This window comes from Callospermophilus lateralis, chromosome 18 (genome assembly GCF_048772815.1).
Source record: "Callospermophilus lateralis isolate mCalLat2 chromosome 18, mCalLat2.hap1, whole genome shotgun sequence".
Lineage (NCBI taxonomy): Eukaryota > Metazoa > Chordata > Mammalia > Rodentia > Sciuridae > Callospermophilus > Callospermophilus lateralis.
Genome location: NC_135322.1, coordinates 48,765,733 through 48,875,048, shown reverse-complemented (window position 1 = coordinate 48,875,048; position 109,316 = coordinate 48,765,733). Strand labels below are relative to the sequence as shown.

The 109,316-nt window shown below is 46.4% G+C and overlaps 3 protein-coding genes and 3 pseudogenes across 4 annotated transcripts; 3 read left to right on the top strand and 3 right to left on the bottom strand.

The window, feature by feature from the left end:
- The first annotated feature begins 4,536 nt into the window (after positions 1-4,536).
- LOC143383234 (protein kish-A pseudogene) lies at positions 4,537-4,781 on the top strand (annotated as a pseudogene).
- Positions 4,782-10,332: 5,551 nt separating this feature from the next.
- LOC143383233 (cocaine esterase-like) lies at positions 10,333-19,062 on the bottom strand. Its single transcript, XM_076837569.2, has 12 exons — positions 18,987-19,062; positions 16,375-16,579; positions 15,245-15,386; positions 14,391-14,524; positions 14,052-14,310; positions 12,999-13,097; positions 12,588-12,728; positions 12,398-12,478; positions 12,019-12,166; positions 11,499-11,636; positions 10,958-11,030; positions 10,333-10,519 (listed from the first exon to the last, which is right to left on the bottom strand). The coding sequence occupies exons 1-12, from the start codon at positions 19,060-19,062 to the stop codon at positions 10,333-10,335; spliced, it is 1,683 nt and encodes a 560-aa protein (XP_076693684.2).
- An 8,043-nt stretch (positions 19,063-27,105) lies between these two features.
- Positions 27,106-27,759, top strand: LOC143384168 (ADP-ribosylation factor-like protein 15 pseudogene; annotated as a pseudogene).
- Positions 27,760-39,192: 11,433 nt separating this feature from the next.
- LOC143383232 (protein kish-A pseudogene) lies at positions 39,193-40,685 on the top strand (annotated as a pseudogene).
- A 7,517-nt stretch (positions 40,686-48,202) lies between these two features.
- On the bottom strand, positions 48,203-56,403 carry LOC143383231 (cocaine esterase-like). Its single transcript, XM_076837568.2, has 12 exons — positions 56,328-56,403; positions 53,699-53,903; positions 52,566-52,707; positions 51,714-51,847; positions 51,375-51,633; positions 50,882-50,980; positions 50,471-50,611; positions 50,281-50,361; positions 49,907-50,054; positions 49,392-49,529; positions 48,836-48,908; positions 48,203-48,389 (listed from the first exon to the last, which is right to left on the bottom strand). Exons 1-12 carry the CDS (start codon positions 56,401-56,403, stop codon positions 48,203-48,205), a joined length of 1,683 nt encoding a protein of 560 aa, XP_076693683.2.
- An 18,501-nt stretch (positions 56,404-74,904) lies between these two features.
- On the bottom strand, positions 74,905-82,952 carry LOC143383481 (cocaine esterase-like). 2 transcript variants are annotated; one of them, XM_076838118.1, is made up of 12 exons: positions 82,877-82,952; positions 80,425-80,629; positions 79,302-79,443; positions 78,451-78,584; positions 78,113-78,371; positions 77,585-77,683; positions 77,164-77,304; positions 76,974-77,054; positions 76,594-76,741; positions 76,074-76,211; positions 75,517-75,589; positions 74,905-75,091 (listed from the first exon to the last, which is right to left on the bottom strand). In XM_076838118.1, exons 1-12 carry the CDS (start codon positions 82,950-82,952, stop codon positions 74,905-74,907), a joined length of 1,683 nt encoding a protein of 560 aa, XP_076694233.1. The 2 variants fall into 2 exon arrangements, with proteins under 2 accessions (XP_076694233.1, XP_076694234.1); XM_076838119.1 differs by lacking the exon at positions 77,585-77,683.
- Positions 82,953-109,316: the final 26,364 nt, after the last annotated feature.

The following is a 109,316-nucleotide window of genomic DNA, read 5'->3' as shown; positions in this document are numbered from 1 at the left end:
TGCTATTGAACTCAGGCTGTTTTGGCCCAATCTCCTGTCGTTGGCCCTCACCCAAATTCGGGTAGCCCTAGAGCCCCCTCAGGTCTGAGCCCCTTTGAGCTACACTGTGGGTGCCCTTTCTTAATCAACAAAAGCTTTCCACTCATTCATTCTCCCCTTGTGTCCTTCCTGCCCTATTTCATACTTCTACACAAACTCCTAAGGGAACATGCAGACTGTTGCCTTCCTGGGTCATCCATTGCTTCAATCCCAGTACAGCCACAAACTGAATCAAACCCTCTTCTACAGGATGACACACAGTCTTACTTTGGTAACTGTGTCCTCAATCGTTGGAATTTCGCTGGACGGGACCCCGTACAGTCATACTTACTACCCCAGTGGTTGCCAAGGTTTTGAGTCACTCCCCCTGGTACCACGTCTCCTGCCTTAAAAAAAAAGTGCCTGTTCCAATTGTTCACTCCTGGACTTCCAGCACGCTGGGGCCCACCAAACTCAAGATTTCTTGCCAACCCTCTTTTTCTTTTAGTAATCATTACTCCTCTCAAGCTTCTATAACCCAACCCACAGATGTTTCTTCTACATCCAAGAGACATGGCACCAGGATGGCACCACCTGCTCTCAGTTTATGGGTCAAGGTGATTGTCCTTCCATTGGCTGTAATAGGGCAGTCACCCTTAACATTACTGAATATAACTGAGCCACTTTTCCCACCTATGTGCAGCAATGCTATGCTTCATATCAGACCAAACTGAGGAATCTGGTAAGGGCTGAACTAACACCTATGGCGGGTGTCCTTATAATTCATGCAAGAAACGCTTCCTAGATCAGCCTTGCTATGAGAAACAAGCATACACCAAATTAACTCTTTGGGAACCATGGGACCCAAATTGGGCTTCCGGTGTTGATGGTAAATTTTATTCTTGGGGCTTTCCAAGCACCCCTCAGCCTCTATCAGAATCTGGAGAACTTATATACAAGTGTTCCCTCAAATTCACATAACCATCCAGGAGCAAGAGAAGGAACTCCAACACCAGCTGGATGCAGTTGCCCATCCTAAAGCTGTCCCTTTCTCAGGGATGGCCCTAATATGTCAGGGCCTTCATCTTCTCAATTTATCCAAAGTTAATGACATTTCATACTGTTTCCTATGCACAGGTTTGCATCGTACTCCATTAACTGCGATCCCCATTCATCTTCCTCTCAATACCTCAAACATACCCCAAGGGCCCCCTCTCCAGCCTTTGAGGAAGTCCCTCTTTTTCATAACTCATCAGGGAATTTCCCCAACTGCTACACTGCCTCTGGTTCAGCACCCTGTGACCAGATCATTCAAATCCCTTTTTCAATATTTGCTCTGACGGGATTGTTTTTTTGGGTGCAATGGTACCCTAACAAAATAATCTAATCTTCAACATGTCCTTTGCTTTTTATGTTTGTTCCATCTTGGTCCCTCAATTAACTCTGTACAGTGAGGCTGAATTAAAATGACTTGTTACTATCTCCCTTTCCAGGATAAGATGGGCTGTCTTTCTAACAGTAGTTGTTGGACTCTCTCTTGCCCCCTCACTCACTGCCTCCAGACTGGAGGCAGGAGGACTTGCTTATGCAGTAACCACTACCCAGAAGCTTGAACAACTTCGGGAAGTGGTAGAGGCATCGTTCGCTTCTCTTGCTTCCCTATAAAGGCAAATCACATAATTTGTTCAAGTTTCATTATACAACCTTCGAGCCCTAGATCTCCTGATGGCAGACAAAGGAGAAACCTGTCTATTCCTGAGAGCAGAATGCTGCTATGATATTAGTGAAACTGGATTGATCAAAAAGAATGTCGACACCCTCCTTTCGTTTGGGTGAAAGGCCAAGATGTTAGGTCAGTTTGAGGTGATTAAGCAACCCGCGTGCACCAAAGAACCACCAATCAGGCACTGACAGAACCACCTGTCAATAAGCAGGGTTTCGAGACCAATCCTGGATCTTGGCAAGCTCCCTCAGCCAACCCCAGCAGGACAAGAGACTCTAAAAAACCCCTTTTTCTGTCCCAAGTCCTCCCTTCCTGCCCTAAGCCCAATAAAAATTTCACTCTGGTCCAGCCCCACTCACTTCTGCTCGGACTCAGGCCCTCAAGATTTGAGGGTCTTGCCCAGAAGCAAAATCTCAAAAAAATCCTCCTTCAGCAGCCTTTTAAATCTGCCTTCTATTGGTCACTGATGTCTGAAAAGAGGAAACAGCAATTAGGTCAACAGTCCCTTGGGAAATGTGCATTCTAGTGTGGCCTTGGCTTCTCCACCCTACAGGACCACTATTAGTCCTCTGTATGTTTCTTTCTGATCGTGCCTGTTATATTGCCTACAGAAGTTCCTGCAAGATCAGATACACAAATTCACCCACCTGTTGGTCAATCAACATCTCCTTCAAGACTACCAGCCCCTGACTCCCAAGTCGGAGCCCTTTGACTCATGGTCAATTGCTCCAACTCCAGAGACTCTGGTCCCACCTAAAACCCTCCCTGACCCTGCTAATAGGAGCGAGAATCTGTGCCCTTAACCAGCAGGAAGAACTACAAAAGAAAGAAAATCATGTCCCCCCATAACCCCACATCTATGAAAATAACAATGGAGGTATATTGGCATGAGATTTTGGCACCAAATCTGCCGTTTTCGATCAGGAGCCATTTTTAAATAGGGACTCCAAAGTTTTGATTTAGGAGCCATTTTATTCAGGGACGTCCAGGCTTTGATTCTGAATGTGCCTGCTACAAGGTTCACCCCACCCCAGCCCAGGACACAACCCCTAAGCACGCTTGTTGCTGCTGTCCCAGGAAGGACAGCCTTGTCAGTTTGCTCCATGCTACTGACAATAAATCTCTCATGTGGGATTCCGATGTGTAGTGTGGTCCTTGGACTTTGAAAGTGTACTTTCAGAGAGGGTCTCGGTAAATCACTGAGGCTGTACTTGTGATCCTCCTTCGTCAGAGTTTTGGGGATTACAGGTGTGTGCCACCATGCCAGGCTGGGCATCTTGACTTGGAAATAACCTTGCAAACTATGAAAAAGTTTTTTTTTCTTTATAAGGTAACCACGTTGTAGATATTTCTTACAGCAGTCTGAATGTTCCAAGATGCTAGGACTTTAGGTAAACAGATTTTCTAGTCTAGGCTATCTAGAGGTCAATGTCAGAGATGAGACTTGCTGAGAAGTAGATGTGGGATTTTGACACTCAGGTGTGGGCAACATTCTCACAGCCTAGCCCTCCTTTGAAGAGTGTCTAGGTAGTTGGGGACATGAGGTAAGAAAGGGAGGAGTATACTCAGGCCCAGTGGGGAGTATATTCAGGCCCAGTGGAAGACAGTGGGCATCCACTGGCCTTACCCATCCACAGCTTCCTGGGGGATTGACTGAGTGAATCTAATGAGAGAGGACCCATGGCAGCCTGGGCAATGAACATCATGAGGTGAATTCATCATCAGTGTTGGCTGAATGGACAAATGAAGTGCAGATGAATGACTCTGTGAATGAAAGGGCCAACCCTGGCTCCTGGGTAAGAAGCAGAGGACAACACAGGAGACTCCACCTGCATGTAGCCCATCACTTCCTCCCTGAACAGGGAGATAGAGTTCTGTGGGCTTGTCCTCAGCTCTCTTTAGCTCCTGGATCTTCTGTGGCAGGGTCTTCATCCAGAACTGCAATCTGTAGGCCTTCAGGGTCAGGCCCACAGCAGGCTGGATGACCAGCTGCAGATACAGCTGGTCAGTGGCCATTGGGGCAGGCCTTCACCATTGAGATTCTTATGCACACACCTTTCCAGCAGTGTGGGGCTAGGGTCATTCTGAAACCTGCTAAGCTCGGACTTACCATCACCCTTACCCTTACCTACCCATTTGGTTAGGCCAGGTGGCCAGGCTGGAAGGAACATTGAGCATCAGTAAAATTTTCTGATTTAGGAAAGCAATGTGTGACTCTACTTTCTATACAACCAGAGATAGGAAATATTGTGCTCTATGTGTTTCATATGAATTGTGATGAATTCTGTGGTCATACATAACAAACATATTATTTTTAGAAAAAAATATAAATAAATTTTTAAAATATAAAATAAACATAAAAGGATTGGGGATATGGCTCAGTGTTTCAGTGCCTTGGGGTTAAATCCCCTCTACAACAACAACAAATAAGTTGGAGAATGAAAAAGAAAGAAAAGTCTTGTTCTGCTGTACAAGGAGAATTGTCAGAAATCCTGGTGAGAGTTCAGACAACAAAGAGACTAGGAAGGAGCTATAACCTCTTGGGATTGGTTAAGTGGTCATGATTTGAATACTGATAGCAAAATTCTTAGTAAAGGCCATCCTAAGGAGGCTTCAGAAGGAAGTGGGAACCATCTTTGGAAATTAGAAGAAAGGCTCCCTTTGATCACTACAAACACTTGGCTACACTGTATTCATGCCTAAAGATGCCATGGAAGGCTAAATATAAGATTGAAAACCTAGAGAAGGGCCTGTGGGTCGTGCACGCCTTTTCCGCCTTGGGCCTGGAAGGGTGATGCGGCTGGGGCATCGCTGGCCTCACTACATCTGCCATTTTCAATTTTCAGAGTCTGTTGACTGTAATCTTGCTGCTTCTATGTATCTGAGCTTATATCCAGTCCTTGGCACCCAGCCTCCTGGACAGAAATAAAACTGCACTATTGGGAATATGTTGGATATGTGCCAGAATTGGTAACGAATAAGTCCTTATGTTGCAGTATGCTGTGTAGTGGTGGCCTTCAGCTTCCTATTCATACAGTAGCTTGGAAAAATGCCACTATTTAATTGCCTTCAGAATTCAGTGTGAACAAGGACTTATCTGCAGAAAATAATGGAAAGAATGGTTAACTCTTTTATCTCTGAACATTGAATGAGAAAAATTTCCAGATGGTGTTCTCTATTTTTGTTATTGGACCAATGTTCTGTATGAATAACTAAAATATAACCATTTGATACACAGAGTTTAATAGTCTGTAACAATCAACCTCAGTACTGTTCTACAATATTACATTTTGTGCAAATGTAAAAAAAAAAAGATTGAAGACCTAGAGGACTCAGAGTATATTTCTAAGCAAAATATAGAAGGAGTAATGTGGCTATTTTTGGTCACTTTCATTGAGATTCACAATGATACTTGACAAAGGCAACCACAGCATAAAACACTGGAAATGTCCTAGTCTGCCCACCAAAAGAGCAAAATGGGAGATTGGGTGAAAATATAGAGGATGGGAAAGACAGTACCATGGGTGGGAAGGACCCAGGCTCTCTGCTTCAAAACCATGGGAGAGAAGGCCTGAGGCCTACAATAATCTTCCAGGTGCCCTTCCATCAGGAGCCTTGAAGGCCATGGAAGGGGCCCCAGCATTGTCTCAGGATTCTATTCCTTGTTTTCTAGCAAAATGCTCTGGGTCTGTCCAAACATGGTTCAAGAGAGCCCAGGCATGACTCCTGATGCTGCTCCAAAGGGAGCAAGCAATAGACCTTGGTGGCCCAAGTGGTGCCATTTTTTAGGTGCAGAGAATCCAAGGGCTCTGCTGGCATAGCAGCTTCCCCTGGGGTTTCAAAGGAAAGATCTGGAGGCCCTGCTGTTGGGGTGGAGTCACTACAAAGATTCTTCACCAGAATGCCTAGTGAGGCCATGAGAGTGGGACTACTGCTCTTGAGACCCTAGAATTATAGAGTCACTAGCAGTGTGCAATGCCAGCCTAGGAAAGCCACAGGCCATGGCATGCAGCCCAAGAGAGCAGCCATGTGGGCTGCAACCAGCATCACCCCAGGGCAGGGCTGTGCGAGGCCCTGGGGACCAGTACCCTGCCCTGTGTCTAGGAGGATGGACTTGGAGTTTGGGGATCTAGTGTCTTCTTTGGTTGTTTTCAGCTTGCTGGGGGTCTGGGAGCCCTTTCTACTTGCTATACTTTTTTTTTGAAACAGAAATATTTGCCCTGGGCCTGTTTCAAGGCTGTATCCTGAAACCATGTAACTTGTTGGAAGTCATTTGCCTTGAGTTTCAGATGGGACTTGGGACTTTACACTTTGTAGCCATGATGCTAAGGTTTCAGGCTTTGAGGACTATAGGCATGGAGTGACTGTATTGTGCATTGAAAGAAGGACGTGAACCTTGGGGGGCAGGTGCAAAATGGTATGGTTTGGGTATGGTTTGCCCCACAAAGGTTGCTATCATGGATGGCAGGACCCCAATGAGGTGGCACCTTTCAGAAGTAGGACCTAGTGATTGGCTCTGGACAGCCCTGTGAAGAGACTAATGCTAGTCTTTCAAGTGGATTAACTCTCACAGGAGTGGATTAATTCCTTTGAGGTGAGTGTGCATTTTTCTAAAAGAGCAAGTCTGGGGCTGGGATTGTGGCTCAGAGGTAGAGCGCTTGACTAGCGTGTGGGAGGCACTGGGTTCAATTCTTACCACCACATATAGACAAACAAACAAATAATAGTCCATCAATTAACTAATAAAATTTTTTTAAAAGGCAAGTCTTCCTCTTCACTGTCTATTGCTGCCTCTCTCACCATGTGATCTGTCTTCCACAAAGTCCTACAATGTCATGCCATTACCAAGTTAATACAGAGCCAAAAGTCGTTAAGCAAGACCGAACCAGAGAGGGTCACCTGGGCAGAGGTAAATAAATCTATTTTCTTTATACATCACCCAGTGTCAGGTCAGTTCTATTGTTTTAATACCCCAAAATGAACTGTGATATGTTCCAAGTCAAAAGGCACATGCATGTTTGTAATCCCAGCGACTCAGGAGGCTGAGGCCAGCCTAGGCAAATTAGCAAGGCCCTAAGCAACTTAGTGAGCTGCTGTATCAAAATACAACAAAAAGGGTTGGGGGACATGGCTCAGTGGTAAAGCAACCTGGGGTTTCACTCAGTACCCAAAAGGGGGAATGGGTGGTATGCACCTCTTCCCAGTAACAGGCTGCCTACACAGAATTCCTTTCCTTACTGGGTGAAATTTCTTTTCATGTAATGTACACAGACAGCAGTCCCAGATGCCCCAGGTTTGTGTTGTGACAGCAATGGACAAAGTCTTCTAAAATGTCCCTGATCAGAGACTTGTTAAGTCAAGCACATCATCCTTTCCACTCGATGTTGGAGGAAGCTGCACCATGTAAGAGTGTGAGGTGACTCCTGTGTTAGGCAGTGGGAAAGCATGGTGCCCCAGAGGGTGAGTTGTGGTCATTTAGAGGAAACCAGGCAGGAATGGAAAGTCCATTCATACTGGGGGTATGCATTTTGTCTTTGTTGAAGTCTGGAGACTTCTTGACTTCTCCCTCTCTCTGCTTCCTGGTATGATGTCTTGAGCAGCTTTCCTCCAGTACACCCTTCCACCATGATACTCATCCTCTCCTTGAGACCTAAGCAATGGACCTGCTGTCTATGCACCGAGCCCTCTGAAACCATGAGCCCCAAATGAACTTTTCCTTTTCCATGTTGTTCTTGTCAGGTCTTTTGGTCATAATGCAACAAAAGTAGAATAAAAGAGCCAGTGGCTGCTGGGACAGTAAATTAATGACTCTAGGGGTGAGGAGTGTGTTCCTGAGATCTCAGAGCAGCTCTGAGAGGCACAGCCTTGTCCTGCCCAGTACCCACTGGCTCTGGGAACTCTGCGTGTTAAGAGTAGCTCTCCCACAGTGCCCAGCTTGCACAATAACACTCATTGCTCTGCTTCCTCCCTGTAGGGTCCAAACTTTACCTGGGCCCAGGTCCTTTTCTGTGTGGACATCTGAAGCAGAGCCACCACAACAGCACAGAAACAGCCCTGGGAGCCGACCATGTGGCTCTACAGACTTCATGGGTAGCTGGGCATCCTGGCCTGTACCAGTATAAATGGAAAGTCCTTCTTCCTTTCAGCATTCATAGTTTCCTGAGTTCCCTCTAAGGTCCTTGTAGTCCTGGGCTGAGGATTTGTGTAAACCTGTCCCTATTCGGACCTGGCTGCTCTGTTGAAATACACTGGTGACTGCAACTGTGACACTTCTTAAGAACCCACGCCCCTCCACTGTCCCTCCTCCTACCATGTGGCTTCCCCTGAGGACAGCTCCCTCTGAGGTTGAGTTTACTGTCATTTATGCATCTGACAAAAATTCTGAGGACTTTCTGGTTCTAGCACTGTGGACCTGGAAGGGCTCTCTTGGGCAACTCGTGCTGCTGGGGAGACAGGCCCATAACCAGGAGTTGTCAAATCTTCTCGAATCCTGCAAGGACATAGGGAATACAGCAGGAGACAGGAGTGCCTGCTCTGCCTGACTTCCTGGAGGAAGGGGTGTGGGCTCCACCTCAGATGACCTTCAGTACCTTCTCCTAACAGGCCTTGGCTTCTTCATTCTAGCCTGGGTTCATTCCTACATGTCAGGATAGTAAGTGTCTTTATTGGTGTCTTTCTAGGGGTGACAATATTCCCAGCTGGCTGTGTCCTTGGCTTCTCCTTGACTTCTACCTAAAGAGCAAGGTCTGTTGTTGATCCAAAGCTTTCCGTCCAATGCACTGTGGTCCAAGCCACTGTCCCAGCTCCTGTCCAGGCAGATGCTCTCTCTGTATTCTCCGGACCTAGTTCACAGCTAGGGCTGTGGAGGTTGAGATATTCCCAGCTCCTCCTGGTTTATAGTCATGTTATTAGCTCCTTTATGTCAACTGAGAAACAGTGCTCCTTCCTAATTTGGAAGTTGCTGTCTACCTCTTGGTGTAGGTCCCCAGGCTAATAGTAAAAATGTGGAATGAAGAAGGGTCTTCAGGACATTAGGGCAAGTGGGGGTGGGGTGGGGTGGAAAACTGTGTTGTGATTGTGTTAGTGGGGGGTTCACAGTGTTTGCAGATCTCATAGAGAATAAGAGGCAACTTGAGGAGACAGGACTCTGAGGACCCCACCTGGCTCTCCAGGACGCACCCAGCTGTCCCAGGCTCCAGAAGTCAATGAAAAAGCCAAGTCTTGCTTCTCATAAGTATGGAGCCTGTCACATCCTTGGGACAGAAATAGATGAGTATGTATGTAGATTGAAATGTTAATAATGGATGACACTTAATCTCCAGGTGGCTCAGGGATATGGAACTTTGGTTTTGTTTGTAGCCTGGGTGTGTTAGATGTGGGAACTCTAAGTGTTTGACCTGAAAGTTTGTGTGCTGCACAGTCCTACATTGAAAGCGAGTCTCCACAGCCTGGGGATAGAGTTCAGATGGTAGAGTGCCTGCCTAGCCTGCACTAAACTCTAGTGCATTCAGTTCTAATGCACTAAGCTCAATCCCCAACACACACACACACACACATATGCATAACTAATAAAATCAGTCTACAACCTGGGCTTTGTTTGAGAAAGAAGGAAAGAAAGAAAGAAAGAAAGAAAGAAAGAAAGAAAGAAAGAAAGAAAGAAAGAAAGAAAGAAAGAAAGAAAGAAAACCAGCCAGTCTGAAAGTGATGAAGCATTGGGAGGGGACTGGGTGTAAGAACTGTAAAATAGGCCCAGAAGCACTTGTTTGCCCCTCTGCCAAGTGAGGACATAGTGGGAAGGTGCCATCTAGAAACAAAGCAAGACCTCCCCAGACAACAAATCTGCCAGCACTTGATTCTGGACTTGTCACCTCCTACACAGAAGACAACACATTTGCATTGTTTATGAGATACCCAGTTTATTGTGTTTATTTGTTGATATTTTGGTGGTAGTACTATGATCAAACCCAGGACCTTGTGCATGCTTGGCAAGTACTCCACCACTGAGCTGCTCTCCCAGGACTTGTTAGTTTATTTTGCGCTCAGCTCTCCCCAAGTGGCCAGCCTGGGCTGCATATGTAATTCTTTTCCCTCAGCCTCCTGAGTGGCTTGGGTTATGGGCATGTGCCACCATGCCGAGCTAGGTTATTATTGGAGTTGTTGTTGTTGTTGCTGTTGCTGTTGTTGTTACAGGAGCCTGATGGAGTAAAACACTGTGGCTTGTGGTGTCCAGGTTTTCTACAGAGGTCCCATTGATATGAGAACATGGGGTACTTGCTGACAGGTGGGCAAGGGGTTCAGAAAAATACCAGCTCTGCTTCCTAAAACTTCTCTGTCAGCATGGGAGGGGTGGCAACTGGGAGGAGGGAATAGATGGGGTTGTAGGGAAGGAGATTCAGGCACAGTGGGTTGAGGAGGAAGGTGGGCATGCATTGGGAATTACTGAGTGTGTCTAACAAGAGAGGACCCATGGTGTGTATGGACGAATAGCTATGTGAATGAGTAGGTCAATCCTGGTTCTTGGGAGGGCATGTGTGGGTACCACAGGAAGACACCATCACACCTAGCACACCCCTCTCTCCCTGACAAGGAAGCTAGTGTTCTTTGTGCTTGTTCTCAGCCCCCTTTAGCTCCTGGATCTTCTGAGGCAGGGTCTTGGTCCAGAACTGAAACCTGTGTGCCTTCAGGGCCTGGCCCACAGCAGGCTGGATGTCCAGTTGCAGGTACTGCTGGTCCTGGACGTACATTGGCCAGTGGGGTAGGCCCACTCCGTTGGGGTTCCTGTGCATATACCATCCCAGAAGGGCAGGGCGAGGGTCAGTCTGAGATCCTTTGAACTCAGACCTGACCTTCAACCCTAATTATGGTCAGGCTAGGCATCCAGACAGACAGGGGTGTTGAGAATGGGAAGAGGTGTCCTGATGGAGGAAAGCAATGACCTCTCACTACTCTCATTCCACACAGGGCAGAGCAACCTGGCCTGTGTTGCCCTTCCTTTACAGAAGCTGGCTCCCATGGTAGCCCAGCACTATGGCTCATCCTTGGACCACTGTGAGAAGAGACAGTGGCCTGCACCCAAAAAGCACCTTCTTTCAGTGTGGGTCTTCCAGGGGGCTAGGACGTGATGAAGGACACACAATAGCTAATGGCGTAACCTCAGATAAGCGAGCAGTGGAAGGCCCGTGCCCCCTGGGAGGCTGAGTGTTCAGGTTTTCTCACCCATTTCGAGCAAAGTTGGCCCAGTACTTCATCATCCTCCTGCTCAGCAGCTTCTCCTCCTCAGTGAACCAAACTGTGGGAGGAGGAAGTAAGGATCCAAATCCTGGCCTGCCCCATCCAACTGTTCACTCCTGTGCCATACTCACAACCCCAGCCCCAGGCTTATGCCCCTTCTGTATCACCACAGTCCCAGGGCCAGACCCTCTGCATGTCCAATCTGCCTTTACTATTCCCAGCCTTTAACTGAATCAACACTGGGCTCCTCCTTGGCCTAGCAGTTTCCTTATTTGGACATTGTGAAGTCATTTAAGAAATGATTAGGCATTTACCCAACCCTCTCTTCTCCTATGCTGGACACCATGTTTGGGGCGGGAATAGGTAGAAAGCAGTGTAGACTGGAGTGGGAAAAATCTAACCCTGGAATGACCCATTGAGTTGAAAGATGGTAGACACTGGATCCCATGTTCTCTCTTATTGTACCATGAGAGTGATTGTCACCCTGTACCCATGAGAATACTCGTGTGGAACAAGGACAACTCACCTCTGATGCCATGGATGTAGGATCCAAAGACAAAGACTAACTCATCACCATGGGCAGCCTTCGCATGTGGAGGCCTTATGTACTTAATGACGCTGGGCGGATGCTGGAACTCATAGAAGTAGACAGGAGCATGGGCGCCTGGAGGGTGTAGAGAATGTGTCACTCTTGGTGACAAGACTGCTAGGTCCAGCACTGTTTGAATCTTTATGTGGTTTGATAGCCCAGAATGGGTCAGGGAGTTGTTGGAAGGCTCTTTTTTAAGACATATCTTGGACTTCGTCTCTATGTGGTCACAAGCAAGCCCTTGAGTGTCACTACCTTAGTTCCCTCCTCTGTAAAATGTGTGTGATGTCTATCTCTTACTCTAGCCATAAGGATTTATGGAGATGAGGGCCTTCAGGTGCCTGGGAACAGGGTCTAGATGAAGACACGTGTCAGCACCTGACACCAGTCCTCACATGGGATCCACAGCTCTGAGCTGTCTCCTAGGAAACCAGGATTCAGGTTCAGATACACTCACTCTGATCATGTGCTACTTGGAGTGCAGGCATCACAAATGTGAAGTCTGCCATCATCTCCTGGAACTGGAGTCGGAGGGTGTGGGGGTCCTCGTTGTCTCCCATGTACTCCTCCATCAATAGGTCAGCACATTCGGCAGGCAACTTCATCTAGTCCAGGGGATCAGGGAGAGTCAGGTTAGGCAATCTCTGGGGCAGGAAGGCAGGAGCTTGAGGGTAGGGATTGGGGTTTGGCATGTGTCAGGAAATAGGGCAATGAGGTCAAGCTGTGTGGTGGCCCCACCCACAGGTGCACATAGATCTATCTTTGTTCCTGGGGATTACTGAAAAGGAAGAGTGACTGACTGCACTCTGCCTGGTGCAGGACCCTAGAAGTCTCACCATCTGTGCTGATATTCTCTGCAGAATAGCTCGCGCGGTCTCTCTGTCTATGTCTTTCAGGATTTCAGGTGGGCCAAAGAGCTGTGTGGTGAAGGGATAGTCAAGAGTTTGGGGTGGGATGTCCAGGAGGTACAAAGTCTAAAGCCGCTCCCACCTGACAGTATCATGGAGCTTTGTAGAGGGGACTCACCAAGGGAAGGAGCCAGCCATACTCATCATTGTTGACACCAATGATGCTTGGAACAGGTTGAAAATCAGCAGAGGCCAGAAGCTCCTTGGGGTGCCTGGGTAGGAAGGCCCCATCCACCACAGCAGGAATGATCTTGAAAGGCTAAGGAGGCATACAAAGTCCATGATTATGGGAAGAAGAGTCTCTTTTCTAGTGACATCAAAGCTACCTCCAACACATCCTAACTAACCCATGATGCATTCAGAGATTTTACACCTGGTTCAGCATATTTTTATCTCAATTCCCATCCAGGACTATGAGGATATAAGAAGACCAAGCCCTGGAAATGAGATCCTTGTTCCACAGTAGAAAGCACTGTACTTTCCTTACACCATAACCCCTGTCTCCTCACTAATGTCCATTCATCCTTACCTTGTTAATAGCCAGCATTTCCTGTTCACTCTTGCCCCGCAGGCAGCTCACCAGGGCCTCTGACTCTACTTGCCCACAGGCAGACAGGTTGGCCACCATCTGTAAGGAAAGGGTGGTATTGCCTAAATCTCAGCTCCTTTCAGGTTGCCCTTAATTCTCAAAGTGTACCCTGTGGGAGAACCTTACATGTGACTGAGTCACACTCCCCAGCTGGGTGCTGAGGTGCTCAGTTGCAGAAATGTGGCAGAGCTTTCCCCACCCTTCTTGGGTTCTAGGGTCGGTGTCTTGTGCATGGGCGTGTCTTGCTAGAGCCCCATGGGTGAAGCTAAGCTCACCTGTTCCTTTGTAATATAACCTCTTGCCCTGTTTAGGATAGAATCTTCCATGGAAGTGCCTTGTGTGTGTCCCCTTCTCTTACTGTGCCCTTTGGTGTGGCCAACCCAGGTGTCAGTCAACCTGCTGACAGTGGACATCATAAAGATAGTTTCTGCCCCCTGAAATCTGACCCCTTGCCTCATGTGAATAGCTTCTCCTCAATAAAAGTGGTCAGTACGTGCTTTGGCTCTCTCTCTTCCTGTGGACCCTTAAGGTCAGAGGAGGCATCACAGCGACCCCAAAGAAAAGGGCATTCGTGTCTCTTGGGTAGTTATTTTGTGCAGCCCAGTCAGCCCAGTTCAACTGGAGTAAACCCTGAGCCTCTTAGTCATGAGAACAGAAACCCGGCAGTACCCTGTTATACTGCTGCAGGTGTGAAATTCTTCCACATTCCCTGAACCTCAGGTGTCAGCCAGAGGCGCCATCACTCCTGCTTACATGGGTTTTCTGAGGATAAGGACCCCTGGGTGCAGCTTTTCAGAACACAGAGCAAAATCTATCACTTGAAGCAGAGGTGTGTGGATTCTAACTTTTGAGCTCCTCTGAAACCCTGGGGTGGTCGCCAGTCTCGAAGACACCTGCATGGTCTTTGTTCCCATGGAACAGAGAGAGTGGCAGAGGCTCTGAAGTTGAAGGGTGAGGCAGCAGATATGGCCGTGGGCAGTAAAGGATACTCACTGTGGAGACATCTTTAGATGAGCTGGTGATGAGGCCAGGCATCAGGGCCACCCCACTCTCCATGATGGCACCATGGAAGAGTCCTTGGGACATTGGAGACACCACATGTGAGGACACACTAGTGCCACCTGCAGACTGGCCAAAAATGGTGACTCGATCAGGGTTGCCTCCAAAGTGGGCGATATTCTGCTGGACCCATCGTAGGGCGGCCACTTGGTCCAGGTAGCCCCAGTTGCCAGTGGCATGCTGGTCTCCAGTGCTGAGAAATGCAAGGATGATGATCACTGGATGGTCCTCTGTCTACTCAGTGCCCATGGACCATCCCTGTCCCAGGCTCACCTGAAGAAGCCCAGAACTCCCAGGCGGTACTGAATCATGACCACCAGTACATTTTCAATGGCTGCCAGAATAGAACCATCATACATGGAAGCTGAGCCCATCACCAAGCCACCACCATGGATCCAGACCATCACCTGGGAAATCAGGAGATATACCATGTGGTGGCCACCCTGCCCAACTCCATTCTGGCTGAAGCCCTAGTCTGAAAAGCACTTTAGCTTGTGTAGCTACCCACACAGAACACTAGTAGGACCTCAAAACCTAGGGCACTGGTGACAATAAGTTCAATTTGGAAGATCAGGCTTCCCATACTTTTGGAGTCTAACCAGGAGGCAGAATGTGGATTTATTCCTCTCAGAACTACTCTGAAAGGAAAAGAAAATTAATGTTTCTGTGATTACCTCACTTGAACATTAATTTAAAGTGTCATCTAATCTCTGGCTCCAAATATAATCCATGGTCATGGAATTTAGTGATCTCAAAGTGCAGCATTTGTGCACCTGTGTGGATCTCCTGGGTACAAGCTGGTGAGTTGGTTAGTGGCTTAGAACATTTGGCCTCTGAGAGCATCCAGGGCTCTTTGACTCCATGCCTAGGTCAGCTTCCTGCTTGCATAAGAGGACTTCTTGGAGCTGATAGTGAGAAACTTTTCATGTTAATTCACTCCACAGTGGTGGCCAGCTGAACCTGTGTCTTCCAGTGTCTTTGGTATTGTTATGTATTATTGGGGTCAATCCCAGGCCTTCATAGCATTGTGCTAGCTCTCTACCTTGAACCATGTCCCAAGCCCGCTTCTAATGCTCTCCCAAAAAAATGTTCTCCCACCCTTCAACTGACCATGACTTAACACTCACAGGCAGATTAGAGCCCTCACAGGCATGTGCAGGCGCGTAGATGCTGAGGTACAGGCAGTCCTCTGACATGGGGATGGGAGAAAATATTGTCCTCCCTAGGTTCAGAGCCTGTATATTCATTGGACCTGCATTTTGCAGACACCTGGTGACAATGGAATACAGTTATTTCAGGGGCTGAGCAGTGTCAATTCAGACCTCAGGTCCTGACTGGATCCCAGACAACCTCACTCCCTGCCTTACCTGATGCCTGGCCTCACATGATCCTTCTTTCAAGTCATTTCAACTGAGTTCCAGGCCACAATCTCAGGGGAATCAGGGATGGATTCCAGACCCCCAGGGAGGCCTCAAGATTGTTGAGCACTTGATTCCACCTTCTTCTGAGGCTGGGCAATCCTGACTCTAGGGCCCTGTCTGGGAAACACTGGCTGCCCCTGTTGACAGTCACTATTTATTACTATCCCCACTCAGGCCTGGAACAGCATGGGTGTCCCCACACAGGTGGTGCCTGAGTGGAAGGAGGTTAGTTCTCACAAAAGGGTAATGGGCCTTCCCACAGCCCAACTTGAGACTTTCAGAAAACCTCACCCCTCCACTGAGTCTCCAGCTATAAGCACAGGCCCCTTTCCCTTGGCCCTGTGTGTGGTGTCCCCAAGGAGCTACCACTGTTGCCCTCCTCAGGGATCTGCACCATCGACTGCTGGAGTCAAGGTCTTTTATAGGTTCAGAGAGCCAAGCCAACCCTCTCCCAGACATCTCCCCTGGTGGGAGAGAACACCTGGAGTAAGTCAAATCCAGGGACATGTGTTTCTGCTCTTGTGGTTCACCACCTGGAGATAATGCCTTTTGGTTTCCAAGCCCTGAGGCAGGGGCCCGGCAGGTTTACTCTTGCATTGGAAGAATGAGTGTGGGAATTGCCCCAATGCAGAGGGATATATTTTTATATATCTATTTATTTACAGCCTGGGTTTCAAAGCCGGTGCATTAGGTTGCTAAAAACACATTAGCATTGGTCTACAGCCCCAGGCCTTGCAGTACAGTTTAGATGAAGGAGCCACTGCAGCCTGGCCCATGGCTTGGGGTACCCACCCCCAAACCAGCCCTGAGGTTTCCCAGAATCCAGGTAAGCTTACATGGCCGGGTGGGAGGTCCCATCCCTCACACCACTCCAAGGTTCAGGGGGTTCAGGGGCTGCAAAGCGCAGTGGTCCTACAGGTGGCTTGGCAAAGGGAATTCCCAGGAAGGTGTGAACCTCCGCATTGGTGCCCTTCACGTGGACGAGACTGCCCCGCACCTTCCCCGTGTGGGTGATCCGGATGGGGCTGACTGAGTCCTGGCCTATGGGCAGAGAGATGGACTTCAGGCTCAGGTCTGCCCACTCAGCTGCTGACCTGCAGCACTGGGCCTGGTTGGCCCTCCTCAGCTCAGCCTTGTGGAAGGAGCCTGATCTGTCAACATTCGCTTCAGAATCTTTCTGTTCATCCCTAGTCCCTATCCCCACCACCACTGTCACTCGACCAGCTCACAGCCTATCCCTCCAGGCTCACCAGGCTCCTGTGACTTGCCACCATCCTTCAGCCCTCGCATCTGCCAGCAGAATGTCTTTTGGGCTGATGGGTAAAGAGTGTCCATTGCACTCACTGTGCCAGGTCATGTCACGCACTAGGAGGACTGTGGGAATGGAACTAAAGTTTCCCATCCTCAAGGATCTCATGCTTGAGGGGACAAGAAATGACATAAAGAATCACCATTCATGAAAGGAGAAACGGACATATGGAGGGGAGCTATGAGTTCAGACCATACAAAACTTGTCCTGCATGGGCTTGGGGATCAAGGCAAGGAGCCAGTGGAAATCAACCTAGATATATCTGGCTTGTCCAAGTCATGATATTTGGTAAAGGTTGATGTTGGGCATGCTGGGTTTAACTCTTCTCTCTACCCCAGAATGGGCCCACTCTTGGGTGCTGTGTAGCCCTCAGGATGCCCCAGTCTCTCTGTGCTTCAGGGTGCAGAGAGTTGGGCAGTCAGGTCCACAGTTCTCCTGCTATTGTTGTCATCTCCACAGCTCCCACATCACTGGGGCCTTCCCTACACCAGGCTCAAGATCTTACTGTAGAATGTTGTAGATCTGGGCTGGTTTTCATAAGAAAAAGTAAAAACTCCAAACCTCCTGCTCTTTCCCACCAGATCCCCCTAGGATCTGCATGTTTGATGCTCCCTGGTACAGGTCAGGCCAGGGAAACAGCCACTCACAGGACCAGAGAAGGAAATTGGCCAGCATCCCTCCAAGTCCAAAGACACACTCCTGTCCCTACCAACATGCTGTCTCCACACAATGCCTTGCCGGAGGGATTGTGGTCCATGTAACTCATGTGGTGACTGGCCACTAATGCCTGATATTTGTAATTACAAAGGACAAAGCCTGCTAAATAATCCTGCTCACAGTCTGATGACATAATGTCGCTGCTTCCTTGAGGAGAAGCCCTGCATGAAACAGCAGGAGGAATCTCACCCATGTGTGTATGTAGTGGTGTGAAGTGTCCTCGTGTCCGATGAGGAAAAGTTCACCCAAGAAAAGATGGGTTTGTGACCATTTAGGTGAGAGACAAAGATGTGTAGTGTGAAAGACCTGGACCCTATTTAAGACCTAGATGGGCCTGTGGAGGAGCCAGGACTGGGTGGGAAAAAGACTGTATTTGTTTGTTTTTTGATGTGAATTCCAGAAAAAAGACTGTTGAAAACAGATTCTTGGTGTGGTGGTGGTGGGGCTGGGGTTATGGCTCAGAGAAAGAGTTCTCGCCTGGCATGCATGAGGAAATGGGTGCGATCCTCAGCACCACATATATATAAAATAAAGATATTGTGTCCACCTATAAGTAAAAAAAAAAATTTAAAAAAGAAAATAGAATCTTTCAGTGAAGCTAGAAAAATGTTTCTTCTGAGAAAGTTCTGGTTGTCTAAGGCCCCAGGTAAGGGAGGAAGCCTATCAGTGGTGGTACAAAGGGGACAAGGGACCATGGATTCCTCGGTGCAGATTAGACTGGGAAAGTTGGGGCTATGTCCAACACCCACAATAGGAGCCTTTGGTGGGGGAGGGATCCAGGGCTGGTGACCCTCCCTGGGCTTGGTGCTCTCATGCCAGCAGCTTCTGATAAGGGCCTAGAGACTTCTAGCAGGTACAGAGCACTTCGCCTTTGTTCTACAACACAATCCAAGGCATGCCAGGTTGGCTTCGTCAGTGAAGGGAACCCAGCAGTCATTCAGATCAGCGTTGAGAAGTGGTACCACAGCTACTGTAACCCCCAGGGACAGCATCCTTGCCTGTGGACCCTGCGGAAGGTGCCTGCACTTCTCTGGCCAAGGGGTCAACACACTTAGAGCCAACTGTAACCAGCAAGCTCTTATATTGCTGTTGTTATTATCCAAGGGTGAGTAGTAGCTACAGCCACAGCCACACACAGGAGGGGAAGGTCCCTAGCCCTGTTCCTTTGCCAGGAGGCTTCTGACTTGCCTATACTGTGCTCCTCAGAATCCTCAGAATCCCCTCCCACTAGCTCACTCCTCCATGGGGGTTTCCTCAGGCAGCTCTGACCCTCTCTGGCTCACCCTCCTGCCCCTCATCCCCCTCATCTGTCTCCTCTACCAACTCCCCGCCCTGGTGCCTTCCCTCCAGGCTCAGGCTCTGTCTCTGTGCACTTTGGCAGATCCAACCCGGTCTCTACCACCCTCCCCATGGCAGCCTCACCCTGGCCCTGGATGAGGAGCATCAGGAGCCCATAGGCCACGAGGATGAGCCAGGCAGGAAGTCGATGCAGGCACATGGTCAGCTCCCAGGGCTGCTTCTGTATTCCTGGACGTCACCTGGAAATGCAGAGCAGCATTCTGCCCAGGGGGTATTTGAACCTGACAGTGAGGAGGCGGGGAAATGGGTGGTGCCCTGCAAAGTTCAGAGTCACTCTGAACTCTCAGAGGTCATAGGACCAGTGTGCAGTGGACAGGGCCTTACCCCTCTTCTTCCCTTGGGCACTTCCCAAAGTGCTGCACAGCTCTGCAGCCCCTCTGAAATCCCAGGACCCCTCTCCTCACACCTGGAGTCACTAATTCCCTCCCCTTGCAATCATAGTCCCATGAGGGTGTTGGGGAGGGGAGAGCTGTATATAACTGGAGGAACCTGGAGGGCTTCTCTGAGGGGGCAGAATGAAGATTTCCAGAGATGGAGAAATACAGGTGACCTTGCTGGAGCAAGGGAACTGCCTGCACAATGTCAGGGAGGTGTGACTGTGACCTTCATAGCTGACTGAGTGCCCTTCAATAGTTCCTAATCTCTTATAGACCATGTTCTGAGATCCTCTGAGGGCCCCTCCCTTCTCAGTCTGATCCTTCTTTTTGAAGGCATTTCTGTAGATATCCCATCAACACAAAACCAAGGTCCAGTTTACAGTCACTTATTCACTGGAAAGATGTGAAATGAGTGCCTGGGGGTCCAGGGATGCCTCTGGGAGATTCTGAAAAATCCTGAGCCCTGTGTGGGTGAATGGAAGCCAGTTAGGAGTTAGGAGTTCCTGCTCAACCTGACTTTCCAGACTTCCCGGTGTGGGGCTCAACTTCAGGCAGCCTTCAGGTTTCCCTGCAAACCGCCCTTGTAGCCTACCCTCAACCCCATAGGCTCTCACAGCTCAGTGTTGTGTCCTTCTCAGCCACATTGGGGAATAATCAACTTTATCCACAAGTGAGTTGCCAGCATGCTGAGAGCACTGCTTCTCCTTGACCTCCACCCAATCAGCAAGGCTGCTGTGGATTCAGTTTCCCTTCCAGTGTACTCTCCTCCAAGCCATTGCCCCAGCTCCAGCCTGGGCAGATGCTTTCTCTGCTCTGATTCTCCTCACCTAGTTCTCAGCTGGGCTTTGGGCTCCTCCCAGCTCAGTCCTATTATAAGCTCCTTTGTGTCAACTGGACAACAAGTGCTTCTTCCTAATCTGGAGTCTGCTAGGGTGAAGGTCCCCATGGTCTCTGCCATTTATGGCACCATCTTACAGAGGCCTTGGCTTTGACAATGACCAAGATAATAGTAATAATGAGAAATAATGAAGAGTTTCAGGAGTGTATCTGTGTATGTGTTTGTATATATTATACCTTATACATATATAGAGATAAGAGAGAGAGAGAGGGAGAGAGAGAGAGAGAGAGAGAGAGAGAGAGAGAGGGAGAGAGAGAGAGAGAGCTAGAGAGAGAGAGAGAGAGAGAGAGAGGATGGAAGATGGAGGCAGAGTCTAAAAGTCAAAACAAACATCTGCAATGAGATCCCCCAACACGTGGTTTAAATACAATTTGATCTAAAACCATCAGACCAAGTGTTGAAGAGGATATGGAGCAACTGATACCCTCATAAATGGCTGGTAGGGATGCAGAGTGACAGTTTTTGGAGAAGAGTTTGATATTTCCCTTAAAGGTTCCACACACACTTGGCATATGACCCAGCAATTCTCTTCTCAGGTCTTTCCTCAACAGAAATGACAGCAAGTGACCATATAAATAATTTTTGACAATGTTCCTAAGAGCTTCATTAGAATTGGTCAAAAAATGGAAGACATTCAGATGTAGAGCAACTGGTCAAAGGATAAAGTGTGGTATGTGCCTACAAGGAATGCCACTCCCCAGGGAAAAAATCTGAGATCTGCTTGCATCTCAGAGATAGTATGTGACGTGACAGAGCCATTCCTAAAGTGTTTATTTGCATCATATTTGAGACAAGACAACTAGAGGAACCCAAGCAATTAGGTGACTGATTTAGAGCAGGATTCAGGGCAAGGAAAGACTACAAAGGGGTATGAGGAAGTCTGTAAGTGAAAGAAACTTATAAAACTTGTGGTGGTGGTGTTTGCTTGTCTTACATGTTACCTCAGAGTGAGAAAATTGTACACCCAAGAGATTAATTGCATATAAGTTATTCCACACCGGGCTGTGAATGTATGTATCTCAGTGGTATAATGCTTGCCTAGCAGGCCAAAGAGGTAGATATGGTCCTTAGCACTGTACACACTCACACAAACAAACATGCTCCACACTAAAGCAATTTAAAATGTATTAAGAATCCAAAAAATATTGTGTGAACCCTTTTGGGTAATAGAGTGTGCTTCTGCAGAATTGAAACATGGAAGCTTGCTCGCAGGAACTCAGAAAATGCTATAAGGGTACACCTATCAGTCTTCACCAAAAGGAAAGTCCTGCATGAGCTGGGTCCCCTCAGGCTTAATGTTAACCTTGTCTGTCCACAGGTGGCCCAATTGGCCAAATGGAATGGTCATCTTTTGCCCAAAATTCATGAAGGTCTTTGATTGGCCTTAAATATAGTGAATGGAAACAAGGGGGTCATCTCCCCTGGGAAAACTGGTGTCCCAGGAGGGCATGTCAGACAGAGGTTGCGAACAGGGGGACTCCCAAGGTATTTGTGATGAGAAATCCAGCCTCGTAATGTCTGAGAGAAAAAATTTGAGGGAACACATTGAGTATTATTTGCTACCTTTGTACAATGAGAAAAGATGAGAGGGTTTTTGTAGAAGAGCCAGAGAAGTTTAGGGAGAGCAATGAGGGGAGAAGGAAAATCAAAGATGTGGATGCCATAGTGAGTGGGGGATGGTCAGGAGGCTGCAGGGGGAATTCTGCAAGGCCGAGGGACACCTTACTGGAGGGAGAGGTTCTCAGGGAACCAGGACAAGAATCTCTTCTCTGGACCTCCTGAGCCTCCAAGGCCTCTTCCGGGACACACCACACAGAGAAACATCTTCTCGGGTGTGGTATAATCATGTCACTGTGGGGCTCACAGTGTCTGCAGATTCACAGAGAATAAGAGCCAACTTCAGTAGACAGGACCCTGAGGACCCCACCTGGATCTCCTGGACATACTCAGCTGATCCAGGCTTTAGAATCAATGGAGAAACCCAGTCCTGCTCCTCACAAGTGTGGGGATGGAAATAGATAGGTGAGTGGGTTGTTTTAAATAAGCAGAGACATTTTGTAGTAGTTTGCAGTCTTGGTGGCTGAGATCTTGGGCGGTAGGTGCTAGGGTCTGAGAACTTGTGTCCACCCAATTCACACATTGAAACCTAATCTCCAGTGTGATGGTATTAAGGGTTAGGGTCCTAGCTGGGCATGGTGGTGCAGGCTTGTAATCCTTGTGGCTCTGGAGGCTGAGCCAGGAGGATGGAGAATGGGGAATTCAAAGCCATCCTCAGCAATTTTGAGGTGCTAAGCAACTCAGGGAGACGCTGTCTCTAAAATAAATGAATACATACATACATACATACATACAAAATAAGACTGGGGATGGGGCTCAGAGGTCAAGTGCTCCTGAGTTCAATCCCTTGTACCAAAAGAAAAGAGTTATGGTCCTTAGGGCATGAATAGGATATCACCGGGTTATCTTGATGAGTTCTTTTTCCTCAAATGTTCAACTCTGAACATTAGAGAAGTGCAAAGGCAAGAATGTAAAGGAGCTTTTTTAATAAAGACTTTTCCTGGGAGAAAGAAGGGCACCATAGGTGGTGGTATCCTGGTATCCCAAGAAGTGAGAGCATCCTGCACCTTTTAGACATTTTAGACTTTCTTTGTTTTCCTGCTCTCTTCCCCCTTATCTCTTCCTTCCTGACTAGGCCCAGGAGATGCTGGTGGAATGGCCAAAAGGTGAGAAGCAGGTGGGCTGAAAGGGCCAAGGTGGAGTGATGGGGCAGGAAGGGAGCTGCATCCCAGGGGCCTTAATTAGCAGCTCCCTGTCTGTTCAGGGGGTGCTTCATGAACCACCTTCTAGGAGGGCAGTATAGGCAGGAATCCTGGTAGACAAAGTGCTCAGGAGGCATTACCATTTCAGTCTTCCAGGGGTGGTCTCCAAATTTCTGGACTCCAACTGGCCTCCATTTTCTCCATCGACCCTATGACCTATCTACATTGACTGCCTGTCCTTAATTCTGGCTTCAATATGGTCATGGGAGGCATTATTTGCCCCTTATACCATGTAATGACTAGGTGAGAAGGTGCCCTCCATCAGTGAAAAAGCCAAAAACATGCTCTCCACAGACTCCAAATCTGCTGGCAACTTACTTTCTTTCTTTCTTTCTTTTTTTTAAAATTTTTTTCCGGACTGAGGATTAAACCCAGGAGAACTTTACTAGTGACCTACATCTCTAGTTCTATTCATTTTTAATTTTGAGACAGTATTGGCATGAGATCACTATTGGCATCAGATCTGCCATTTTAGGTCTGGAGCCAGTTTATTCAGAACCTCTCAGGCTTCGATTTAGGAGCCATTTTATGGAGGGACTCCAGGCTTCCATTCCGAATGTGCCTGCTAGAAGGTTCACCCCACCCCAGTTCAGGACACAACCCTTTAGCATGCTTGTTGCTGCTGTCCCCGGAAGGACAGCCTTGTCAGTTTGCTCCATGCTACTGCAACAAATCTCTTGTGAGGGATTCAGGACCCTCCCCAATCCCCAGACCTGACCCCCTTGATGGACCCCCTTCCTTCCGTTCTCCACCTTCTGCTCTGACCCCTCTGGGACCTCCCTCACCTACTTTATGTCCACCTGCTACTCCTTCTTGCTTGGCGCCCTCTACCCAGCCTGCACCTTTGCTTCCCTTTTGAGAAGTAGCAGGGTCAGAGGGAGTTGTCCAGGTACATTTCCCTTTCTCCCTTAGTGGCTTCTCCCCAATGGAAAGGAGGCTAGGGTCCTTTATCTCCAATCCCTCAGGGTACAGTAAGGAATTACAATACCTAACCCAACCATAGGATCCAACTTTTTACGATCCTAACCAATGTCTCCTACCTGTCTTTTACATGAACTCCTTCTATACTAAATCCAAACGCAAATTGTATGGCACCTTACTAATTACCAGGCAGTCATGTTTTCTAGAACCCTTTGGTTTTATTTCCTTAAGTTCCATATTTTGGGAGCTCATAATTTTGATCCTATACACCCAGGTTAATGTTTTCCTGATCAGTCGTATTTTTATTCAACTTTTAAAACTTCTCTAACATTGCAATGAAGATTTGCCTACAACAAGCTACAAGGCCTTTGCTATTGTGTTCTGTGTGCACACTTGTGTTATGTGTTGTATGTCTATGTGTGTATGTCCGTATATCATGTACATGATATCCAAATTGGCAGACCTACAATGAGCACTCAAAAATTAATAGAAATGGATTGTTTAATTCACATGATTAAAGAAGGTTCAATCTCAATTGGGTAAATAGATGAAAGTAAAGATGTCTTTAGGATTATTTACCTCACAAGTCTCTCCAGGTGGTCAATGAACTATTAAATATTGATGTCTATAGAATGTCTAATATCCATTGTTTCTAGGACTTTTCTTCAACAAGGGAGAAATGGCTAATACTGTTCAATATGCTTGTCTGATATCTTGGTAAAAATAAGTGTATTAGATTTGACATGGGATTACTCATAAATGTGTTTATTAGACATCTGATTAATTTATAAGGTTAAAATGCTAAGTGTTAAATATAACATGAGGTACTCTTAATCCTTAAACTTCACTAGGTACAATTATTGTTGTTTTATCAATTGATAAATAAAAAAGGGCTTAGATAGCTTTGTTAGCACTGAAAACAAGGTTACAAAATTTAAGTCCCAACAGATATAACTCTAATTATACATTATATACATTTATAACATTATAATTTCATGACATAGTAAACAAATGTGATTCTCTATACAAAGAGTTCCAAAAGTTTTAACTGTATTTCAATTAGAATTCTCTAAATTACATAGAGTATTTCTTCTCATTAAAATGGAATAATCTGTCTAAATTTAGAAATTTACAAGGATTATTTCAAAAAGTGAATAAAACAGGGGATAACAGATGGGAAAGGGAAATTTGAAGGTTCTAGGCATGGAACCATAGTTAATAGAAGGAAAAGAAAATGATTCTGGATAAAAAAGACTTTCTTTGATGAAGTAAATAATAGGGTCAAATTCAGTGATAAAGAGGTCTGTATAGCATATATATATATATGTGTGTGTGTGTGTGTGTGTGTGTGTGTGTGTGTGTGTGTAAGAATCAGTGAAAGCTATTGAAGTTTTTTCCTAAGGTCAAATATTAATGTAATGATAAAAACCAAAGTTTAAAAGTGTAATCTACCTGTTAAGTTGACAAGTTTTTCTTAAATTGTTAATTTACCCATAACATTGTGTTTATTAAGTTTCAATTTTTAGAACAAATAATTGTGAAGGAATTTAGGTTTATACAACTGTTAAACAACAACTGTTCCAAAGTCTAAATTTTCTTTAAAAGCTAAATTTGGTTAATATAGAAACGTCAATGGAATTATAGTGCTATTTCTCTTCTTTGTATATTGAATTTGTTCATATCTTCCAGGTATACAAGTCTTTTAGGTACAGAGTGTAAAAGAATACTATATCAAGCTGATGTTCTCCAAACCAAAGTTGTATGGTTTTCTCTGCTGGCACCAGCGAAGCTGCCAGCTCCGTCTTCCCAGCCATGGCGTTCACGTTCACGACCTTCTGCTGCTCACAGCCGTGCTCATCTTCTTCGACATTGGGCACATTATAGCATTAGATGAGCTGAAGACTGATTACAAGAATCCAATAGACCAGTGTAATACCCTGAATCCACTTGTACTTCCAGAGTACCTCATCCATGCTTTCTTCTGTGTCACGTTTCTTTGTGCAGCAGAGTGGCTTACACTGGGTCTCAATATGCCCCTCTTGGCATATCATATTTGGAGGTACATGAGTAGACCAGTGATGAGTGGACTGGGACTCTATGACCCTACAACCATAATGAATGCAGATATTTTAGCATACTGTCAGAAAGAAGGATGGTGCAAATTAGCTTTTTACCTTCTAGCATTTTTTTACTACCTGTATGACATGATCTATGTTTTGGTGAGCTCTTAGAACAACACACAGAAGAATTGGTGCAGTTAAGTGCATGCAACAGCCACCAAATGAGGGGATTCTATCCAGCAAGATCCTGTTTCCAAGAGTAGCCTATGGAATCTGTGCAGTTACTTTAAAAAATGACTCCTTATTTTTTAAAATGTTTCCACATTTTTTGCTTGTGGAAAGACTGTTTTCATATGTTGTACTTGGATAAAGAATTTAAATGGAATTATGTATAAATTAATATAAAATGATTACCTTTGGTGTTGACAAGTTTGAACTTGCATTCCTTAAGGAACAGCCATAATCCTCAAATGATTGCATTAATTACTGACTGTCCTTAGTCCATTGAAAACTTTTGTTTATAGGAACTTGTAGGGCCCATTTTGGTTTTATTGAAATGCCATTTAATTATAAATTCAATGTAGCTATTAGGTGATTCTGATGAATTGAAAAAATGTTTCTGACTTGTGGGAAACTTCATAGGTTTACTTATTTATCATGTAGATGATTATATATGGATACATATACAAAAACAAGAAGAGAGAATTTTTCCCTTCAACTTGAATATTATCCCTGTATATTGCATGAATGAAAGATTTTTCCATATTTCCATCAGAGTAATATACTTGCTTTAATTCTTAAGCATAAGTGAACGTGATATAAAAATATATACTGAATTACTTGTGAAGAATGCATTTAAAGCTATTTAAATGTGTTTATTTGTAAGAGATTACTTATTAAGAAATTGGTTATATTATGCTTGCTGTTTTAATCTGGTGGTAAAGTCATTCTTAAGAATTTGCAAGTACTTTAGATTTTCAAAACTGAATGAGAGAGAAAATTGTATAACCATCCTGCTGTTCCTTTAGTGCAATGCAATAAAACTCTGAAATTGAAAAATAAAAATAAGAGGAGCTGCTCGCTTGCAGCCAGAGACGCTGCTTTTTTTTCCGGGTTCGGAGCCGTTCCAGATGCTTTAGGCTGCCGGATGTCTGATCTCCGGATAACTGAGGCGTTTCTGTACATGGATTATCTGTGTTTTAGAGCACTTTGCTGCAAGGGACCACCACCTGCACGACCAGAATATGACCTGGTTTTGCATAGGCCTCACCGGTTCCGGCAAGACTAGTCTATTGTCAGAACTGCAGTGAAAGTCCCGAGAACGTCCTATCAACCACAGGTTTTAGTATAAAGGCAGTGCCATTTCAGAATGCCATCTTGAATGTGAAAGAACTTGGAGGGGCTGATAATATCCGGAAATACTGGAGCCGTTATTACCAAGGATCTCAAGGGGTAATATTTGTATTACACAGTGCCTCTTCAGAGGATGATTTAGAAACTGCTAGAAATGAACTGCACTCAGCTCTTCAGCACCCACAATTATGCACTTTACCCTTTTTAATATTGGCCAATCATCAAGACAAGCCAGCGGCTTGCTCAGCACAAGAGATCAAAAAGTATTTTGAACTTGAACCACTTGCTCGTGGAAAACGCTGGATTCTGCAGCCCTGCTGGCTGGATGACATGGATGCACTGAAAGACAGCTTCTCTCAGCTGCTCCATTTGTTAGAAGAAAAGGACCACGAAGCTATGAGAATGTGAAACCTGGCAAAGAAATCGGGTTCCCAGAAGGCCTTGAACCTCCCATGTTAGTGTCTCATTTTAATTCTATTTTGGTATCAAGACTATCATGACTTCAGTCTCTGTTTTCCTTTATTATTTCAGACTCTCATCTCTCAAAGTGAATATTATGTAAGTCAGGTGAATTATCATCGGCATTAACGACAAGTACACACTACTGAGAGAATTTATTCTCTGTTTACCATTAATCATCTTCACCGCATGTCTCCTCCTTCTGTTGTTCTAAGCATCTCTTCTATACTTTGTGCTAAAATGGATGAAATTCATGGCTCAAATCCCTTGTGAAGAACTCAGAAAGACTCAACAGTACCTTGACTAATTTTCCCTGAGCTTGGGAGTGGAGTATTGTGTACCTGGGACCCCACAATATTATGTATGTCATTTTCAAGATCTCTGGGGGTTGAGTTTTCTTCATTTTTTTTATCTTATTTTTATTTTTTAGAGTTTTTTTTTTGTATACCACCCTTATAGAATATGAGTGAAAAAATGAGTACCAAAAACTTTGATTAATCCTCTTATGAAAGAGTATCCTACCACAGGAAAATTAGGTTTGAAGAACTTAAAGACCAGACGCATAGTGTTTCCTTGATCTATCTGAGGTCACACTCCTTTTCCCCTTTTAAGAGCAAAAACACTGTTCTAGTTTTTTTTGTTGTTGTTGTTGGTGGGTGTTTTAGGAAACTTAGGCACAATGCATACGTCACTGATTGCATTTGGTCAAGTCCTCAAATGTTTTAGTGGAACAATCAGCCTCCATAAAGCCAAGCTGCAACGTAATGTAGTTATCTTTTTCTAAAAACCAGAAATGTTTGATTGAAATAGAGAAAATAATTTTTAAAAAATAAAAATTTTAAAACAGCCAAACAAAGCATAGTTTATACTGGTTAATGTTTAAGCTGGCAAGAATTTGACAAAGACAGATTCATCTGTGTATTTATTCATTATGTGCTAATATAGTTTAATGGAGTCTTTTAAAGCCTCCATCTAGTTAAAAGGTCTATCAGTATTTCTATTATAAACCTCTATTTTCAGGGGTTTCAGTGTGCCCTTAGAATGTGCTGGGGCTGCAGCAGATAAATAATTTGAGGGCCTAGCTTCAGTCTTTGGAACGAATTTTTTTCACTTAATTTAAATGATAAAATTGCCTAGAGATAAATGTACAGTTTTAGTAAGGTTTACCACCTTTGACCTTTTCTAAATCAGGAATAATCTATGGATATTGAAGTTCATAGATGAAATCTTCTTTGGCACATTTTGTAGACTTTTGACCATTGATTGAAATACTAAGTGGACAAATGATAGAAAACTGCTCCCTACACCTGAGCAATAAAAACATGTTTGTAATTTTAGGCAGCATAGACCGATACCCAAATACCACTGACTCACGCTGTCTCACACAGTGTCATAAAACCCCATAATTCTCCAGATGATATAGTTCAGACCCTTCACATCTTTCAAACATAGTTTTTGCTTTTAATCTTAGAAATGGATTTTACTGAAATCATTACCTTTGAAGCATCTAAAACTTCTTTTTGTTTTTTTGTTTTTGGCATGGGTCAGAAAATATCCACAGTGACTAATATACAATTGTGTCTACATTATCCTGGAATATTTTTAGCACTGTGTAATAGTCTGTGAGCAGCACAGAATTGATATTCCCATGACCAGTTACACAATTCCTGTTTTTATTTTGTCCTGTTGTGCTCATCTTCTCTGAAAAAAATAAATGATTATTAGGCCTTGCTTTCCCTGCAAGTTCATTAAATGTAAAATGTCGTCTCTTTAAGATACTGTGGCTGAGTGCTCCTAAGCCATCTGTTAAATGACTTCCCATCGTCTGTGTGTGTGTTCATGTGCACGCCAGGGATGGGCCTCTCCTCAGATCCACGACTGTCTGTAGCATCTCAGCCTTCAGAATGAAAACATTATCAATCAGTACCCAACAACAGCTGTTTTTGACAAGTTTCTGACTGACGCCTAATGCTTTACAACTGTCAATAAGGCTCCTTCTTTGTCTAGCAGGTTGGAGCTGGCCGTCTTGCTGCTTCAGTGTGGCATCCTGTCCTTGTAACCCTAGAATTTGCCATGTTTGGGAAATCCACCTGGGGGGAGGGTGGGTCTGGGCAGGTGGGGGTGCTTGGGTTGGGGGTGTATGTCCTATTCCTACTTTCCTGTAATGTGCCACAGGTGTCTTAGTTTGCATATTCAAATATTATATAGGAAAAACAGTCTGTTAGGTATTTCTTCACTTAGCTTCTTATTATATTTATGGAAGTTTCCAGTTTTTGTACCTTCTTAGTGAAAGCAGTTGCCTTTTTATAATGGCAATTAATTTATATAAAACTTTGTATCTACTGTAGTTTACAGTGTTGGTTGCAAATTAACTGCCATATTGCCCTGTCTTTCTATTAAAGAATACTGTATCTATACTTAGAGGTTAACAGATTAATGTGGACATTTGCCAGGCAAGAACTCGTATTGTCCGTGATTTATATATGATTTTCACTCTCTTCAAATGAAAATAAACGCTGAGTAGAAAAAAAAATAAAAATAAAAATAAAAAAATAAACTTGTATGGTAATTTTAGACTCATAAGGACAAAAAAATTGAATTTGGGATTTATGTATATCATTTATTGTTTAAAACAGGAGCTGTTATCAGTAAGATATGTAAAGCCTTATGTTCCTTTTTACAGTGGGATACAATTTAAATGTATTTTTAAGTTAATGAGTGCCTAATCTATTTAGAGGTTATTATTGTGAAACACAAACGCATTTTACTACTTTTCCACAAAAAAAGCTAAAATTTCTCAGTCTTTCTTTAACTCATGTTTCAAAAGTAATATCATATTGTGTTAGCTAATATTCATATGTGTTAGGTGGGTTTGAGGTGATTAAGTAACCTGAGTGCATGTAAGAACCACCAATCAGGTGCCCACAGAACCACCTGTCTATCAGCATGGTCTCCTCAGCAATCCTGGATCTTAGCAAGCTTCCCTGACCAACCTTGGTAGGACAATGGGCCCCCCAAAACCCCTTTTCCTGTCCCAAGCCCTCCCTTCCTGCCCTAAGCCCAATAAAAATTTCAGGCTGGTCCAGCCCCACTCACTTCTCCTCCACCCGCCCTGTTGATCTGAGGGTCTCATTGGGGAGCAAAATCTCAATAAAGCCTTGTTCAGCAGCCTTTTCAATTTGCCTCCTTTCCTAGCTGCTGTCTGAACATACATCTGGTGCCGAAATCCAGGAGGGATTTTCTGGCCTCTCCCTTAAGGGATTGAGGTCCACTCTCCCCACTTCAGAGGAACCAGGAAATTCCTAAGCTACTCCTTTGCCTCTCCCTTTATTCAGAACGACAGGATTGGGGTAAGTTCCCTTGCTTCCCCTGACCTTCCAGCCCTTTGTGTCTGGTGAGGGTCTATTGGTAAGTCTGCACGTGCCATAGACCTCCAACCATTCCAATCAAGGCCCCAGGAACTGTGGAGAATTCCCAGTCCTTGTGTGACACCTTCCAATTCGTTTGGGCCCCTGGTGGGTTGCAGGTACGCCTCAAAATTATCTGTTCCTTGGGTGAGTGCCATCAGAATTTGGGACACCTTTTTCTGCTCCCACCCACCCCCGAGGATTTCAGAAGGTCATGGGAAACACGGAGTCCTCCTTAGATCTCAAATCTCCTTTGGGTTGTCTTTTGCCAAATTTGGACTCACTCAAAACCTATGCCCAAAACCCCTGGTCTTACTCCACTGTGGCCTGGCCCCAGTGTGACGTAGACAGTAGGTTACAATGGCCCCCAGAAGGAACTTTTGTTTTTAAATCCTCACTGAATTGGACAATTTCTGTCACTGGTCAGGAAAGTGGGCAGAAGTCCCTTACATCTGGAGGCACATTCAGGCTTTCTGAGACTCACTCCTGTCCTCCCTTCTGCTCTACCTGTCTACTGCTCAAGATTTCCTTGCTAGAGAAAATCCCAAATCCCTTTCCCATTGTTCTACATCTCCTTCCTCATTCTCAGATCCACAGGAGCTGCTCTCAGCCCCACCTTCCTGTCTTCCCCCTCCCCTCCCACACCTGCAACCCTGCTCCTCCTGCTGCTACCACAGTTCCTCCTCCCCCACTCCAGGACCTCCCCCTCCATCCCTCTCCCCCTCCTGACCCTCCTCCTCTCCTGCAGCCATGGCTCCTCCACCCAACTCTACTACTGATACAACCCTTCCTTCTCTTCCCACTCACTCCTCTCTTCTCCTGTCAGTACCCACACCTGGTCTCAACAGGCCCTCTCACCAGCTAACCCAAAGCTCCTTTGTCCTCTCAGTGAAGTGGCAGGGGCCAAAGGGATTGTCCCAGTTCACGTCCCATTATCACTTCAAGATATTTCCCAGATTCAATAGCGCCTTGGGTTCTTTTATGCTGACTTTTCTATTTACATTAATGGACTCTGATAACTCTCTCAGACTTATGATTTTACGTGCATGACTTTATGTCACTCTTTCCTCCACCCTTACCCTGGGTGACCGAGCCAGCATCCAGAAGGCCAAATGCTGATCAAATTCGCCTAACAGATATGACTCTCCCCACAGGGAAAGCGCCACTCCCCTAATTGAAACCACCTGGGACTATCAAGATGGCCAACGAGGTCGCCGTTACTGCACTCACATGGTCCAATATCTTATACAGGCATGCATGCAGTTTCAATAAGATGGTTAACTTTGATAATGAGACAAATCACCAAGAATTCAGATGAGAATCCAGCCTTATTTCTCAAGCGCCTTACAGAGACCCTCACCAAATATATTAAACTGGATCCTGAGTCTCCCTCCAGGGCTACAGTGTTAGCAACCCATTTCATTACTCAATCAGCCCATGATACTAGAAAAAGGCTCAAAGGAGCTGAGGAGGGCCCTCAGACTCCTACCTGAGATCTGGTGAAAATGGCCTCTGAAGTGTATAATGCCCGGGAAGGGTTGGCTGAACTAGCCAGGCAGGCTCAAATGCAAAAAAAAAAAAAAAAAAAGGAACACTCCAAACCCAGGCCTTGGTGGGGGCCCTGAGGCCTATGGCTCCAGAGAGAGCTTCACAGGGGAACCAGGATTCCTCTCTGCCAGATCCTTGCTTCAAATGTGGTAGCAATGGTCCCTGGGCTTGCCAATGCCCAAACACACAGCCCCTCACTCCAGGTCGTGCCCCACCAGTAAGCAGACTGGACACTGGAGGAGTCACTGCCCCATGGCTGGCACGTTCCTGGTGCTTCAACGCAGGAGTATGACCAGCCAGGCTGTCCCTTTCCTTGAACTATTGGGGTTCACAGAAAACTGAAGAAGCCCAGACTCGAGGAACCCCATCCACCTCCCTGAGCCCAGGGTAACGCTGCAGGTAGTGGGTAACTCCATAATTTCATTGTGGACACTGGAGCTACCTATTCTGTCTTGCCTGCCCACACTGGAACTCGGTTTCCTTCCCAGGTCTCGGTTATGGGGATTGAAGGCAAACCCTCCTTCCCAAACGAACTGCTGAACTCACCTGTGCCCTGAGGGACACCCTTTCACACACTCTTCTCTGGTCATTCCAGCCTGTTGTCGAGTTGCTCTCCTAGACAGAGATGGTCTCCAACTACTAGAAGCCACCTTCCAACTACACCCCAAAAGTACTACCACCCATCTTCTTCTGCCTTTAATCCTTACCCTCTCTAATAACATGACAGTAATTACTGTGCCATTTCCCCATGAACTAGTGGATCCGCAGGTCTGGGACACTTCCAAGCCAGTCATAGACTCCCACCACAAGCCAGTCCATATCTAGCTGAAACCCCAAACTAAATTTCCTTTGCGTCCCCAACGTTCCACCTCCAAAACCCACAAGACAAGATTTAAACCCATCATAGTATGGTTACTTGCCCAGGGACTCCTCATCCCTTTTCACTCCCCCTGCAACACTCCCATATTGCCGGTACGCAAACCCTCAGGAATCTATTGCTTAATTCGGGACCTCCACCTTATTAATGAGGCACTTATTCCCATCCACCCGGTGGTTCTCAACCCTCACACTCTTCTTTCACATATTCCCTCTTCGACCACTCACTATATTGTCATGGATCTTAAAGATGCCTTCTTTACAGTGCCTCTCCATCCTGACTCTTATTACCTCTTTGCCTACATATGGGAAGACCCTACATCCATTAGGTCTCAACAACTGACATGGACAGTCCTACCCCAAGGCTTCAGGGACAGTCCCAACCTCTTTGGGAAAGCCTTGGCACAGGATATAACTGCTTGTGACTTGGGGGACAGCACTCTCTTACAGTTGGATTGAAGCCTTCCCTACCTCCAGGGAAACTGCTAACACCATCTCCTCCATCCTCTTCCAGCAGATCATTCCCAGGTTTGAACTTCCCACCTCCATCCAGTCATTCAACGGTCCAGCCTTCACTTCTCAGGTTGTTCAACTTCTCTCCAAAGGCCCCAACATCACTGGAAGCTCCACATCACTCTCCAATCCTAGTCCTTGGAAAGGTTGAGAAGGCTAATGGCATTCTCAAGGATCATCTCACTAAACTTACCATTGAACTCAGGCTGTCTTGGCCCAATCTCCTGCCGTTGACCCTCACCCAAATTCAGGCAGCCCTAGAGCTCCCTCAGGCCTGTGCCTCTTTGAGCTACTCTATGGGTGCCCTTTCTTAATCAACCACACATTCCTTTCCACACATTCCTTCTCCTCTTGTGTCCTTCCTGCCCTATCTCATACTTCTACACAAACTCCTAAGGGAACATGTAGACTGTTGCCTTCCTGGGCCATCCATTGCCTCAATCCCAGTACAGCCACAAACTGAATCAGACCCTCTTCTACAGGGTGAAACAGTCTTCGGGAACTGCATCCTCTATCATTGGACTGTACAACACCCTGTACGGTCATACTTACTGCCCTATCGGTGCCCAACCTTTTGGGCCACTCCCCCTGATACCATGTCTCCTGCCTTAAAAAAAGGGCCTATTCCAAATATTCTCTCCTGAACTTCCAGCACACTGGGGCCCACCAAACTCAAGATTTCTTGTCCAACCCTCTCTTGCTTTTAATAATCATTACTCCTCTCAAGCTTCTATCCAACCCACAGATGGTTCTTCTACATCCAAGAGACATGGCACCAGGATGGTACCACCTGATCTCAGTTTATGGGTCAAGGCGATTGTCCTTCCATTGGCTGCAATAGGTGGTCACCCTTAACATTACTGGATTCAACTGAGCCCCCTTGTCCCACCTATGTGCAGCAATGCTATGCTTCATATTAGAACAAACTGAGGAATCTGGTAAGGGCTGAATTAACACCTATGCTGGGTGCCCTTATAATTCATGTAAGAAATGCTTCCTAGATCAGCCTTGGTAAAAGAAACAAGCATACACCAAATTAACTCTTTAGGAACCACAGGACCCAAGTTGGGCTACCAGCGTTGGTGGTAAATTTTATTCTTGGGGTTTTCCAAGCACCCCTCAGCCTCTATCAGAATCTGGAGAACTTACATACAAATGTTTCCTCAAATTCACAAAACCATCCAGGAGCAAGAGAAGGAACTCCAACACCAGCTGGATGCAGTTGCCCTTCCTAAAGGTGACCCTTTCTCATGCATGACCCTAATATGTTAAGGGCCTTCATCTTCTCAATTTATCCAAATTTAATAATATTTCAGACTGCTTCCTCTGGCAGGTTTAGATCATACTCTGTTAACTCGATCCCCATTGATCTTCCTCTCAAAATCCTCAACCATACTCCAATGGCCCCCTCTCCAGCCATTAAGGAAGCCCCTCTTTTTCATAACTCATCAGGGAATTTCCCCTTCTGCTAATCTTCCTCTGATTCAGCACCCTGTGAACAGATCATTCAAATCTCTTTCCCAAACTTTGCTCTGCTGGGGTTCTTTTTCTGGTGCAATGATACCCTCACAAAAAATCGAAGCCTTAACATGCCCTTTGCTTTTTATATTCCTTCCATCTTGATCCCTAAATTAATTCTGTACAGTGAGGCTGAATTAATATGACTTGCTACTCTCTCCCTTTCCAGGACAAGACGGGCCATCTTTCTAACAGTAGTAGTTGGACTCTCTCTGGCCTCCTCACTCACTATCTCTGGACTAGGGGCTAGAGGACTTGGTTATGCAGTAATCACTACTCAGAAGCTTGAACAACAAGTTGGGTAAGTGGTAGAGGTTTCGGCCACCTCTCTCGCGTCCCTACAAAGGAAAATCATATCTATTGCTCAAGTTTTAATACAGAACCTTCAAGTCCTAGATGTCCTGATGGCAGACAAAGGAGAAACCTATCTATTCCTGAAAGCAGAATGCTGCTATTATATCAGTGAAACTGAATTGATCGAAACAAATATCGACCCAGTCCCTTTGTTTGGGTAAAAGACTTAAACAGCAACAATCAAATGACCCTTGTCCAGGCTGCTAAACTCAACCCTCATTATGTGGCTGACTCCCATTCTCACTCCTATATTAGTAATAGGACTCCTATTAATGACTGCTCCCTGCCTCCTCAAGTTTGCCAAAACCACAAAGATGAAATTGCCAGAGTGACCTACAACCTGATGCCTCTACACCCCTATAGTCGCCTCTCTACCAAGCCAACACCTGAACTGTCCCCTTCCCCCAGGGACCCTAGCCAGCAGGAAGTAGCCAAATGTAAGTTGCTTCCATATATTATCAAAAAGGCCAGGATGTTAGGTCAGTATGAGGTGATTAAGAACCACCAATCAACACTGACAGAACCACCTGTCAATAAACGGGGTTTCCAGACCAATCCTGGATCTTAGCAAGCTCCCCCAGCCAACCTCAGTAGGACCAGAGAAACTAAACACCCCCCTTTCCTGTCCTAAGTCCTCCCTTACTAAATCCCAATAAAAATTTCAGTCTGGTCCAGACCCGCTCACTTCTCCTTGGACCTGCCCAGTTGATCTGAGGGTTTGCCCTGGAGCAAAATCTCAATAAAGCTTCATTCAGCAGCCTTTTAAATCTGCCTCCTATTGGTCACTGCTTTCTGACCTTACAAAATGGACTTCAAAAAGAGACAATATATGCTGACTTTGTAAAATGATATTTAAGAAAGAGGCAAAGATCAGCTTAAGAGCTAGAATACTTCACCTAAGATATACACGTCTGTTCGCCCCAAGAACATATAAGATTGCAGGCTGAAAAAGAGAGATGATTAGGTCAGAATGTCTGATAAAAATCTAGAGAAACTGCCAAAGCCAGAAGTTTTTAGTATTAAGGCCTACAGATATTCCTAACCTAAACATGTAGGCTTGAAATTCACTAGTATGAGTATCCAGCCCTAAGTAATAAAAATAGATATTTTACAGAATCAGTTGACTTTAAATAGCTTAACTCCACCTTGAGAGGTTTGACATCCATGATATTAAAGTTAAATGTTGGGCTGGGGCTGGTGCTCAGCAGTAGAGAGCTTCCCTAGCATGTGCGATAATCAGAGTTCGATCCTCAGCACCATATAAAAAAATAATTGAATAAAATAAAGTTATTGTGTCCAATTACAACTAAAAAAATTTTTAAGAAAGTTAATGTTGTATTTATATTCCTGATAACTCTGGCTATATTAAAGATTTATATTGCCAAACAAAAGGCCTTGTCCTCTCCTACATTGTTATGGGGACAAATTCTCAGCCCTCATACTTACTGGAAAGAGATTATTGGCTTCTCTCATTTAATAGCAGGTCTTCTAGGCTAAAGAGCTCCTTAGTAAGTCTGTACTCATATGAGCCCTTGACACAAATGGGCTATTCCATTTGTTTCCCTACAAGCCAGCCTGGGGTTACAGCAGGCCTAGCCACAGGAAGGGCAGGAATAACCACATCTATCTCCCACTTTCAACAGCTCTCCAGTCAGCTGATAAGGGATAACCCAGCAGGTAGCCAAATCTATAGTAACTCTCCAGAATCAACTGGACTCCTTAGCCTCTGTGGTTCTACAAAACCGCTGTGGACTGGACGTATTAAGAACAGAGAAAGGAGGCCTCTGCCTATACCTACAGGAGCAGTGCTGTTCTATGTCCACCAGTCAGGGGTAGGAAGAACAAGAGAAAAACAACTATTAGAGCAGCTAGAAAAGAGGAAACAGCAAGTACGACAACAGTCCCCTTGGGGAATGTGCAGACTAGTGTGGCCTTGACTTCTCTACCCTATAGAACCACTATTAGTCCTCTTTATGTTCCTTTCAGACCATGCTTGTAAAATTGCCTCCAGGAGTTCCTGCAAGATCAGATACAAATTTTACCTACAGTTGGTCAATCAACTTCTTCTCCTTCAAAACTACCAGCCCCTGACTCCAAGACAGAGCCCTATGACTCATGGTCAATTGCTCCAACTCCAGAGACTCTGGCCCCACCTAAAACCCTCCCTGACTCCCTTTATAGGAATGATATTCTGTGTTCTTAATCAGCAGGAAGAATTACATAAGACAATCATGTCCCCCCACAATCCCACATCTATGAAAATAACAATGGAGGAATATTGGCATGAGATATTGGCACCAAATCTGCCATTTGAGATCGGGAGCCATTTTTATATAGGGACTCCCCAGGTTTGATTTAGGAGCCATTTTATTCAGGGACTTCCAGGCTTCAATTCTGAATGTGCTTGATAAAAGGCTCACCCCACCAAAGCCCATGATGCAACCCCTTAGCACGCTTGTTGCTGCTGTCCCAGGAAGGACAGCCTTGTCAGTTTGCTCCATGCTACTGACAATAAATCTCTCGTGTGGGATTCCGATGTGTAGTGTGGTCCTTGCACTTTGCGAGTGTTCTTTCGGAGAGGGTCTCGGTAAATTGCTGAGGCTGGCCTTGTACTTGTGATCCTTCTTCTTCAGACTCCTGAGTTGCCGGAGTTACAGGTGTGTGCCACCATGCCAGGCTGGGCATCTTGACTTGGAAATAACCTTGGAAACTCTGAAGAAGTTTTTGTTCTTCATAAGCTACCCACTTTGTGGATATTTGTTACAGCAGTCTGAATGTGGAATGATATTAGGGATTTAGGTGAAGAGATTTTCTAGTCTAGTCTGTTATTGGTCAATGTCAGAGATGACCATACATGAGACTTGCTGAGAAGTAGATGTGGGATTTTGACACTCAGGTGTGGGCAACATTCTCACAGCATAGCCCTCCTTTGAAGAGTGTCTAGGTGGTTGGGGATGTGAGAAAGGGAGGAGTATACTCAGGCCCGATTTGGAGTATATTCAGGCCCAGTGGAAGACAGTGGCCATCCACTGGGCTTACACATCCACAGCTTCCTGGGGGATTGACTGAGTGTGTCTAGTGAGAGAGGACTCATGGCAGCCTGGGCAATGAGCATCATGAGGTGAGTTCTTCATCAGTGTTGGCTGAATGGACAAATGAAGCGCAGATGAATGACTCTGTGAATGAGAGGGCCAACCCTGGCTCTGGTGAGAAACAGAGGACAACATAGGCAGTCCCCAACTGCATGTAGCCCATCCTTCCTCCCTGAACAGGGAGCTAGAGCTTTGTGTGCTGTCTAAGCCCCCTTTAGCTCCTTAATCTTCTGAGGCAGTGTCTTGGTCCAGAACAGCAATCTGTAGGCCTTCAGGGTCAGGCCCACATCAGGCTGGATGTCCAGCTGCAGATACAGCTGGTCAGTGGCCAGTGGGGCAAGCCCTCACCATTGAAGTTCCTATGCACACTCCTTTCTAGCAGTGTGGGGTGAGGGTCATTCTGAAACCTGCTATGTTCAGACTTACCATCACCCTTACCCTTACCTACCCATTTGGTTAGGCCAGGTGGCCAGGCTGGCAGGAGCATTGAGTATCAGTAAAATTTCCTGATTTAGGAAAGCAATGTGTGACTCTACTTTGTATACAACCAGAGATAGGAAATATTGTGCTCTATGTGTTTCATATGAATTGCAATGCATTCTGTGGTCATACATAACAAACATATAATTTTTAGAAACAAATATAAATAAATTTTTTAAAAAATAAAATAAAAAGGATTGGGGATATGGCTCAGTGTTTCAGTTCCCTGGGGTTAAATCCCCTCTACAACAATAACAAAAGAAGTTGGAGAATGAAAAAGAAAGAAAAGTCTTGTTCTGCTGTACATGGAGAATTGTCAGAAATCCTGGTGAAAAAAAATAAGGAGAGAAATGAATTACAGTAGATGGGGTAGAGAGAGAAGATGGGAGGGGAGGGGAGGGGGGATAGTAGAGGATAGGAAAGGTAGCAGAATACAACAGTTACTATTATGGTATTATGTAAAAATGTGGATGTGTAACCAATGTAATTCTGCAATATTTGTAATGTTTTGAATAACCAATAAAAAAAAGAAATCACCTAAAAAAAATAAATCCTGGTGAGATTCAGACAACAAAGAGACTAGGAAGAAGCTAGAACCTCCTAGGGATTGGTTAAGTCGTCATGTTCAGAATGCTGATAGCAATGTGCTTAGTAAAGGCCATCCTAAGGAGGCTTCAGAAGGAAGTGGGAGCCATCTGTGGAAATTAGAAGAAAGGCTCCCTTTGATCACTGCAAACACTTGGCTACACTGTATTCATGCCTAAAGATGCCATGGAAGGCTAAATATAAGATTGAAAACCTAGAGAAGGGCCTGTGGGTTGTGCACGCCTCTTCCGCCTTGGGCCTGGAAGGGTGATGCGGCTGGCCTCACTATATCTGCTATTTTCAATTTTCAGAGGCTGTTGACTGTAATCTTTATGCTTATATGTACCTGAGCTTATATCCAGTCCTTGGCACCCAGCTTCCTTGACAGAAATAAAACTGCACTATTGGGAATATTTTGGATATGTGCCAGAATTGGTAACGAAGTCCTAATGTTGCAGTATGCTGTGTAGTGGTGGCCTTCAGCTTCCTATTCATACAGTAGCTTGGAAAAATGCCACTATTTAATTGCCTTCAGACTTCAGTGTGAATAAGGACTTATCTGCAGAAAATAATGGAAAAATGGTTAACCCTGTTATCTCTGAACATTGAATGAGAAAAATTTCCAGATGGTGTTCTCTATTTTTTATTATTGGACCAATGTTCTGAATGAATAACTAAGATATAACCATTTGATACACAGAGTTTAATAGTCTGTAACAATCAACCTCAGTACTGTTGCTACAATATTACATTTTGTGCAAATGTAAAAAAAAAAAACAAAAAAGATTGAAGACCTAGAGGACTCAGAGTGTATTTCTAGGCAAAATATAGAAGGAGTAGTGTGGCTATTTTTGGTCACTTTCATTGAGATTTACAATGATACTTGACAAAGGCAACCACAGCATAAAACACTGGAAATGTCCCAGTCTGCCCACCGAAAGAGCAAAATGGGAGATTGGGTGAAAATATAGAGGATGGGAAAGACAGTACCATGGGTGGGAAGGAGCCAGGCTCTCTGCTTCAAAACCACGGGAGAGAAGGCCTGAGGCCTACAATAATCTTCCAGGTGCCCTTCCATCAGGAGCCCTGAAGGCCATGGAAGGGGCCCCAGCATTGTCTCAGGATTCTGCTCCTTGTGTTCTAGAAAAATGCTCTGGGTCTGTCCAAACATGGTTCAAGAGAGCCCAGGTATTGTCGGGAGCCATTCTCACACGTGACTGGGTGACTCCCGGTTAGGGTCTGAGGTGCTCTGGCTGTGTCAGAGCTTTCCCGGCCCTCTCCTGTTGAGAGAAACTGTCCGTGTGGGGGTGGGACTGACCACTGACCCCGGAGGCCCAATCACTGACCCTGACCTTAGAGTGCGGCCCCCCTTCAACCTTCATTGGATGGAATTCTCCCCTGAATTTCTTGTTCCCCAATAAAAGGCTACTCCCTGGCGTGCTCGCTCTCTCTCTCTCCTGCTAGCCCTGAGTAATCCTTGCTGCCCTGCCGGGCGGTTAGAGGAGGAAACCAGAGAGGGGAGCCGTCTTGGACCTGATCATAGAAAAAGGTAACTGAGTCTGTGTGTTTATTTCGATCTCACTAGCTAACTTTTATGCCAAGAACCTCATTAATGAAACCATTGCGCTGGCCGCATGGTAGAAGGCATGACTCCTGATGCTGCTCCAAAGGGAGCAAGCAACAGACCTTGGTGGCCCAAGTGGTGCCATTTTGTAGGTGCAGAGAATCCAAGGGCTCTGCTGGCATAGCAGCTTTTCCTGGGGGTTCAAAGGAAAGTTCTGGAGGCCCTGCTGTTGGGGTGGAGCCACTACAAAGATTCTTCACCAGAATGCCTATGAGGCCATGAGAGTGGGACCACTGCTCTTGAGACCCCAGAAGTTTAGAGCCACTGGTATGGTCAATGCCAGCCTAGGAAAGCCACAGGCCATGGCATGCAGCCCAAGAGAGCAGCCATGTGGGCTGCAACCAGCATCACCCCAGGGCAGGGCTGCGTGAGGCCCTGGGGACCAGTACCCTGCCCTGTGTCTAGGAGGCTGGACTCGGAGTTTGGAGATCTAGTGTCTTCTTTGGTTGTTTTCAGACTTGCTGGGGGGTCTGGGAGCCCTTTCTACTTGCTGTTCCTCCTTTGGGAACAGAAATATTTGCAATGGGCCTGTTTCAAGGCTGTATCCTGAAACCATGTAACTTGTTGGAAGTCATTTCCTGTGAGTTTCAGATGAGACTTGGGCTTTGCACTTTGGAGTCATGCTGGCAAGGCTTCAGCCTTTGAGGACTATAGACATGGAATGACTGCATTTTCTATTGAAAGAAGGATGTGAACCTTGGGGGGCGGGGTTGGGGGGCAGAATGGTATGTTTTGGCTATGGTTTGCCCCACAAAGGTTGCTATCATGGATAACAGAACACCAGTGGGGTGGTACCTTTCAGATGTAGGACCTAGTGATTGGCTCAGGACTGCCCTGTAAAGAGACTAATGCTAGTCTTTCAAGTGGATTAGCTCTCACAGGAGTGGATTAATTCCTTTTAGATGAGTATACATTTTTCTAAAAGAGCAAGTCTGGGGCTGGGGTTGTGGCTCAGTGGTAGAGCACTTGACTAGCACGTGGGAGGCACTGGGTTTGATACTCACCACCACATATAAACAAATAACAGTCCATCAATAACTAATACAAAAGTTTTTTAAAAGGCAAGTCTTCCTCTTCACTGTCTATTTCTGCCTCTCTCACCATGTGTTCTATCTTCCACAAAGTCTTAAGATGTCATGCCATTACCAAGTTATGACATAGCCAAAAGTTCTTAACCAAGATCAAACCACAGAGGGTCCCCTGGGCATAGGTAAGTAAATCTATTTTCTTTATACATCACCCAGTGTCAGGTCAGTTCTATTGTTTTAGCACCCCAAAATGAACTGTGATATGTTCCAAGTCGAAAGGCACATGCATGTCTGTAATCCCAGTGACTCAGGAGGCTGAGGCCAGCCTCAGCAAATTAGCAAGGCCCTAAGCAACTTAGTGAGATGTTGTATCAAAATGCAATGAAAAGGGCTGGGGGACATGGCTCAGAGGTAAAGCAACCTGGGGCTTCACTCAGTACCAAAAAGGGGGCATGGGTGTTACGCACCTCTTCCCAGTAACAGGCTGCCTACACAGAATTCCTTACTGGGTGAAATTTCTTTTCATGTAATGTACACAGACAGCATCCCAGATGCCTCAGGTGTGTGTTGTGATAGCAATGGACTAAGTCTGCTAAAATGTCCCTGATCAGAGTCTTGCTAAGTCAATAGTACATCATCCTTTCCACACGATGGTGGAGGAAGTTGCACCATGTAAGAGTCTGAGGTGACTCTTGTGTTATGAAGGGGAAAGCATGGTGCCCAGAGGGTGAGTTGTGGTCATTTAGATGGAGACCAGGCATGAGAAAAAAATAATATCTCTCTCTCTCCCCTTCATTCTCTCTCTCTATTACACACACACAAACACACACACACACACACTCACCCATATATACACACATATACATAAAGTCCTGGGTATTGTGTGTAAGACCCTGAGGCCTTCTGAAGTAGTCAGAACTGCAGAGGACAGAAGAGGGTGAAACCCAAATCAATGCTCTGTTGTCACTTGTTAATGATTTTTTCTGATGGGTGAAGCCAAAACAATATTTATAATGGCAGCCAAGAGTGAGATTGGGCAGCTCTCCTTTTCTAGAAAGTCCTATTGACTTTTGAGAGGAGCCTGGTCAACAGTAGGGAAGAGGGAAAGTCCCTCTGTGGGTGTGCCATGGGGAGAGTTGAGTGTGGACTCCTCCTGGGCAGAGTGCAGAGGATTAGCAGCAAATAAGGGGGCTCCACAGTAGAAGCCTATAAGGGAGAGGATCAAGGACCAAGGACAGCCCAGGCATCCTGCCAACATTGCCTAAATCTGACGAGAGCCTGGATGCTGCCTGTAGTCTCAGAGCCCCATTATCTTTGCCCTAATGGCCATGCCATATACCATTTTTTATTTCAGGTACATAAAGTGACTTCCTAGATCCCTTTTAGGACACAGTGCCTGGGGCTTTCTGTAGTTCTCCCAAACACAAGTAACCTTGCCTGGAGCCCCTTTGAGAGGGCCAGGTCACCCCTCTCGCCAAAGGCATGACCTAGAGCCAAATGGCAGCAGGTAGGTGTTCCTAAGTGGCTGTTTTCCCCATTGGCAGCTGGAGCTCCAGCACAGCAGCACTCAGTGTCCTGAATGCCCCGTCCAGAGACAGGGAAGGGGGCCCTGCTCTTCTGGGTTCCTCAGTCTCCCCTCATACCTGCCTTCTCCTTGGTGGTGGTGACATCAGGCCGACTGACCCTGTCTGCACTTAAGGGGAGCCACCCTGGGCATTTGGGGGAGCCCAGTGTGGCTGTACATACCCCTTTGTCCTCTATCATTTTTACCAGCTCCCCCCTCCCTGTCACCTACCCTCCTGCAGCCTCAGTCTCTTCCTCTGCACCCTTTGGCTGATGGGACTCCAGACTGGGTCCCGCCAACCCCAAACTGTAGCGTCACTCTGGCCTTGGAGGAGGAGCAGCAGGACCCCACAGACCACAATGCCCATGAAGTCTGTAGAGACATATAGTCGGCTCCCAGGGCTGTTTCTGTGCTGTTGTGGTGGCTCTGCTTCAGATGTCCACACAGAAAAGGACCTGGGCCCAGGTAAAGTTTGGTTCCTACAGGGAGGAGGCACACCAATGAGTGATATCCTATGAGCTGGCCACTCTGGAAGAGCTACTCTTAACACACAGAGTTCCCAGAGCCAGTGGGTACTGGGCAGGACAAGGCTGTGCCCCTTTGAGCTGCTCTGAGATCTCAGAGACCCACTCCTCACCCCTAGGGTCACTAATTTACTGTCCCAGCAGCCACTGGCTCTTTTATTCTACTTTTGTTGCATTGTGACCAAAAGACCTGACAAGAACAACATGGAAAAGGAAAAGTTCATTTGGGGCTCATGGTTTCAGTGGGCTCATTCCAAAGACAGCAGCTCCATTGCTTAGGTCTCAAGGAGAAGCTGAATTTCATGGTGGAAGGGTGTAGTGGAGGAGAGCTGCTCAAGACATCATACCAGGAAGCAGAGAGAGAGCGAGCTCCACTCAACAAAGACAAAATGCATACCCCAGAGTCACTCCCCAATGATACACCTCCTCCAGCTCCACCCTCCAAGGCTACAGTTACCATCCAGTGAACCCTCATCAGGGGATTAATCAATGATTGGGTTAAGGCTCTCATAACCCGATCATGTCACCCCTAAACTTTCTGGAATTGTCTCACACATGAGCTTTGGGGGACACCCCCTCTCTAAACCGTAACACTGGCCCATGAGTGTGTTGGGTGGAGAGGAGGGAGCAGTGGGCTGTAATTGGAGGAGCCAGGAGGGCTTCTCTGAGGGGACACAAAATGAAGATCCCCCACAGGTGAGAAATGATGACCTTGGGGGATGAAGGGGACTGCCTGAGCAAACTGGGCAGTGTGACTGTGCCCTTGTTACTGGGAAATCCTTCTTCCCCTCAGCATTCATAGTTTCCTGAGTTCCCTCCAAGGTCCTTGTAGTCCTGGTCTGAGGATCTGTGTGAACCTGTCCCTATTCAGTCCTGGCTGCTCTGTTGAAATACACTGGTGACTATAACTGTGACACTTCTTAAGAACCCACCCCCCTCCACTTGCTCTCCTCCTACCCTGTGGCTTCCCCTGAGGACAGGTCCCTCTGAGGTGGAGTTTACTGTTATTTATGCACCTGACAAACATTCTGAGGACTTTCTGGTTCTAGCACTGTGGACCTGGAGGGCTCTCTTGGGCATCTGGGGCCGCTGGGGAGACAGGCCCATAACCAGGAGATGTCAAATCTTCTAGAATCCTGCAAGGACATAGGGAATACAGCAGGAGACAGGAGTGCCTGCTCTGCCTGACTTCCTGGAGGAAGGGGTGTGGGGCTCCACCTCAGATGACCTTCAGTACCTTCTCCTAACAGGCCTTGGCTTCTTCATTCTAGCCTGGGTTCATTCCTAAATGCCAGGATAGCAATTGTCTTTACCTGTATCTTTCTAGGAATGATAATATTTTTGGGTGGCTGTGTCCTTGGCTTCTCCTTGAATTCTACCTAAACAGCAAGATCTATTGTTAATTGAAAGTTTTCCATCCAATGCACTGTGGTCCAAGCCACTGTCCCAGGTCCCATCCAGGCAGATGCTCTCTCTGTATTCCCCTGACGTAGTTTTTAGCTGGGGCTGTGGAGGTTGAGATATTCCAGCTCTTCCCAGTTCATAGCCATGTTATAAGCTCCTTTATGTCAACTGAAAAACACAGTGCTCCTTCCTAATCTGGAAGTTGCTATCTACCTCTTGGTAAAGGTCCCCAAACTGAGAGTAAAAATGTGGAATGAAGAAGGATCCTCAGAGCATTAAGGCATGTGGGGGCAGGGGGTGAAGTGGAAAACTGTGTTGTGATTGTGTCAGGATTCACAGTTCTGGGTTCACAGTTCTGCAGATTCACAGAGAGTAAGAGGCAACTTCAGAAGACAGGATCCTGAGGACTCCACTTGGTTCTGCAGGATGCACCCAGCTGGCTCAGGCTCCAGAAGCCAGTGGAAAAGCCCAGTCCTGCTTCTCATAAGTATGGGGCCTGTCACCTCCTTGGGACAGAAAGAGATGTGTGTGTGTGTAGATTTAAATGTTAATGAAGGATGACATTTAATCCCCAGGTGGCTCAGGGATATGGAACTTTGGTTTTGTTTGTAGCCTGGGTGGGTTAGATGTGGGAATCTAAGTGTTTGTCCTGAAAGTTTGCTGCAAATTCATACAGTGAAAGCAAGTCTCCATGGGCTGGGAATAGAGCTCAATTGGTAGAGTGCTTGCCTAGCACTCACTAGTGCATTAAGTTCTAATGCACTAAGCTCATCCCCAACAACAACAACAACAACAACAACACACACACACACACAAAAAAAAAAAAATGCGTAACTAATAAAATCAGTCTACTACCTGGGCTTTGATTGAGAAAGAAAGAAAGAAAGAAAGAAAGAAAGAAAGAAAGAAAGAAAGAAAGAAAGAAAGAAAGAAAACCAGCCAATCTGAAAGTGATGAATCATTGGGAGGGGACTGTGTTTAGGAACTGACAAATAGGCCCAAAAGAACTTGTTTGGCCCTTCTGCCAAGTGAGAACATAGTGGGAATGTGCCATTTAGAAACCGAAGTAAGACATCCCCTGACAACATATCTGCTAACACTTGATTCTGGACTTGTCACGTCCAACACAGAAGACAACACATTTGCATTGTTTATGAGATACCCAGTTTATTGTGTTTGTTTGTTGATATTTTGGTGGTAGTACTGTGATCAAACCCAGGACCTTGTGCATGCTTGGCAAGTACTCCACCACTGAGCTACTCTCCCAGGACTTGTTAGTTTATTTTGCACTCGGGTCTCCCCATGTGGCCAGCCTGGGCTGCATATGTAATTCTTTTCCCTCAGCCTCCTGAGTGGCTTGGGTTATGGGCATGTGCCATCATACTGAGCTAGGTTATTATTGGAGTTGTTGTTGTTGCAGTTGCTGTTGCTGTTGCTGTTGTTGTTACAGGAGCCTGATGGAGTAAAACCCTGGGGCTTGTGGTGTCCAGCTTTTCTACAGAGGTCCCACTGGTATGAGAACATGGGTACTTGATGAGAGGTGGGCAAGAGGTTCAGAAAAGTACCAGCACCACTTCCTAAAACTTTTCCTTCAGCATGGGAGGGTGTGGCAACTGGGAAGAGGGCATAGATGGGGTTGTAGGGAAGGAGAGGGGAGGAAGATAGGGAGGGACTCAGGGACAGTGTGGTGAGGAGGAAGGTGGGCATGCATTGGGAATTACTGAGTGTGTCTAACAAGAGAGGACCCATGGTGGAATATATGGACAAATAACTATGTGAATGAGTGGGTCAACCCTGGTTCTTCAGTGGGCATGTGTGGGCACCACAGGAAGACCCCATCACACCTAGCACACCCCTCTCTTCCTGACAAGGGAGCTAGTGTTCTTTGTGCTTGTCCTCCGCCTCCTTTAGCTCCTGGATCTTCTGAGGCAGGGTCTTGGTCCAGAACTGCAGCCTGTGTGCCTTCAGGGCCTGGCCCACAGCAGGCTGGATGTCCAGCTGCAGGTACTGCTGGTCCTGGTCGAACAGTGGCCAGTGGGGTAGGCCCTCTCCGTTGGGGTTCCTGTGCACATGCCCTCCCAGCAGGGCAGGGCGAGGGTCAGTCTGAGATCCTTTGAACTCAGACCTGACCTTCCACCCCAGTTATAAACAGGACAGCCAGCCAGGCACACAGGGGTGTTGAGAATGTGGAAAGGGGTCCCGATGTAGGAAAGCAATGACCTCTCACTACTCTCATTCCACACAGGGCAGAGCAACCTGGCCTGTGTTGCCCTTCCTTTACAGAAGCTGGCTCCCATGGTAGCCCAGCACTATGGCTCACCCTCTGGACCACTGTGAGAAGAGACAGTGACCTGCACCCCAAAAGCACCCTGTCTTACTGTGGGTCATCCTGTTGGGTAGGGAGCTAGGATGTGATGAAGGACACAAAATAGCTAATGGGGTCACCTCAGATAAGGGGAGAAGTGGAGGGCTCTTGCCCGGGAGGCTGAGTGGTGCAGGTGTCCTCACCCATTTCGAGCAAAGTTGGCCCAGTACTTCATCATCCTCCTGCTCAGCAGCTCCTCCTCCTCAGTGAGCTCAACTGTGGGAGGAGGAAGGCAAGGGTCCAGGTCCTGCCTAACCCCATCCAGCTGTCCACTCCTGTGCCACACTCAACACCCCAGCCCCAGGTTTGTGTCCCTTCCCTATCACAACAGTCCCAGGGCCAGGCCCTCTGCTTGCCCAACCTGCCTTTACTACTCCTCGCCTTTAACTGGATCAACACTGGGCTCCTCCTTGGCCTAGCAGTTTCCTTATTTGGACACTGTGAAGGCATTTAAGAAATGATTAGGCTTTTACCCAACCCCTTCTTCTCCTATGCTAAACACCATGTTTGGGGTGGGAATAGGTAGAAAGGAGTGTAGATTAGAGGGGGAAAGGTCTAACCCTGGAATGACCCATTGAGTTGTAAGATGGTAGACACTGGATCCCATGTTCTCTCTTAGCCCCAATTTCTCATTGTATCATGAGAGTGATTGTCACCCTGTAGTCATGAGAATGCTCCTGTGGAACAAGGAGAACTCACCTCTGAAGCCATTAATGAAGGATCCAAAGACAAAGATGAACTCGTCACCATGGTCAGCCTTCACATGTGGAGGCCTCATGGCCTTAATCACGCTGGGCGGATGCTGGAACTCATAGAAGTAGACAGGAGCATGGGAGCCTGGAGGGTGGACAGGATGTGTCACTGTTGGTGACAAGATTGCTAGGTCCAGCACTGTTTGAATCTTTACAGTGGCGTGGAAGTCCAAAATGGGTCTGGGTGTAGTTGGAAGGCTCTTTGTTAAGTCATATCTTGGACTTCTTGGCTATGTTGTCACAAGCAAGGCCTTGAGTGCCCCTTAGTTCCCTCCTCTGTAAAATGAATGTGATGTCTATGTCTTACTCTAGCCATAAGGATTAACTGAGATGAGGGCCTTCAGGTGCCTGGGAACAGGGTCTGGATAAAGACGTGTCAGGACCTGACACCAGACCTCTCCTGGGACCCACAGCTCTGAGCTGTCTCCTAGGAAACCAGGATTCAGGTTCAGATACACTCACTCTGATCATGTGCTACTTGGAGTGCAGGCATCACAAACATGAAGTCTGCCATCATCTCCTGGAACTGGAGTCGGAGGGTGTGGGGGTCCTCGTTGTCTCCCATGTACTCCTCCATCAATAGGTCAGCACATTCGGCAGGCAACTTCATCTAGTCCAGGGGATCAGGGAGAGTCAGGTTAGGCAATCTCTGGGGCAGGGAGGCAGGATCTAAAGCATAGGGATTGGGGTTTGGGATGTGTCTGGGAATAGGGCAAAGGTGTCAAGCTGTGCTGTCCCACCACAAATGCACATAGATCTATCTTGTTCCTGGGGATTACTGAAAAGGAAGAGTGTCTGGCTGCACTCTGTCTGGTGCAGGACCCCAGAAGTCTCACCATCTGTGCTGATGTTCTGTGCAGAAGAGCTCGCACGGTCTCTCTGTCTACGTTTTTCTGGATTTCAGGTGGGCCCAAGAACTGTGTGGTGAAATGATAGTCTAGAGTTGGGGATGGGATATCCAGGAGGTACGAAGTCTAAAGCTGCTCCTCCCTGACACTATCATGAGGGTTTGTAGAGGGGTCTCACCATGGGAAGGAGCCAACCATACTCATCATTGTTGACACCAATGATGCTCGGAACAGGTTGAAAATCAGCAGAGGCCAGAAGCTCCTGTGGGTGCCTGGGTAGGAAGGCCCCATCCACCACAGCAGAAATCATCTTGAAGGGCTAAGGGGGCATTCAAAGTCCATGATTATGGGAAGCAAAGTCTCTTTTCTAATGATACCAAAGTTACCACCAACCCATCCTAACTAACCCATGATGCATTCATAAATTCTACACCTGGTTCAGCATATTTTTATCTCGATTCCCATCCAGAACACTGAGAATATAAGAAGATCAAGCCCTGGAAATGAGATCCTTGTTCCACAGTAGAAAGCACTGTACTTTCCTTACACCATAACCCCTGTCTCCTCACTAATGTCCATTCAGCCCTACCTTGGTAATAGCCAGCATTTCCTGTTCACTCTTGCCCCGCAGGCAGCTCACCAGGGCCTCTGACTCTACCTGCCCACAGTCAGACAGGTTGGCCACCATCTGTAAAGAAAGGGCAGTATTGCCTAAATCTCAGCTCTGTGCAGGTTGCCCTTTAATTCTCAAAGTGTACCCTGTTTTACTGCTGCAGGTGTGAAATTCTTCCACCTTCCCTGAAGCTCAGGTGTCAGCCAGAGGAGCCATCACACCGGCTTATACGGGTCTTCTGAGGATAAGGATCCCTGGATGCAGCTTTGCAGAACATAGAGCAAAATCAAACACTTGAGGCAGAGGTGTGTGGATTCTGACCTTTGAGCTCCTCTGAAACCCTGGGGTTGTGGCCAGTCTCAAAGACACCTGCATGGTCTTTGTTACCATGGAACAGACAGAGAGGCAGAGGCTCTGAAGGTGATGGGTGAGGCAGCAGATATGGCTGTGGGCAGTAAAGGATACTCACTGTGGAGACAACTTTAGATGAGCTGGTGATGAGGCCAGGCAGCAGGGCCACCCCACTCTCCATGATGGCACCATGGAAGAGTCCTTGGGACATTGGAGACACCACATGTGAGGACACACTAGTGCCACCTGCAGACTCCCCAAAAATGGTGACCCGATCAGGGTTGCCTCCAAAGTGGGCGATATTCTGCTGGACCCAGCGTAGGGCAGCCACTTGGTCCAGGTAGCCCCAGTTGCCAGTGGCATGCTGGTCTCCAGTGCTGAGAAATGCAAGGATGATGATCACTGCATGGTCCTCTGTCTACTCAGCCCCCATGGACCATCCCTGCCCCAGGCTCACCTGAAGAAGCCCAGAACTCCCAGGCGATACTGAATACTGACCACCAGTACATTTTCAATGGCTGCCAGAATAGAACCATCAAACATGGAAGCTGAGCCCATCACCAAGCCACCACCATGGATCCAGACCATCACCTGGGAAATCAGGAGATATACCATGTGGCAGACACCCTGCCCACTCCATCCTGGCTGAAGCCCTACTCTGAACACCATTTTGACTTGTTGAGCTACCCACACAGAATGCTAGTAGGACCTCATGACCTAGGGTATTGGTGACAGAGTAAGTTCAATTTGGAAGATCAGTCCTCTCATATTTTTGGAGTCTAACCAGGAGGTAGAATGTGGATCTCTTCCTCTCAGAACTAGTATAAAAGAAAAGAAAATTGATGTCTGTGATTATCCCACTTGAACATTAATTTAAAGTGTCATCTAATATCTGCTCCCAAAAATAATCCATAGTCATGGAATTTAGTGATCTCAAAGTGCATCATTTGTGCATTTGAATGGATCTCCTGAATACAAGCTGGTGAGTTGATCATTGGCTTAGAACACCTGGCCTCTGAGAGCATCCAGGGCTCTTTGACTCCATGCCTAGGTCAGATTCCTGCCTGCATAAGAGGCCTTCTTGGAGCTGATAGTGAGAAACTTTTCATGGTAATTCACTTCACAGTGGTGGCCAGCTGAACCTGTGTCTTCCAGTGTCGTTGGTATTGTTATGTAGTACTTGGGGTCAATCCAAGGTCTTCACAGCATTGTGCTAGCTCTCTACCTTGAACCATATCCTAAGCCCACTTCTAATGTTCTCCCAAAAAATGTTCTCCCACCCTTCAACTGACCATGACTTAACACTCACAGGCAGGTTAGAGCCCTCACGGGCATGTGCAGGCGCGTAGATGCTGAGGTACAGGCAGTCCTCTGACATGGGGATGGGAGGCAAGTTTATAGTCCCTAGGTTCAGAGCCTCTAGATTCAATGCATCTGCATTTTGCAGACACCTGGTGACAACGGAATACAGTTACTCCAGGGGCTGAGCAGTGGTCAATTCAGACCTCAGGTCCTGACTGGATCCCAGACAACCTCACTCCCTGCCTTAACTGATGCCTGGCCTCACATGATCCTTCTTTCAAGTCATTTCCCACTGAGTTCCAGGCCATAGGCTCGGGGGAAGCAGGGATGGATTCCAGACCCCCAGGGAGGCCTCAAGATTGTTGAGCACTTGATTCCACCTCCTTCTGAGGCTGGGCAATCCTGACTCTAGGGCCCTGTCTGGGAAATACTGGCTGCCCCTGTTGACAGTCACTATTTATTACTATCTCCACTCAGGCCTGGAACAGCATGGGTGTCCCCACACAGCTGGTGCCTGAGTGGATGGAGGTTAGTTCTCACAGAAGGGTAATGGGGCATCCCACAGCCCAACTTGAGACTCTCAGAAAACCTCACCCCTCCACTGAGTCTCCAGCTGTAAGCACATGGCCCTTTCCCTTGGCCCTGTGGGTGGGGTCCCCAAGGAGCCACCACTGTTGCCCTCCTGAGAGATCTGCACCATCAACTGCTAGAGTCAAGGTCTTTTATAGGTTCAGAGAGCCAAGCCAACCCTCTCCCAGACACATCTCCCCTGGTGGGAGAGAACACCTGGAGTAAGCCAAATCCAGGGATATGTGTTTCTGCTTTTGTGTTCAGCACCTGAAGCTAATGCCTGTTGGGTTCCACACCCTGAGGCAGGAGCCTGTCAAAGTTACTCCTGCATTGGAAAAATGAATGTGGGAATTGCCCCAATGCAGAGGGATATATTTTTATATATTTGTTTACTTAGGGCCTGGGTTTCAAAGCCAGTGCATTAGGTTGCTAAAAACGCATTAGCACTGGTCTACAGCCCCAGGCCTTGCAGTGCAGTTTAGATGAAAGAGCCACTGCAGCCTGGCCCAGGGCTTGGAGTACCCACCCCCACCACAACCCTGAGGTTACCCAGATCCCTGGTAAGCTTACATGGCCGGGTGGGAGGTCCCATTCCTCACACCACTCCAAGCTTCAGGTGGCTCAGGGGCTACAAAGCGCAGTGGTCCTACAGGTGGCTTGGCAAAGGGAATTCCCAGGAAGGTGTGGACCCCCACATCTGTTGCCTTCACGTGAACGAGGCTGCCCCGCACCTGCCCGGTGTGAGTCATCCGGATGGGGCTGACTGAGTCCTGGCCTGTGGGCAGAGAGATGTACTTCAGGATCAGGTCTCATCAATCAGCTGCTGACCTACAGCACTGGTCCTGGTTGGCCCTCCTCAGCTCAGCCTTGTTGAGGGAGCCTGATCTGTCAAAATTCACTTCAGAATCTTTCTGCCCATCCCTAGTGCCTATCCCCACCACCACTATCACTCGACCAGCTCACAGCCTATCCTCCCAGGCTCACCAGGCTCTTGTGACTTGCCACCATCTTCTCAGCCCTACCATCTTCCAGCAGAATGTCTTTTGGGCTGATGGGGCAAGAGTGTCCATTGCACTCACTGTGCCAGGTCATGTCACGCACTAGGAGGACTGTGGGAGTGGAAATAAAGTTTCCCATCCTCAAGGATCTCATGCTTGAGAAGACAAGAAATGACATAAAAAAGCATCATTCAGGAAAGGAGAATCAGGTGTTAGGAGGGGAGCTATGAGTTCAGACCATACAAATCTCGTCTTGCCTGGAGTTGGGGATCAAGGCAAGGAACCATTGGAACGTTAAGCCAGATATATCTGGCTTGTCCAATTCATGATATTTGTTAAAGGTTGATGTTGGGCATGCTGCATTTAAATCTTCTCTCTTCCCTAGAATGGGCCTGCTCTTGGGTGCTGTGCAGCTCTCTGGCTGTCCCAGTTCACTCTGTGCTTCAGGGTGCAGGTAGGTGGCAGTCAGGTCCACAGTCCTCCTGCTATTGCTGACATCTCCCCAGCTCCTAGAACACCGGAGCTTTCCCTCCCACAGGCTCAAGATCTCACTCTAGAATGTGGTAGATCTGAGCTGGTTTCCATAAGAAAAAGTTAAAAACTCCAAATCTCCTCTTTTCTCCCACCAGATCCCCTAGGATCTGCATGTTTGATGCTCCCTGGTACAGGTCAGGCCAGGGCAGCAGCCACTCACAGGACCAGAGGAGGAAATTGGCCAGCATCCCTCCAAGTCCAAAGACTCACTCCTGTCCCTACCAACATGCTGTCTCCACACAATGCCTTGCCAGAGGGATCGTGGTCCATGTAACTCATGTGGTGACTGGCCACTAATGCCTGATTTTGTAATTACAAAGGGCAAAGTCTGCTAAGTAATCCTGCTCACAGTCTGATGACATAATGTAGCTGCTTCTTTGGGGAGAAGCCCTGCATAAAACAGCAGGAGGAATCTCTACTATGTACGTAGTGAAGTGAAGTTTCCTTGTGTCCAGATGAGGAAAATGTCACACTAGAAAAAATGGGTTTGAGACCATTTAGGTGAGAGACAAAGATGAGTAGTGTGTAAGACCTGGACCCTATTTAAGACCTAGATGGGCCTGTGGAGGGGCCAGGACTGGGTGGGCAGAAGACTGTGGGATGCAAATCTATACCCTCTCGGGACTCGAGTATTTTTTTTTCTTTTTTTGGATGTGAGTTACAGAAAAAAGACTGTTAAAAACAGAATCTTTTGGGGGTGGAAGTGGGGCTGGGGATATGGCTCAGAGGTAGAGCGCTCCTCTGACGTGCGTGAGGCAATGGGTGCGATCCTCAGCACCACATAAATATAAAATAAAATATTTTTTTAAAAAAATAAATACTAAAAAGAAAATAGAATCTTTCAGTAAAGCCAGAAAAATCTTTCTGCTGAGAAAGTTCTGGTTCTCTAAGGCCCAGGTAAGGGAGGAAGCCTATCAGTGGTGGTCCAAGGGGGACAAGGGACCATGGATTCCTTCGTGCAGATTAGGCTGGGAAAATTGAGGCAATGACCAACACCCACAATAGGAGCCTTTGTATTGGGAGGGATCCAGGGCTGCTGACACTCCCTGGGTATGGTACTCTCATGCCAGCACCTTCTGATAAAGGCCTGGAGACTTGTAGCAGGTACAGAGCGCTTCGTCTTTCCTGTAGAATACAATCCAAGGACAGCCAACTTTGATATTCCAATGAAGGGAACCCAGCAGTCATTCAGATCAGCATTGAGAAGTGGTACCACGGGCTATTGTAAACTCCAGGACCAGTATCCTTGCCTGTGGACCCTGCAGAAGGGGCCAGCACATCTCTGGCCAAGGGGTCAACACACTCAGAGCCAAATGTTACCAGCAAACTCTTCTTATTGCTGTTGTTATTATCCAAGGGTGAGTAGTAGCTACAGCCACAGCCACACATGGGAGGGGAAGTCCTCTATCTATGTTGCTTTGCAAGGAGGCTTCTGACATGCCCATACTGTGCTCCTCACAATCCCCTCCCACTAGCTCACTCCCCCATGGGGGTGTCCTCAGGCAGCTCTGACCCTCTCTGGCTCACCCTCCTGCCCCTCATCCCCTTCATCTGTCTACTCCACCAACTCCCCCGCCCTGGTGCCTTCCCCCTAGGCTCAGGCCCTGTGTCTGTGCACTTTGGCAGATCCAACCTGGTCTCTACCACCCTCCCCATGGCAGCCTCACCCTGGCCCTGGATGAGGAGCATCAGGAGCCCATAGGCCACGAGGATGAGCCAGGCAGAAAGTCGATGCAGGCACATGGTCGGCTCCCAGGGCTGCTTCTGTATTCCTGGGCTTCACCTAGAAATGCAGAGCAGCATTCTGCCAGGTGGAATTTGGACCTGACAGTGAGGAGGCTGGGAAATGGGTGGTGCCCTGCAAGGGGTGTGCTGCAGGAGAGTCACTCTGAACTCTCAGAGGTCATGGAGCCAGTGTGCAGCGGGCAGGACCCTACCCCTCTTCTTCCCTTGGCCACCTCCCAAGACACTGCACAGCCTCTGCAGCCCCATTGAGGTCCCAGGACCCCTCTCTTCACACCTGGAGTCACTAATTCCCTGTCTTTGCTCTCTCAGGCCCATGAGGGTGTTGGGGAGGAGAGGAGGGAGCAGAGAGCTGGATGTAACTGGAGGAACCTGGGGGGCTTCTCTGAGGGGGCAGAATGAAGATTTCCAGAGATGGAGAAATACAGGTGACCTTGCTGGAGTGAGGGGAACTGCTTGCACAGTGGCAGGGACGTGTGACTGTGACCTTCATAGCTGATGGGGTGCCCTTCAATAGTTCCTAATCTCTTATAGACCATGTTCTGAGATCCTCTGAGGGCCCCTGCCTTCTCAGTCTGACCCTTCTTTGTGAAGGCATTTCTGTAGATATCCCATCAACATAAAACCAAGCTCCAGTTTACAGTCACATATCCACTGGAAAGATGTGAAATGAGTGTCTGTTGGTTCCAGGGAACTCCCATGGATTATGTACCTCTGAGAGATTCTAAATCATCCTGAGCCCTGCGTGGGTGAATGGAAGCCCGTCTGGGTTAGAAGAATCTCCTCAACCTGACTTCCCTGATGAAGGGGTGTGGGGCTCAACTTCAGGCAGCCTAGAGTTTTCCTGCAAACCGTCCTTGGCAGGCCTACCCCATCCTACCATAGGCTCTGACAGCTCAGTGTTGTGTCCTTGTCAGCCACATTGGGGAGTAATCAGCTTTATCCACAAGTGCGTAGCCAGCATGCTGAGAGCACTGCTTCTTCTTGACCTCCACCCAATCAGCAAGGCTGCTGTGGATTCAGTTTCCCTTCCAGTGTACTCTGCTCCAAGCCATCGCCCAGCTCCGTCCTGGGCAGATGCTTTCTCTGCTCTGATTCTCCTCACCTAGTTCTCAGCTGGACTCTGGGGTCCTCCCAGTTGAGTCTTATTATAAGCTCCTTTGTGTCAACTGGACAACAAGTCCTTCTTCCTAATCTGGAATCTGCTAGGTTGAAGGCCCCTATGGCATTTATGGCACCATCTTACAGGACTTAGGTTTGAAAATCACCAAGATAATAGTAATAATGTGAAATAATGAAGAGTTTCAGGAGCATATCTGTGTATGTGTTTGTATATATTATAACTTATATATCTATAGAGATGAGAGAGAGAGGGATGGGAGGGGGGAGAGAATGGAAGATGGAAGCAGAGTCTAAAAGTCAAAACAAACATCTGCAATGAGATCCCCCAACACGTGGTTTAAATACAATTTGATCTAAGACCATCAGACCAAGTGTTGAAGAGGATATGGAGCAACTGGTACCCTCATAAATGGCTGGGAGGGATGCAGAGTGACAGAATCTTTTTGGAGAAGAGTTTGTTATTTCCCTCAAAGGTTCCACACACACTTGCCATATGACTCAGCAATTCTCTCAGGTCTTTCTTCAACAGAAATGACAGCATGGGTCCTTATAAATAATTTCTGATGATGTTCCTAAGAGATTCATTAGAATTGGTCAAAAAATGGAAGTCATTCAGAGGTATAGTAACTGATCAGTGGATAAAGTATGGTGTGTGCCTACAAGCAATGCCACTCCCCAGGAAAAGGAATTTGAGATCTTTGTGCATCTCAAAAATAGTATGAGAAGTGACAGAGCCATTCCTGAAAGTGTCCATTTGCATCATATTTGGGGCAAGACCAACTAGAGGAACCCAAGAAATTAGGTGAGTGCCTTAGAGCAGGATTCAGGGCAAGGAAGGACTACAATGGGGCATGAGGAAGTTTAGGAAGTGAAAGAAACGTAAAACTTGTGGTGGTGGTGTTTGCTTATCTTACATGTTACCTCAGATTGAGTAAATTGTCCACTCAAGAGATGAATTTAACTGCATATAAGTCATTCCACACAGGGCTGTGAATGTATGTAGCTCAGTGATATAGTGCTTGCCTAGCAGGCCAAGGAGGTAGATATGGTCCCTAGTACTGTACACACTCACACACACACTCTCTCTCTCTCTCTCTCACACACACACACACACACACACACACACACACACACATGCGCGCACTCACATGCTCCACACTAAAGCAATTTAAGATTTATTTAAGATCTAAAAAATATTGTGGGACCCCTTTGGGTAATAGAGTGTGCTACTGCAGAATTGAAACATGGAAGCTTGCTCGCAGGAACTCAGTAAATGCTATAAGGATGCACCTATCAGTCTTCACCAAAAGGAAAGTCCTGCATGTGCTGCGTCCCCTCAGGCTTAATGTTAACCTTGTCTGTCCACTGGTGTTCCAAATGGCCAAATGGAATGGTCATCTTTTGCGCGGAATACATGAAGGTCTTTGATGGGGCTAAATATAGTGAATGGAAACAAGGGGGTCATCTCCCCTGGGAAAACTGGTGCCCCAGGAGGGCATGTCAGTCAGAGGTTGGGGACTGGGGGACTCCTAAGGTCTTTGGGATGAGAAATCCAGCCTCTTAATGTCTGAGAGAAATAGATTTAAGGGAACCCAGAAGCACACTGAGCATTATTTGCTACCTTTGTACAATGAGAAAAGATGAGAGGGGTGTTATAAGGTGCCAGAGAAGTTTAGGGACAGCAAAGAGGGAGAAGGAAAAATCAATGACGTGGATGCCATAGTGAGTAGGGGATGGTCAGGAGGCTGCAGGGGAATTCTGCAAGGCAGAAGGACACCTTACTGGATGGAGAGGTTCTCAGGGAACTAGGGACAAGAATCTCTTCTCTGGACCTCCTGAGCCTCCAAGGCCTCTTCCAGGACACACCACACTGAAACATCTTCTCAGATGTGGTATAATCACGTCAGTGTGGGGCTCACAGTGTCTGCAGATTCACAGGGAATAAGAGCCAATTTGAGGAGACAGGACCCTGAGGACCCCACCTGGCTCTCCTGGACATACTCAGCTGCTCCAGGTTTTAGAATCAATGGAGAAACCCAGTCCTGCTCCTCACAAGTGTGGGGATGGATTGGTGAGTGGGTTGTTTTAAATAAGCAGAGACATTTTCTAGTAGTTTGCAGTCTTGGTGGCTGAGATCTTGGGCGGTAGGTGCTAGGGTCTGAGAACTTGTGTCCACCCAATTCACACATTGAAACTTAATCTCCAGAGGGATGATATTGAGGGTTAGGGTCCTAGCTGGGCATGGTGGTGCATGCCTGTAATCCCAGTGGCTCTGAAGGCTGAGACAGGAGGATGAGAATGGGGAATTCAAAGCCAGCAATGTTGAGGTGCTAAGCAACTCAGAGAGACTCTGTCTCTAAAATAAATAAATAAATAAGTACAAAATAGACCTGGGGATGTGGCTCAGTGGTCGAGCACTTCTGAGTTCAATTCCTTGTACCAAAAGAAAAAGAGTTATGGTCCTTAGGGCATGAATAGGATATCACCAGTTTATCTTGATGAGTTCTTCTTCCTCAAATTGTTCAAGTCTGAATATTAGAGAAGTGCCAAGGCAAGAATATAAAGGATGATTTTTAATAAAGACTATTCCTGGAAGAAGGAATGAGGCCATAGCTGGTAGTATCCTGGTATCCCAAGAAGTGAGAGCATCCTGCACCTTTTAGACATTTTGGACTTTCTTTGTTTTCCTGCTCTCTTCCCCCTTATCTCTTCCTTCCTGAGTAGGCCCAGGAGATGCTGGTGGAATGCCCAAAAGGTGAGAAGCAGGTGGGCTGGAAGGGCCAAGGTGGAGTGATGGGGCAGGAAGGGAGCTGCATCCCAGGGACCTTAATTAGCAGCCCCCTGTCTGTTCAGGGGGTGCTTCATGAACCCACTTCTAGGGGGGCAGTATAGGCAGGAATCCTGGTAGACAAAGTGCTCAGGAGGCATTACCATTTCAGTCTCCCAGGGGTGGTCTCCAACTTCCTGGATTCCAACTGGCCTCCATTTTCTCCATCGACCCTGTTACCTATCTACATTGACTGCCTGTCCTTAATTCTGGCTTCAATACGGTCATGGGAGGCGTTATTTGTCCCTTATACCCTGTAATGACTCAGTGAGAAGGTTCCCTCCATCAGTGAAAAAGCTGAAAGCAAGCTCCCCTCATACTCCCAATCTGCTGGCTTCTTACTTTCTCTCTTATTTGTTTTAATTTTTTTTCAGACTCAAGTTTGAACCCAGGAGAACTTTACTAGTGACCTACATCTCTAGTTCTATTCATTTTTAATTTTGAGACAGTATTGGCATGAGATCACTATTGGCATCAGATCTGCCATTTTAGGTCTGGAGCCATTTTATTCAGAGCCTCCCAGACTTCTATTTAGGAGCCATTTTATCTAGGGACTCCAGGCTTCCATTCCAAATGTGCCTGCTAGAAGGTTCACCCACCCCAGCCCAGGACACAACCCCTAAGCACGCTTGTTGCTGCTGTCCCAGGAAGGACAGCCTTGTCAGTTTGCTCCATGCTACTGCAACAAATCTCTTGTGAGGGATTCAGGACCCTTCCCAAACCCCAGATATTGACCCCCTTGATGGACCCTCTTCCTACTGTTCTCCACCTTCTGCTCTGACCCCTCTGGGACCTCCCTCACCTACTTTCTGTCCACCTGCTACTCCTTCTTGCTTGGCACCCTCTACCCAGCCTGCACCCTTGCTTCCCTTTTAGAAGTAGCAGGGTCAGAGGGAGTTGTCCAGGTACATGTCCCTTTCTCCTTTAGTGGCCTCTCCCCAATGGAAAGGAGGCTAGGGTCCTTTACCTCCAATCCCTCAGGGTACAGTAAGGAATTCCAATACCTAATCCAATCATAGGATCCAACTTTCCATGATGCTATCCAACTGACTTCTACCTGAGGAAGGCAGGAGAGTTTGGGAGCAGGGTTAGGGAATAGCAGTTTTACCCAGCTTCTTCCAGATTTATGTCAAGACTTACATTGAACTGTAAATGGAAGAGGCCTGCAGACTCAGTAGGAGACTGATCTGAGGCCCTAGGAAAAAGAAAATAAATGTAAAAGTGTCTTTTACCTGAATTCTTAGTATACTAATCCCAAAAGCATATTGTAGGGCACCTTACTAATTACCAGGTAGTCATGATTTCTAGGACCCTTTGGTTTTTTCCCCCTTAGGTTCCATATTTTGGGAGCTCATGATTTTGATCCTGTACACCCAGGTTAATGTTTTTCTGATCAGTTCTATTTTTGTTCAACTTTTTAAACTTCTGCAATGAAATTTTGCCCACAGCAAGCTACAAGGCCTTTTCTATTGTGTTCTGTGTGCACACGTGCATTATGTGTTGTATGTCTATATGTGTACACATCAATATATCATGTACATGATATCCAAATTGGCAGATATACAATGAGTGCTCATAAATTAATAGAAATGGATCGTTTAATTTCACATGATTTAAGAAGTTTCAATCTCAACTGGGTAAACAGATGAAAGTAAGGATGTCTTTAGGATTATTTACCTCACAAGTCTCCCCAGGTGGTCAAAGAACTATCAACTCTTGAAGTCTATAGAATGTCTAATATCCATTGTTTCTAGGACTTGTCTTCAACAAGGGAAAATGGCTAATACTGTTCAATACGCTTGTCTGATATCTTCATAAAAATAAGTGTATTAGATTTGACATGGGATTACTCATAAATGTGGTTATTAGACATATGATTAATTTATAAGGTTAAAATGCTAACTGTTAAATATAATATAAAGTGCTCTTAAGTCCTTAAATTCCACTAGGTAAAATTTTTGTTGTTTTCTTCCATTGATAAATAAAAAAAGAGGCTAAGATTGCTTTGTTATCACTGAAAACAAGTTTACTGAAAATTTAAAGTCCCAACAGGTATAATACTTGAACATTATAATTTCATGAAATGGTAAACAAATGTGATTCTCTAAACAAAGAGTTCCAAAAGTTTTAACTGTTTCAATTAGAGTACTTTATATTATGTAGAGTATTTCTTCTCATTAAAATGGAATAATCTGACTAAATTTAGAAATTTATAAGGATTGTTTCAAACAGTGAATAAAAAAGAGGATAACAGATGGGAAAGGGAAATTAGAAGGTTTTAGGCACTGAACCATATTTAATAGAAGGAAAAGAAAATGATTCTGGATAAAAAAGACTTTGTTTGATGAAATAAATAAGAGGGTCAAAAGAAGTCTGTATAGAATCAGTGAAAGTCAAATATTAATGTAATGATATAAAATGACAATGATTTCTTAAATTGTTAATTTACCAATAACATTGTTTTTATTAAGTTTTACTTTTCAGAACAAATAATCGTGAGGGAATTTAGGATTATACAACTTTTAAACAACTGTTCCATGCTTAAATTTTCTTTAAAAGCTAAACTTGGTTAATATAAAAACATCAATGGAATTATGGTGCTATTTCTCTTCTTTGTATATTAAATGTGTTCATATCTTCCAGATATACAAGTCTTTAAGATAGAGGGTATAAAAGAACATTATATAAAACTGGTGTTCTCCAAACTAAAGTTGTATGGTAATTTTAGATTCATAAGGATAAAAAAATTGAATTGGGTATTTATTCATATCATTTAATTCTTTACAACTGGACCTGTTATCAGTAAGATATGTAAAGCATTTTGTTCCTTTTTACAGTGGGATACAATTTAAATGTATTTTAAGTTAATGAGTGCCTAATCTATTTATAGATTATTATTGTAAAACACAAAAGCATTTTGCTACTTTTCCACAAAAAAGCTAAAACCTTTCACCTTTCTTTAACTCATGTTTTAAATGTAATATCATTTTGTGTTAGCTAACATTCATATGGGTTAGGTGGGTTTGAGGTGATTAAGAACCCACATGCATGTAAGAACCACCAATCAGGCACCGACAGAACCACCTGTCTTTCAGCGGGGTCTCCTCACCAATCCTGGTTCTTAGCAAGCTTCCCTGACCAACCCCAGGAGGACAATGGACCCCAAAACCCCTTTTTCCTCCCAAGCTCTTCCTTCCTGACCTAAGCCCCATAAAAATTTCAGGCAGGTCCAGCCCCACTCCCTTCTCCTCAACCCGCCCTGTTGGTCTAGGGGTCTCACTTGGGAGCAAAATCTCAATAAAGCCTCCTTCAGCAGCCTTTTCAATCTGCCTCCTTTGGTCACTGCTGTCTGAACCTACATCTGGTGCCGAAATCCAGGAGGGATTTTCTGGCCTCTCCCTTAAGGGATTGAGATCCACTCTTCCCACTTCAAAGAAATCAGGAAATTCCTAATCTGCTCCTTTCCCTCTCCCTTCATCCAGGCCAACAGGATTGGGGTAAGTTCCCATGTTTCCCCTGACCTACCAACCCCTTTGTCTCGGGGTGGGGTGGGCGGGTCTATCAGTAAGTCCTGTACGTGCCATAGACCTCCACCCATTCCATTCAAGGCCTCAGGAACTGTGGAGACTTCCCAGTCCTTGCGTGACCTCTTCCAATTCTTTTGGGTCCCTGGTGGGTTGCAGGGTCACCTCAAACTTATCTGTTCCTTGGGTGAGTGAAATCAGAATTTGGGACACCTTTTTCTGCTCCTACACACCCCCCAGGGTTTCAAAAGGTCATGGGAAACACCAAGTCCTCCTTGGACCCCAAATCTCCTTTGGGTTGTCTTTTGCCAAATTTGGACTCACTCAAGACCTAAGCCAAAAACCCATTGTCTTTATTCCATTGTGGCCTGGCCCCAGTGTGACTTAGACAGTGGGTCACAATGGCCCAAAGAAGGAACTTTTGCTTTTAAATCCTCACTAAACTGGACAATTTCTGTCACTGGACAGGAAAGTGGGCAGAAGCACCTTATATCTGGAGGCACATTCAGGCTTTCTGAGACTCATTCCTGTCCTCCCTTCTGCTCTACCTGTTCTACAGCTCAAATTTTCCTTACTAGGGAAAATCCCAAATACCTTTCCCATTGTTCTACATCCCCTTCCTCATTCTCATATCCACAGGAGCTGCTCTCAGCCCCACCTTCCTGTCTTCCCCCTCCCTACCCAGGCCAAACATCTCCCACCACCCCTCCCACAACTGTACCCCCTCCTCCTCCTGCTGCTACCACAGTTCCTCCTCTCCCACTCCAGGGACCTCCCCCTCCATCCCTCTCCCCCTCCTGTCACTCCTCCTCTCCTGCAGCCATGGCTCCTCCACCCAACTCTACTACTGATACAACCCTTCCTTCTCTTCCCACTCACTCCTCTGTTCTTCTGCCAGTACCAACACCTAGTCTCAACAGGCCCTCTTACCAGCTAACCTAAAGGTCCTTTGCCCTCTCAGGGAAGTGGCAGGTGCAAAGGGGCTGGCCATGTACATGTTCCATTCAAGATCTTTCCCAGATTCAAAAGCACCTTGGGTCCTTTTTTGCTGACTCTTCTAATTTTATTAAGGGACTCTGATAACTCTCTCAGACTTATGATTTTACCTGGCATGACTTTATGTCACTCTTTCCTCCACCCTGGATGACCCTGGATGACCAAGCCAGCATCCAGAAGGCCAAATGAGATCATGCTGATCAAATTCATCTAACAGATATGACTCTCCCCACAGGTAAAGCAGCCACTCCCCTAACTGAAACCAACTGGGACTATCAAGATGACCAACGAGGTCACCATTACTGCATTCATATGGTTAAATATCCTATACAGGCATGCATGCAGTTTCAATACGTTAGTTAACTTTGATAAGCTGAGACAAATCACCCAAGATTCAGATGAGAATCCAGCCTTATTTCTCAAGCGCCTTACAGAGGCCCTCACCAAATATACTAAGCTGGATCCTGAGTCTCCCTCCAGGGCTACAGTGTTAGCAACCCATTTCATTACTCAATCAGCCCATGATACTAGAAAAAGGCTCAAAGGAGCTGAGGAGGGCCCTCAGACCCCTACCTGAGATCTGGTGAAAATGGCCTCTAACGTCTATAATGCCCGGGAAGAGTTGGCTGAAGTAGCCAAGAAGGATCAATTGCAAAAAAGGGGAACACTCCAAACCCAGGTCTTGGTGGTGGCCCTGAGGCCTATGGCTTCACAGGGGAACCAGGATTCCTCTCCACCAGAGCCCTGCTTCAAATGTGGATGCAGTGGTCCCTGGGCTTGCCAATTCCCAAACCCATGGCCCCCCACTTCAGGCTGTGCCCCACCAGTAGGCAGACTGGACACTGGAGGAGCAACTGCCCCATGGCTGGCCTTTCCTTGGCACCTCCATGTGTAAGTATGACTAGTCAGGCTGTCCATTCTCTTGAACTATTGGGGTTCACAGAAAAATGAAGATGCCTGGACTCGAGGACCCCCATCACCCTCCCCAAGCCCAGGGTAACACTGCAGGTAGTGGGTAAGTCCACAACCTTTGTTGTGGACAAGGGAGCTACCTATTCTGTCTTGCCTGCCCACACTGAGCCTCTGTTTCCTTCCCAGGTCTTGGTGATGGGGATTGATGGCCAACCCTCCTTCCCAAACAGAACTGCTAATTTGACCTGTGCCCTGGAGGGACACCCTTTCACATACTCTTCTCTGGTCATTCCAGCCTGTCCGGTTCCTCTCCAGAAAGAGATATTCTCCAACTACTAGGAGACACACTCCAACTACATTCCTAGAGTACTACCACCTATCTTCTTGTACCTTTAATCCTCAACCTCTCTAATAACCCAACAGTAACTACTGTGCCATTTACCTCTGAACTAGTGGATCCCCAGGTCTGGGTCACCTCCAAGCCAGTCATAGCCTCCCACCACAATCCAGTCCGTATCTAGCTGAAACTTAACTAAATTTCCTTTGATCCCCAACTTTCCATCTCCAAAACCCACAGGAAAGGACTTGAACCCATCATAGACTGATTACTTGCCCAGGGACTCCCCATCCCTTCTCACTCCCCCTCCCATATTGCCGGTACACAAACCCTCCGGAGCCTATCACTTAGTCCAGGACCTCCGCCTAATTAATGAGGCCTTTATTCCCATCCTTCCATTGGTTCCCAACCCTCACACTCTTCTTTTGCATATTCCCTCTTTGACCACTCACTGTATTATCCTGGATCTTAAAGGTGCCTTCTTTACAGTGCCTCTCCATCCCAACTCTTATTACCCCTTTGCCTTCATATGGGAAGAAGCTACATCCTTTTGGCCTCAGCAGCTGACATGAACAGTCCTACCCCAAGGTCTCAGGGACAGTCCCCACCTCTTTGGGCAAGCCTTGGCACAGGATCTAACTGCTTGTGACTTGGGGGACAGCACTCTCTTACACTTGCATAGAAGCCTTCCCTACCTCCAGGGAAACTGCTGACACCATCTCCTCCATCCTCATCATGCAGATCATTCCCAGGTTCAGACTTCCTGCCTCCATCCAGTCAGAAAACCATCCGACCTTCATTTCTCAGGTGGTTCAACTGGTCTCCAAAGACCTCAACATAAGTTGGAGGCTCCCTTACTGACCCCAATCCTTGGGTAAGGTTGAGAGGGATAATGGCATTCTCAAGGACTATCTCACCAGACTTGCTATTGAACTCAGACTGTCTTGGCCCAATCTCCTGCTGAGGCAGCCCCAGAGCCCTCTCAGGTCTGAGCCCCTTTGAGATACTTTATGGGTGCCCTTTCTTAATCAACCAAAGCTTTTCAATCATTCCTTCTCCCCTTGTGTCCTTCCTTGTCTTATCTCATACTTCTACACAAAGCCCTAAAGGAACACACAGACTGTTGCCTTGCTGGGCCATCCATTGACTCAATCCCAGTACAGCCACAAACTGAATCAGACCCCCTTCTACAGGGCGACACTTCTTACTTCAGGAATTGCATCCTCAATCATTGGAACCTCGATGGATGGGACCCCGAAAAGACATACTTACAACCCCAACAGCAGACAAGCTTTTGGGCCACTCCCCCTGATACTGTGTCTCCTGCCTTAAAAAAAAAATCTCCTCTTCCAAATGTTCACTCCTGAACTTCCAGCACACTGCGGTCCACCAAACTCAATATTTCTTGCCAACCCTCTTTTTCTTTTAGTAATCATTACTCCTCTCAAGCTTCTATCCCAACCCACAGATGGTTCTTCTACATCCAAGAGACGTGGCACCAGGATGGCACCACCTGCTGTCAGTTTATGGGTCAAGGCGATTGTCCTTCCAATGACTGCAATAAGGTGGAAACCTTAACATTACTGGATTCAACTGAGCCACCTTGTCCCACCTATGTGCAGCAATGCTATGCTTCATATCAGTCCAAACTGAGGAATCTGATAAGGTCTGACCTGACAACTATGCTGGGTGCCCTTATAATTCATGCAAGAAATGCTTCCTAGATCAGCCTTGGTATGAGAAACAAGCATACACCAAATTAATTCTTTGGAAACCATGGGACCCAAAATGGGCTTCTGGTGTATTGGTAAATTTTATTCTTGGGGTTCTCCAAGCACCACTCAGCCTCTATAAGAATATGCATAACTTATATACAAGTGTTCCCTCAAATTCACAAAACTATCCAGGAGCAAGAGAAGGAACTCCAACACCAGCTGGATGCACTTGCCCATCCTAAAGCTGACCCTTTCTCAGGGATGGCCCTAATACGTCAGGGCCTTCAGCTTCTCAATTTATCCAAAGTTAATGACGTTTCAGACTGTTTCCTCTGTGCAGGTTTGCATCGTACTCTGTTAACTGGGATCTCCATTGATCTTCCTTTCAATACCTCAGCCATACCCTAAGAGCCCCCTCTCCCGCCATTGAGGAAGTCACTCTTTTTGATAACTCATCAGGGAATTTCCCCTGCTGCTACACTGCCTCTGGTTCAGCACCCTGTGACCAAATCATTCAAATCACTTTCCCAACATTTGTTCTGCTGGGTTTTCTTTTTCTGTGGCAATGGTACTCTAACAAAAATTCTAAGCCTCAACATGCTCTTTGCTTTTTATGTTCCTTCCATCTTGGTCACTCAATAAACTCTGCACAGTGAGGCTGAATTAATATGACTTGTTACTATCTCCCTTTCCAGGACAAGATGGACCATTTTTTCTAACAGTAGTAGTTGAACTCTCTCTGGCCTCCTCACTCACTGCCTCCAGACTGGGGGCAGGAGGACTTGGTTATGCAGTAAACACGACACAGAAGCTTGAACAACAACTTTGGGAAGTGGTAGAGGCATCGGCCACCTCTCTCGCGTCCCTACAAAGGCAAGTCACATCTATTGCTCAAGTTTCATTACAGAATATTCGAGCCCTAGATCTTCTGATGGCAGACAAAGGAGAAACTTGTCTATTCCTGAAAGCAGAATGCTGCTATTAGATCAGTGAAACTGGATTGATCAAAAAGAATGACAACACCCTCCTTTCATTTGGGTGAAAGGCTTAAACAGCAACAATCAAATGACCCTTGACCCTTGTCCAGGCTGGTTAAACTCAACCTTCATTACGTGGCTGACTCCAAATCTCACTCCTATATAAGTAATAGGACTTCTATTAATGATTGCTCCCTGCCTCCTCAGGTTTGCCCAAAAGCGCATGGGTGAAATTGCCAGAGTGACCTACAACGTGATGCCCCTACACCCCTACGGTCGCCTCTCTACAGAGCCAACACCTGAACCGTCCCCTTCCCCCACCACCCCTAGCCAGCAAGAAGTATCCAGATGTATGTCACCGCCATATATCATCAAAAAGGCTAGGATGTTAGGTCGGTTTGAGGTCATTAAGAAACCCGAATGCACGAAAGAACCACCAATCAAACAATGACAGAACCACCTGCCAATAAGCGGGGTTTCCAAATCAATCCTGGATCTAAGCAAGCTCCCCCAGCCAACCCCACCAGGACAAGAGACCCCTTTTCCTGTCCCAAGCCCTCCCTTCCTGCCCTAAGCCCAATAAGAATTTCAGTCTGGTCCGGCCCCGCTCACTTCTCCTCAGACCTGCCCAGTTGATCTAAGGGTCTTGCCCAGGAGCAAAATCTCAATAAAACCTCCTTCAGCAGCCTTTTAAATCTGCCTCCTATTGGTCGCTGCTTTCTGACTTTAAAAAATGGACTTCAAAAAGAGACAATATATTATGACTTTGTAAAATGATATTTAAGAAAGAGGCAAAGATCAGCTTAAGAGCTAGAACACTTCACCTAAGATATACACGTCTGTTAGCCCCAAGAACATATAAGACTGCAGGCTGAAAAAAAAGAGATGATTAGGAAAGAATGCCCAATAATAATCTAGAAAACTACCAAAGCTAGAAGTTTTTAGTTTTAAGGCCTACAGATATTCCTAACCTAAACATGGAGGCTTGATGTTCACTAGTATGAGTATCCAGCCCTAAGGAACAAAAATAGATGTTTTACAGAATCAGATGACATTAAATAGCTTACCTACATCTTGAGAGGATGGACATCTGTGACATTAAAGTTAAATGTTGGGCTGGGGCTGGGGTTCAACGGTAGAGCACTCGCCTAGCATGTGAGATGATCTGAGTTCCATCCTCAGCATCACATAAAAAAAATGAATAAAATAAAGGTATTGTGTCTAATTACAACTAAAAATTTTTTTTAAAGTTAAATGTTGTGTTTATATTCCTGATAACTCTGGCTATGTTAAAGATTTATATTCCCAAATAAAGGCCTTGTCCTCTCTACCCTTGTTATGGGGATAACTTCTCAGTCCTCACACCTCCTGGGAAGAGATTTTTGGCTTCTCTCATTTAAAAGCAGGTCTTCAGGGCCTAAAGAGCTCCTTGGTAAGTCTGTACTCACATGAGCCCTTGACACAAATGGGCTATTCCATTTGTTTCCCAGCCAGCCTGAGGTTACAGCAGGCCTAGCCACAGGAAGCACAGGAATAACTTTCATCAGCTCTCCAATCAGCTGATAGGGGATAAACCAGCAGGTAGCCAAGTCTATACTAACCCTGCAGAATCAACTGAACTCCTTAGCCTCTGTGGTCCTACAAAACTGCTGTGGATTGGACCTATTAACAGCAGAGAAAGGAGGCCTCTGCATATACCTACAGGAGCAGTGTGGTTTTATGTCCACCAGTCAGGGGTAGGAAGAACAAGAAAAAAAACAACTACAAGAGCAGCTAGAAAAGAGGAAACAGCAATTGGCCACCAGTACCCTTGGGGAGTGTGCAATCTAGTGTGGCCTTGTCTTCTCTCCCCAGCAGGACCCTTATTAGTCCTCTTTATGTTTCTCCTACTAGGACCTTGTCTGTTAAGTTGCCTACAGAAGTTCCTGCAAGATCAGATACACAAATTCACCAACAGTTGGTCACTCAACATCTTCTCCTTCAAGACTACCAGCCCCTGACTCCCAAGACAGAGCCCTATGACTCATGGTCAATTGCTCCAACTCCAGAGACTCTGGCCCCACCTAACATCCTCCCTGACCCCCTTTATAGGAATGAGATTCTGTGCCCCTAAGCAGCTGCCATATGTAACAAATTAGAAGAAAGTAAATAAATTTTTAAAAAATAAAATAAAAATAAAAAGGATTGGGGATATGGCTCAGTGGTTCAGTTCCCTGGGTTTAAATCCCCTGTACAACAACTACAAAAGAAGTTGAACAATTAAAAAGAAATGAAAGTGTTGTGCTGTTGTAAATGGAGAATTGTCAGTAATCCTGGTGAGAGTTCAGACAACAAAGAGACTAGGAAGGAGCTAGAACCTCCTAGGGATTGGTTAAGTCGTCATGTTCAGAATGCTGATAGCAGTGTGCTTAGTAAAGGCCATCCTAAGGAGGCTTCAGAAGGAAGTGGGAGCCATCTGTGGAAATTAGAAGAAAGGCTGCCTTTGAATTGCAAACACTTGGCTACATTGTATTTATGCCTAAAGACGTCATGGAAGGTCAAATATAAGATTGAAGACCTAGAGGATTCAGAGAACAACATTTCTAAGCAAAATATAGAAGGAGTTGTGTGGTTATTTTTGGTCATTTTCAGTGAGATTTACAATGATACTTGACAAAGGCAAGCATACCCTAAAACACTGGGAATGTCGCCGTCTGCCCACCTAAAGAGCAAAATGGGAGATTGGGTGAGAATATAGGGGATGGGAAAGAGATCACTATGGGTGGGAAGGAGCCAGGCTCTCTGCTTCAAAACCATGGAAGAGAAGGCCTGAGGCCTACACGTAATCTTCCAGGTGCCCTTCCATCAGAAGCCCAGAAGACCATGGAAGGAGCCCCAGCATTGTCTCAGGATTCTGCTCCTTGTGTTCTAGCAAAATGCTCTGGGTCTGTCCAACCATGGTTCAAGAAAGCCCAGGCATGACTCCTGATGTGCTCCAAAGGGAGCAACCAACACACTTTGGTGATGCCCAATTGGTGCTATTTTGCAGGTACAGATAATCCAAGGGCTCTGCTGGCACAACAGCTTCCCCTGGGGTTTCAAAGGACAAAAATTCTGGAGGCCCTGCTGTTGGAGTGCAGTCACTGCCAAATATTCTTCACCAGAATACCTAGTGAGGCCATGAGAGTGGGACCACTGCTCTTGAGACCCCAGAAGTTTAGAGCCACTGGCAGTGTCAATGCCAGGCTAGGAAAGCCACAGGCCATGGCATGGAGCCCAAGAGAGCAGCAATGGGAAAATAAATTTCTGAAAATAAACACCTCAAGTTTTATGGGGAATAGCCTAAGCCAGGTGTGACTGTACCCTTATTGCAATTCAGGTACTCAGAAGGCCAAAGGAGGAGGATTGGAAGTTGGAGGCCAGCCTGGGCAAGTTAGTGAGACCCAACTCAAAATAAAATAAAAGATATGGATAAGAAGATCAGTTTTACAGTGCCCATGGGTTAAGTCTCCACTAATAAGGAAAAAAAAAGAATAAGAGGGAGGAGGACAAATGGAAGTCAATCAGGTGTGCGTCAAGTGATAACTGGATAAAGTGTGGCAGATGTGTACATGCAAGGCCACTCCTGAAAAAGAGAAGAAATTGCAAGTTCAAAGCCAGCCTCAGCATTTTAACGAGGCGCTAAGAAACTCAGTGAGATCTGTCTCTAGTAAAATAGAAAAGAGGGCTAGAGGTGTAGCTCAGTGGTCAAGTACCCCTGAGTTCAATCCCTAGTACCCCCAACCACCCAAAAGAAGCTCTTCAAAAGAGCTACTGAAACTACTGAAAGTCTGAAAAACACTCTGAGGTCCCACTCTGGGAGCATCCTGTGCATGCTCAGAACTGAAAACCATACAGGGGCATGTTTGCAGCAGGAGCACAAGGAATGTTTTCAGCACAGAGTGGAAGGATTATTCAGCAGTCCCTGTACACCAAAAGGAACTAAAAGGTCTTTTCCCCTCTGCAGAGATCCATCACCCAGGCTTACCACTATCCTCTTCTGCCCCCAGGTGTCCAGGATAGGAAACACGGCAATCTTCATCTTTAGCCCTAAAGGCCTTGGTGCCCTGTGGTGGGGCTTAAATGCATTGGGTGAATGAGGGGACTTTCTCTGGAGGCAAGTTGGTGAGAGGGAGGGTATAAGGGGAGTCCCAGGGTCCTTGGAGTAAGGACACAGCCTTTCCATGACAGAGAGAAAATGCACTGGAGGAACAAAGGGGAATATTGAGCTTCATTTGGCACTTTTGGTTACTGAGATAAAAGATGAGAAGGTTTCTATTGGAGGGTCAAGAAAAGTTTAGGGAAAACAATGAGGTGAGAGGAAAGGTCAATCATGTGGATGCCATAGGGAGTCGGGGATGGTCAGGAGGCTGCAGAGGGAATTCTGAAAGATTCTGGATGGAGAGGTCCTCAGGTAGCCATGGACAAGAATCTCTTCTGCTATGTGTCTGGACCTCCTGACATGTCAAGGCCTCTTCCAGGACACACCCCACACAGAAACATCTTCACAGCTGTGTTGTGATTGTGTCAGTGTGGGGCTCACAGTGTCTGCAGAGCCACAGAGAATAAGAGGCAACTTCAGGAGACAGGACCCTGAGGACCCCACCTGGCTCTCCAGGATGCACCTGGCTGGTCCAGGATCCAGAAGCCAATGGAAAAGCCCAGTCCTGCTTCTCATAAGGATGGGTCCAGACACCTCCTTGGGACAGAAATAGATGAGTATGTGTGTAGTTTTAAATGTTAATGATGGATGACATTTAATCCCCAGGTGGGCTCAGGGATATGGAACTTTGGTTTTGTTTGTAGCCTGGGTGGGTTAGATGTGGGAACTCTTAAGTGTTTGTCCTGAAAGTTTGTGTGCTGCAAATTCATACAGTGAAAGCCAGTCTCCAAGGGCTGGGGATAGAACTCAATTGGTAGAGTGCTTGCCTAGCCTGCACTAGTGCATTAAGTTCTAATGCACTAACTACACTAAGTTCTAATGCACTAAGCTCATCCCCAACAGCACACACACACACACACACACACACACACACACACACACACACAGATGCATAACTAATAAAATCAGTCTACTACCTGGGCTTTGATTGAAAAAAAAGAAGAAAGCAAGCCAGTCTGAAAGTGAAAATCTTTGGGAGGAGACTGGGTTTAGGAAATATCAATAGTTTTTGATATTTAGTTCCAAGAGAACTGTTTACCCCTTCTTCCAAGTAAGGACATAATGGGAAGGTGCCATCTAGAAACCAAAGAAAGACCTCCCCAAACAACAAAACTGCTAACACCTAGATTCTGGACTTGTCACCTCCTACACAGAAGACAACACATTTACATTGTTTATAAGCCATCCAGTTTATTGTGTTTATTTGTTTATATTTTGATAGTACCTTTGTGATCAAACCCAGGACCTTGTGCATGCTTGGCAAGTACTCCACCACTGAGCTGCTCTCCCAGGATTTGTTTTACTTTGAGCTCGTGTCTCCTGAAGTGGCCAACCTGGGCTGCATATGGAATTCTTCTCCCTCAGCCTCCTGAGTGGCTTGGATTATGGGCATGTGCCACCGTGCCTCACTACATTATTATTGTAGTTGTTGTTGTTATTGTTGCTGTTGCTGTTGTTGTTCAGGAGCCTGATGGAGTGAAACACTGGGGCTTCTGGTGTACAGGTTTTCTACAGAGCTCCCACTGGTATGAGAACATGGGTACTTGCTGAGAGGTGCAAGGGATTTGGAAAAGTACCAGCTCTGCTTCCTCAAACTTCTCTGTCAGCATGGGAGGGTGTGGCAACTGGGAGGAGGGGATAGGAGGGGTTGTAGGTAGGGAGAGGGGAGGAAGGAAGCGAGGGACTCAGGCACAGTGGGGTGAGGAGGAAGGTGGGCATGAACTGGCTTACCTATCCACAGCCTCCTTGGGAATTACTGAGTGTGTCTAACAGGAGAGGACCCATGGCAGAGTGTATGGACAAATAGCTATGTGAATGAGTGGGTCAACCCTGTTTCTTGGGTGGGCATGTGTGGGCACCACAGGAAGACCCCATCACATCTAGCACAGCCTTCTCTTCCTGACAAGGAAGCTAGAGCTCTGTGTGCTTGTCCTTAGCTCCCTTTAGCTCCTGGATCTTCTGAGGCAGGGTCTTGGTCCAGAACTGCAGCCTGTGTGCCTTCAGAGCCTGGCCCACAGCAGGCTGGATGTCCAGCTGCAGGTACTGCTGGTCCTGGTCGAACAGTGGCCAGTGGGGTAGGCCCTCTCCGTTGGGGTTCCTATGTACATGCCCTCCCAGCAGGGCAGGTTGAGGGTCAGTGTGAGCTCTGTTGAACTCAGACCTGACCTTCCACCCCAACTATGGACAGGGCAGCCAGCCAGGCAGAGAGGGGATTTGAGAATGGGAAGAGGTGTCCTGATGTAGGAAAGTAATGACCTCTCACTAGTGTCATTCCACACAGGGCAGAGCAACCTGGCCTGTGTTGCCCTTCCCTGAGAGAGGCTGGCTCCCATGGTAGCCCAGCACTATGGCTCACTTTCTGGACCACTTTTAAAAGAACCCTCTTTTAATGTGGGTCTTCCTATTGGGTACAGGGCTAGAATGTGATGAAGAACACACAATTGCTAATGGGGTCACCACAGATAAGGGGAGAAGTGGAGGGCCCGTGTCCCCTGGGAGGCTGAAAGGCTCAGGTGTCCTCACCCATTTCGAGCAAAGTTGGCCCAGTACTTCATCATCCTCCTTTTCAGGAGCTCCTCCTCTTCAGTGAGCTCAACTGTGGGAGGAGGAAGGCAAAGGTCCAGGTCCTGGCCAACCCCTTCCAGATGTTCACTCCTGTGCCACACTCACCACCCCAGCCCCAGGCTTGTGTCCCTTTCCTATCACAGAGTCCTGGGGCCAGGCAGATCCTCTGCTTGCCCAACCTGCCTTTACTACTCCCAGCCTTTAACTGAATCAACACTGGGCTCCTCCTTGGCCTAGAAGTTTCCTTCTTTTGGACACTGTGAAGTCATTTAAGAAATGATTTCGCTTTTACCCAACTCCCTCCTCTCCTATAATAGACACCAAGATTGGGTGGGAACAGGTGGAAGGAGCATAGATTGGAGTCGGAAAGTTCTAACCCTGGAATGACCTGTTGAGTTGTAAGATGGTAGACACTGGATCCCTTGTTCTCTCTAAGCCCCAGTTTCTCATTTACAATGAGAGCAATTGTCACCCTGTAGTCATGAGAATGCTCCTGTGGAACAAGGAGTGCTCACCGCTCATGCCACTGATGAAGGATCCAAACACAAAGATGATTTCATCACCATGGTCGGCCTTCACATGTGGTGGCTTCATGTCCGTGAATATGCTGGGCCGATGCTGGAACTCATAGAAGTAGACAGGAGCATGGGAACCTGGAGGGTGGACAGGATGTGTCACTCTTGGTGACAAGATTGCTAGATCCAAAGCTGGCTTGAATCTTCACAGTGGCTTGAAAGCTCAGAATGGATCAGGGGCAGTTGGAAGGCTATTTGTTAAGTCATGTCTTGGACTTCCTGGCTGCGTGGTCACAGGCAAGTTCTTGAGTGCCACTACCTTAGTCCCCTCTTCTGTTAAATGAGTGTGATGTCTATCTCTTACTCTAGCCATAAGGATTTACTGAGATGAGGGCCTTCAGTGCTTGAGACCAGGGTCTGGATAAAGACATGTGTCAGGACCTGACACCAGACCTCACCTGGGACCCACAGCTCTGAGCTGTCTCCTAGGAAGCCAGGATTCAGGTTCAGATACACTCACTCTGATAATGTGCTACTTGGAGTGCAGGCATCACAAACATGGAGTCCGCCATCATCTCGTGGAACTGGAGTCGGAGGGTGTGGGGGTCCTCGTTGTCTCCCATGTACTCCTCCATCAATAGGTCAGCACATTCAGCAGGCAACTTCATCTAGTCCAGGTGACCAGGGAGAGTCAGGTTAGGCAATCTCTGGGGCAGGGAGGCAGGAGCTTGAGGGTAGGGATTGGAGTTTGCAATGTGTCAGGGAATAGGGCAATGAGGTCAAGCTGTGTGGTGGCCCCACCCACAAATGCACATATCTCAGTCTTTGTTCCTGGGCATTACTGAAGAGGAAGAGTGTCTGGCTGACCTCTTGCCTGGCACAGGACCCCAGGAGTCTCACCGTCTGTACTGATATTCTCTGCAGAACAGCTCGCAAGGTCTCTCTGTCTATGTCTTTCTGGATTTCAGGGGGGCCCAAGATCTGTGTGGTGAAGAGATAGTCTAGCGTTGGGGGTGAGATGTCCAGGAGGTACGAAGTCTAAACCTGCTCCCACCTGACACTCTGATGGGGATTTGGAGAGGGTTCTCACCATGGGAATGCCCCAGCCATACTCATCATTGGTGACACCAATGATGCTCGGAATCAGCTGAAAATCAGCAGAGGCCAGAAGCTCCTGGGGGTGCCTGGGTAGGAAGGCCCCATCCACCACAGCAGGAATGATCTTGAAAGTCTAAGGGGACATGCAAAGTCCATAATTATGGGAAGCAAAGTCTCTTATCTAATGACACCTGAGTTACCTACAACCCATCCCAATTCATCTTATGATTCTCAGACCAACATTCAGAGATTCTACACCTGGTTAAGCATATTTTTGTCTCAATTCCCATCCAGAACTATGAGGATACAGAAGACCAAGCCTTGGAAATCACATTATTATTCCACAGTAGAAATCACTGTATTTTCCTTACACCATAACCCCTGCCTCCTCACTAATGTCCATTCAGCCCTACCTTGGTAATAGCCAGCATTTCCTGTTCACTCTTGCCCCGCAGGCAGCTCACCAGGGCCTCTGACTCTACTTGCCCACAGGCAGACAGGTTGGCCACCATCTGTAAAGGCACCAAAAAGAGTCTGAATCATCCCTCCAGACAGGAAGGGGGTTGCTGCCTAAGGTCTCAGCTGTGTGCAGGTTACCCATAATTCTCAAAGTGTGTCGCGTGTGTATTGCTGCAGGTGTGAAAACCTTTCACTTTCCCTGAAGCTCAGGTGTCAGCCAGAGGAGCCATCACACCTGTTTACATGGGTCTTCTGAGGATGAGGCCCCCAGGGTGCAGCTTTGCAGAACACAGAGCAAAATCAACAACTTGAGGCAGAAATGTGTGGAATCTGACCTTTGAGCTCCTAGAATCCCTGTTGTGGTGGCCAGTTCTGGAAACACCTGCATGGTCTTTGTTCCCATGGAACAGACAGAGTGGCAGAGGCTCTGAAGTTGAAGGGTGAGGCAGCAGATTTGGCCTTGGGTAGTAAAGGATACTCACTGTGGAGACATCTTTAGATGAGCTGGTGATGAGGTCAGGCAGCAGGGCCACCCCACTCTCCATGATGGCACCATGGAAGAGTCCTTGGGACATTGGAGACACCACAAGTGAGGACACACTAGTGCCACCTGCAGACTCGCCAAAAATGGTGACCCGATCAGGGTTGCCTCCAAAGTGGGCGATATTCTGCTGGACCCAGCGTAGGGCGGCCACTTGGTCCAGGTAGCCCCAGTTGCCAGTGGCATGCTGGTCTCCAGTGCTGAGAAATGCAAGGATGATGATCATGGATGGTCCTCTGTCTACTCAGCCCCCATGGACCATCCCTGTCCCAGGCTCACCTGAAGAAGCCCAGAACTCCCAGGCGGTACTGGATAGTGACCACCAGTACATTTTCAATGGCTGCCAGAATAGAACCATCAAACATGGAAGCCGAGCCCATCACCAAGGCACCACCATGGATCCAGACCATCACCTGGGAAATCAGGAGATATACCATGTGGTAGCTACCGTGCCCAATCCCGTCCTGGCTGAACCCCTGTCTGTACACCACTTTGGTTGTGTAGCTACCCACACAGAACTTTAGTAGGACTTCATGACCTGGGGCACTGGTGACTGAGTAAGTTCAACTTGGATGATCAGGCCTCCCATACTGTGGGTTCTACCCATGAATCAGAACCTGGAACTATTCCCCTCAGAACTACTCGGAAAGGAAGGAAAGTGATGTTTCTGTGATTATCCCACTTGAACATTAATTTAAAGTGCCATCCAATTTCTGGTCCCCAAATTAATCCATGGTCGTTGAATTTAGTGATCTCAAAGTGTAGCTTTGGGCACCTGCATGGATCTGCTGGGTACAAGCTAGTAAGTTGATCAGTGGGACAGAACATTTGGCCTCTGAGAGCATCCAGGGCTCTCTGACTCCATTCCTAGGTTGGCTACCTGCCTGCATAAGAGGCCTTCTTGGACATAATAATGAGAAACTTTTCATGGTAATTCACTCCACAGTGGTGGCCAGCTGAACCTGTGTCTTCCAGTGTCATCGGTATTGTTATGTAATACTTGGGGTCATCCCAGGCCTTCATAGCATTGTGCTAGCTTTCTACCTTGAACCATGTCCCAATCCAGCTTCTAAACATCTTCCAAAAGAAATGTTCTCCCACCCTTCAACTGACCATGACTTAACACTCACAGGCAGGTTAGAGCCCTCACGGGCATGTGCAGGCGCGTAGATGCTGAGGTACAGGCAGTCCTCTGACATGGGGACAGGAGGCCAGGTTATACCTTGTAGGTTCAGATCCTCTGTATTCATTATATCTGTATTTTGCAGACACCTGGTGACAATGGAATACAGTTACTCCAGGGGCTGAGCAGTGGTCAATTCAGACCTCAGGTCCTGACTCGATCCCAGACAACCTTACTCCCTGCCTTAACTGATGCCTGGCCTCACATGATCCTTCTTTCAAGTCATTCCCCACTGAGTTCCAGGCCACGGGCTCGGGGGAAACTGGGATGGAGCCCAGACCCCCAGGGAGGCCTCAAGGTTGTTGAGAGCTTGTGTCCCACTCCCCCTGAGGCTGGGCAATCCTGACTCTAGGGCCCTGTCTGGGAAACACTGGCTGCCTTGTTGACATTCACCACTTATCGCTGTCCCCACTCAGGCCTGGAACAGCATAGGTGTCCCCACACAGCTGGTGCCTGAGTGGATGGAGGTTAGTTTCTCACAGAAGGGAAATGGGGCATCTCACAGCCCAACTTGAGACTCTCAGAAAACCTCACTCCTGCAAAGAGTCTTGATCTGTAAGCACATGCCCCTTTCCCTTGGTCCTGTGGGTGGGGTCCCCAAGGAGCCACCACTGTTGCCCTCCTCAGGGATCTGCAGCATCGACTGCTGGAGTCAAGGTCTTTTATAGGTTCAGAGAGCCAAGCCAACCCTCTCCCAGACACATCTCCCCTGGTGGGAGAGAACACCTGGAGTAAGTCAAATCCAGGGACATGTGTTTCTGCCCTTGTGTTCAGCACCTGGAGTTAATGCCTGTTGGGTTCCACGCCCTGAGGCAGGGGCCTGGCAAAGTTATTCCTGCATTGAAAAAATAATGTGGGAATTGCAGAGGGATATATTTTTATGTATCTGTATATTTAGGGCCTGGGTTTCAAAGCCGGTGCATTAGGTTGCAAAAAACACAGTACTACTGGTCTACAGCCCCAGGCCTTGCAGTGCAGTGTAGATGAAGGAGCCACTGCAGCCTGGCCCAGGGCTCAGATTCCCACCCCCACCCCAGCCCTGAGGTTTCCCAGATCCCAGATAAGCTTACATGGCCGGGTGGGAGGTCCCATCCCTCACACCACTCCAAGGTTCAGGGGGCTCAGGGGCTGCAAAGCGCAGTGGTCCTAGAGGTGGCTTGGCAAAGGGAATTCCCAGGAAGGTGTGGACCCCCACATCGGTTTCCTTCACATGGACGAGGCTGCCCCGCACCTGTCCAGTGTGTGTGGTTCGAATAGGGCTGACTGAGTCCTGGCCTGTGGGCAGAGAGATGCACTTCAGGCTCAGGTCTGCCCACTCAGCTGCTGACCTGAGCACTGGGCCTGGTTTGTCCTCCTCAGCTCAGCCTTGTGGAGGGAGCCTGATCTGTCAACATTCACTTCTGAATTTTTCTGCCAATCCTGTGCCTATCCCCACCACCACTGTCACTCGACCGGGTTTCAGCCTATCCCTCCAGGCTCACCAGGCCCCTGTGACTCGCCACCATCCTTCATACCTCACATCTGCCAGCAGAATGTCTTTTAAGTTGAGTAAAGAGTGTCCATTGCACTCACTGTGCCAGGTCATGTAACGCACTAGGAGGACTGTGGGAATGGAACTAAAGTTTCCCATCCTCAAGGATCTCATGCTTGAGAAGACAAGAAATGACATAAAGAAGCATCATTCATGTTGTGAGAACCGGAAGTATGGAGGGGAGCTATGAGTTCAGACCATTCAAATCTTGTCCTGCCTGGGCTTGGGGATCAAGGCAAGGAGCCAATGGAAAGTCAACCTAGATATACCTGGCTTGTCCAGGTCATGATATTTATTAAAAGTTGATGTTGGGCATGTTGGGTTTAACTCTTCTCTCTACCCCAGAATGGGCCCACTCTTGGGTGCTTTGCAGCCCCCAGGCTGTCCCAGTCGTCTCTGTGCTTCAGGGTGTAGGAAGTCGGCAGTCAGGCCCACAGTCCTCCTGCTATTGTTGTCATCTCCCCAGCTCCCACATCACTGGGGCCTTCCCTCCCCCAGGCTCAAGTACTCACTCTAGAGTTTGGCAGATCTGAGCTGGTTTCCATAAGAAAAAGTTAAAAACTCCAAACCTCCTCCTCTCTCCCACAAGATCTGATATTTGAAGCTACCTGGAACAGGTCAGGCCAGGGCAGCATGGACTCACAGAACCTGAGAAGGAAATTGGCCAGCATCCCTCCAAGTCCAAAGGCACACTCCTGTCCCTACCAACATGCTGTCTCCACACAGTGCCTTGCCAGAGGGATCTTGGTCCATGTAACTCATGTGGTGACTGGCCACTAATGCCTGATATTTGTAACTACAAAGAACAAAGCCTGCTAAATATATTCCTGCTTGGAGTCTGTTGACATTATGTAGATGCTCCCTTTAGGAGAAGCCCTGCATGAAACAGCAGGAGGAATCTCTACCATGTATGCAGTGGTGGGAAGTTTCCTTGTGTCCAGATGTGGAAAAGGTCACACCAAAAAAGATGGGTTTGTGACCATTTAAATGAGAGACAAAGATGAGGAGTGTGTAAGACCTGGACCCTATTCAAGACCTAGATGGGCCTGTGGGGGGGCCAGAACTGGGTGGGCAGAAGACTGTGGGACTCAATTCTATAACCTCCCGTGACTCACATTTTTTTTTTTTTTGGATGGGAGTTCAAGAAAAAAGACTGTTGAAATAGAATCTTTCAATGAAGCTAGAAAAATCTTCCTGCTGAGATAATTCTGGTTCTCCAAGACCCTGGGTAAGGGAGGAAGCCTGTCAGTGGTGGTCTAACTGGGACAGGTGACATGGATTCCTCTGTGCAGATTAGAGTGGGAAAGCTGGGTCTATGTCCAACACCCCACACTAGGAGCCTTTGCCCTGGGAGGGATCAGGGCTGCTGACACTCCCTGGGCATGGTGCTCTCCTGCCAACAATTTATGATAGGGGCCTAGAAAATTCTAGAAGGTACAGAGCACTTCGCTTTTGTTCTAAAACACAATCCAAGCCAACTTGGGTTCCTTAGTAAAGGGAATTGAGCAGTCATTCAGATCAGCTTTGAGAAGTGGTACCAGGGACTTCTGTAACCCCCAGTGCCATTTACCTTTCCTGTGGATCCTACAGGAGGTGCCAGCACTTCTCTGTCCAAGGAGTCAAAACACTCAGAGCCAAATGTAACTAGCAAGCTCTTATATTGCTGATGTTATTATCCAAGGGTGAGTAGTAGCTACAGCACAGCCACACACAGGAGGGAAAGGTCTCCTATCCCTGTTACTTTGCCAGGAGGCTTCTCACTTGCCCATACTGTGCTCCTCAGAATCCCCTCACACTAGCTCACTCCTCCATGGGGGTGTCCCCAGGCAGCTCTGACCCTCTCTGGCTCACCCTCCTGCCCCTCATCCCCCTCATCTGGCTCCTCTACCAACTCCCCCGCCCTGGTGCCTTCCCTCCAGGCTCAGGCTCTGTCTCTGTGCACTTTGGCAGATCCAACCTGGTCTCTACCACCCTCCCCATGGCAGCCTCACCCTGGCCCTGGATGAGGAGCATCAGGAGCCCATAGGCCACGAGGATGAGCCAGGCAGGAAGTCGATGCAGGCACATGGTCGGCTCCCAGGGCAGCTTCTGTATTCCCAGGGCTTCACCTGAAAATGCAGAGCAGCATTCTGCCAGGTGGAATTTGAACCTGACAGTGAGGAGGCAGGGAAATGGGTGGTGCCCTGCAAGGTGTGTGCTGCAGGAGAGTCACTCTGAACTCTCAGAGGTCATGGAGCCAGTGTACAGCGGGCAGGGCCCTACCCCTCTTCTTCCCTTGGGTACCTCCCAAGGTGCCACACAGTCTCTGCAGCCTTCTGAGATCCCAGGACCCATCTCCTCACACCTGGAGTCACTAACTCCCTGTCCTTTCAGTCACAGGCCCATTAGGGTGTTGGGAAGGAGAGGAGGGAGCAGAGAGCTGGATGTAACTGGAGGAACCCGGAGGGCTTCTCTGAGGGGGCAGAATGAAGATCTCCAGAGATGGAGAAACACAGGTGACCTTGCTGGAGTGAGGGGAACTGCTTGCACAGTGGCAGGGAGGTGTGACTGTGACCTTCATAGCTGACTGGATGCCCTTCAATAGTTCCTGATCTCTTATAGACCATGTTCTGAGAGCCTCTGAGGGCCCCTGCCTTCTCAGTCTGATCCTTCTTTTTGAAGGCATTTCTGTAGATACCCCATCCACACAAAACCAAGGTCCAGTTTACAGTCACTTATCCACTGGAAACATGTGAAATGAATGCCTGGGGGTCCAGGGAACTCCCAGGGATTAGGTGCCTCTGAGAGATTCTGAAACATCCTGAGCCCTGCATGGGTGAATGGAAGCCCATCTGGGTTAGGAGGACCTGCTCAACCTGACTTCCCTGATGAAGGGGTGTGGGGCTCAAATTCAGGCAGCCTAGAGGTTCCCCTGCAAACTGTCCTTGGCTAGATTCTCCCCACCTCCCATAGGCTCTCCCAGCCCAGTGTTGTGTCCTTATCAGCCACGTTGGGGAGCAATCAGCTTTATCCAGATGTGAGTAGCCAGCATTCTGAGAGCCTTGCTTCTCCTTGACCTCCACCCAATCAGCAAGGCTGCTGTGGATTCAGTTCTCCTTCCAGTGCACTCTCCTCCAAGCCATTGCCCCAGCTCCAGCCTGGGCAGATCCTTTCTCTGCCCTGAGTCTCCTGATCTAATTCATAGATGGCCTTGGGCCTCCTCCCAGCTCAGTCCTATTATAAACTCCTTGTGTCGACTGGACAACAAGTGCTTCTTCCTAACCTGGAGTCTGCTAGGGTGAAGGTCCCCGTGGGCTCTGCCATTTATGGTACCACCTTACACAGGCCTTGGCTTTGACAGTGACCAAGATAACAGTAATAATGTGAAATGATGAAGAGTCTCAGAAGCCTATCTGTATATGTGTTTGTATATATTATACCTTATACATATATAGAGATGACAGAGACAGAGAGACAGAAAGACAGAGAGACAGAGAGAATGGAAGATGGAAGCAGAGTCTAAAAGTCAAAACAAATATCTGCAATGAGATCCCCCAACATGTCCTTTAAATATAATTTAATCTAAGACCCATCAGACCAGTGTTGAAGAGGATATGGAGCAACTGATACCCTCTCATAAATGGCTGGTAGGGATGCAAAGTGACAAAGTCTTTTTGGAGAAGAGTTTGGTATTTCCCTTAAAGGTTCCACACACACTTGGCATATGACTCAGCAATTCTACTCTCAGGTCTTTCCTCAACAGAAATGACAGCATGGGTCCATATACATAATTTATGACAATGTTCCTAAGAGCTTCATTAGAATTGGTCAAAAAATGGAAGTCACTCAGATGTATATCAACTGGTCAATGGATAAAGTGTGGTGTGTGCCTACAAGGAATGCCACTCCCCAGGAAAAGGAATTTGAGATCTGCTGCATCTCAAAAATAGTATGTAAAGTGACAGAGCCATTCCTAAAGGTGTCCATTTGCATCATATTTGGAGCAAGGCAAACTAGAGGAACCCAAGCAATAAGGTAACTGCCTTAGAGCAGGATTCAGGGCAAGGAAGGACTACAAAGGGGCATGAGGAAGTTTAGGAAGCAAAAGAAACTAGTAAAACTTGTGGTGGTGGTGTTTGCTTATCTTACATATTACCTCAGAGTGAGTAAATTGTATACTCATGAGATTAATTTAATTGTATATAAGTTATTCCACACTGGGCTGTGAATGGATGTATCTCAGTGGTATAGTGCTTGCTTAGCAGGCCAAGGAGGTAGGTGTGGTCCCTAGCACTGTACACACTCATACACACACACACATACACACACACACACACATATTCTACACTAAAGCAATTTAAAAAGGTATTAAAAATCTACCAAATATCATGGAAACCCTTTGTATAATACAGTGTGCTTCTGCAGAAATGAAACAGAGAGGCATGTTCACAAGAACTCAGTAAATACTATAAGGATGCACCCATCAGTCTTCACCAAAAGGAAAGTCTTTCCTGTGCTGGGTCCCGCAGGCTTAATGTTAACCTTGTCTGTGCCCTGGTGGCCCAGTTGACAAAATGGAATTTTCATCTTTTGCCCAAAATTCATGAAGGTCTATGGGCTTAAATGTAGTGAATGAAAACGAGGGGTATCTCCCTCTGGGAAAACTGGTGCCCTAGGAGGGCATGTCAGTCAGAGGTTGGGGAGTGGGAGGCTCCCAAGGTCTTTGTGACGAGAAATCCAGCCTCTTAATATCTGAGAGAAAAATATTTGAGGGAACTAAGAGGCACATTGAGTATTATTTGCTACCTTTGTACAATGAGAGGGTTTTTATAGGAGGAGTCAGAAGAGTTTAGAGACAGCAAAGAAGGGAGAAGGAAAATCAATGACGTGGATGCCATAGTGAGTGAGGGATGGTCAGGAGGCTGCAGGGGGAATTCTGCAAGACATTAAGCCTAAGGAAACCTTAGTAGATAAAGAGGTTCTCAGGGAACTAGGGACAAGAATCTCTTCTCTGGACCTCCTGAGCCTCCAAGGCCTCTTCCGGGACACACCACACAGAGAAATATCTTCTCGGGTGTGGTATAATCATGTCAGTGTGGGGCTCATATGTCTGTAGATTCACAGACAATAAGAGCCAACCTCAGGAGACAGGACCCTGAGGACCCCACCTGGCTCTCCTGGACATATTCAGCTGGTCCAGGTTTAGAATCAATGGAGAAACCCAGTCCTGCTCCTCACAAGTGTGGGGATGAAAATAGATTGGTGAGTGGTTGTTTTAAATAAGCAGAGACATTTTGTAATAGTTTGCAGTCTTGGTGGCTGAGATCTTAGGCGATAGGTGCTAGGGTCTGAGAACTTGTGTCCACCCAATTCACACATTGAAACCTAATCTCCAGGGTGATGATATTAAGGGTTAGGGTCCCAGCTGGGCATGGTGGTGCATGCCTGTAATCCCAGCAATTCCTCAGCAATTTGGAGGTGCTAAGCAACTCAGGGAGACTCTGTCTCTAAAATACATACATACAAAACAAGACTGGGGATGTGGCTCAGTGTTGAGTGCTGCTGAGTTCAATCCCAGGTACCAAAAAAAAAAAGAGTTATGGTCCTTAGGGCATGAATAGGATATCACCAGGTTATCTTGATGAGTTCTTCTTCCTCAAATGTTCAAGTCTGAACATTAGAGAAGTGCCAAGGCAAGAATATAAAGGACGATTTTTAATAAAGACTTCTCCTGGGAGAAAGAAGGAGGCCATAGCTGGTGGTATCCTGGTATCCCAAGAAGTGAGAGCATCCTGCACCTCTTAGACATTTTAGACTTTCTTTGTTTTCCTGATCTCTTACCCCTTATCTCTTCCTTCCTGAGTAGGCCCAGGAGATGCTGGTGGAATGGCCAAAAGGTGAGAAGCAGGTGGGCTGGAAGGGCCAAGGTGGAGTGATGGGGAAGGAAGGGAGCTGCATCCCAGGGGCCTTAATTAGCAGCTCCCTGTCTGTTCAGGGGGTGCTTCATGAACCCCCTTCTAGGAGGGCAGTATAGGCAGGAATCCTGGTAGACAAAGTGCTCAGGAGGCATTACCATTCCAGTCTCCCAGGGGTGGTCTCCAACTTCCTGGACTCCAACTGGCCTCCATTTTCTCCATCGACCCTGTTACCTATCTACATTGACTGCCTGTCCTTAATTCTGGCTTCAATACGGTCATGGGAGGCATTATTTGTCCCTTATACCTTGTAATGACTCAGGGAGAAGGTGCTGTCCATGAGTGAAAAAGCCAAAAGCAAGCTCTCCAAGACCCCCAATCTGGTGACATCTTTCTTTCCTTCCTTCCTTCCTTCCTTCCTTCCTTCCTTCCTTCCTTCCTTCCTTCCTTCCTTCCTTCATTTCTTTCAATTTTTTCCGGACTGAGGTTTGAACCCAGGAGAACTTTACTAGTGACCTACATCTCTAGTTCTATTCATTTTTAATTTTGAGACAGTATTGGCATGAGATCACTATTGGCATCAGATCTGCCATCCCTTAGGTTAGGAGCCATTTTATTCAGGGTCTCCCAGGCTTCTATTTAGGAGCCATTTTATCTAGGGACTCCAGGCTTCCATTCTGAATGTGCCTGCTAGAAGGTTCACCCCACCCCAGCCCAGGACACAACCCCTAAGCATGCTTGTTGCTGCTGTCCCTGGAAGGACAGCCTTGTCAGTTTGCTCCATATTGCTGACAACAACTCTCTTGTGAGGGATTCAGGACCCTCCCCAAACCCCAGACTTTGACCCCCTTGATGGACCCCCTTCCCACCATTCTCCACATTCTGCTCTGACCCCTCTGGGACCTCCCTCACCTACTTTATGTCCACCTGCTACTCCTTCTTGCTCGGCGTCCTCTACCCAGCCTGCACCTTTGCTTCCCTTTTGAGAAGTAGCAGGGTCAGTGGGAGTTGTCCAGGTACATGTCCCTTTCTCCCTTAGTGACCTCTCCCCAATGGAAAGGAGTCTAGGGTCCTTCCCCTCCAATCCCTCAGGGTACATTAAGGAATTACAATACCTAACCCAACCATAGGATCCAACTTTCCATGATCCTATCCAACTGTCTCCTACCTGTCTTTTACCTGAACTCATACTATAATGAACCCAAAAGCAAATTATATGGTACCTTAATAATCACCAGGGAGTCATGTTTTCTAGGACCCTTTGGTTTTTTTTTTTCTTAAGTTCCATATTTTGGGAGCTTATGATTTTGATCCTACACACCCACGTTAATGTTTTTCTGATCAGTCCTATTTTTATTCAACTTTTTAAACCTTTTTAACACTGCAATGAAGATTTGCCTACAACAAGCTACAAGACCTTTGCTATTGTGTTCTGTGTGCATACTTGAGTTATGTGTTGTATGTCTATATGTGTGTACTTCCATATATCATGTACCTGATATCCAAATTGGCAGATATACAATGAGCACTCATAAATTAATAGAAATGGATCCTTTAATTCATATGATTTAAGAAGGTTCAATCTCAATTGGGTAAACAGATGAAAGTAAAGATGTCTTTAGGATTATTTACCTCACAAGTCTCTCCAGGTGGTCAAAGAACTATTAACTCTTGATGTCTACAGAATGTCTAATATCCATTGTTTCTAGGACTTTTCTTCAACAAAAGAGAAATGGCTAATACTGTTCAATACACTTGTCTGATATCTTGGTAAAATCAGTGTATTAGATTTGACATGGGATACTCATAAATGTGTTTAATAGACAACTGATTAATTTATAAGGTTAAAACGCTAACTATTAAATATAACATTGTACTCTTAAGTCCTTAAATTTCACTAGGTGAAATTATTATTGTTTTCATCAATTGATAAATTAAAAAAAGAGACTAAGATTGCTTTGTTATCACTGAAAACAAGGTTACTAAAAATTTAAAGTCCCAACAGGTATAATTCTTATGCTTGAACATTATAATTTCATGAAATTGTAAACAAATGTGATTCTCTATACAAAGAGTTCTAAAAAGTTTTAACTGTGTTTCAATTAGAGTATTTTAAATTATATAGAGTATTTCATCTCATTAAAATGGAATAATCTGTCTAAATTTAGAAATTTACAAGGATTGTTTCAAACAGTGAGGGATAACAGATTGGAAAGGAAAATTAGAAGGTTCTAGGCACTGAACCATATTTAATAGAAGGAAAAGAAAATGATTCTGGATAAAAAGACTTTATTTGATGAAGTAAATAAGAGGGTCAAAATCATTGATATATATTTATATGAAAGAATCAGTGAAAGATATTGAAGTTTTTTCCTAAGGTCAAATATTAATGTAATGAAAGTTTAATCTACGTGTTAAAATGACAAGGATTTCTTAAATTGTTAAATTACCAATAACATTGTGTTTATTAAGTTTTACTTTTTAGAACAAATAATCGTGAGGGAATTTAGGATTATACAACTGTTAAACAACAAGTGTTCCAATGTCTAAATTTTGTTTATTTATTTCAGATAGACCTCTCCAGATAGAAAGGGGCTGGAAGAGCAGGGGAAAGCAAGGGAACTTACCCCAATCCTGTTGGCCTGGATGAAGGGAGAGGGAAAGGAGCAGCTTAGGAATTTTTTATATTAACGAAGCTAAACTTGGTTAATATAAAAAATCAATGGAATTATGGTGCTATTTCTCTTCTTTGTATATTAAATGTGTTCATATCTTCCAGATATACAAGTCTTTATGGTAGAGGGTGTAAAAGAACATTATATCAAGCTGGTGTTCTCCAAACTAAAGTTTATGGTAATTTTAGATTCATAAGTATAACAAATTGAACTGGGGATTTGTTTATATCATTTAATGCTTGACAACTGGAGATGTTATCAGTAAGATATGTAAAGTATTTTGTTCCTTTTTACAGTGGATACAATTTAAATGTTTTTTTTAAGTTAATGAGTGCCTAATCTATTTAAAGGTTATTATTGTAAAACACAAAAGCATTTTGCTACTTTTCCACAAAAAAAGCTAAAATCTCTCAGCCTTTCTTTAACTCATGTTTTAAATGTAATATCATTTTGTGTTAGCTAATATTCCTATGGGTTAGGTGGGTTTGACGTGATTAAGATCCTGTGTGCCTGTAAGAACCACCAATCAGGCACCAACAGAACCACGTTTCTGTCAGCGTGGTCTCCTCACCAATCCTGGTTCTTAGCAAGCTTCCCTGACCAACCCCAGGAGGACAATGGACCCAAAACCCCCTTTTCCTTGCCTTCCTGCCCTAAGCCCCATAAAAATTTCAGGCTGGTCCAGCCCCACTTGATTCTTCTTGACCTACCCTGTTGGTCTGAGGGTCTCACTTGGGAGCAAAATCTCAATAAAGCCTCCTCGTTCAGCAGCCTTTTCAATCTTCCTCCTTTGGTCACTGCTGTCTGAACTTACATCTGGTGACGAAATCCAGGAGGGATTTTCTGGCCTCAACCTTAAGGGATTGAGGTCCACTCTCCCCACTTCAAAGGGACCAGGAAATTCCTAAGCTGCTCCTTTCCCTCTCCCTTTATCCAGGCCGACAGGATTGGGGTAAGTTCCCTTGTTTCCCCTGACCTTCCAGCCCCTTTCTATCTGGAGAGGTCTTTCCAAAAGTCACGGGCAGGCCATAGACCTCCACCCATTCCATTAAAGGCCCCAGGAACTGTGGAGACTTCCCAGTTTTGTAAGGCCTTCCGAGTCTTTTGGGCCCCCAGTGGGTTGTAGGGACACCTCAACCTTATCTGTTCCTTGGGTGAGTGAAATCAGAATTTGGGACACCTTTTTCTGTTCCCACCCACCCCCAAGGGTTTCAAAAGGTCATGGGAAACACCAAGTCCTCCTTAGACCCCAAATCTCCTTTGGGTTGTCTTTTGCCAAATTTGGACTCACTCAAGACCTAAGCCAAAAACCCATTGTCTTTACTCCACTGTGGCCTGGCCCCAGTGTGACTTAAACAGTAGGTCACAATGGCCCCCAGAAGGAACTTTTGCTTTTAAATTCTCACTGAATTGGACAATTTCTGTCAATGGACAGGAAAGTGGGCAGAAATCCCTTACATCTGGAGACACATTCAGGCTTTCTGAGACTCGCTCCTGTCCTCCCTTCTGCTCTACCTGTTCTACTGCTCAAGTTTTCCTTGCTAGAGAAAATCCCAAACGCCTTTCCCATTGTCCTACATCTCCTTCCTCATTCTCAGTTCCACAGGAGCTGCTCTCAGCCCCACCTTCCTGTCTTCCCCCTCCCTATCCAGGCCAAACATCTGCCTCCTCTCCTCCCACACCTGCACCTTTCCCCCTCCTGCTGCTACCAAAGTCCCTCCTCCCCCACTCCAGGACCTCCCCTTCCATCCCTCTCCCCCTCCTGACCCTCCTCCTCTCCTGCAGCCATGGCTCCTCCACCCAACTCTTCTACTGATACAACCCTTCCTTCTCTTCCCACTCACTTCTTTCTTCTCCTGTCAGTACCCACACCTGGTCTCAACAGGCCCTCTCACCAGCTAACCCAAAGCTCATTTATCCTCTAATGGAAGTGGCAGGTGCCAAATGGATTGTCCAAATACATGTCCCATTCTCACTTCAAGATCTTTCCCAGATGCAAAAGCACCTTGGGTCCTTTTTTGCTGACTCTTCTACTTATATTAAGGAACTCTGATAACTCTCTCAGACTTACGATTTTACGTGGCATAACTTTATGTCACTCTTTCCTCCACCATTACCCTGGATGACTGAGCCAGCATCCAGAAAGACACATGAGATCATGCTAATCTGCCGCAGTCTGGCTGCAGCAAATTAACCGGGGGGTGACGAGCAATTTGTGAAGACTGATACAGCAGGAGTGGGATCCGTTTATTGTAGGACAGGAGGGGTATATATACATTCCACACAGCTTATCTTAATTAACATAAACTAGATACAGCAGTCAACCAATAAGGAATCTCCACACTTAATGGCTCCCTGGTGTTACTTCACAAACCACTCCCTCTGGCAAAATGCCAGGCGCCATCTTGACTTGTTTACAGACCCTAACACTGATCAAATTCACCTAACAGACATGACTCTCCCCACTGGTAAAGCAGCCACTCCCCTAACTTAAACCAAGATGGCCAACGAGGTCGCCGTTACTGCACTCACATGGTCCAATATCTTATACAGGCATACATGCAGTTTCAATAAGGTGGTTAACTTTGATTAGCTGAGAGAAATCATCCAGGATTCAGATGAGAATATAGCCTTATTTCTCAACCACCTTACAGAGGCCCTCACCAAATATACTGTACTGGATCCTGAGTCTCCCTCTGGGGCTACAGTGTTAGCAACCCATTTCATTACTCAATCAGCCCATGATACTAGAAAAGAGCTCAAAGGAGCTGAGGAGGGCCCTCAGACCCCTATCTGAGATCTGGTGAAAATGGCTTCTAAAGTCTATAATGCCCAGGAAGAGTTGGTTGAACTATCCAGGCAGGCTCAATTACCAACAAAAAGAAGGGGACACTCCAAACCCAGGCCTTGATGGTGGCCCTGAAGCCTATGGCTCCAGCGAGAGCTTCACAGGGAAACCAGGATTCCTCTCCAGCAGAGCCTTGCTTCAAATGTGGATGCAATGGTCCCTGGGCTTGCCAATTCCCAAACCCATGGCCCCCCACTTCAGGCTGTGCCCCACCAGTAGGCACACAGGACATTGGAAGAGCAACTGCCCCATGACTGGCCCTTCCTTGGCACCTCCACACGTGAGTATGACCAGCCAGGCTGTCCCTTCTCTTGAAATATTGGGGTTCACAGAAGACTGAAGAAGCCCATACTTGAGGAAACCCAGCACCCTCCCTGAGCCCAGAGTAATGCTGCAGGTAGTGGGTAATTCCATAACTTTGTTGTGGACACAGGAGCTACCTATTCTGTCTTGCCTGCCCACACTGGGCCTCAGTTTCCTTCCCCAGTCTTGGTTATGGGGATTGACGGAAAACCCTCCTTCCCAAACCAAAATGCTAGGCTAACCTATGCCCTGGAGGGACACCCTGTCACACACTCTTCTCTGGTCATTCCAGCCTGTCTGGTTCCTCTCCTGGTCAGAGATGTTCCCCAACTACTAGGAGTCACCCTACAACTACACCCCTAGAGTACTACCATTCATCTTCTTCTAACTTTAATTCTTACCCTCTGTAATAACCCAACAGTAGCTACTGTGCCATTTCCCCCTGACCTATGGATCCCCATGTCTGGGACACCTCCAAGCCAATCATAGACTCCCACCACAATCCAGTCCATATCTAGCTGAAACCCCAAACTAAATTTCCTTTGCGTCCCCAACTTTCCATCTCCAAAACTACAGGAAATAACTTAAACCCATCATAGCCTGGTTACTTGCCCAGGGACTCCTCATCCCTTCTCACTCCCCCTGCAACTCTCCCATATTGCCGTTATGCAGACCCTCAGGAGCCTATTGCTTGGTCCAGGACGTCCACCTTATTAATGAGGCACTTACTCCCATCCACCCGGTGGTTCCCAACCCTCACACTCTTCTTTCACATATTCCCCTTTTGACCACTCAGTATATTGTCCTGGATCTTAAAGATGCCTTCTTTACAGTGCCTCTCCATCCTGACTCTTATTACCTCTTCGCCTACTTATGGGAAGACACTACATCCTTTAGGTCTCAACAGCTGACATGGATAGTCCTACCCCAAGGCTTCAGGGACAGTCCCCACCTCTTTGGGCGAACCTTGGCACAGGATCTAACTGCTGGTGACTTGGGGGACAGCACTCTCTTTCAGTTGGATAGAAGCCTTCCCTACCTCCAGGGAAACTGCTGACACCATCTCCTCCATCCTCATCTTGCAGATCATTCCCAGGTTCAGACTTCCCACCTCCATCCAGTCAGACAACAGTCTGGTCTTCACTTCTCAGGTGGTTCAACTAATCTCCAAAGGCCTCCAACATAAGTTGGAGGCTCCACATCCCTTACCAACCCCAATTCTTGGGTAAGGTCGAGAGGGCTAACAGCATTCTCAAGGATCATCTCACTAAACTTACCATTGAACTCAGGCTGTCTTTGCCCAATCTCCTGCCATTGGCCCTCACCCAAATTCAGGCAGCCCTAGAGCCCCCTCAGGCCTGAGCTCCTGTGAGCTACTCTATGGGCTCCCTTTCTTAATCAACCAAAGCTTTCCACTCATTCCTTGTCCCCTTGTGTCCTTCCTGCCCTAAATCATACTTCTACACAAAGTCTTAAAGGAACACGCAGACTGTTGCCTTATGGGCCACCCATTGCCTGAATCCCAGTACAGCCACAAACTGAATCGGACCCTCTTCTACAGGGTGACACAGTCTTACTTTAGGAACTGCATCCTCTATCGCTGGAACCTTGCTGGATGGGACCCAGTGCAGTCATACTTACTATCCCCATGGCAGCCAACCTTTTGGGCCACTCCCCCTGGTACCATGTCTCCCGCCTTAAAAAAAAAAACAAAAAAACAAAACAAAAAAAAAAAAAAAAAACGCCTCTTCCAAATAATCACTCCTGGACTTCCAGCACGCTGGGGCCCACCAAACTCAATATTTCTTGCCAACCCTCTTTTTCTTTTAGTAATCATTACTCCTCTCAAGCTTCTATTCCAACCCACAGATTGTTTGTTTACATCCAAGAGACATGGCACCAGGATGGCACCACCTGCTCTCAGTTTATTTGTCAGGGTGATTGTCCTTCCATTGACTGCCATAGGGCAGACACCCTTAACATTACTGGATTCAACTGAGCCACCTTGTCCCACCTATGTGCAGCAATGCTCTGCTTCATATCAGACCAAACTGAGGAATCTGGTTACGGCTGAACAAACACCTATGCCTGGTGCCCTTATAATCCATGCAAGAAACACCAAGTTCTTTGGGAACCATGGGATCCAAATTGGGCTTCCAGTGTTGATGGTAAATTTTATTCTTGGGGTTTTCCAAGCACCCCTCAGCCTTTATCAGAATCCGCAGAACTTATATACAAGTGTTTCCTCAAATTCACAAAATTATCCAGGAGTAAGAGAAAGAACTCCAACACCAGCTGGATGTAGATGCCCATCCTAAAGGTGACCCTTTCTCATGGATGGCCCTAATACGTCAGGGCCTTCATCTTCTCAATTTATCCAAAGTTAATGATGTTTCAGACTGTTTCCTCTGTGCAGGTTTGCATCAGACTCCGTTAACTGGGATTCCCATTGATCTTCTTCTCAATATCTCAACCATACCCCAAGGGCCCCCTCTCCAGCCTTTGAGGAAGTCCCTCTTTTTCATAGATCATCAGGGAATTTCCCTCTGGTTCAGCACCTTGTGACCAGATCATTTGAATATCTTTCCCAAACTTTGTTCCGCTGGGTTTCTTTTTCTGGTGCAATGGTACCCTAACAAAAAATCTAAGCTCAACATCCCCTTTGCTTTTTATGTTCCTCCCATCTTGGTCCCTCAATTAACTCTGTACAGTGAGGCTGAATTAATATGACTTGATACTACCTCCCTTTCCAGGACAAGATGGACCATTTTTGTAACAGTAGTAGTTGGACTCTCTCTGGAGTCCTCAATCGTTGCCTCCGGACTGGGGGCAGGAGGACTTGGTTATGCAGTAACCACTACTCAGAAGCTTGAACAACAACTTTGGGAAGTGGTAGAGACATCGGCTACCTCTCTCGCTTCCCTACAAAGGCAAGTCACATCTTTTGCTCAAATTTCATTACAGAATCTTCGAGCCTTTGATCTCCTGATGGCAGACAAAGGAGAAACTTGTCTATTCCTGAAAGAAGAATGCTGCTATTAGATCAGTGAAACTGGATTGATCAAAAAGAATGACAACACCCTCCTTTCATTTGGGTGAAAGGCTTAAACAGCAACAATCAAATGATCCTCGACCCTTGGCCAGGTGGTTAAACTCAACCCTCAAAATGTGGCTGACTCCCATTCTCACTCCTAAATTAGTAATAGGACTCCTATTAATGATTGCTCCCTTCTTTCGCAGGTTTGCCTGAAAGCACATGTGTGAAACTGCCAGAGTGACCTACAACCTGATGCCCCTACACCCCTACAGTCACCTCCCTACCAAACCAACACCTGAACCATCCCTTTTCCCCCAGTGCCCCTAGCCAGCAGGAAGTAGCCAGATGTAGGTTGCCGCCATATATCATCAAAAAGGCCACGACATTAGGTCGGTTTGAGGTGATTAAGCAACCTGCATGCACGAAAGAACCACCAATCAAGTACTGACAGAACCACCTATCAATAAGCGGGGTTTCCAAATCAATCCTGGATCTTAGCAAGCTCCCCCAGCCAACCCCACCAGGACAAAAGACCCCAGTAGGACAAGAGACCCCTTCTCCTGTCCCAATTCCTCCCTTCCTGCCCTAAGCCTAATAAAATTTCAGTCTGGTCCAGATGCACTCACTTCTCCTCGGACCTGCCCAGTTGATCTGAGGGTCTTGCCCAGGATCAAAATCTCAATAAAGCCTCATTCAGCAGCCTTTTAAATCTGCCTCCTATTGGTTGCTGCTTTCTGACCTTACAAAATGGACTTCAAGACACACACAATTTAAATAGACCAATAACAAAGGAAGAAATAGAAGAAGCCATCAAAAGACTACCAACCAAGAAAAGCCCTGAACCAGATGAGTATACAGCGGAGTTTTACAAAACCTTCAAAGAAGAATTAATACCAATACTTTTCAAGCTATTTCAAGAAATAAAAAAGAAGGATCTCTTCAAAATTCATTCTATGAGGCCAAAATCACCCTGATCCCGAAACCAGACAAAGACACTTCAAAGAAAGAAAACTACAGACCAATATCTCTAATGAACTTAGATGCAAAAATTCTCAATAAAATTCTGGCAAATCGAAAACAAAAGCATATCAAAAAAATTGTGCACCATGATCAAGTAGGATTCATCCCTGGGATGCAAGGCTGGTTCAATATACAGAAATCAATAAATGTTAATTACCACATCGATAGACTTAAAGATAAGAACCATATGGTCATCTCGAAAGATGCAGAAAAAGCATTCGACAAAGTACAGCATCCCTTTATGTTCAAAACACTAGAAAAACTAGGGATAACAGGAACTTACCTCAACATTGTAAAAGCTATATATGCTAAGCCTCAGGCTAGCATCATTCTAAATGGAGAAAAACTGAAGGCATTCCCTCTAAAATCTGGAACAAGACAGGTATGCCCTCTCTCATCACTTCTATTCAATTTAGTTCTTCAAATACTAGCCAGAGCAATTAGACAGACAAAAGAAATTAAAGGCATAAAAATAGGAAAAGAAGAATTTAAATTATCACTATTTGCGGAAGAAATGATTCTATACCTAGAAGATCCAAAAGGGTCTACAAAGAAACTACTAGAGCTAAAAAATGAATTCAGCAAAGTGGCAGGATATAAAATCAACCCGCATAAATCAAAGGCATTCCTGTATATAAGCAACAAAACTTCTGAAACGGAAATAAGGAAAACCACTCCATTCACAGTATCCTCAAAAAAATAAAATACTTGGGAATCAACTTAACAATGAAAACTACAGAACCCTAAAGAGAGAGATAGAAGAAGATCTTAGAAGATGGAAAAATATACCCTGTTCATGGATAGGAAGAACTAACATCACAAAATGGCGATATTACCCAAAGTTCTCTACAAGTTTAATACAATGCCAATCAAAATCCCAACGGCATTTCTTGTAGAAATAGATAAAGCAATCATGAAATTCATATGGAAAAACAAAAGACCCAGAATAGCAAAAGCAATTCTAAGCAGGAAGTGTGAATCTGGAGGTATAGCGATACCAGATTTCAAACTGTACTACAGAGCAATAGTAACAAAAACAGCATGGTACTGGTACCAAAACAGGCAGGCGGACCAATGGTACAGAATAGAGGACACAGAGACCAATCCACAAAATTACAACTTTCTTATATTTGATAAAGGGGCTAAAAGCATGCAATGGAGGAAGGATAGCATCTTCAACAAATGATGCTGGGAAAACTGGAAATCCATATGCAACAAAATGAAGCTGAACCTCTTTCTCTCGCCATGCACAAAAGTTAACTCAAAATGGATCAAAGAGCTTGATATCATATCAGAGACTCTGCGCCTGATAGAAGAAAAAGTTGGCTCCGATCTTCATATTGTAGGGTCGGGCTCCAAATTCCTTAATAGGACACCCATAGCCCAAGAGTTAATAACAAGAATAAACAAATGGGACTTACTTAAACTAAAAAGTTTTTTCTCAGCAAGAGAAACAATAAGAGAGGTAAATAGGGAGCCTACATCCTGGGAACAAATTTTTATCCCTCACACTTCAGATAGAGCCCTAATATCCAGAATATACAAAGAACTCAAAAAATTAAACAATAAGATAACAAATAACCCAATCAACAAATGGGCCAAGGACCTGAACAGACACTTCTCAGTGGAGGACATACAATCAATCAACAAGTACATGAAAAAATGCTCACCATCTCTAGCAGTCAGAGAAATGCAAATCAAAACCACCCTAAGATACCATCTCACTCCAGTAAGATTGGCAGCCATTATGAAGTCAAACAACAATAAGTGCTGGCGAGGATGTGGGGAAAAGGGTACACTTGTACATTGCTGGTGGGACTGAAAATTGGTGCAGCCAATATGGAAAGCAGCATGGAGATTCCTGGGAAAGCTGGGAATGGAACCACCATTTGACCCAGCTATCGCCCTTTTCGGACTATTCCCTGAGGACCTTAAAACAGCGTACTATAGGGATACTGCCACATCAATGATCATAGCAGCACAATTCACAATAGCTAGACTGTGGAACCAACCTAGATGCCCTTCAATAGATGAATGGATAAAAAAAAATGTGGCATTTATACACAATGGAGTATTCCACAGCACTAAAAAATGACAAAATCATGGAATTTGCAGGGAAATGGATGGCGTTAGAGCAGATTATGCAAGTGAAGCTAGCCAATCCTTAAAAAACAAATGCCAAATGTCTTCTTTGATATAAGGAGAGCAACTAAGAACAGCGCAGGGAGGAAGAGCATGAGGAAAAGATTAACATTAAACAGAGACGAGTGGTGGAAGGGAAAGGGAGAGAGAAGGGAAATTGTATGGAAATGGAAGGAGACCCTCAATGTTACACAAAATTACATATAAGAGGTTGTGAGGGGAAAGGGGGCGGAAAAACAAGGGAGAGAATTGAACAACAGCAGAGGAGGTAGAGAGGGAAGATGGGAGAGGAGGGGAGGGGGGATAGTAGGGGATAGGAAAGGTATCAGAATACAACAGTCACTAATATGGCATTATGTAAAAATGTGAATGTGTAACCGATGTGATTCTGCAATTTGTATTTGGGGTAAAAATGGGAGTTCATAACCCACTTGAATCAAATGTATGAAAGATGATATCTCATGAGCTTTGTAATGTTTTGAACAACCAATAAAAAATGTACTTCAAAAAGAGACAATATAGGTTGACTTTGTAAAATGATATTTAAGAAAGAGGCAAAGATCAGCTTAAGAGCTAGAACACTTCACCTAAGATATACACGTCTGTTAGCCCCAAAGAACATATAAGACTGCAGGCTACAAAAGAGAGATGATTAGGAAAGAATGCCCAATAAAAATCTAGAGAAACTACCAAAGCTACTTAGTTTTAAGTCCTACAAATATTCCTAACCGAAACATGTAGGCTTGATGTTCGCTAGTATGATTATCCAGTCCTAATTAACAAAAATAGATGTTTTACAAAATCAGATGACATTAAATAGCTTAATTACATCTTGAGAGGATGGACATCTGTGACATTAAAATTAAATATTGGGCTGGGACCGGGACTCAGCAGCAGAGCGCTTGCCTAGCATGTGCGATGATCTGAGTTCGATCCTCAGCACCACATAAAAAAAACTAATGAATAAAATAAAGGTACTGTGTCCAATTACAACTAAAAAAATTTTTAAAAAGAGTTAAATTTGTGTTTACAGTCCTGCTAACTCTGGCTATGTTAAAGATTTATATTCCCAAATAAAGGCCTTGTCCTCTCCAACCTTGTTATGGTGACAACTTCTCAGTCCTCACATTTCCTAGAGAGAGATTTTTGGCTTCTCTCATTTAATAGCAGGTCTTCAGGTCCTAAAGAGCTCCTTGGTAAGTCTGTGCTCATATGAGCCCTTGACACAAATGGGCTATTCCATTTGTTTCCCTCCAAGCCAGCCTGGGGTTACAGCAGGCCTAGCCACAGGAAGGGCAGGAATAACCACATCCATTTCCCACTTTCATCAGCTCTCCAGTCAGCTGAGCAGGTAGCCGAGTCTATACTAACTCTGCAGTATCAACTGGACTCCTTAGCCTCTGTGGTTCTATAAAATCGCTGTGGACTGGACCTAATAACAGCAGAGAAAGGAGGCCTCTGCCTATACCAACAGGAGCAGTGTTGTTTTATGTCCACCAGTCAGGGATAGGTGTTGAGAGCCATAGCCGAAGGGGCCCCAGCAAACTTTCAGACTGCCAGCTGATGAGCTGAAGGGGCCCCAGCAAACTTTCAGACTGCCAGCTGATGATTGGTTCACAGCGGCCCCAGCAACATCTAGCTGATTGGCTCCTCTGCAGTGATGCTCATTGGGCTGTTTCCCTGCCCTTTCAGACCACGGAGCTGCTCATTGGGGGACTTTTTTGGCTCCGCCCATGCGACCCAGCCAATCGGCCTCAAGAGCAGGAGGATTGTGGGAGGAGGAGGTTGTTGGGGTGTGTGGCGTGTGGGAAGCCGGTGGTGGCAGTTGGGCTCTGAGGGTTTTTTCCTGAGGAGCTGTTTTGTTTATCTTGTGTGGTTCTAAAAATAAAGTTAGTTTCTTTTGACAAGTGGCTCCTGAATTGTGCCCAGCCAGACTGCGGCAGATAGGAAGAACAAGAAAAAAAACTACTACAAGAGCAGCTAGAAAAGAGGAAAAAGCAAGTAGGCCAATAGTGCCCTTGGGGAGTGTGCAGTCTGGTGTGGCCTTGGCTTCTCTCCCCAGCAGGACCCCTATTAGTCCTCTTTATGTTTCTCCTACTAGGACCATGTCTGTTAAGTTGCCTACAGAAGTTCCTGCAAGATCAGATACACAAATTTACCAACAGTTGTTCAATCAACATCTTCTCCTTCAAGTCTACCAGCCCCTGACTCCCAAGTCGGAGCCCTATGACTCATGGTCAATTGCTCCAACTCCAGAAACTCTGGCCCCACCTAACATCCTCCCTGGCCCCATTTATAAGAATGAGCTTCTGTGCCCCTAAGCAGCAGAAAGAAACAACTGAAGAAAGACCATCGGGTTGCCCCAAAATCCCACATCTATGAAAATAACAATGGAGGAATACTGGCATGAGATATTGGCACCAAATCTGCCATTTTAGGTCGGGAGCCATGTTTATATAGGGACTCCCAGGTTTAGATTTAAGAGCCATTTTATCTAGGGAATTCAGGCTTTGATTCTGAATGTGCCTGCTAGAAGGTTCACCCCACCCCAGCCCAGGACACAACCCCTAAACATGCTTGTTGCTGCTGTCCCGGGAAGGACAGCCTTGTCAGTTTGCTCCATGCTACTGACAACAAATCTTGCATGGGATTCCAGTGGACTTTTTGAGTGTCCTTTCAGAGAGGGTCTCGCTAAGTTGCTGAGGCTGGCCTTGTACTCGTGAGCCTCCTTCTTCAGACTCCTGAGTTGCTGGGATTACAGGTGTGCTACCATGCCAGGCTGGGCATCTTGACGTGGAAGTAACCTTGCAAACTCTGAATAATTTTCTATGGTTTATAAGATGCCCACTTTGTGATGCTATTTGTTACAGCAGTCTGAATGTACCAAGATACTAGGACTTTAGGTAAACAGATTTTCTAGTCTAGTCTGTCTAGTGGTCAATGTCAGAGATGAGGATACATGGGACTTGCTGAGAAGTAGATGTGGGATTTTGACACTCAGGTGTGGGGAACATTGTCAAAGCATAGCCCTCCTTTTAAGAGTGTCTAGGTGGTTGGAGGAAAGGAGAGAGAAAGTATTGGAAAGGGGAAGGGAGGAAGGAAGGAATATACTCAGGCCCAGTGGGGACTATATTCACACTCAGTGAAGGAAGGTGGCCATCCACTGGGCTTACCTATCCACAGCTTCCTGGGGGGATTGACTGAGTGTGTCTAATGAGAGGACACATGGCAGCCTGTGCAATGACAATCATGAGGTGAGTTCTACATTAGTGTTGCCTGAAGGACAAATGAAGAGTGAATGAATGGTTATGTGAATAAAAGGGCCAACCCTGGCCTCGGGGTGAGCAACAGAGGACAACACGGGCTGACCCCACCTGCACGTAGCCTTCCCTCCCTCCCTGAACAGGGAGCTAGAGCTCTGTGTGCTTGTCCTCATCTCTTTTTAGCTCCTGGATCTTCTGAGGCAGGGTTTTGGTCCAGAACTGCAATCTGTAGGCCTTCAGGCCAGGCCCACAGCAAACTGGATGTCTAGCTGCAGATACAACTGGTCAGTGGCCAGTGGGACAGGGCCTCACCATTGGGGTTGGTGTGTTCATGCTCTTCAAAGCAGTGTGGGACAAGGGTACTCTGAACCCTGCTAAGCTCAGGGTTATCCTTAACTTTACCTACCCCATTTGGGCAGGCCAGGTGGCCAGGCAGGCAGGGGCATTGAGAATGGGTAAAATTTCCTGATATAGGAAAGCAATGTGTGACTCTAATTTGTGTAGAACCAGAGATAGGAAATATCGTGCTCTATACGTGTCATATGAATTGTAATGCATTCTACTGCCATATGTAACAAATTAGAAAAAAGTAAATAAATTTTTTAAAAATAAAATAAAAATAAAAAGGATTGGGGATATGGCTCAATGGTTCAGTGCCCTGGGGTTAAATCCCCTATTCAACAACTACAAAAGAAGTTGAAGAATGTTGTACTGTTGAAAATGGACAATTGTCAGAAATCCTGGTGAGAATTCAGACAACAAAGAGACCAGGAAGAAGCTTGAACATCGTAGAGATTGGATAAGTGGTCATGTTCAGAATGCTGATAGCAATGTGCTTAGTAAAGGCCATCCTAAAGAGGTTTCAGAAGGAAGTGGGAGTCATCTGTGAAATTAGAAGAAGGGCTCCCTTTGATGATTTCAAACACTTGGCTACATTGTATTTAAGCCTAAAGACGTCATGGAAGGCCAAATATAATATCGAAAACCTAGAGGATTCAGAGAACAACATTTCTAAGCAAAATATAGAAGGAGTTGTGTGGTTATTTTTGGTCATTTTCAGTGAGATTTACAATGATAGTTAACAAAGGCATGCATACCCTAAACACTGAGAATGCACAGTCTGCCCACCTAAAGAGCAAACTAGGAGATTGGGTGAGAATATAGGGGATGGAAAGAGATCACTATGGGTGGGAAGGAGCCAGGCTCTCTGCTTCAAAACCATGGGAGAGAAGGCCTGAGGCCTACACATAATCTTCCAGGTGCCCTTCCATCAAGAACCCAGAAGACCATGGAAGGGGCCCAGCATTGGATTCTGCTCCTTGTTTTCTAACAAAATGCTCTGGGTCTGTCCAACCATGGTTCAAGAAAGCCCAGGCATGACTCCTGATGCTGCTCCAAAGAAAGCAAGCAACAGACCTTGGTGATGCCCAAGTGGAGCTATTTTGCAGGTACAGAGAAAGCAAAGGCTCTGTTGGCACAACAGCTTCCACTGGGGTTTCAAAGGAATGTTCTGAAGGCCAAGCTGTTGGTGTGGAGCCACGGGAAAGATTCTTCACCAGAATGCCTAGTGAGGCCGTGACACTGGGACCAGTGCTCTTGAGTTCCCAGAATGCAGAGCCACTGGTAGTGTCAATGCCAGCCTAGGAAAGCCACAGGCCATGGCATGCAACCCAGGAGAGCAGCCATGTGGGCTGCAAGCAGCATCACGCCAGGGGCAGGGCTGTCCAAGCCCCTGGGGACCAGTACCCTGCCCTGTGTCTAGGATGCTGGACTTGGAGTTTGGGGATCTAGTGTCTTCTTTGCTTATTTTCAGACTTGCTGGGGGTCCGGGAGCCCTTTCTACTGGCTTTTCCTCCTTTTTGCCACAGAACTATCTATCTGCCCTGTGCCTGTTTCAAGACTGTATCCTGAAACCAGGTAACTAGTTGGAAGTCATTTCCCTTGAGTTTCAGATGAGACTTGGGACTTTGCACTTTGGAGTCATGCTGGCAAGACTTCAGCCTTTGAGGACTATAGGCATGGAATGACTGCATTTTGCATTGAAAGAAGGATGTGAACCTTGGGAGAGCAAGGGCAGAATGATATGGTTTGGATGTGGTTTGCCCCCCAAAGGATCCTATCATGGATGACAGGTCCCCAGTGAGGTGATACCTTTCAGAAGTAGGACGTAGTGATTGGCTCAGGAATTGCCCTGTGAAGGGATTAATATTAGTCTTTGGAGTGGATTAAATCTCACAGGAGTGCATTAATTTCTTTGAGGGGAGTGTAAGTTTTTCAAGAGGAGCAAGTCTACAGATGGGGTTGTGGCTCAGAGGTAGAGGACTTGACCAGCATATGTGAGGCACTGGGTTCAATTCTAAGCACCACATATGAACAAACAAATAAAGGCATCAATAACTAATTTAAAAATTTTAAACAAAACAACCTAAAAAAACAAGTCTGCATCTTCCCTGTCTATTGCTTCCTCTCTCACCCTTTGATCTCTCTCCCAAAAAGTTCTGCAATATTATGCCATTGCTATGTTACAACAGAGCTGAAAGTCCCTCATCAAGACTGAACCAGAGACAGTCACCTGAGCTGAGCTAAATATATCTATTTCCTTGATACCTCATCCAGTGTCAGATCAGTTCTATTGTTTCAGCATCCCAAATTGAACTAAAATATGTTCCAAGTCAAAAGGCGCACTCCTCACCCACCACATGTCTGTAATCCCAGTGATTCAGAAGGCTGAGGCCAACCACAGAAAATTAGCAAAACCCTAAGCAACTTAGTGAGATGCTGTATCAAAATACAATGAAAAGGGCTGGGGGACATGACTCAGTGGCAAAGCAACTCTGGGTTTCACTCAGTACCAAAAAGGGGGCATGAGTGGTATGCACCTTTTCCCAGTAACAAGCTGCCTACACAGAATTCCTTACTGGGTGAAATTTCTTTTCATGTAATGTACACAGACAGCATCCCAGATGCCTCAGGTGTGTGTTGTGACAGCAATGGACAAAGTCTGCTAAAATGTCCCTGATCAGAGACTTGTTAAGTCAGCAGCACATCATCCTTTCCACTCGATGGTGGAGGAAGCTGCACCATGTAAGAGTGTGAGGTGACTCCTGTGTTAGGAAGGGGAAAGCATGGTGCCCCAGAGGGTGAGTTGTGGTCATGGAGATGGAAACCAGGCATGAGAAAAAAAATCTCTCTCTCTCTCTCTCTCTCTCTCTCTCTCTCTCTCTCACACACACACACACACACACACACACACACACACACACCTAAAGTCCTGGGCATTGTGTGTAAGACCCTGAATCCTTGATGGTTCCTGTGAAGGAGCCAGGACTGGTGGGAACAGAAGAGGGTGGACCCAAATCTGTGCTCTCCTGTGACTTGTTAATGATTATTTCTGATGGGTGAAGCAAGGCAATATTTATAATAGCAGCCATCAGTGATGTTGGGCAGCTCTCCTTGTCTAGAAAGTCCTAGTGACTTTTGAGAGGAGCCTGGTCAACAGCAGGGAAGTGGGAAAGACCCTCTGTGGGTGTGCCATGGGGAGAGGTGAGTGTGGACTCCTCCTGGGCAGAGTGGGGAGGAGTAGCAGGAGATAAGGGGGGCCACAGTAGAAGCCTATAAGGGAGGGGATCAAGAGCCAAGAACACCCCAGGCATCCTGCCAACCTTGCCTAACTTCTGATGAGGGCCTGGATGCTGCCTGTAGGCTCAGAGCCCCATCACCTTTGCCCTAATGGCCAAGCCATATCCTTTTAGAGCCCAGTGACATCCCACATCCCCCTTTAGGACACAGTGCCTGGGGCTTTCTGTATTTCCTTCAAAGACAAGTAACCTTGCCTGGAGTCCCTTTGAAAGGGCCAGGTCACCCCTCTGGCCAAAGGCATGACCTAGAGCCAAATGGCAGCAGGAAGGTGTTCCTAAGTGGCTGTTTTCCCCATTGGCAGCTGGAGCTCCAGCACAGCAGCACTCAGTGTCCTGAATGCCCCGTCCAGAGACAGGGAAAGGGGCCCTGCTCTTCTGGGTTCCTCAGTCTCCCCTCATACCCTGCTTTCTCCTTGGTGGTGGTGAAATCAGAAATTCTGACCCTGTCGGCACTTCAGGGGAGCCACCCTGGGCATTTGGGGGAACCCAGTGTGGCTGTACATTCCCCTCTGTCCTCTATCATATCTACCATCCTCCCCCTCCCTGTCACCTATTCTCCTGCAGCCTCAGTCTCTTCCTCTGCACCCTTTAACTGATGGGCCTCCAGACTTTGCCCCCCCAAACCCAAACTGAAGCCTCAACCTGGCTTTGGAGGAGTAGCAGCAGGACCCCACAGGCCATGATGCCCAGCTACCCATGAAGTCTGTGCAGCCACATGGTCAGTTCCCAGGGCTATTTCGGTTGCTGTGCTTCAGAAATCAGCACAGAGAAGGACCATGGCCCAGGTGGATTTTGCAGGGAGGAGACAGAGTAAAGAGTGGTGTCCTGCAAGCTGGACACTGTGGGAAAGCCACTCTGAACCCGCAGAGGATACAGAGCCAGTGGGTACTGAGCAGGACAGGACTCTGTTCCTCTTAGCTGCTCTGAGATCCCAGGAATGACTCGTCACCTGAGGAGTCACTAATTTACTGTCCCAGCAGCCACTGGCTCTTTTATTCTACTGTTTTTGCTACTGTGACCAAAAGACCTGACAAGAAAAACATAGAGAAGGAAAAGTTCATTTGGGGCTCATGGTTTCAGAGGGATCAGTCCAAAGACAGCAGGTCCATTCCTTAGGTCTCCAGGAGAGGCAGAATTTCATGGTGGAAGGGTGTAGTGGAGGAGAGCTGCTCAAGACATCATACCAGGAAGCAGAGAGAGAGAGAGAGAGAGAGAGAGAGAGCGAGCTCCACTCAATAAAGACAAAATACATACCCCAGAGTCACTCCCCAATGACGAACCTCCAACAGCTCCACCCTCCATGGCTACAGTTACCATCCAGTGAACCCTCATCAGGGGATTAATCAATGATTGGGTTAAGGCTCTCATAACCCAATCATGTCACATCTAAACTTTCTGGTATTGTCTCACACATGAGCTTTGGGGGACACCTCCTCTCTAAACCATAATACTGGCCCATGGGGGTGTTGGGTGGAGAGGAGGGAGCAGTGGGCTGTAATTAGAGGTGCCAGGAGGGCTTCTCTGAGGGGATGCAAAATGAAGATCCCCGACAGGTGAGAAATGATGACCTTGGGGGATGAAGGGGACTGCCTGAGCAAACTGGGCAGTGTGACTGTGCCCTTGATACTGGGAAGTCCTTCTTCCCCTCAGCATTCATAGTTTCCTGAGTTCCCTCCAAGGTCCTTGTAGTCCTGGTCTGAGGGTCTGTGTAAACCTGTCCCTATTCAGTCCTGGTTGCTCTATTGAAATACACTGGTGACTGCAACTGTGACACTTCTTAAGAACCCACCCCCTTGAGCTGGGGATATAATCAGTGGGTAGAGTGATTCCCTTGCATGCAAAAGACCCTGGGTTCAATCCTCAGCACCAAAAGAAATAATAATAATAATAAAGAAAGAAAGAACACCCCGCCCCTCCACTTCCTCTGTCCCTACCCTGTGGCTTCCCCTGAGGACAGCTCCCTCTGAGGTTGAGTTTACTGTTATTTATGCACCTGATAAACAGTCTGAGGACTTTCTGGTTCTAGCACTGTGGACCTGGAAGGGCTCTCCTGGGCATCTGGGGCCGCTGGGGAGACAGGCCCATAACCAGGAGTTGTCAAATCTTCTAGAATCCTGCAAGGTCATAGGGAATACAGCAGGAGACAGGAGTGCCTGCTCTGCCTGACTTCCTGGAGGAAGGGGTGTGGGCTCCACCTCAGATGACCTTCAGTACCTTCTCCTAACAGGCCTTGGCTTCTTCATTCTAGCTTGGGTTCATTCCTACACGTCAGGATAGCAAGTGTCTTTATTGGTGTCTTTCTAGGAGTGACAATATTCCCAGGAGGCTGTGTCCTTGGCTTCTCCTTGACTTCTACCTAAAGAGCAAGGTCTGTTGTTGCTTCAAAGTTTTCTGTCCAATGCACTGTGGTCCAAGCCACTGTCCCAGCTCCCATCCAGGCAGATGCTCTCTCTGTATTCTCCTGACCTAGTTCATAGCTGGGGCTGGGGAGGTTGAGATATTCTAGCTCCTCCCAGTTCATAGCCATGTTATTGAAAGACCCACCGATTCCCTGTCCAAGAAAGACGCACGAGGCACTGGCTGCAAACGCAAGAGGTTTATTCAGACACAGACGCCTGCGGGTGCTCAGCAAAACCTCAACCGGAGCTTTGGTGAACTGGCACACCGGGCTTTGGGGTACAGGTCTTTTATAGGATAATGGGGCAGGTTTTGCGCGCGCGGTAAGCAACAGGTTTCTTATTGGTTATTTTGAACCCAGCATATAGATTACCTAAAGGGCAAAGTTGTTCTTCACTTTATGTTATCAGTTCCTATTTGCCTAAGAATGCCCTGGGACCTGTTTTTTTTGTTCTTTTTCCAACCATCCTGTCCTTTCACAATAGACTACCCTTAACTGATTAACAGATAGACCTCTCCGGTGTTTAGTGGGTTAGCAACACGCCCTGATGGTTTCACAATGGGGCCTGGGGTTTCTGGGCTGGGGTCTTTCATTATAAGCTCCTTAATGTCAACTGAAAAACACAGTGCTCCTTCCTAACCTGGAAGTTGCTGTCTACCTCTTGGTGAAGGTCCCCAAACTATCAGTAAAACTGTGGAATGAAGAAGAGTCTTCAGAGCATTAGGGCATGTGGGGGTGGGGTGGGGTGTAAAACTTACATATATGTAATGATCTAGAGAAAGTCTGAGAGAAGAGGAGAGAGAGAGAGAGAGAAGAAGAAGAAGAAGAAGATTGAAGCAAAAGCTAAAAATCCAGGAAAATATCTGCAATGACAAATCACTGCTACCGCCCTTTCCATCTCATCAGGTTTAAGACCCCCTAAAAGCAAGTTTTGGTGAGAATATGGAGCATCTGTCTCCCTCGGATTGTTTAATAGGATAAAAAATAATATAGTCATTTTGGGAGTTAACTAGACATTGTACTTAAAAGTTCAGCCCAGAGCTGGGAGCACTGGCACATGCCTATAATCTCAGCAAATTAGGGGGAAGACACAGGAGGATTCTGAGTTAAAAGTGAGCTTTAGAAACTTAGCAAGTTCCTCAGTATTTTAGGGACACCAGTCTCAAATTAAAAGATAAATAAATACAAAATGGATTGGAGCTATAGTCACTAG

What these genes read in the sequence shown, in the direction of transcription:
- LOC143383233 (XM_076837569.2), bottom strand. Translation starts at nt 19,062, where the DNA reads ATGTGCCTGCATCGACTTCCTGCCTGGCTCATCCTCGTGGCCTATGGG. An exon ending in CTACATCCATGGCATCAGAG is followed by an intron (nt 11,031 to 11,498) that starts GTGAGTTGTCCT and finishes CTCCTCCCACAG; the next exon opens with TTTGGTTCACTGAGGAGGAG. An exon ending in GCCAACTTTGCTCGAAATGG is followed by an intron (nt 10,520 to 10,957) that starts GTGAGAAAACCT and finishes GTATATGCACAG; the next exon opens with GAACCCCAACGGAGTGGGCC.
- LOC143383231 (XM_076837568.2), bottom strand. Translation starts at nt 56,403, where the DNA reads ATGTGCCTGCATCGACTTTCTGCCTGGCTCATCCTCGTGGCCTATGGG. An exon ending in GTGAGGGCTCTAACCTGCCT is followed by an intron (nt 51,848 to 52,565) that starts GTGAGTGTTAAG and finishes CTGATTTCCCAG; the next exon opens with GTGATGGTCTGGATCCATGG. An exon ending in GCCAACTTTGCTCGAAATGG is followed by an intron (nt 48,390 to 48,835) that starts GTGAGGACACCT and finishes GCATGTGCACAG; the next exon opens with GAACCCCAACGGAGAGGGCC.
- LOC143383481 (XM_076838118.1), bottom strand. Translation starts at nt 82,952, where the DNA reads ATGTGCCTGCATCGACTTCCTGCCTGGCTCATCCTCGTGGCCTATGGG. An exon ending in GGGACCTCCCACCCGGCCAT is followed by an intron (nt 79,444 to 80,424) that starts GTAAGCTTATCT and finishes CATTGTCACCAG; the next exon opens with GTGTCTGCAAAATACAGATA. An exon ending in CATCTAAAGATGTCTCCACA is followed by an intron (nt 77,684 to 78,112) that starts GTGAGTATCCTT and finishes GTGCCTTTACAG; the next exon opens with ATGGTGGCCAACCTGTCTGC.